General features: G+C 34.0%; 16 protein-coding genes, 1 long non-coding RNA gene and 2 pseudogenes across 24 annotated transcripts; 9 read left to right on the forward strand and 10 right to left on the reverse strand.

Moving 5' to 3' along the window:
• The first annotated feature begins 7,991 nt into the window (after positions 1-7,991).
• Positions 7,992-16,902, forward strand: LOC128156299 (probable ATP-dependent RNA helicase DDX31). Its single transcript, XM_052818379.1, has 16 exons — positions 7,992-8,142; positions 9,045-9,346; positions 9,657-9,732; positions 10,100-10,214; positions 10,615-10,724; positions 10,815-10,856; positions 11,015-11,199; positions 12,600-12,703; positions 12,847-13,061; positions 13,592-13,765; positions 14,458-14,517; positions 14,930-15,120; positions 15,317-15,398; positions 15,730-15,832; positions 16,099-16,285; positions 16,746-16,902. The coding sequence occupies exons 1-16, from the start codon at positions 8,056-8,058 to the stop codon at positions 16,852-16,854; spliced, it is 2,142 nt and encodes a 713-aa protein (XP_052674339.1). The 5' UTR covers positions 7,992-8,055; the 3' UTR covers positions 16,855-16,902.
• Positions 16,903-17,040: 138 nt separating this feature from the next.
• Positions 17,041-18,154, reverse strand: LOC128156300 (E3 ubiquitin-protein ligase cblA-like). The gene has a single exon (XM_052818380.1). It carries the CDS (start codon positions 18,105-18,107, stop codon positions 17,118-17,120), a length of 990 nt encoding a protein of 329 aa, XP_052674340.1. The 5' UTR covers positions 18,108-18,154; the 3' UTR covers positions 17,041-17,117.
• A 181-nt stretch (positions 18,155-18,335) lies between these two features.
• Positions 18,336-22,233, forward strand: LOC128157021 (uncharacterized). The gene has a single exon (XM_052819370.1). The coding sequence runs from the start codon at positions 18,466-18,468 to the stop codon at positions 19,750-19,752; it is 1,287 nt and encodes a 428-aa protein (XP_052675330.1). The 5' UTR covers positions 18,336-18,465; the 3' UTR covers positions 19,753-22,233.
• A 1,680-nt stretch (positions 22,234-23,913) lies between these two features.
• Positions 23,914-45,624, forward strand: LOC128192145 (neuronal calcium sensor 1-like). Of its 2 annotated transcripts, none has more exons than XM_052864628.1 (8): positions 23,914-24,054; positions 25,644-25,857; positions 32,586-32,610; positions 32,806-32,854; positions 43,482-43,571; positions 44,233-44,311; positions 44,635-44,801; positions 44,975-45,624. In XM_052864628.1, exons 2-8 carry the CDS (start codon positions 25,794-25,796, stop codon positions 45,065-45,067), a joined length of 567 nt encoding a protein of 188 aa, XP_052720588.1. In that variant the 5' UTR covers positions 23,914-24,054; positions 25,644-25,793; the 3' UTR covers positions 45,068-45,624. The 2 variants fall into 2 exon arrangements, with proteins under 2 accessions (XP_052720588.1, XP_052720587.1); XM_052864627.1 differs by lacking the exon at positions 23,914-24,054 and adding an exon at positions 24,812-25,306.
• A 395-nt stretch (positions 45,625-46,019) lies between these two features.
• LOC128192144 (GDP-fucose protein O-fucosyltransferase 1-like) lies at positions 46,020-52,622 on the reverse strand. 2 transcript variants are annotated; one of them, XM_052864625.1, is made up of 8 exons: positions 52,508-52,622; positions 51,638-51,751; positions 51,279-51,394; positions 51,015-51,138; positions 50,755-50,926; positions 50,324-50,519; positions 49,534-49,761; positions 46,020-49,128 (listed from the first exon to the last, which is right to left on the reverse strand). In XM_052864625.1, exons 2-8 carry the CDS (start codon positions 51,741-51,743, stop codon positions 48,946-48,948), a joined length of 1,125 nt encoding a protein of 374 aa, XP_052720585.1. In that variant the 5' UTR covers positions 51,744-51,751; positions 52,508-52,622; the 3' UTR covers positions 46,020-48,945. The 2 variants fall into 2 exon arrangements, with proteins under 2 accessions (XP_052720585.1, XP_052720586.1); XM_052864626.1 differs by having other exon boundaries at positions 51,638-51,744; positions 52,508-52,603.
• Positions 52,623-52,889: 267 nt separating this feature from the next.
• LOC128192506 (ribonuclease 3-like) lies at positions 52,890-66,327 on the reverse strand. Of its 4 annotated transcripts, XM_052865244.1 has the most exons (32): positions 66,180-66,293; positions 65,715-65,918; positions 65,393-65,543; positions 64,849-65,087; positions 63,848-64,128; positions 63,401-63,601; positions 63,064-63,099; positions 62,591-62,771; positions 62,194-62,350; positions 61,870-62,024; positions 61,678-61,758; positions 61,483-61,569; positions 61,185-61,271; positions 61,022-61,093; positions 60,681-60,828; positions 59,468-59,637; positions 59,191-59,315; positions 58,942-59,070; positions 58,241-58,319; positions 57,649-57,756; positions 57,307-57,445; positions 57,015-57,135; positions 56,655-56,754; positions 56,381-56,483; positions 55,880-56,052; positions 55,645-55,748; positions 55,405-55,510; positions 55,090-55,231; positions 54,758-54,840; positions 54,494-54,600; positions 53,671-53,816; positions 52,890-53,490 (listed from the first exon to the last, which is right to left on the reverse strand). In XM_052865244.1, exons 3-32 carry the CDS (start codon positions 65,526-65,528, stop codon positions 53,234-53,236), a joined length of 4,053 nt encoding a protein of 1,350 aa, XP_052721204.1. In that variant the 5' UTR covers positions 65,529-65,543; positions 65,715-65,918; positions 66,180-66,293; the 3' UTR covers positions 52,890-53,233. The 4 variants fall into 4 exon arrangements, with proteins under 4 accessions (XP_052721204.1, XP_052721203.1, XP_052721202.1 ...); XM_052865243.1 differs by lacking the exon at positions 65,715-65,918 and having other exon boundaries at positions 63,854-64,128; positions 66,180-66,327; XM_052865242.1 differs by lacking the exon at positions 65,715-65,918 and having other exon boundaries at positions 62,591-62,768; positions 66,180-66,327.
• LOC128192512 (uncharacterized) lies at positions 53,890-54,474 on the forward strand. The gene is made up of 3 exons (XR_008244552.1): positions 53,890-53,928; positions 54,040-54,120; positions 54,229-54,474. It is a non-coding gene; the product is annotated as an uncharacterized LOC128192512 (long non-coding RNA).
• On the forward strand, positions 66,325-71,135 carry LOC128192509 (crystallin J1A-like). Of its 2 annotated transcripts, none has more exons than XM_052865247.1 (9): positions 66,325-66,413; positions 66,559-66,715; positions 67,407-67,583; positions 67,678-67,776; positions 68,719-68,814; positions 69,340-69,493; positions 69,820-70,016; positions 70,445-70,584; positions 70,848-71,135. In XM_052865247.1, exons 2-7 carry the CDS (start codon positions 66,652-66,654, stop codon positions 70,013-70,015), a joined length of 786 nt encoding a protein of 261 aa, XP_052721207.1. In that variant the 5' UTR covers positions 66,325-66,413; positions 66,559-66,651; the 3' UTR covers position 70,016; positions 70,445-70,584; positions 70,848-71,135. The 2 variants fall into 2 exon arrangements, with proteins under 2 accessions (XP_052721207.1, XP_052721206.1); XM_052865246.1 differs by having other exon boundaries at positions 66,332-66,447.
• A 1,196-nt stretch (positions 71,136-72,331) lies between these two features.
• Positions 72,332-73,848, reverse strand: LOC128192508 (uncharacterized). The gene has a single exon (XM_052865245.1). The coding sequence runs from the start codon at positions 73,715-73,717 to the stop codon at positions 72,470-72,472; it is 1,248 nt and encodes a 415-aa protein (XP_052721205.1). The 5' UTR covers positions 73,718-73,848; the 3' UTR covers positions 72,332-72,469.
• Positions 73,849-73,885: 37 nt separating this feature from the next.
• LOC128192510 (tRNA-splicing endonuclease subunit Sen15-like) lies at positions 73,886-75,664 on the forward strand. Its single transcript, XM_052865248.1, has 4 exons — positions 73,886-74,026; positions 74,123-74,204; positions 74,364-74,550; positions 75,193-75,664. The coding sequence occupies exons 1-4, from the start codon at positions 73,952-73,954 to the stop codon at positions 75,419-75,421; spliced, it is 573 nt and encodes a 190-aa protein (XP_052721208.1). The 5' UTR covers positions 73,886-73,951; the 3' UTR covers positions 75,422-75,664.
• A 121-nt stretch (positions 75,665-75,785) lies between these two features.
• Positions 75,786-78,343, forward strand: LOC128191649 (low-density lipoprotein receptor class A domain-containing protein 2-like). The gene is made up of 6 exons (XM_052863831.1): positions 75,786-76,402; positions 76,598-76,694; positions 76,965-77,213; positions 77,541-77,681; positions 77,778-78,001; positions 78,145-78,343. Exons 2-6 carry the CDS (start codon positions 76,613-76,615, stop codon positions 78,334-78,336), a joined length of 888 nt encoding a protein of 295 aa, XP_052719791.1. The 5' UTR covers positions 75,786-76,402; positions 76,598-76,612; the 3' UTR covers positions 78,337-78,343.
• A 44-nt stretch (positions 78,344-78,387) lies between these two features.
• Positions 78,388-81,280, reverse strand: LOC128191645 (tripartite motif-containing protein 45-like). Of its 2 annotated transcripts, none has more exons than XM_052863828.1 (5): positions 79,899-81,280; positions 79,624-79,750; positions 79,424-79,535; positions 79,168-79,300; positions 78,388-78,951 (listed from the first exon to the last, which is right to left on the reverse strand). In XM_052863828.1, the coding sequence occupies exons 1-5, from the start codon at positions 80,740-80,742 to the stop codon at positions 78,734-78,736; spliced, it is 1,434 nt and encodes a 477-aa protein (XP_052719788.1). In that variant the 5' UTR covers positions 80,743-81,280; the 3' UTR covers positions 78,388-78,733. The 2 variants fall into 2 exon arrangements, with proteins under 2 accessions (XP_052719788.1, XP_052719789.1); XM_052863829.1 differs by having other exon boundaries at positions 79,174-79,300; positions 79,899-81,255.
• Positions 81,281-82,071: 791 nt separating this feature from the next.
• LOC128191647 (microfibril-associated glycoprotein 4-like) lies at positions 82,072-85,874 on the forward strand (annotated as a pseudogene).
• Positions 85,875-86,644: 770 nt separating this feature from the next.
• On the reverse strand, positions 86,645-88,207 carry LOC128191650 (monocarboxylate transporter 4-like; annotated as a pseudogene).
• Positions 88,208-93,399: 5,192 nt separating this feature from the next.
• Positions 93,400-95,986, reverse strand: LOC128191653 (monocarboxylate transporter 14-like). Its single transcript, XM_052863835.1, has 5 exons — positions 95,860-95,986; positions 95,499-95,642; positions 95,142-95,409; positions 94,323-95,050; positions 93,400-94,101 (listed from the first exon to the last, which is right to left on the reverse strand). Exons 1-5 carry the CDS (start codon positions 95,969-95,971, stop codon positions 93,953-93,955), a joined length of 1,401 nt encoding a protein of 466 aa, XP_052719795.1. The 5' UTR covers positions 95,972-95,986; the 3' UTR covers positions 93,400-93,952.
• A 12,755-nt stretch (positions 95,987-108,741) lies between these two features.
• Positions 108,742-110,195, reverse strand: LOC128191652 (monocarboxylate transporter 14-like). The gene is made up of 2 exons (XM_052863834.1): positions 109,853-110,195; positions 108,742-109,433 (listed from the first exon to the last, which is right to left on the reverse strand). The coding sequence occupies exons 1-2, from the start codon at positions 110,193-110,195 to the stop codon at positions 109,285-109,287; spliced, it is 492 nt and encodes a 163-aa protein (XP_052719794.1). The 3' UTR covers positions 108,742-109,284.
• Positions 110,196-113,141: 2,946 nt separating this feature from the next.
• Positions 113,142-122,430, reverse strand: LOC128191654 (monocarboxylate transporter 14-like). Its single transcript, XM_052863836.1, has 10 exons — positions 122,345-122,430; positions 121,358-121,461; positions 120,874-121,069; positions 120,524-120,667; positions 120,166-120,433; positions 119,245-120,053; positions 118,916-119,024; positions 113,918-114,111; positions 113,557-113,700; positions 113,142-113,467 (listed from the first exon to the last, which is right to left on the reverse strand). The coding sequence occupies exons 2-10, from the start codon at positions 121,436-121,438 to the stop codon at positions 113,142-113,144; spliced, it is 2,271 nt and encodes a 756-aa protein (XP_052719796.1). The 5' UTR covers positions 121,439-121,461; positions 122,345-122,430.
• An 11,700-nt stretch (positions 122,431-134,130) lies between these two features.
• LOC128191646 (geranylgeranyl transferase type-2 subunit beta-like) lies at positions 134,131-139,236 on the forward strand. Its single transcript, XM_052863830.1, has 8 exons — positions 134,131-134,291; positions 134,948-135,055; positions 135,338-135,535; positions 135,753-135,858; positions 136,187-136,239; positions 136,329-136,551; positions 136,779-136,867; positions 138,292-139,236. Exons 1-8 carry the CDS (start codon positions 134,289-134,291, stop codon positions 138,502-138,504), a joined length of 993 nt encoding a protein of 330 aa, XP_052719790.1. The 5' UTR covers positions 134,131-134,288; the 3' UTR covers positions 138,505-139,236.
• Positions 139,237-139,552: 316 nt separating this feature from the next.
• On the reverse strand, positions 139,553-142,089 carry LOC128191651 (MORN repeat-containing protein 5-like). Its single transcript, XM_052863832.1, has 5 exons — positions 142,001-142,089; positions 140,693-140,840; positions 140,288-140,399; positions 140,051-140,182; positions 139,553-139,745 (listed from the first exon to the last, which is right to left on the reverse strand). The coding sequence occupies exons 1-5, from the start codon at positions 142,045-142,047 to the stop codon at positions 139,663-139,665; spliced, it is 522 nt and encodes a 173-aa protein (XP_052719792.1). The 5' UTR covers positions 142,048-142,089; the 3' UTR covers positions 139,553-139,662.
• Positions 142,090-142,545: the final 456 nt, after the last annotated feature.

A 142,545-nucleotide genomic window follows, 5' to 3' on the forward strand; every position in this document is an offset into this window, starting at 1 on the left:
TAAAACCTGGCCTGGCCTGGCCCCATTGGCCTGGCCTCAAAGTTGGCCTGGCCTCACTTTTGGCCTCAAAATTGGCCTGGCCCCAAATTTTGGCCTGGCCTCAAATTTTGGCCTGGCCTCAAGTTTGGCCTCTTCAAAAAATTTTGGCCTCTTATTTTAAAATTTTTCTTTTTCTTATTTTCTTACACTTAGATTGAATTTTTATTGATTTAATTTAAAATTGAAAATTCAATGCTTTTTTAATATTTAAGGAATAATCATATGAAAAAATATGACAAGTGACCGTTGTTCAAGTTTAATTAATCTAATCCATGTCTAAACACACAAAAAATACCTTTTACATGCATGTACAGCATTGCTCTTACTATTGTTAAAGTTTAGATGATGTCAATACAAAAGCGATTAACTATAAAACTAAGAGTCGCCAGCCCCCCCCCCCCCCATCTCCCATTTAAAAGAAGAGACTGACCTGAATGATATCCAAAATATTTGTAAACTGGTCCATACCATTAAATCGTTATCATAGTGTAATGCAGTTTGTTTGCATTACCTGTCAACACCGATCAAGCCCAAATTTCTCTCTCCAGCAGAAATTCGATATCAACCTTTTCTGTCGCTAATCTGCTACATTGGGGTCAGATTCATTGCCTCTCCTGTCATTTAACATTTCACGCGATCTATTTAAATTAATGGCATTTGTGAACGACTGCAACATTGCATCCTCTGATAGCTTGACTCAGTGATGGTCATTTATCATCACCTCCTGATTAGAGTAGAGTTTAATGCATGTGTTGCTTGTATATTTAGGAAACAATTTTTATCCTATGCGGAATTGTCATCAAAGCAAAACATTTGTGACCTTTGATGTTAGTTAGAACAAATAATGGCCTCTTCCTTTATTTTTTTTGTCAAACAAATCGTTGGTAAAAGAGTTACATAGATATTGTCCGATCCTGAGAGCAGTTTGATCTAAGTACATTGCATAATAATGCCATGGTTATACTATGACAGGGCAAAATCACATTCTTAAGTTCTTAATTAAGAATTAAAAAAAGACTGAATAAAAATCTATTAGAGTGGATTACTCGACATACCTGTAGTCATAAATATGCATTGTTAGTACTATATTTTCAATTGTAACTATTATTTTTAAAAAACTATCACTATAAGACACTAAAGTCACCAAGTGGGATGTTTAATGTGCATTGAAAATAAATCAATAAAAAATCAATAAAATCAATAAAATCATCAAATATATAAAGAAAATATAAAAATAATTTGAGGCCAAAAATTTTGGTAGAGGCCAAATTTGAGGCCAGGCCAATTTTTGAGGCCAGGCCAAAATTTGGGGCCAGGCCAATTTTGAGGCCAAAAGTGAGGCCAGGCCAACTTTGAGGCCAGGCCAGGCCAATGGGGCCAGGCCAGGCCAGGTCAGGTTTTAGAGTATGCCAATTATTTCAAAACATGCCATCTAGTATTTTAACAGCTGTTTAATTAACATCAGTGATGTGTGGTCTTGGATTTATTTGAATTCAGACTTTGTTAAATCACTTATCACTGGAGAAAAGCTTCTTAGTTCACATCCTCTATCGAAATCCCCATAAGATATTTTAAAACATTTTACTTTCCTTCAGATATAGTGAAAAATCTTGTATAAATTTATCAGTCATTTGAACAGCAGACCGTTTTTTTCTAGACTGTCTTACTGAACATTTTCTTTGTGTTAAGTTTTCACAAATTCATAGGCTGTAAAATAAACAAACTATGAAAGACATATTTTGTTTTGTTGCTTATCTAACTGCATAATTATTCTTACAATTCAGGAACTCGGGAGTTCCGAAAGTAATTGATATTAATAATAAACTCTCTCTCTCTCTCTCTCTCTCTCTCTCTCTCTCTCTCTCTCTCTCTCTCTCTCTCTCTCTCTCTCTTATTACTTGATTTATGAATTGTAACAATATGACTGTTATAGTAAAATTTAAATGTATGAGCCTGTAACGAAGAATATTGACCCGGGTTGAAAATTGACCCGGGGGTCATTTTTCAACGTTGAATATTGACCCGGGGGGGGGGGTCATTTTTCAACGTTGAAAATTGAGACCAAAATCGTGAAATTTATATCCGGGGTCATTTTTCAACGGTATGAGAAAGATTTTTATTAACTCTTTTGACCACGACACGTTGAACATTGATCCTGTTGAGAATTGACCCCAACTTCAAAGTTTTGATCTGAACTGGAACTTACTCTACACGGTTTAAATGTAAAATCATGCATATGTTTGAAAGTTTCAGTTTTAAAATGTTCATACCGTCCGATACATATGCGGACGTGGCTGATTTATTTTAGGTTTATATATTCGATTAATCATTTAAAATTGAGACTGAAAATATAATATCCATTTATGTTTACAATACTATGTAAATAAATCTAAGAAGATAACCGTTTGTTTCAAAATGGAACGGGCCAGTCAGGGTATAATAATTTTTGACAGAATTAATTTTTATTCCCTCATGTGACAGAATTTAAAGTTTAAACTGGTCATAATCTCTGATAAATATATTTATTACCTAATCAAAGGGATTTTGTTGTTTTATTACAAATTAAATATTTGCGTCTATTTTAAACTGCCGGTCAATAGACTTCGATCTATTGGACCGCCGGTCAATAGACTGCGATCTATTGGACCGCCGGCCAATAGACTGCGATCTATTGAACCTGCAACGTATTTCAGAACGCGGGTATGTTAATGTTACATCCTTTCTACAGTTCTCAGGGAATGTATATTCCTTTACATAGACGCTGTTTTTAGTACTATCAAAACAGAGTATCAAATAATCGACAGTTTTGAAGCTTTATATAAGGTAAAAGACTATTTAAAATCTAATGGGTGGAAGACTCCCCCTTCTTTGTGTAAACTAATATTAAATTGAGATGTTGTAAGGCATGCAACAGGTTTTGTGCATGTAAAAGATGAAAAAAAATCTGAGTATATTGCATAATCATGGCACGAAAACAATCTGCAATATGCAAATTGTAAACCCCAAAAACTAAAAAAGGAATTAGGTAATAAAACAATTATTTAATGCTTAAACAGTCAATAGACCAGAATTTTTTCCCTTGGTGCAGGGAACAGCTCAGTATGATCTATTGCCCTCGGCCGTTGGCCTCGGGCAATAGATCATACTGGGCTGTTCCCTGCACCTCGGGAAAAATATTTTGGTCTGTTGGCCTCGGGCAATAGATCATACTGAGCTGTTCCCTGCACCTCGGGAAAAATATTCTGGTCTATTGACTGCTGAAGCATTAAATAATTGTAAACTAACGAATATTGACTGTTATCGTTACTTTTTAGGCAATTCAACCGAGAGCTTTATTCGACAGGCACCTGACATTGTATATTTTTCTAATAATTAAAAAATATAACCTCAATACTATTATATTAAGTAACGGGTATATATATTTATATTAAGAAAAAAGATATAACGTCAGGTACCTGTGCTTAATTTGATGAAGTCAGAATATTTCCCTGTCAAAATAATAAATGAATGATTTTTATCCAACAAGTCAACAGTTTTTATTTATTTTATACGACTGAACAATAGTTTTTCATAAACTTGCCAGATAAACTATTTTTGAAGCACCAGCGAACTTTCTGCATGTGCAAAGTCATAAATCTTTAAAAAAAAAATACAATTCATCTCTATTATTTTAAGTTTTCAATTCCATTGTTTACCTGTAAATTAGAAACACAGGCAACTGACGTCATATATTTTCTCATAAATAAAAACAAATGCCCTCTACAGTAAAAATGTAAACATGCCCTCTACAGTAAAAATGTAAACATGCGATTTGAAAAAGTAGTCTTACATCTACATGTACAGTCAGAAGATGGTTGATCTAAACATTTTAATGGTACATATGAAAAGGCATGCAAAAAGTTGAATATATAAAGATTTCTCAAGCATACTATTGATAGAGAAACACTTGTTAAAGTTCGGCTTTTATCAGACCTGGACTGGAATATGGTGATGTTGTGCGGGGCAACTGTATCAAGGAAAGTGCTTAAACATTACTGTACAAATTGAAGCAACCAGGACATTAACAGGGATGAGAGTTAATTCTTCTAAAATCATTTGATATAGTGAACTTGGTTTGGAAACCTTACAATCTCGAAGGGATTAACATAAACTAATTCTATTCTGCAAGATTATAAATGGTTTAGCATCACAATACATGATAGATTTAATTCAGTCATATTTTCCAACTGTTCATGCATATAATCTTAAGTCGATTGACCTTTTTTACTATCTACCACTATGTCAGCTTCTTATTACAATAGCTCTGTTCCGTCTACTTGTAAATTATGGAATACAGAAACGAAAATTCCATCAACTTAATCTATTTTTAAGTGAAAACTTAAACATCAAAATATACCAAAAGCTTACAAACACTTCAGTTTAGGCAATAGTAAAGAAAATATTATTTTACTTCAATTATGGAATAAAGTTAGTAATCTAAATGCTTACTTATTTAAGGATTTTTTAAATGATAAGAGTCGATGTTTATACTGTGGGACTGAATCTGAAGGAAATGTGATTTTTTTTCTTGGATGTCCAAGATACACTCAACAAAGAGACGATCTTTTTAAACAACTTATTGACATTAGTGTACCTTTTCATATTAAGTATATATTTTAGGGTAGTTCTGATTTTTCATATAAATAAAATTGTAAAATTGTTTCACATGTTTATAGTTACAATGTATATTAGAGCTCCCAAGCGTTTTTGATTCTCATAAGTTACAATACTTGAGCATATTTAAGTATTATACATGTTTACTTACTTATTATAATTATAGTTCCCTTTTATTTACTGTTCTTTTCAAATGTGCTGGATCATGAAAATCTCAATCTTATGTTTGTATCTCTGCAAGTATAAATGAAGGTGATAGGTTTGTTAATGTAGGTGTGGATGAACATGTCTACCAACAATATGTCTTTTAATCATATATGGTAAATGTTCAGATAATTATTTAATATTCAAATATCCTTTGTCTTATATACACAAAATATCAATAATATTCTGTAAACTAGTAATATATATATTCTTATGATCATAGATCATTTTATAACACCACTTCTTGACTTTGTATGTTTGAAAGGGTCTACATAGGCTATGTCTGTTATCCAATCCATCTGAATTCAATAAAAAAAACGTTTAGATTAAATTAATAATGTAGTTGCCACTGATAGGAAAGTCAACTATCTACTTCAACGCTGTTGTATGATCTTCTACTACATATTTCTATTCAAAAAATGCAATTTACCAATTTATTGACGAAAACAATTACTGTTAGTAAATTTATTTTAACTTTTTGTGATCAAAGCAATTTAGAAACTATTAAAGCAAAATTATTTTACGGTCATCTTTAAAAATTAGGTTGCCAACTTGCTACCGATTCCATGAAGCAGAATTGTTTATGCCTAGAAAAATTGGCGATTTGATGATATTTAGTTACATCAGAAGTCATCCTAACGGAACAAATAAAACACTAAAATATATCGGCTTTCAAGATATAGTTACTACAGCATTGTTCATGAAAGAGTACATGTTAGCTTATCATCATTTTGTAAACTGCTATTGGCTGGATGGGTGTGAATATAAAATTCAGATAATCACAGTTTTAACAAACTCAGTGGGTGCCAAAACAAAACTCACAATATTACATACTGTAAATTTTGTATTTACACCCACCCAGAAAATTTGCAATGAACAATATCAAAGTTTCAATTTACTGGGTGAATGTGAAACCAAAATTAAACAATGTGACGAATTGTAATTTTCTTAATTATTTATATGTGTACACTTATCCAGCGAGTTAAAAAAAAAGGAGTGTCATTGAATTAAATAGTTTAACGTGTAACCATGTGTAACCATGTAATACATGTATTCTTAAAAAACATCTTTTTTTAAGTATAGATATCACACAAAACAGCAATACGCGAAAAGTTTATTATGAATAAAATAGTTATTAGATATATTTAAACACTGATAATTTTTAATTGAATAAACTCAAGTTATAAATATTGATTCGTTAATTTGTGCTTCTTTGCTGTTGAATTTTGAACCGGTTTCATGATCAAAATTCAACGGATTAGGGTCTTTATTCAACACTTTGTAAAATGACCCCCGGTTCAATTTTCAACCCGGGTCAAAATTCTTCGTTACACCGGTCCTATGATATCGCGGTAGTAAAATCATCTTGTCAAAAAATCTAAATGATGTTCAGCACGCCTCTGTTTACAATGTATAAAAATATCGACGTCAAAATGTCATTTTCAGCGCGTGCTACTATACAGTACGTTAACAGAAATACCGTGATACCATAGAACCCGTGATATGATACAGAGGCGGATCCAGCAATTTGGAAAGGGGGGGGGGGGTTCCAATTGATGAAAATCAATACGTGCAAAATTCATTATTTGTCAATAAACAAGGCCTTCTGGACGTTTTCCGTGCGTAAATTTAATAAACATTTATCTCGTCAATATCTATTTCATATCTATTTTGATATCAGAGTGCACTGCATTATTGAGCGTTTTGGTTTAGGTAAGGAAGATTTGCATAATTTCTAGCCTTACAAAAAAAAAACAAGTCTCTAGCAATGAAAATTTGCGTCTATGCTTAATAGAAATAAACACTAAGAAACAAAAGATAATTCAGACTAATTACGACAAGTTATTATAAAAATGATTTTTTTTTTATGTCTTTGATGTTTAAATTCTGAACTATTTATCGATTTTGATTTCTATCAATTTCCTTCTTAAATAAAGGTCTAAATGATAGGATATGACAAAAAATGGGGATAGTTTATCTGCTGAATAAATGGAACATGTGTTATACAATTGTACAGGCAGTATTCGTCCCAGGGAACTTGACGTGCGGCACTAGTACAGATGCGATCAAATTCAGGAAAGTTTTGAAAAGTTGTGCATTTTCATAATGATTTACATACATGTATAAACCCCTTACACTGTATTTTTGTAACATAATTTCCGATTTTTTGAAACAAAACAGAAAAAAAGGCTTTCTTTTGTGTTTCATATGGGTACGAAGGTAGTTAGCATTCCAGAAAAATAGCATAAGCGCGTCATGTAATTTTCTTTGTATTTTTCGAAACGAAGTTAAACTTTTATATCATAATCAAGTTAATTAACTAAACAATACATTTGAAAGCATATGTACTCATACTTGAACGTCGTCTTACTCGATGGCTTGTCAGTTCAAAACTGTATGAACTATAATCGATTTTTTTTTAAAAAGAGCAGAAAATACATTTTAGATGTTATCATAAATCTGTGTTTTTGTTAGCGATACTGCTTATTTTTTTATTTTCCACATGTTTACTCATGGAAGTGAACACCGGATGCTGACGGGGAGTACTTTTTTCGATAAAAAGATCGTTAGGGTTTTTTTTCATATAAGAAATAAATGTAAATTACGGTGCGTTGTAAGAAATTCTTTAAATAAGCAATTTTAAAAGATTTATTTGAGATAATTACAGTATTTATATTATAAATGGGGAAAATGCCTTTAATTGGGCATCACAAGTTTTCAAAAAAAATAAATAAATTCATATGTCCCAGAGAAAGGGGGGGGGGGGGTTCCGACCCCCGGAACCCCCCCTCTGGATCCTCCAATGTGATAGGAAACAAGTATAGTTATATATATTTTATAAGTGCATTTTTTAAAAATAATAATTAATGCATATAATTGAAATTTTTGTGTGCTCCCTCAGATAAAACGTTGATAAACCTTTTGATTAATTGTCTTTTTATTTTTACTTATGGATGTAACCCTATTATGTAGTATTGAACAACCGTTACATCGTGATCATTTAATACCCCCCCCCCCCCCCCCCTTTCTAATTTCTAAAATATTAGAGTTATCACCCTTTTGTGGGAACTCTTCATATAGAAGACAGAGAAGGTATACCTTGTAAACAGAAAAAGCATGTGTTTGATGTAACAGTCTTGCTCTATCATTCAATGTGAAATGTCTGCGGAAGATTCACTACAGCTCAATTTCTTTGTTGGAGATGAAAAAACCACTAAACGAAAGCAATCATACAGCAAGAAAAGGGTAAGTTTCTTTATTCAAAGACGAACAGTACACTGAAAAAGTTTCAACTAAATTCAACTGTTAAATCCATATTTTAGACCAGATCAACAACTGATATTACTTTATAGTTATCCAATCAACCGCACAGTTAAACGTTAATCTACCTGCTATTTTTCTTTACATACTATTTATTTTTTTCTTTGGCATTTTCTGATAATGATTATAATACAGAATTATGTTGATCCATTCAGATCAAAATCAGATTCTTTGACTCGCACTCAATCACTTCACCATATTCACATAATCACATTGTGACGTGATTGTAGCACCATGGAGTGGCTGGTGACCAGCGCAGAATTCTGTTAATCCATATATCTGATCACATTATAATTATCTAATCCTTCAGTAAACCATTCTTGGTATAAAGTACAAGTTTAAAGTTTATTAATGGTTATCCCAATATTTCACATAGTATGTCCAAACATTATAATAATTATCCATATTTGAACTTCTGTTTGATAATAATCTCCCTATATATAAATATTGACCATCACTCCTAATGGGTGATGGGGTATAAACAAAAGGTCATCACTCTTTCGTAGTGAACAGGTATATACAAACAGTTCTAAAAATAGCATGGTTGTAGGGAGTGATTGAAGTAAAAGAAATATGTTATGTAATAAGCGATTAACATGAAAATATTTAAATGACATCTGGCTTTAAAACTATGTTACATGATTTCTTGTGTAGTGATCAAGGGATTCAATTTCAATCAGATTTGTGTAAAAATATTATTTAAAGATTTGCTGAATTATAAATGCTAAAACTCCTTTCTCCAAGTGGCACTACAACATAAAACTGAACCCTCTGATGTGATCTACTTTTGGTAGAATCCTACTCACCTTTAATTTTTTTTCCCACAGGGAACACGAATCAAACAGAGAAAGCAAGAGAAGACCACGTCTAGATTAGAAAAAGATAAGTCTAAAAACTCTCAAAGTGAAAAATCTTCACAGATTACTGAGGAAGAAAAATCTAGTGAGTCTTACAGAAAGAAAATAAGAGATGATTCTCCCTCTAAAAGCAGCGCTGGGGTTTCGCCCCATTTGAAAAGGAAGCAGACTGAAGACTCAACCGAGGTGCCACATAAGAAGGAAAGACATGAAAACAAAGTGTTCATTTCTTCTCTATTTAGGTTCAACCCTGAAATTCCATCTGTTGAAAGGTGTGCTTTTACATCAGTTTGTTAGGTTGTCATTTTTATTTTTGGTTTAATAATATAAATAGGTTGAATGAATATATTTGTTCTTGGCAATAATCATAATGTTTAAATTACTCATAAGGCTTAAAATACTGTTTCATTTTGTTTTGTCATTTTTTTATTAACAAAAAAAATGTCTTTATTGTATCTTGCAGTACAGTAAACTTTCTTTGTAAGAGATCAGTTTGGAAATATATGGAATTCTTATGCTTAATATGAGCTTCTTTTAAGGAGTGTTATTTTTGTATATTCAAGGTTTTTTAATTTATTTTAGGTCTGTTGTGTCAAAGAAAACAGAAGAAATATTTTCATCAAAAGATTTTAAAGACTTAGATCTACATCCTTTTATGGTATCAAGTAATCAGTGAATCAATAAATTCCTTGTTTCTTCTTTCTCACACAACTCTCTCAACAAATGTTGATTATTGTTTCTAAAAAAAATAATTTTTTTTTAGAACATTTGATTAAAAGTTATATGTTTGTGTAAATAAAAATGAGTACCAGTACTATAAAACCATTATATTTACCGGTGGTGTATACAATTTTAGCAGAAAATCTATTTTGAAAAAGTTACCCATTAATATAGTTTTAATTTAGTGCATTTCTTTATATTTGCTCTTATATGCATATTCAGTTTAGTAGACACTGCCTACAACCAGAATAGAATAGTTTGGGTAAACAAGTTAAGGAGTTTTACATCCGTGTATATGTTTTCAGATTACGAATCTGGAGGAGAGGTTCCAGATAACACAGATGACAACGGTTCAGCAGCGAGCAATCCCCCATCTACTCAGTGGTCGTGATGTCATGGTCAAGTCACAGACCGGCTCAGGTGGGTCATACACCTACATGTATTTACCTGTAATTATAGAGACTTCTGGGCACCGTGAGAAGAGTGCATACATATACTGTAGTATTAAAGGAGAAAAGGACAATGCATGGATGGATGAAGAATAAAATACATGTAAAAGACTAGCATTACCCGTCATCTGCTGATTACCTGCTGAATTAACAAGCAACCAAATTTTTATCATTCTTCCCTTCATAAACAAGTAAACACTATCAGTGCCATTGTATGTATTTTTATCTAATCAAAAACAAAGATTTTTTGTAGGCCTCTTTTTTTCATTCTATGAGGTCATTAATAATGAGACATTAAAGTACGTAGGATTCGTACTCTCTCACAATCAAACCTTTATGACAAAGTTACTTCTCTATTTTCACCTGAGCAGGTAAGACTCTTACCTTTGCTGTACCAGTAGTTCAACATCTACAGAGCCTCACACCAAAGATATCCAGAATGGACGGAGTTTTAGCACTTGTCATTGTTCCAACAAGGGAGGTAAGTCTAAAATCAAGGCAATTTTCAAGATCTATCTCCTTAAAATGACAATTTTTTTTTCACTGATATCACTTTTCCATTTTATTTCAGTTAGTCATTCAGTGTTTTGAAACATTCAAGAGACTGGTAAATGTAAGTAAAAAATAAAATTTCCATCACAGAATAATTGTTTAACAGCAAGACATATCATGAAATACATGTACATGCAAGTGAAAACCAAATTATCTGTACTGTACGTCCTGTCAGTTTTGCTTTTAGATGTATTAATTATTTTGGAATCTATATTTTAGCCTTTCCAGTGGGTGGTGCCAGGATGCTTGATGGGAGGTGAAAAACGTAAATCAGAAAAAGCCAGACTCAGGAAGGGGATGAATATTCTGGTGTGTACACCTGGGCGCTTGTTGGACCACATCAGGAACACAAATAGTCTTAGTCTGAGTAAGGTCAAATGGCTGGTGTTGGATGAAGCAGACAGGCAAGTTTACTCTATAGATATGAGAGAGAGAGAGAGAGAGAGAGAGAGAGAGAGAGAGAGAGAGAGAGAGAGAGAGAGAGGCAGGCAGCATGGTTAAAGTGGATTTAAACGTACATAAAACGATGCATCTCTTATTACAAAATATTTATGTAAAGTTATATTATCATGATATAAATATGATATTACCCCGGTAAATGAAACAGTGTAGTAAATGCTACTTTGTATGACACTTAGCGTGGTCCCCTGAATTCATAGTCATGTGACATATGTTGATAATTCTCCTGAATGGAGGTCATAAACAAATTTCAATATTACAAGGGCATACCCTTATTTGAATTAAAAATTTTATTGATGATTTACTCTTCTGGTAGATTCTGAAAAGTGCTACTGCTTTGCATAGAGTTCATCTTTATTTATTAAAATAAATATCGAAGAAATGAGCTCCGGTAAGAATTTATATGACTTTCACTTAATATTTTACGTATTTATTAATTCATTCTATAGATTTCATAAAAGCTGCAACACTTTTGGATAAATTAAACATTTCCTTAATGATCGGCTGTTAAGTGTATGCCCTTGTAAAAAGCAGATTTAAATAGGCTTCCCGCTGTCAAACACATCGAACTTGTAACACTAGAATAGAAATAATACACTCTCTATGTCGAATCAAAGCAGGCATAATAGATAGGATTTAATGGTATAATAATTGTTTTAAGATCATGCTCTGTTCATTTATAAAATGCATTTTTCCATGTTAAAAAATTGATTGATCCGCCTCTCTCTACACAAAATATGCGTCAAAATTTACAGTATGATGTCACATCGACAAGTGCACCGCGATCAGTCAGTTGTTTATTTATCATTGTTGGACTTATTTGACTACAAAGTTGAACACATAGATAATTTTTAATGTATTTGAATGTTTTCGTATCCATAACAATAGGAAATTACTTTATTTATTTGCATTTTTGACGACTTGATGTTTTGTATGATGCCATAGTTAACATTTCCCGTACTGTCTGGTCGGCGCGACCACAAAGTAAACTTTAACAGTGCTGCGGAGAGAGAGATGTTTGAAATTTTTTTTTAACTTAACATTGATACATCTGAATTTAAAATATCTAACACTGTTGGAAACAAATGGAACATTCAGACACAATGCACACTGGAATATACATATGTTACTAAGAAAAAGAATACGACAAACCAACATTTTAACTTTGGAAATAAATTTTTAGACAAAATTTATTGATCCACATAATTATTTGTTATTATCATATTATATTTTATAGATCAAAGTTTATTACTTGGTATATTGTATAACCATCAGATTGTTTGAGAATTGCTACAAAAAGTATGCATTGCATGTATTCGTTTATTTAAATTGATGTCCACTTTAGGTTGTTAGATCTTGGATATGAGAAGGATGTTGGAGAAATCATCAGTGCCCTAGACACAGAAAGTCACAGACAAACCGTGCTTCTCTCTGCTACATTGTCGGAAGGTAAATTCTGTTTTTGAATAAGGCATATCTAAAACAACTTGTATCAAGATTGCATTATCTGCAACATAATCTAAAGAAAAGAAAAGTTTATGATTACCGGGTATATTTCATCAGTTACCTAAACATTGCTGTTACATGGACAGGTGTAGAGAGGTTGGCAGGTATGTCTCTGACAGATCCACTTAGAATTGATGTGTCCAATGCAGAGGAAGAAAATTCACAAAGTAACTCTGAATCCAGCAAAACACAGAAGAATGAGAACTTTGTGGTTCCGGAGAAACTGCGACAGAGTTTTGTGATCACTCCATGTAAGCTAAGGCTGGTGACCCTGACTGCATTCATCCTCCTGAAAATGAAGGTAGGCTTCATACCTACATATATTACATGTAAATCAGTGCAAATGGACAAACTATCACTTTGAACAAATTTCTTAAAAAACATACCATTTTGAACAATTATCCTTTTCAGGGTGCGTGTATAACATTCTGTATTACATGGTATATTATTTGTTTATGAAAAAATTACAAATAATGAAAAAAGTGATAAATACTAAGTGATATTAAAGTAACATTTCTTAGAACTTGCTAGTTAATCATATTCTCCCAGATATGAAAACTTTTAAGATGCCAGCAATACTGTATAGAGGGTTATTTTTGCCCTGTTATTTTTGCCCCTTTTCACTTGAACACAGTTTTGCCCCGTCTTGAATTTGCCCAGACAAAGTTGTAAATAAAGAAAGATGGTTTGAGACATAAGAATTCTCCCAGTCTTAAATTTGTAAACTGACAATAAGGGCAAAGTTGCAAAAATAAAACGGGGATGAATATTTTCCTGTATACAGTAACAGCTGAGAGATGTGATGATCAAATGAAGCATTTTGACTTTAAGATGATGACAAGTCCAGGGAAAATGGTGGTGTTTTTGTCCACTCAAGACTCAGTGGAGTTCCACTACAAGTTGATGAAGCACTTCTTTGGTGGAGAGGAGGCAGAGGACAATCCTAACCTAGCCGAGGAGGGAGACGTCGACTTCTTCAAACTGCACGGAGAGATGCCTCAGAAGGTACATATCGGTACCTCTTTAGATAGTGTATGAAACCCTATAGAGCTGCACAGAGGCAAATAAGAAGATGTTATAACTTCTCTTAAAAGGGACATGGTTGGATTTATGAATTGATTAGGAACATTGAAAAGATGGTATGAATTTAGAAAGAGTTGCATAAGGACATGTTGTGGATGTACAATTATACACTTTTAGAGAGCTCCATGCATATGCATGGATACACCAGAATCCACAGAATACATGTACAGTAAAACACGCTTATAATGAATTGACGCATACAGCAAAATGATTTTCATTCCTTGCGACTATATAACAAGTTGTAAACTTGGACGACTATAACGAATTTCAGTTTTAACAAAGCAAAATCAACTGTCCTTGGCACTTTGTTATAACCATGTTTTACTGTACCAAGAATTCAGTGCAAACCATAGAATGCAGGGATTCCTTATGGACTATTATTAGACAACCAGAACAGGGAACTCAGCATAAAGGAAAAAAGTACAAAATAAAAAACTGTCATGATATCTGTCAAACATCATTAGGATAATGAATATTACAATGTAGAGATTTTTCAACAGAAGACATGAACCTATGGTGAACATCATGTGGGATATCATCACAAAATGTAAAGAGTATTCCTTTGTATAAATGTGAAGCCTTCATTTCAAAATTTAATTTTTTTTTTTTTGCAGGAAAGAACCAAGGTATACCAAGAGTTTAGTTCTGCCAAGACTGGAGTCCTGTTCTGTACAGTACGTATTGTATATCTACTATATGTCTATATGTAACAGAAACACTTGCCTCTGCTGGGGTTTAGAACCTGGGTCCTCTGGTATGCCAGTCCAGCACTCTACCGATCGAGCTAAAGGGTTAACCCACTAGCCAGAGCTAGTAGGAATGCCATATACTTGACTCTACCACATACCGTATATACCAGTCATTATTCAGAATTACCCAATGGAAAATTAATGTGGAAGGATTAATTGTTGCAAATTAGGAGTTCATTTTAAAATTATTTTTATTAGAAGTGCTTTAGGAACCCGCATGCATGAGATAAAATTTAAAACCAAGAATAGATAAAGAAAACTAAATAAAGGTGGTCCATGTGAATCAAGTTCAATGATTTGTTCTTTGACAATACAATGTATTGATTTTGTTGTGCAGAATGTAGCCTCTCGGGGTCTGGATTTACCGGATGTGAGGTGGATTGTTCAGTATACCACCCCTGGGGCAGTACAAGACTATGTCCACAGAGTGGGGCGGACCGCCAGGGTAGGGAAACAAGGCCACGCTCTTCTGTTCATTATGCCAGCTGAAGTAGAGTACCTGAAATCCCTCTCAGGTCATGGAATAAGGTACTTGTACTGTGAATTTTTGTTTAGAAACTTGTATAGGTACAAGAATATTTTATCTTCAAAGATTGAACCACTTTGTGCTGATTTTAGATTCTTTACCATAAATGTTGTGAACCCTTACATGTAAATATGAAGTGCCATTTTAGTGATTATGTAAATCTAATGTTCCTGAAAAAAATTATCGATAATTTTACAGTATGGAAGAAATCAACATGGCCGACATATTGAAGACATTAATAATAGCAGTTCAAGACATGGTATCGGATTCAGACAGAAAGGTAACTATGCCCTTCTTATGAAATCATGAACGGAAATAGGAAAACTTTTCTTTATGTTAAATATATAAATGTGGTTGAAATTTGTTTAGAAAAGTTATTAAGATTTATTATACTTGAGAATTTTCCTATCATGCTTATGTACTGGTATCTATAATGGGTAGATTGACCATCTTATTTTAATGTATCAAAGGGGTCAACCAAAAAATTCTGGAAAATGTGTTAAAATGTAATTATTGAGTGGTGAAACAAGCTCTCTAGTATTCTTATCTTATCAAGCACAACTTTTTATTATTACAATTTAAACAGTTAGATAAATATTCAACATTTTCAGAGGATGCCACCAAAAACGTACGAGGAATGTGCCACATATATTCAAAACTGCTTTGAGAATTTTGTGGTAGAAGACAAAGAAATGTCAGAAATGGCTAAAAAAGGTACATACATGTAATTGGTATATAAAAATAATTTTATTATTTCAGTTTTTCATCTGAAAGTTAAAAAGAATTTGTCCTTTATCTACTAATTAAAACTCTGAAACTCCATAACAATCAAATAAAACATCTACACATCAGACACAAACTTTTCATTTTCATAATTTTTTTTGAAACTTCTTATTTGCTTTATAGTGTATATCAGTTGTGGAAACATATTCTCTGATTAAAAAATTACAAGCTTCTATACACTTAATTCATTTCCACAGCCTTCCAGTCCTTTGTGAGAGCCTATGCAACATACCCCTCTGATCTGAAGACAATTTTCCATGTCAGAAACCTCCATCTGGGCCATCTAGCCAAAAGCTTTGGCTTGCGGGAGGCACCCAGCAACATAAACGATAAAAGAGGAAAACCTAAAACATTCAGCAAGAAAAAACAGTCTAGACAAGACAGGTTTGTGGTTTTATATCGGTTTATTTTTTCGCAACAAACATCGAAACATTGTAAAGCTATACATTGTAAATGATGGTCAACATAAAATTAACTTGATCAGTATTTTGTAACTTAATATATCCAATATTGCTGGACAGCTCCCATGAGCTGTTTTGTAAAACAAATAAAACAAAATATATGGAATAAAAAAAATACAACAATAAAAAAAAAAAGCTCCTTGATTTGTACAGGTTTGATCTCAGGAATATGATGTTATGACTTGTAATGACAGTTGAAGAATGTAATGAAAAATGTTACTTCATGTTACAACAGGGTAAAATGTAAATGATTTATGAAGGTGCTACAATGTATTTTAATCATTTATTATAATAAGAGGTTTAATTTTGAGCTGTGTATGTATGTAATACTTTTTTGGTCCTACATATTATCTTTATCAATATCTTCCTTGTGTATGTTTCAGGTTTGGTTCTGAAAAAAGTGGTTTCAAAACACCTTCCTTCTCCTCACAAGCAATTTCTGAATTCTCGAGCGGTCTATCCAGTGGAAGACTCCCAAAGAAAAAACATTAAAACTGTGAATGAATAAAAATATTACAAAAGAAAACAATGGTGTTTTTTTTTTTAAAAATATACAAATGTAACAAAAGATTAATAAAAAAAAAATAAAATAAAATGTCTGCATCACATTGAATTTAAATGAGTTTATAATTGCATCTACCTATGTGCTCTCAAATAAATATCCAAACTTTCACTAAGAGAAGTTCTCTTCAATGACGTGTGTGTTTCTTTCGATGTTAATAATCATCATTCCCAGAAAATTAAATAGCACACTTCTATAGATACACTTTTCTGTATTCTTCAATGGCCAACTGACAGACAGGACAACATTTTCTTTCTCTCATCACACTCGCCACACATTGAGTACAAAACTGTAAATGTCCACATGGAAAAACTGCTGTATTTCTTGGCGAGTCAAAGCAGACCACACACATGGAGTCCTCAATGCTGTCACTTCTCCTCCTCCGTCTCCTTCTAAAAATAGTTGAACTATTTCTAGATTGATTCTGACTACCATGTACTTCATCCAACTCTTCATCTGAACTACATCTACTTCCATAAGATTCTGTGTCGGAACTATCACGTCCTTCATTCCCTTTGATTTGAATACATTTGACAGCTTTCCTGGTTGTTTCTGGAAGTCGCACTATTAGGCGTTCTCCATGGAACACTGCAGTACCAGTCGGTTCTCTGTTAAGTAAACCTTGGCCAGTTTGTCTGTGCTCTAATTCACGAACTGTATTTCTATCATTGTCCTCCGTCGCCATGTTAATTTCCGCCTCCTCAATGCTATTCTCTTCGTTTTCATTCTCCTGATTTTCATATTCCATTCTTCTATTAACTTCTCTGATCATATTTCTGTTGTTGTCATCAACTTCATTTGAAGTTACACTTGCAAAAAGCCTTTCAGTCCACAAACAGAAAATGCACAAACAAAACACCCAGCTAATTGCAGTAAGGAAAACATTGCCTGTGCCAAATATTCCTTTCAAAACTTGCCGTCCAACCCAGATTAAAAATGATATAACTATAGTCACAATTTTCCAAACGTACGGAAAAATTGAGATTACCACAGAAACAAGTTGATTTAACAATTCAAAGAGAAAGCCAATAGTTATGTATAAAATATGTCCACATATCCTCAACAACGAAAAGACGAAGTCGACAAAGAAATGTTCATACCCAGTAAATATTGTATATCCAAGAGTTGATGTCATAAAGAATGCCAAGGACACAGTTCCTACGAAAAACAGTAGGAATAGCATCCTGCTTCAATTAAAATGCAGTTCTACTTTCACTTTACCAACCGACCCAAGCACCTGCATTACTAAATCGCATGAAACGAAAAAGAAAGAGTCTTTCTTATGTTGCATATGCTTATTTTCTATGATGTAAGAAAAACTCATTTTTTATAAAAACATTATTTTTATCTCAAAATACACGAGGTTTGCCGTTAAACGATGACCCAATATACTTTGCTCCGTTCTTTCTTCGTTTCGTAAAAAATCAAGAATTAAGAATGTTTGAGGCAGAAGATAAACAACAAGTTGAACAACTTGAAGACTTTGTTTGTTAAAACGTGCGGCATTAACAGATATTTAACTTTCGGACGTAGGCGTAAATATGGAAGATTTTGTTTATTCTACGTATTCAATTGTTTGCTATGCATTGAAAAATGTACAACACTACACCTTAAAGCTCATCAAGATAAATTATGATGTGATATCTGCTGCGTTGTATATCCTGTCGGAAGTTACACGATTTATCATAAATTTCATTTCTGTTACTTTCAATGTCGTCGTAAGCGTGCTTGAAGCGTTCACAGACTTTTTAGCAGAGTCTTTCAACTTTCTAAGAGCGTTTCTACAGTTACTATGGAAATTTGTAATGCTTCTATTGAGTATTCTTGACCTTGTGTTGAAAGGATTAGAACAGGTGATATATTTCATTTGGAGTGGAGGAAAATGGACAGCAGGAGCCTTCTCAGCATCTTTGGAAAATATTCAAGTGCTATCTGTGTCGATTTATGAATATTTGCGTGTATTTTTCACCTTTCTGTTTGAGAATATTTCAAATGGGCTAGTCGTTTGTGGAACGTATTCACTGAAGTTTGTTGTTGGTGCTTTCAATTGGTTCACATGGTTACTTTTCGGTACAGCCTCACTAGTCGATGGTGCTATGATATACTTTGCAGATTCTGTGAAGTTTCTTGTTGATTCTGTGTACTATGCATTGACAGATATTATTCCGAACACTCGATTAGAGACCTACATGGGTATATTGATGATTGTGTTGTTTTACGGGACCTTTGTTCATGTTGTGACTAGACTGTACAGTCGGGGTTACACATTCCCTTACCCTAGAACTGTAAATCAATATAATGTTCCCTATCATGGATTTGGAAACGAGTTTTCAGATGATGAGTTTGGCATGAGTGCAGATGAAGAAAACTATGAAGGCAGCGATACCGACTCTGACAATGCATCATTGGAGGGAGAGGAGCAAGACTTTTCAGACGATGATGAATTTTCTGATGAGGCATCAGAGTTGTCTGTTGATGATGAAAGTGACAGTGAAGAAGAAAACTCATCGAATGACAGTGATGAATCCTTGGAGCCAATAGATATTCAGCTTCCAGCTGAACCCCAGTACAATCTCAGGAGGTCCACCACCCCAAACAGGCAGAAGAAATCAGCAAAAGACATTGAAATGGAGATAGAAAGAGAGCGAGAAAAGCAGATGTGTGTTGTTTGTCAAGACAATAAAAAATCGGTGCTTATCCTGCCATGTAGACACATGTGCTTGTGTGTTGAGTGTGGGAACAGAATCGCCCGAGCAAGACCACTGACCAGGAGAATATGTCCTCTGTGCAGGCAGAAGATTCGGACAATTATGAATGTGTACCTGTGAGATGTGGAGTCTGTCATGTTGATTTGATTTGATGTACAGCATAGATTTGAATGTGATTACAGAAAGAGCTATTAATAGTACATATGAATGAGAGATGTGTTTGTGGTAATGCTGAATGATCATTATTTATCTTGTTGTGTAATTGTGAGGAACACAATGAGGTTCTTTGAGTGATAGTTAATCATGTATATATATGTGGATATAATTATCATATACATCATAATAAGAGAAAGATCTTAATTATACCCCCACTCCGAAGGAGAGGGGGTATACTGTTTTACCCTTGTGTGTCTGTCTGTCCGTCCGTCCGTCTGTCTGTCTGTCTGTCCGTCTGTCTGTCCGTCCGTAACAAAAATTTCTGTCGCATTTATCTCAGCAACTATTTATTGCAGATGCTTGAAATTTTAACACAGTGTTTGTTAAGGCATGCCATATCGTGGGATATATTTTTGTACCAATCGGACGTCAACTTCCTGTTAAATGACGACTTTGCTTATTTTTTAACCAAAATTTTCAAACAAATTTTCGTCAAAGATTTCTCAGCAACTGTTTATCGCAGATGCTTGAAATTTTAACACAGTGTTTGTTAAGGCATGCCATATCGTGGGATGTATTTTTGTACCAATCAAACGTCAACTTCCTGTTAAATGACGACTTCGTTTATTTTTTGCCAAAATTTTCAAACAAATTTCCGTCAAAGAATTCTCAGCAGCTATTTATCGCAGATGCTTGAAATTTTAACACACTATTTGTTTAGGCATGCCATATTGTGGGATATATTTTTGTATCAACCGGACGTCAACTTCCTGTTAAATGACGACTTTGCTTATTTTTTAACCAAAATTTTCAAACAAATTTTCGTCAAAGATTTCTCAGCAACTATTTATCGCAGATGCTTGAAATTTTTACACAATATTTGTATAGGCATGCCATATCGTGGGATATATTTCTGTACCAATCGGGTGTCAACTTCCTGTTAAATGACGACTTTGTTTATTTTTAGCCAAAATTTTCAAACAAATTTTTGTCAAAGATTTCTCAGCAGCTATTTTTCGCAGATGCTTGAAATTTTAACACACTATTTGTTTAGGCATGCCATATTGTGGGATATATTTTTGTATCAACCGGACGTCAACTTCCTGTTAAATGACGACTTTGCTTATTTTTTAACCAAAATTTTCAAACAAATTTTCGTCAAAGATTTCTCAGCAACTATTTATCGCAGATGCTTGAAATTTTTACACAATATTTGTATAGGCATGCCATATCGTGGGATATATTTCTGTACCGATCGGGTGTCAACTTCCTGTTAAATGACGACTTTGTTTATTTTTAGCCAAAATTTTCAAACAAATTTTTGTCAAAGATTTCTCAGCAGCTATTTTACGCAGATGCTTGAAATTTTAACACACTATTTGTTTTGGCATGCCATATCGTGGGATATATTTTTGTATCTATCGGACGTCAACATCCTGTTAAATAATGACTTTGTTTATTTTTTGCCAAAATTTTCAAACAAATTTTTGTCAAAGATTTCTCAGCAGCTATTTATCGGAGATGCTTGAAATTTTTACACAGTGTTTGTTAAGGCATGCCATATTGTGGGATATATTTTTGTACCAATTGGACGTCATCTTCCTGTTAAATGAGTACTTTGTTTATTCTAGCCAAAATTTTCAAACAAATTTTCCTCTAAGATTTCTCAGCAGCTGTTTATCGCAGATGCTTGAAATTTTAACACACTATTTGTTTAGGCATGCCATATTGTTGGATATATTTCTGTACCAATTGGATGCCAGCTTTCTGTTAAATGTCGACTTTGCTTATTTTGCATATTCACATCAGAGCGGGGGTATCACTAGTGAGCATTGGCTCACAGATATCTTGTTAGATAAAGCATATGATATTTATTTTTCTCTCTGCACTAAATTAATAATTCATTCATTGTTCTTTTTTTTTACCTCATATTTTCTAGCCAAGAATGTTTATTATGTAAAATTGTGAAGAAAATTAATTACTTTATTTCACTGAGAAAAAAGAAGTACATGCACAAGTAATCCTGTAGCAAAAGATATAGATATATTCATTTAAAATTGAAAAAGTAGTGTTTATATATAGAACTTGTATAACTCATTGTTAAGCTTTGATTATTTATGATGGAAATACTTGCAGTGAATGATATTTTATTGTGATGATGAAAGATGTCAAGGTATCTGATTGTTACCAGTTGATATTATACAAAGCTAACACAAGAAAATTATACGATTAATGCAAGTTTTACTGTTCAAACACAAATAGTGGCATGAAAGTGTTTAATTAAGAATTTTTGGTTGCTTCAATTTCTTATGATTGAGAACAAGAAGTATGGACACATTGATTTATAGATGATTCAATGATGTATATTTCTTTGCTCATTACATGTAATATCAATCACCAGTTGTGTTCAGAATTTACAATTAAAACATTATTCAAAAAATTAAATTTCTTTTATTTAGCTTATCTGAGCTTTTCTGATTAAAATTCATTTTATGTGGTTTTCATAGTATAGAATTACTGTACTATATACATTTACATTGTCTAGAACTACAAGACATATTTTAATCAAACTTGGCACATGGCACTTGAATAAAAGACTTTTAAATTTATATAAGTTAATTAAGAACTACACATCATTCCAAGAGGGAGATTATTAGATACTGGTAATAAAGAATATAGAGTGGAGTGAAGTTGATATGAAAGCAAGTTGGATTTAAGAGGAATAAGATAAAACTTTTGAAATTATGCAGTAAAAATGACATTGATTTCGATTAATGCTACATGTAGGGCATTTCGCAGTATGGGTCACAGTAAGGTATTGTGTTTCAGGTGAGCTATGTGGTCTATCCCCATAATTTAACTAGAGAAAACCGATTTCATCAGGAAATGATTTCATATTATTTGATTTTGACAAGTGTTGAACACATACATGTTAGGCCAGTAACAGAAATGTTGCTGGTTCAAGTCTAGCTGGGTCTCCTGATGCTATGTGTTGTTGGACACTGTATCTGCATTTTCTCAGTCCACCCATTGGGTACTGGCTTATGCTAGCTGGGAGTTGACTGAAGTGTGCCATCCAAAAGGAGTTATTGACCACCATACTCTTAGCCTTTACGGGAGTGGATATAAGTGCTGGCCATAAGATCATCTTGGCTCGGAGAAGGATTTGATTATGACAATAAGTATGAATAATCAGTATATTTTAATGATGTAAAAAATTTCCCCAAAATTGATTGAATGTACCGGTACTGTAGATTCCTTATTTAATGCGAGTTCTTTATTCTGCAATTCAACGGTTTTCCAACAAATTGCGGGAACATAAAATTGAAATGGTATCATAGTTTCATGTTGTGAACCTATGTCCAAAAAATAAGAGCGAGATTTTAAAATTCGCATGATGTGCTTCTCGCGATTTTCGCGGATAGTTATTCATCACATTTAATTAGGAATCTACTGTAACAGTATTTGATATCTATGATCTTGATATTTTGTGTAGTATGATATATATGATAAGATTTATAACTTATGACATGATATTTTATGTAGTACATTTTCTCTGTAAGATTTTGATTTAATTTTAAAATTTTAAAAAGATTTTTTATTTTACGAACATCTTTTTTCTATCTGATTCTGCTGTTTTGTTTAAGATATAAAAACATTTGTTGAAATGAAGTTGATATACATATACCAAGGAATTATTTTTAAAATGAAGCCTTATTAACCATTTAATGAACTACTGTAAATTTAATTCCTTCAGGAGTATTTCCTTACTGCTGTTCACCAATTATTTTACACTTTATTTGTGCCATCCATTAGTGCCTTTTGCCAATTATCTGAGCCGAGAAGTCATTAAACTAATGCAATGCTTCTATTGAGACCCATAATTGAGATGATTCTTTGTTCTGTAGTTTAGAAGCCAAAGTTTAAGGTTACACGGTTTTATGGTAAGTGTTGTCAGCTGTAGAATTTTTCATTAGAAAATGAAAAAAAAACCTGCAATCCTTTTCAACATTTATCAAAGATGCATTGCATGAAGCTAGTCCAGATGAAATTCTGGGATCTGCACTAGATTTCCTCATGTTTATTTTATATTGACAGGTCAAATTTGCATGAATTTGTGCTTTTTCTGACATAACAGTTCACGGATGATTAGAAGTTCTTGGTTTCAGGGATTGACCATGAAGTAATCAGACAGATGGACAACTATTGATCGTTTACAATGGAGCAAATGTGGCAGAAATTTCAAGTAACTACCATAAAGTAATGGTAAGTTTTGATTAATGTGAATATGTAGAATGCAGTACCAGTATATGTATTACAGTGTAATAGGTTGTATTGATTATAATGTTTCAATGATACGTACATTAAGAATGAAGTTGGATCTTTTTAAAAAAAAACTATTTTCCCCATAATGCTTTTTCGTTGCATCAATAAATCCATGATAAAGAACATCTGGTACATTGTATTATTAAATGTTCTACATGTAGCCAAAACTTCATTAGGCCCTAAACTAATTTACTTATTTTACTCAAATCTTCCTTTTTGCTAAAATTAGCAAAATTATCAATTTTTTAAGTTCAGTTGAATAATTTTATTCACAGTTGGCATGCCATTATTTTACAGAATTTGATTAAAGATTTTACAAAAATATTAGCAAAATTTTGGCAACTTTTGACTTATTATATTATAATTGAAATACATGCAATATTTATTTCCAATATAACGTACCTGAATATTTTTTATCAAAATTCAAACTTTTCTCAGAAATACTTTTTTTTTCTGGATGAAATTTAAATTTTACCATTTCTTTTGATTCCAAATTTAATTCCATTAACTGCAATAAACCACTCCAGCCACCTTTAAGCTTAAAGGGTACCTCTAGTCAAATAATTTAGTTAAAATACTCATCTGATCAGGTGACTTATTATTTATCTTTCTTGATCTGATGCATGTACAGTACATTGATCTTTGATTCACACTTGCGACTGACCAGTATAAGGCCTACATGCTGTGACAGGTGTTACATTGTTGTAGAACGGACTATTACATCTAATATTCAGTGGCTTGATATCTGAGTATATATGATCTACCACCAATCCTTTTCTTCCCTCCTATTATTGGCATGGTAGGAGACTTTGCAGAGACATGTGTCCTTGGAGGGATGACTTTGGAGTGCTGTGTCCTTTATTAAATATATTGATGTATTGACGGACACAGTTAGCACCAGGTTATATGACTTACGTAATGTTAGGATGCTGATATTGATGAAAATTGACAATTTGACATTGAAATTTTAAAACTGTATCAGCTGCTTGGTCAAATATTTAAATGTGATGCGGTAGACGAGAAAAACCTTTGATGGGAATCTTGGAGTTTGAATATCCATGGATTTAATGACAGCCTAAAGAGCTGGATAGTAAGGAACTGAGCCGGTATCTTGGGATCAGGCCAGCTTATTAGAGAAGGACATAGCTGCGCTACGATCAGACCTGACAGGAATCCACGTCTTGTGTTGTTGGTGGGTACACGCCTTCTGATGTGAAATATGAATTGTATCAATAGGAAAAACGTAAATGGATTAGAGATTGCTTCATAGCTTTGTTTTTGAATGTCACTGTTTATTGATTGGTATAAAAGTGATGGAAATAATTTCTGTCTGCATGGTTTAAGTATTAAAGCAGCCGGAGATGTCTCCAGGAATAGAGTTGAATTATAGCCATAAGTTGATGGAGATTTCAACAACTATGAATTATTGATCTATTTCTGTTCAATACACAACCTGGCAAACACGGATCACAAACACCTTTCGGAGAAGCGATTTTTAGGAGTAATTCTCATTTTCCTTGATTTTATAGGTATTGAGCAGTGAGAATTTTAACAATCAAAAGGTGTACCGTAATGGACTTCTAGAGGAGAGGTAGGCATGCCTCTGTTGTGTCTAAGTGGACAGCTTTGGTAATTATTTTGGGGAAGCTGCTTTTCTGGGTGGCTGAGTTTAATGGACCATGGGGAAGCAACAAAGCAAACTGGACGCTACGGACTTGAAGGAACTGCTGGACTGCACTTACTGTGAGTAGCTCATTAAATGTCTCATACAAACACTGTATCAATAGGTTGCAGTATTTGTATTGACTTAAACAGTAATGGAAAAGAATTATTGGAACGTCCACAGAAATTGATCCCCCTGTAATTGCATGGAACTGAAGGATTTATATGCAATTTCCCGATTTATTGGGTTTTTTATTGTGTTTTTCGGGTCTGAATGGAATTAACTAGATAAATCTTAAATATTTACCGATCTAATTTCACCACATGATTTTCATTTTAACAGTCTTCTATGTTTTATTGAAATTGATTCAAATTTAATTTTTGATTTTATTTGCTGAAAATTTTACAAAGAACAGCATCTTTTGCAGCTATAACATTAAAAGCAAGATTCAGAATTTTCAAGTTTAGTCTAAATTTTCATTTCTGTGTGAACTTTAAAATGATGTCACAATGATAACTGCACGCGTTATCATTTGACGCCAAAGTGACATAATTATTGTAAAAATAAATCTTGGTTGTGTTAATTTTAAATGACTTGCCTTTCTCAAACATAAATATAAGTAATAAACATCAATGTTAAAAGTTCACCAGAATATAAACTTGGTTGTTACGTGATCAAATTTTCTGAGAAGCTCTATGGGCTTCACAGGATTTGATCACATGACCAAACAAGTTCATATCATGGGGAACTTTATAACATGCTGTTTATTTTTTTAATAAATAATGGCAATATTTAAGTGAAATTAATATGCATTGAACTATGTCCTGGAAAAGGATTGTTTTCATATTAAGTAATGCTAGTTATAGAATTACACTTGGTTCAGAGTAAAAATTTATTGCTCAGGGAAGTGTTATGGAATGTTTGTGTAAAAATTGGGAACATAATTAAATTACATGTCTGTATTAAACTGTCCTGAAGATAAAATCATGTATATACGCTGTAACTGATGCAGTGTGGAAAGGGCTATTATGTGTATTTTTAAAAATGAAAACCAGAATTAAAACTTCTTAAAATAATATTGATTGTGACAGTGTTCTTCCCAAATTTTTCAGTTTCAACTTCATCTTGAACTTATTGGCAGTGAATTCCTCTGAGGGGCCTAGTTTTATCCTGTTACATGATATATGGGATGGGTTTGTGTTAATGAACTGACTAAAATGTCCAAAACTTGTTCAGGCTCTAGTCAAAAGTTTGTTTTGATCGAGTCATCATAATATGTTGTAAAGAGCACGATCATCTCACTTTCATTTGAAAAGACGCCTACATTAGATGACTTTTACTGCGTATTACAACTATGTTTATAATTCAAATCCCAATGTTTGTGATGTCTGTATCTTTTGTAAACACAGGAATTGGGATTGGGCACTATAATGAAAATCTATGAGTACAGAATCTCGTTTGGGATAGTTGTGTAATGGAATTTGGGCTGATTTTTGTGACAGCTTGATTCCACTAGCTCCCTTGATTGAACGTATGCAGCAACGACATTGATTTCTTATAACAGAATTGAGATTTGACATCTCTTCATATTCAAACCTCATTACTCAATAAATAATGTGTATAAAAAGACAAAGAATTTTAAAAGGTTTAAATCTTTATTTTAAATCAATGAAATTTCACTAATTTATAATTTAATGAAAAGTTCTCTTTTTATGCTCCCCTTCGAAGAAGGGAGGGCATATTGCTTTGCTGCTGTCTGTCGGTCGGTCTGTTGGTCCACCAACAGTTTCCGTTCATTTTCTTTGCAGAGGATGAACATATTGAAATGAAATTTGGTATACAGGTTTATCATGATAATATCTAGGTCAAGTTCGATATTGGGTGTGATCGAGCAATTTTCGACAGAGTTATGGCCCTTGGATGTAGAAAAATTCTAGTTTTTTGCAGTTTCCGCTCATTTTCTTCGCAGAGGATGAACATTATGAAATTTGGTATACAGGTTTATCATGATAATATCTAGGTCAAGTTCGATATTGGTTATGATCAAGCAATTTTCGACAGAGTTATGGCCCTTGGACTTAGAAAAAATTGAGTTATTTAAGTTTACGTTCATTTTCTTTGTGGATGTTTCCAAGGGAGGGGGGCATAAGTGTTTCACAAACATCTCTTGTTTTCACTTTCGAAGTGTTGTTTACGTTAAGTAATTTTCTACATTAAGTCATGGACCTTCAAGAATTACTTTATAAACATTGTACCCCTCAAGAATAGCTTTAGATCATGCAGCCCATGGGCCACATCACTCACCCGAGCAACAATGTTCAAGTGATCCAAGTAGCTGACCAGCTACCCCTCACACACACACCCAACCACAATGACCTCTCCATGACCCCAGAGGTTAGACAGAATGATATGTGGTATCAATTTTATTAGTAATTGTTGAGAGGCAAAGTATAGCTAGCTTTTAAGCCTAAATCAGTTGAGAGTGAATTCTAACTATAACAGGGAGAAAGTAATTTTACATGTAAATTGTTCTGAGTTTGGGGTATGTCACTGAACCAAGGAACTAGACTAGTAGGAATTGTTGCAGCTCTATAGGAATGTCATTCTACTGGTCATGATCTATAGAGCTTAGAATCCTTAAGATCTGATGATGTCAGAGCTAATTTTGTACACAGAAGTACATTTTGACCTAAATCTCTGATAATGCTAAAAAAAAAGCATGTCAAATGACATCAATCATAGAGCGACTGACGTCAAATCCTAGCGACTGGAAATTTTTGCCCATGCTTATATCTGGTATTATAAATCTCTGCAATGTGCTGGGTATTTCCATGGCTGACTTTACAGTCAAGCCACTGAGTCAGAATTCTTCCTGATTGATCTAGTTACTGACACATTAATTCAATATACATGTACTGGAGTTTAAGTTACACAGTTTTCAAAGTTTGAGTTACAGATTATAACTCTGATAATGAGGACAGACCTCCGTATTGATTTTTTATAGCTTCCAATCTGTTAACATTACACACCTTATGAAATATTCATTATTCATATCCCATCTCATATTAATTAGCTTCAGATTTATGGTGGCTATTTTGTTACATTTTGTCATTTTTATGAAATCAAAATGCTATGAAGAGTAAATGTACGTTTTTTGTGCACATTTATTTACTCACTGACCGTATTTGCACAAAAAGTGTGCACTTTGCCTGTACGTCTCTCACTTGAATAGTACAAGAATAATCAACTAACTTTATCAGTTATTTTAAAGTTTCCCAAACGAAGTTTAGAGTCATTGTTTTTGTACGAGTCTTCTTTTTTCTTCTTTCCCACTTCTGGATTTGTCATCGCATTTCCCAGAGATGTCTGAACTAATTCTACAAAACTCTAAGATATGATAGGCCTGCATATCTAGTTGTGAACTTTATTCTAAATTTTTTAATTTGGGGTTGGTCAACCATATTTAGGGGGGGGGGGGGTCAAATGGGGGTGGGATCTAACATTGAATCCTATGGGAAAATTATACACTATATTGTATATGGTTATTGCTTGAAAAGATATTAACATGGGGTTTTCAGATGCATATATTGAATGTTACAGGCAATATATATGATACATTAGATATGGTCCCTACATGGGGTCATTCCAAAACCCCAGGTTTGGGAAATTACTTAATATCTCAAAAACCGCTGACATCCCATCCCCTAAATATAGCATCAAGGACTGTTTAGAGGTGTGGCGCCAGGAGAGGAGGCAATGAGAGCTGAGAGAGAGTATGCTAGGGCTGAAAGAGAGGCAGTGAGGGCAGAGAAAGAAGCTGAGCGAGAACTTGAGAAAGTAAGGTTAGCTCATGAAAGAGAGGAGCGTCAATATATATTCTTGTTCCTTGTGTCAAGGGGCATCAAACTGTATGTCCTGCCCCTCATTTGAACTTTAAGTGCCCAAATATCTTTCAGTTGAGATTCCCACCAAAAATTCATACATATTCTTGTTCCTTGGTTCATGTCGGTTCACCTGATATACAGTAATTAAATGACCCCTGGGGAACATCATGAAATTTCAGAAATAGAAGTAGTCAAGTATTAAATGGTTTTGTCTGTAAAGTTTGACCCATATGGGTTATCCTTACCATCAATGATGGCCTAGCTTGTTCATTTAGGAGATTTTATAATTGTCCAATTATAATTACATCTTGTTTCTGATAATTTGAAAATTGATCTCTCATAATCGTATATCGACCAGCTCAGATATTTTATGTAAGTATACAATAATGGTCAAGCATGTTGATACAGTTTCCCCCTACTGAGTTTGGGGATGTAGTAAGTATTATGTAAACAGAATTCATATGTCCACTAGTCAGTCAAAATGTGTTTGAATTTTTTAATTATCTTTTAAAATTGAAACCATATTGTTTGTAGAATTTATCACTGTACTTAAGGAATGAATTCAATATTTATTTGTATTATTCGCAAAGCAGTTTTTTAAAAAGCGTAAACTGACCCAAACCATTTATATCGTATAAAACTAATAAACATTGAATTCATTGCTTATGATTTAATTTTTTGCTATAAGTTGTAGATAAAAACAGTCACTTGACCATTACAAACAAACCAAATCATCAACGTTTCGTTTTTTCCCTAATATGACATTTTCCAGATTTTGACATTTAACTCGATTATGACATGCCCAATTGTAACAAGGAGCACACGGCTGGTGCGACAGGTCAGAAGAGGATGCTCACTCCTCCTAGGCACCTGATCCTACCTCTATCATTTTGGAGGTCCGTGTTGCTCTGCTTTGAATTTGTATTTTGTTTTATGGATTTTTGAGATGGTTGACAGTTTGTTGTTGTCATTTTTTCATTGTACAAAGTTCAAACATAACATCAGGGGGATTGATATGGTTTTGACGTTAGTGACTTTCTATGACGTAGGCAACATTCTTTATATGATATAAAATAATTTTTTAGCCAATCAGAAAGCGCATTACAACCAAAATTAAATAACCAGTATATTAGAATAAGTGATAGGGATATGAAACTAGTTATTTAAAGATATGTACCGGTAAACCATATTAAAAGTTTATTTGAAACAATATTGTAGGAAGCCCGAATTTACTGATGTAGGTTTAATTTATATGTTGTTTCTATACTAGAACAGTAAATAACAAAAGGCTGCTAGAATAAATTACAGGAATCTGTTGAAAATATTATGAAAACAGTTAGAAATATTGCTGGGAGGTGTCAACAATTTTATTAATTAAATGTATCATTTCTGATAAGAGGCTGTTGATGATATTGAAGAAGGCCATGAAGGTTAATATTGGGGCCAAGGCTTTGATAAGGCACACAAAAATTATATTAAATTTGATATGTCATATAGTTATTGTCTAGGTATTTGAAAAGGTACATATTTATACATGTACTTTATCTTCAACATTGTGGAACACCAATCGTTGACAGAATATCGACTTTACAGATTGAAGCTTAATTTGAATGTGATTTAATGTTTCAGAAATTAATGATTAAAAGAGTGAATGCTTACAAATCAATGAACTTCAATCGGTGCTGATCGCTGTTAATCAAAGCAGTCAAAGAGCTGCCTACATGTTACACTAGCTGTGCTTAAAATAAACTTCATTATGTCACTGGGGATCGATTCATGTTTGGTGTATTGAGTGAATACAATGGACTAATTAAAACACAGAAGACATGCTGGGGGATGTTAATTTCCTTCTCCTTTGCTTAGAAGACAGACATCTAAGGATATAATTGGAACATATTTCTGAGGCTGGCCAATCATTGGTAGATCTGAGATGACCATGTTTACCTGGTCTCAGACTCTATGAATACACTCATCCTTTGCTCTCGAGACGAGGATCTCGAGCTCAGTCACGGTCATCATTATTGTAAATATGGTTTCAGGCATTAAACAGATAGAAAACAGGAACATTAATATCCGCCATGAAAGGTTAAGTGTGGCTTTGACAGAACTCTCCTTTGGAGAGAAATTCTCCTGTAAAAAATGATATTGATTAAAAAAAAAAGAAAAATCAAATTGTTAGGGGAGATTTAGAAATTCTGTAACACAGTTCATTGCAGTATCTTTATGGGATGCCCCTATCATTAATGGGGAGAATTTCAGTAATCATTAAAATGATAATGCAAGTTTTATGTTTTGAGAATAAAAAGTAAAGGGATCGTTTGATTTGATCTCTATGACATTAACGGCAACCTTTCTATGAACCTCTGGGTGTCATTCAAGATCTATTTATGTTGTGTACAGCAAAACATACTTGTATTCTCATGCATTTAATGTCACTTTTTTTAGTGCTAGAAATTTAATTGCATTACCAAGTATCTTATAAATGACATCGATGGCATTTAGATAGTGTCAGTTGATTCATAATAATCAACAACCTTTACAATTCATCTTATGATTGATTGACTTTGTAGTTTAAGTATCATGGTTGATTTTCAACGTGATTTTTATACAAGGATCCCTCTTTCTAGGTCTGACATCTATAACTCATAGTTTAAATTCATCTAAGAGATCGTGTTTTCTCCCATTCACGGTGTCGTAAAAATGTGAAATCTTTTAAGAAAGATATGAAAAATCATTAGAACAGAAATTTACTGTAGCAAAATTTAATATTATTTTCATTGAAGTCCATTGTATCAATAAATGCACATTTTAAATTCTTAAAAGCTTTATAACATTATTGATAGAGCATGTATAATTAATGCATTAATTTATCTTTAGAATAAACAAAGTGGCTAAAACTATATATGTTTCTTTTTTATTTACAGTTGACAAAAAAGAATTGCTCAATTGGTAAGTTGCTGTCAATATTCCAAATTAAAATTATAGATTAATTTTTTTAATTCAAAAGATATTTCCTTCAAATAGTATTTTATACAGTATTCTTCTTTGTTTTGAAAACCAATACATTCCAGGAATTCATGTCAGATAGAGCTGTGGGAGTTTTATTAGCTTCATAAATATCTAAACAGATTTTCTTTTGAACAGGTATCGAGATTTCATGAGAGACTGCCCCAATGGTGTGCTGAAAAGAGAGGTAATTCCTGCAGACTTATTCACCTGTTCATTTTCTCATATTCCCCATTGACTGGCTCATGTGAAAAGATCAACACCATTTTAACAGTTTATCAAAAGCAGAAAAAAATTCCGTAATGTTTACTCATATCAAAGACCATTGACTGAAAGCTGTTTAATATTGAAAACTCCTCTGAAGTGCAATGGTACACAGTAATTTCTATAAATGTATGTTTAGTGATCCATTTTAAGAATGCAACAAATGAACTTTTTAAGTTGAAGAATGTACATCATTGATTCAGTGGATTTTGTGACTGAAATATCTTCACAATATCTTCACATATTCTAAAGTAATTCCATTTAATTACTGGTAATGGGCTAGGATGAAATTTAAGGAGTAATAATCTTCACTCATTCATCATAATCATATTACCTTTCACACATTAAAGGATTAATCCAGTGGGATAATTAAGTAATTTTATCTAGATTAGCCTGGTTTAGAAATTGCATGTAGTTACCCTGAATGTACTGTATAAAAGTTAAATATATATACATATTGATTGTTAAAGAGTAACTTATGCAAGATGTTATATTGTGGAAATTATGTGTATCTTCAAACGTGACAAATGATATTAGTGTGTATGTAGTTTTGTTGGCAGTCCTCTCAAATAAAGATCAGTGCATCAATATTTTAGTAGACATATAATTGATGGTCAGGGACAAAATCCACAATTCTGATATTTCTGTAATAAACTAACTTTTTAAACTTACTCTTACCTAATTTGAGACAATATCATGGAAACATTAATAGAGTTTGAAAATTGACTCTTATTACCCAGATTTAAAATACTACAAAAAACATATTTGATAAGGTCAACAGGTGCGTAGACAGAATGGAAATGATGTGTATGCATGTATATTTTCTCTCTCTTTTAAAAATTTCAGATCATTTTTTGGCAATGATTTAATAAAAGACTTTAAATTTTTTGATTTTTTTTCTCCAAATGGAATCTCTGTCTGTTTGTCTGTCTCTCTTGTTTCCTTTTTTTCAGAATGATGTGTACGAACTTGCGTATTTGCGTAACTATATAGGCTGCTATGCGCTGATAAAACGTCTGCCCCCATTTTTACCGATATTAAGTAGAAACTTATCAAAATCATATATGTATCCTCATCAAACCTTATACAAAAAAAGTATATCACAATAATCTGGTCACAGTATTAGTCATCAATGGGGTCATTAAAATGGACCTTTTTCTTCAATTATGCAAACATTAAGTAAAACATGGTCTTTTTGCCTTCAGAAGTACATTGTATTTTGTTCAAATAATCATACCTATCATAGTAAAAAATAGTATTTGAGCAAGCATGCACTTGGTGTTTCCTAGTCGAAAAACTGTCGAGATTTTATACACCCATTTAAAATAAAAATTCTTTTTTACCTAAATACTACATGAATTATGATGTCATAAGGAGAATTATCTTTTTATAAACTCATTTTTAAGATAGTTTCAACTGTCAAAATATTGTTCACCTTATTTTAAAAGCTCTCTTTATAAATTATAGAAACATGATGCAGCATAAAGTCATTTGTATATGTTTAGAGACTATATTCCTTTTGCTGGTAGTTGCCACTTGCCATTACATGTATTAATGTACTGGAGAAAAAGTGGTGAATATATTTGAATTAATGAGAGAGAGAGAGAGAGAGAGAGAGCGAGAGAGAGAGAGAGAGAGAGAGATTGTTTTATTATCATTTAATAAATCATGTGGGAGTGAATTATTTTTAATTGAAATAAATTGGCAGCAAAGACTCCTTGAAAAATTTGAAAATTGAAATATATACTTTTTACATTTACATTTGTAAAGCCATTGGCAAATGTTGATTTTTTGTATATTGAATGTTTTTGCAGCAGTGTATTTAAGGATTTGCTAACACAAGCACAAAAAGAAATTATTTGTAGAGAAAGTTTTACAATAGAGAGTTGTGAGGTTCATTAATTGCAATTAACAGGTGCTTTTTGGCGACCAAAATGTAACATAAATAGATGGAAAATTAAATTTCTTCTGGTGCTTGCTCGGAACAATGGCTATGAGGGACCGGAGGGAATTAGATAGGTATTAGCAGCGGATCAGCTGCTGGAGTTTGTTTTGGTTTGGGATGAAGTTATATATACGTATTAGAGAGATTATTACTTCGGATTTCTTCTGTTCATAGTTCACAAGTTGTCTTGATAATGGAAGCGATAATCAAATCAGTGAGAATTGCATTTATTAAATTGGTAGATATTGATTTGTGAAGGTTCCTGGAGGTATTATCTATAGTGATTAAGAATAAGTTTTTATAATAACTTACCATGCAGATTAGGTGAATTGTTAGATTTGCAGTCTTAGTTATTTATTCTCTGGATAAATGAAATAAAGACAGAATGACAGTGGGTTTTGAATTTGAAATAAAAGAATACATGATTGTGATGGGTTGGCATTTCGTCTGGGATAATTCCTTATGAGGCTGATGTTGAAGTGTAATAGTCTAATTCAATCTGATGTTGAAATAAGTAATTATCTTGGAAATGGCAGAATCCAAATATAATCAGCATAGACAATTAATGAAATCGTTTAACAGGAATTTAAAGGTGAATTGGAGTAAGAACCCACATCAAGCTGTTATTGCACTTCATTAGCTAATGAATATGGACATTTCTTGTTCACTTAATGTTTCTGAGTGTAAATATCAAGTACCCATTTGATTCAGCTTTATATCTACCGGTAAATGCACACATTACAGCAATATGTGCATAGAAATATGGAGAAATCAAAAGATCTAATTCTAATGGTTTCTTTGAAGTTATTATTTTATTATTGGGCATTTTCAAGTCAACAGTCTAGCGAAAGGACAATGACGTAGGCAAATCCTACTGGACACTTCAATATAACCATTTGGTGACGATTCTTGAAAAGTTTTGACAATCCCTTCAGAATCGGCCAGATAAAACAATTATTTTTTCACGTTAGACCACTAATATGGTAATGGGTCCCTCTAGTTCAAAATCTGTTTAAATGATACAATACAAATTTGTTTGCACTCAAAAGAGACATGGAATCAGTGTTCTAAAAGCTCCAAGGACTGAATAGAGATTTAAATGGTTGTTTCAATATCATAGGCATGGGGACAGTACTGAAAAGAGCAGAGAGTTTAATTTGTTTTACTTAAACACCTTCTGGACAACATGAAGTTTGTTCTGACAAAAAACCTTGAACACCTGGGGTACAGTAAAGTTCTTTGAATTCCCTATGTTGATTCAATCAATGAAACACATCATGAAACCCACCATTTCTCAAGTCTAATAATATATTCTGTCTATAAACTTAGGGAACATATCCCTTATAAAGCTAAAACCCTAATTTAGAGGTTTAGAAGTCTTCTAGACAAATTAATTGTATGTTAATGCCAGTTCTTATGACTTTGTGAGCCATCAAAGACCTTGATTGTCCTTTTTAATGAGTTCAAGGGGTGTGTGTTAATTATTACACGGGTAAATTCATTATGTTGGGGTGTAAAGGGATGCATTGATAAGTATTAAGACCCACAGGACAGGTACAGACCAATAAATTAGACATTAACCAAGACAGAACGATATAAAACCCATAAATTAAGCATACCCTTGTCAAAGGCAGAAGAACTTCCATATAAATCTACAGACAGGATCAGTCTGCTTCAACCTGAGAATATCAGTTCACTCTTGTTCAATGTATTCAATGAAATCAGAAACAATTAATTTTCCCCTGTAGAGGTGTTTTGGTATCTCTTGTATGCATGGAATAAAAATGACTTAATATAAGGTCTGAACTTGTTGTTGTCAAGAATACTTTATTTTGATTCCTCTCATATATATTCGCCAATTTTGAATTGGTTTCATAAGCAATAAATTTAACAAAACAGTTGTAACCATAGAAACATTACGAACATGACCTTGATTGAACTTTGTTGTGTATAGTCATGGCTACAGGAAATTCTGCAATGTCTGCAGATCTTACATATCTAGTTTGTCTAGAAATTCCTCTTGTCATCTTGCATTGCTGACAAATAACCATGATACAGCCATTCTCTGATTTCACACAAGGTGTTGTCTTTCTGGGTACCCCCAGGTACATTCTTCCTGAGTTCATGAAAATTGACGCTGTGATCTTAACACCAAATTCTAGATTCTTAAAAGGAATTAAAAATCATTTGAGACCACATGTTGCACTATTAACCATAAGACATTCTTGAACCATGGCTTTAACTAAACAAGCTGATCAAGGGTAGTCTGTGGTAGCTGGATGCCTTATCATTTTGCAAATCTGATTTGTACAGTTAAAGTATCAGATACAAGCATTAAAATGGAGTTTTAAATTTTACTGCTCCTGTATTTTGCGGTTGTTCATAGGGATATGTGGAATGGTTTTTGTTTAGCCTGGATTTATTGCAGTTACCGAAATCAAGTGCAGCTATGAGGGGCATGTTTGTTAGAATTTGACAGCTTATTGAAATTTTTTGTGACTGATTGGACTTAGATAAAAAAGCTGGAAAGGGAACTGTTTGAAGAAGACTTAGGAGGATCTAGAGTCAGCGTGCTTGGCTAGCAACTCGTGAAAGGACTCATTTGGAGATACAATTTTCACTGAACTTGATCAGAAATAATGGAGTAACTTTTGTTCACTACCTGGATTATTTCTATTCCGTTCAAAGTACTATGTAATATTATACAAGAATTATGGAATGATTAAGACTTGGATTGAGAGTTAATTCTAAAAGTGTATAGTTATACCTTATGGTTACCTGGAAATTAGTCTAATGTGTTAATTTGCTCTCTAAAACAACTGCGAGCAGTGAAACAGTTTCAAGACACCATTTTGTTTGCAATTCAATAGTGGGGAGCCCCTTTATTACTTTTTGATCACAATAAATGAAAGTTGTTTGCCTGTGATAAAAAATTTTCACATATTGTTTGGATCACTTCTTAATATCTCTTGTCCACAACTTCTAAGCCCTGCAACAGAGGAGGTGCTCTGCTGGGGAAAAGAATAGGGGGCCAGAGTGCTTAACCTTTGTTATCATGGACCCACAGGATACCTGCTGAACTTATAATTAATCAACAATTGAGAGAAAGAAATGATTTATTAATTTTTGAATTCAATTTAAAAGCTGTCCATCAAAAACTGCTGGTGACATTGAAAATTTCTCTTTGAATTCAACTTTCTTTGAATGGAGAGATTCATGACTTAAAAAGGGTTGGATTTGTCATACTTAATTTTGGTCAATTTACTCTTTACACTGTGGCAGTAACCATCCTGATTTTGAGGTTTTTGATTGGACCTGCTTAATCTAAGCTCTGACTTTCTCCCTGCTGTACACAGGACGTTTAATGCTTGGGATTATATGAAGGATTAGCAGAAGTCGTGAGCCATTCTTTCCGCTATTCATTTGGAATAGTCCATCAAACGACAGGATATTTAAATCGCTCGTGCCCTCAGTTTGATTTAGATCTAATCTATCGTGCAACATGTGATTAACTAATTAGATATTTAATCTGCATCTTAAAAAAATATTTGCAAGGAGTTGTGACGGGATTGTTTTAAAGCACATTTATTACATTCAAGTTTCCATTCAACCAGTTGGAGACTTCTATCTGATGCATCCTTTTTCAGGATTATAATAGAAAAAAATCTTTTTTAGTTTAAGACATCTTTGATGTCTGAAACTTTGGAACTTTTCCTTGTTCTTTGAAGAAAGTGAAAGTGTGGGTTTACCTTTAACACGTGCTAAGTTTCTCAGTGTATTTAACAATGAGGCAGACTATAGATCCAGACAATGGTGGTTTTCCATCGGGTGGTGTTACATTGTCTGAGCACCAATATTCCGAAGCACAAAAGTTGTATATCCTTGGCGCAAAGCTGGACAACTTTCGCACAATTGGGCCTTGGCATTCTGTGGAAGCCAAGTATTTAGACAACCTTTGTTACCGGCTGGCTTCACCTGTTCCTAGGCCATGTAGCAGGAAACACGACGAAGGAGCTTGGGCCGCAGAAGATCAGGTTTACATGGATTACCCACGCCCCATCTCCAGCGTCAAAAGTGCTCCCCCTGGAAGTGTCCGGAGATCAAGAGGCTCACCCTCTGCGAAAAGTAAAAATTCTGGATACTCCCTACCCATTGTTAGGGAAGGAAACGGGCAGAAAAATGAGAAGAGAAGTAATTCCAAAATTTCTACGGAGGACATCGATCGCATTGTCTGTAGGGTAACAAGGCCAACCATAGCTAGCCGGGGTGGAGTGGATATTGCTGAGAAATACCAGAATAAAGATTATGTTTATGGATCTAGAAGTGTGTCTGAGGTGGATCTGGATTCTATCGTAAGTCGAGTTACACGTTCCACTGTAGCAAGCACTGGAGGTGCTGGGAAACAGAGGAAATACACTGACTTTGTATATGGGGATAAAAAAGTGAATGAAGAGGAATTCAATGGCATTATCAACCGACTGACAAAGCCAACAGTGGCCAGCAGAGGAGGTGTAGACATAGCAGACAAGATGCCTGTGGAATACAAACCTCTTCCCATCACCAAAACCAACCCAGTGGTGCCGGGATTGAGGGCTAAACAAGCTGCCCTGCTGAAAAAGAGGGTGAATACAGAGGAGTTAGAGCAGATCGTTGGTCGCCTCAACGCCCTCACCCCTGCGTACAAAGCTAAGTACAGTCCCAGCCCCCATGTTTGGGTGGACGACGCTAAAGTAGGACCAGCTTTCCAAAGACAGCAAGTAATGGCAGCCTAAGCTATTCGGGCAGTAATAAATTAATGACTGTTAATTCGACTTTTAAACTTATTCAATCTATTCAGAAATCACTTGAACTATGTAAGAAGTACCTCACCTAAGGTCATTGTTGAAGTACATTTGATAGTTAATTTTCAGTGTTGAACATAGTAACAAGAAGGCAGTTTTATTTTTTTTATATACTGATGAAAACTTCATGAAAATGGTTGGTTTACTAATTTTAAAATTGCAAGAAAAAAATATACCTGATATAATTTTAATTGTATTATTTGATTTTTATAGATACACAAATTTTTATTAACTTAGCATGTATGATATTGTAACTTATTTATTGGTAGAAATTAGAACGAATGATTCTGTATGATTGGACTACTACAAAGCCACAAGAAATCAGAATTATTTTTATATGAATTTAACATTTATATTTCCAATCAACTTGATATTCTCTCTCTCTTTCTGTCTATATGTTTTATGCATTGTATTATTATGTGAGCAAATGTTTTTTATTTTAAAAAAAGAGTATTGTGTGACTTTTATTTGCCAACAAAGTGTGGAATTGATTTCTATTTGTATTAGACGGTTAGAATGTTTGCTGAGTATCTATGTACAGGAATTTCAGATCAATATATGACACTTGACCGAACTAATATGGCAGACAGTAGTCAAGTTTATAGCTGTTGAAGACATATTTTACAATCACATACGTTACAACTTCAAGACATTTCTGCTTGGCATTTTATAACCAAGGTTCAAATGTTTATGTACATTGTTCACTTGTTCAAGAAAAGTCTTTCATTTCTATTTTCGTGACAAGCAGAAATTTTCTTGCAAATTTCAATAGAGATATAAATGACTTTAAATGAGAAAAAAAAATTCTTTACCTGTTCAAAGTGATTTAAAGGCATTCTATTCTAACTAACTAAACTGTTGGGGTTAGTCTATTGATTTGATAAAACTAAAAGTACACAGTTGTGAATCTTTTTCACAAACCAGACACAAGACAAACAGAGATCAATCTAAATTCCATGAACTGTTTGACAATATGGTGATACAATGTACAATTATTGATGATAATTGTTTTAACGCAATCAAAGAAAAAGCCCTACCGATGGAACATACTTGTCTACCGAGATAAATGGATTTTTACAGAATTTTTGTAATCAGCATATAGACAAAATGATCAAGTACTTGTCTGATATTGGTGACTGAATTTGTATGCTTTTTGTAGATTTTCTCCATTAGCTTTTATCCTCTATCAAAAATGGAAGAGGAGTGAAGAATGATGTTATCTGGTAGTCGGACTTTATTGGCAGTTTTTTTTTAATCAACCAAAATGGTGTTAAATGCTTTTTTTTTTCATGCATTTACCAGTATGTATTATTTCAACTTTATGGGGCATCTACTGAACAGTATTTGATTGTTTCCATTATTCTACCTATTAACATTTTATTTTACAGTTAAGTAGAATTGGAATAGCATTTCATAATACCCCAGTATGATTCAAGGCATGTTAGGTTTTTGTTTGTTTGTTTCTGTTTTTAACAAACATTAACCTGGTACATGTATATAGGTAACGTTATTGTAATGAGGGGACTTAATCAGTTGAAGCATGTCCCCAGGATCAACACTGCTTAGTTTTGCATGCATTAAAAATGTGTATCTTCTTTATTTCTGTTGAAAAATGTATTCTATGTTATTTATGTCTCCAACTGTAAAACTTTTCTTTATTTTTACCCTTTTATTTTTTTTTTACATTTCCAGCTAAAAGAAAAATATATTAGGTTTAAATATATATATATATTAAAGTACATGTAGGTATATTATTTGTCTTATAACTGTCTCTACTTGATGTAATCTTTCTACTATACTATAGGTAACATTATATTCTAGGAACCTGTATTGTTAATAAACTTGACAGTACCCTGAGAGCATCTTGTTTGGGTTTGACTTTGGGAGTGTCCCCTATCAGGCATTGATCTGTTTGATAGGCATGTTTTTGAGCCAGTTTAATCAAGTAGATTGGTCTTTAATTCTGACAGTTGAATTATTTTTGTAATGCATACATTCCTGTCGAGACACCCTACTTTTGTCCCTATATCAGTAATATTAAAAACAATGGATCTTAAGACATTGATATTAAGAGATAGGTTAAGATCGGGAGATGAATTATAAATGTACTATTGTAAGACATGTAGATGTTTTGGGGTACCCGATATCTATCTATTGCTGTCCGGTTTTGTGGCAGAAATCCAAACCTTGGCAATCAGACAGGTACTAGACATAGAGCAACATCCTACAGAGGATGGAACTTTAAATTATTTACCGGAGGACAGGTTCGGTCTTTTGGTAATGTAAGGCTTTATGCTTTATGTCTTTTCTGCCACGTACCCCTGTAATTGACAGTGTTTGGATGATATTGATCAGCGAAGGAAACTGATTTCATGCATTAGTGCTGAATCCATTCTTAGACTGTCCCAGAGATATTATGCCATAATTAGATTAATAGCTTAGTGTCTTTTTTCTCTAATGCATTCCTAAAGATATCTCCTAGCTGTCATAGAAAGTAAATATCCTTCTTTCTATCTAAACACTGTGAACCTGGAAGAAAAAAAAACGAAAGACAAACCAAAATCCAATTAAAAAAAACAACCCAAAACACTTTTTTTTGTATGACAAAGTAATGGAAACATGATAACAGTGCTGTAACCAAACTGTAATGAAATATTTCAAATTCAGAACTTGACAGAACTTCAATTCATAGAGTCTGAGACAATTCCCTGTTTTTTATTTCTCCTATTACAATTTAATTATCACAAGATACACAGTCTGTGTAAACTGAGTCTGGATCTAAATCTGTTGGATGAAAAAGCATGGATGTAAGAAACTCGCAATCCAAATTAAAGACATTGAGGTGACTGAATTGCTTCTTTATATTGAAAAACTCTCGGATCATCAACCCTGAATCGTGATGATGAGAGGCGACATGGAAAGGAAGCATTCAGTTGAGGATTTTTCCTTATGAAGTTTAAGTGATTCATTAATAAGGCTGTTGACAAATTCTCTGAAGTTAATCCCCTCGAATGTGGGGTCCATCACGCGTTGTATGTCATTTCATTTGATGACCATATAAAGTAATAAACCGAGAGTAATTTACCGTAAAAACAGGAGGCATTGCCCAGAGTTAGTGACGTTTTGGTGCCCTTTGAATCTATTGATGATGTTTTAAGTCAATAAACTGGTAATATGAGGCCATAGTACATGTAACTATAAAAAGAAACCTCAATGAATACAGCTGCTGAACTATAGCTGTCTGTGAAAGGGTAAAAAACTATTACCGGTAGTTTGTCAAAATAAATGTATAAGCAGAACAAAATTCCTTACTGTTACTAAAGCAAATTATTTGAAAGTATTGAATACTGGTATGAAAAGACATTAAAAGAAACTGAATACAGCTGCTGAATTATTCCACAATTTACTGTCTAGCTGTCAAATGGCATGAAACTAAGTGTGTGTCTTAATACATGGATATCAGAATAATAACTAGTGATGATAAACTGAAATTCCTTACTGTGAGAGCAAATGATTTGAAATAATTGCATGTATACTGATATGAAAAGACATACAAAGAATTTGTTTAAAACTGGTTTAATTATGGTGGATTTTTGTGTCTGAATTTCTGTACTTGCATGCAGCCAAAGATAACAACAATCGATCAATAATATGTGTGTAAAGATCATAAACTTTACATGTACTATCATCTAAATCTTCGAAGTGTTTTTAAAAATGCTATAATTCCTAACTATATAAACATAACTGACCATGTCTAATTTCAGGAATTTCACACAATATATCAACAGTTCTTTCCAAATGGTGACCCGACCAAGTTTGCCAGTTTTGTCTTCAATGTGTTTGATGCCAACAAGGTACAGAACACTATTTAACACTAAATATGTGCCTCCATAAACCACTTCAGCTAGGAACTGATCTATAAGTAAAGTTATTAACACAATTATTCAATACCCCCAGGTATTATTTCAAGAATATTTCCCCCATTAAGGTCATGTACATACTAATCCCAAAGTTATCAGAAAAAATTAAGCTTGATTATGAATGAAATTAGATTTTGATTGAGTGTATTGTTGATTGAAATTTTTTATTGTGTGGGTAAAATTAAATCTGAATCCTGTGATAAGCAATCAGAGAACAAGCTTTACAAGACAGGAATAAAGACTTAAGTGGAACTCTTTAGCGGGATTTCATAGATAGTATTGTAAATCGTAATGATGTGTCAAAGATCCTTTGTGAATGAACGGGTCGTACCATTATCGAGACTCAAACAATTTTAGACTTAACACAGGGCCTGAAACTCACATGTGATGTGTTCTCTGATTACGAAGATCGAATTTCAGGATTAATTTTTGTATGAATGCTGTTAAGATCAACATATACATGTGAATTTGTGTATTCAACTTTTTAATATTTAACTCAATGTTCTATATTACACCTAAACACCGTCAGGAATTCAGATTAAATTTTGAATCAGAAAATACGCAGGTTTCACATGCACCTGTATGAATATTTCAGGATGGCTACATATCCTTCAAAGAGTTCATCTGTGCTCTGTCGATTACATCAAGGGGGTCTCTGGATGAGAAACTAGACTGTAAGTATTTACTTAACCCACCCATACAAAACTGTCTAGCCTGCTCTGTGACAGTAATTAAATCTCCAGTGCCCATACAGAGATAAAATAAATGAAAACAATTCCACAAGTGGTTTGTTTCTTGTCATCTTCACAATGACGAGGCCTATTGTTACGTTGTTTCTCAAACTTGTGGAAAGGAACATATAATCACAAAACCTTGACATTATTTGTTGGTTACACTCAAATTTTCAATAAAACTTAAATTTATTTAATTCCACCTGAAATCGGAATGATTGTACATGTATAATGTTGATATAAAAGCTTCTTTTTAATCATCCAAGGGGCCTTTAGTCTTTATGATCTGGACAATGATGGCTACATCACAAAAGAAGAGATGGTCAGCATCGTGGATGCTATTTATAGCATGGTGGGAAATCTTCTAGACCTTCCCAAGGATGAAGACACCCCAGAAAAGAGAGTGGAAAAGATTTTCTCCCAAATGGACACAGTATGTATACTCTTGTTGGCTGTGTCAAGGGGAATAACTCTGTAACCTTGATATTTGTTATAACTTCCATTTTATATTTATTTTATTTAATGAATTTTTAAATTAATTTGTAGGATCTTTATCAAGATGTCAATAACGTTTCAGAATTAATTTGTTTTACTTTAACCTTTCAGAATAATGATGGTAAATTAACAAAGGATGAGTTTCGAGAAGGTTCAAAGTGTGACCCTTGGATTGTGGAAGCACTGACCACTCCTCACAGATAAACCAGCCTCGCCAAATGTGTTGTTGTTATGTATCCATATATTGCCAGAAAACCTCACAGAACATCGCAGTTCTGTGAACATCAGAGTGAAATTTCCTGCTGTCTCCCTTTAATGAGGAAGATCTAAACTGCTCCAGATAAAATGCATCCCTTTTTATAGGACTTCCTTAAAAGACTGTCACTATTAGTGTAAATGAATCATGAATCTTCCAGATTTCCTTCACTTCAAGTGATATAAGAAGTCAAATTATCGATAACGACAAAAGCAGTAATCGGCTCATTTATTGGCTGAAAAGAATCTGAATCTGTCAGACGGTATGGAAAAGATATGGAATTTGCTATTATTCTGTGCTTCTGTTGTAAGCTTTTATCACCATCATTTATTGACTGAGAGACATTAATCCATCACTTTTATTTTTTAATAGAATCTGTTACACATACATGACTGTACATGTACCCCACACCTTACCTTACTGCATTCCATTAATTATGCCATGTGTATTACATGTAGAAAGAAAATGACTGATATATATATTTAATAAATCAATAATACATCTATTCATACTTGTTTATTTTCCCGTTTAATTCAAATTAGCATATAAAATGTTATATTATGATTTTCTGTAATACTAGAATTCAAACAGGAAAGTGATGCACATTCCTTACTGGAGTAAGAACTACAACAGTTAGCACTGTATTGTTTTCATCTTATGTATTGCAGAACACATTGACAGGTGCATGATAGATAGTATGATTCTTGATGCTGCAATTTTCTCTTTACATAAATACATGGAAAACACTGAAATATTAGCTTCTGTGTTCTTTTTCAATTTGTAAGATAACCTGGTACACGTCTATGAAGAAAACACAATTCTTTGTCGGTATTTTTGAGTCTCAGATTTCCTTGCTTTAATTGCTTATGATGGCAGATATAAGAACAAATCAGCAGAATAGTAGTATTAAAATAATTCATTCTAGGAAAACTCTGAAGCAGAATATAACAATAAATACAGGCTTTATCATGTTTTTTTTCCCAACAAAAACAATATCTTTTAGAGTAATAACAGTGCATTCATCCATTTACTGGTACATGTAAATGTTGAGATGGTAAAAAAACTGCATTATAAACTTTTTCAAAATAACAAGTACTGGAACAGGTATTTGTAACTACAGAAAAATCAATGCATGTATAAAACTATAAATTAATGTGACAAGAACCATTACTGATTTTTCAATAGACGATACAGTTACTGCATTGTAAACAATCAAATTTACCAAAACTTGGTACTGTAAAAAAATATTAAACAAACACGTCCAATTGTCAAATCAAGATGTCATTTATATACATGTACGTATCAAAGAAATAACTGTTGATTCAGAAATGCTTTTTGTTATGACACTGGTACAACAATGTACAGAATTGAATTTATCAAAAACTTGGTATTTAAGGAAGGAGTCTTTTCTGGTTTTCGACTTGTCAAACAGAAATTTGAGTAATTGTTCAGTAAATGAAGATGGAAGGAAATTAAAATAGTATATTTTTCTTTTTTTATCATACAACTTGGCATAGAAATAGGAATCATTGTTCAGAATCTAACAAATTAAGGACTATATTTTTGGCGGAATATTGGCGTAGGAAAATATCACATGTTTCGCTTGTCTGCAGTTTTAGCATTTTTAAAAACAATAACATTAATGTTGGACTGTGAACTATTAATATGATACTTGAGCTTCAGAATATGTTTTTAAAATATGATTTGCTTTTCAAATTGCATTTTTATAAGCTTTTTAAAGCGTCCATTCTATACATTGATTTGTGTGAAAAAATCACTAAAATAAGTTTTTCTCTCTTATAAAATGGTCAATATATTAGATTTTCTGTCAATTTATATCTTTATGTAAGGTCTATATAATATGTAAAAATCAGAAATATCTTAATATTGGAAGCATAAAAAAATAATCAAAATACCTTCAAAATTTTAGAAAATTAGATGAAATGCGGGCTTAGCAATATCAATTTTAGTTTAAATATTTATTCCAATTTAGTAGTGTAACCTGATAGACATTCTGATACTCTATCATTTCATTAAAGAATAGAATCTTCATATCTTAATTAGATGACTACATAACTGCAAAGAACTACATTTATTTTTATCCTCCTTTAAGTTGAAGAAAAAGGTAATGACCTTGACCTGACCTTTATGCGAAAACAAGGTCAAATTTGATTAAACTGATAGAATCATTTGGTTATATGATCTGTTTTACTGTGTCAAAATTTCATGAATTTCTTTTTATAAGAAGTATGTTTGATAATGAGAAGACTCCTTCCTTAATAAGAAAAAAGAAAGAAACCAGCATGTACATTACATTTAAAATATTTGTTCTTTAAATCAGCATTTCTCTTGAATGATGTCAATTATACAAATATGTATGATACAGTTTGGAAAGTTAATTTTGCATTAAGCAGTTGTGGCATACTGATTTTGTCAAAGCAAACAAAATTTCTACTGCTAGTTTTGTAATTTAGAATTGTAAAAGCATTCCATACAAGATTGTGAAACTATGTGTTTGCCAAAATAATGTTTAAATATCACTTCTGAGCAAGCAAAAAAACCAAATTTTTGAAGCCTTATGCAGTACATGTACATGTCATTTCTTTAAACATAATGAAGATATGCTGTAGTTAATCAACAACCATATTGAATTTCGATGGAAGGAAATATCATGTATAACAGAGAACGGTAATAACAGACAACCAAAACAACTGTATACACGTATAAACAAAGAACAGTCACATTTAACAAGGATAACAATGGAATGTGTTCGGTCCCTGTCTAGTATTTTCAGTTATTTTTTGTTTCCATAACAATACTAAGTAAAAAAAAACTGTTGTGTATATAAATGCACCCTGAATGTTAGAAACTTGCAAATTCAAAATTATTTAACAAATATCTATTGGTCAATCATCTTGAGTCTAAGAAAAAAAATAGAAAAACACAGCATACAATGGCACTACCATATTACAGCCCAATGAGGCAGCAGATATGTACATGTAAAGGTGTAAATAGATAAACAAAGCGTGGCCGGAAAGCTATAATATCCCTCAGTATACCTGGTACTAACCCTGCTGTAATATCCAACATAGAACATCCATACTAATGCGGTATTGTTAGCTATATGGCACTCCTACTAGCTCTGGCCAGTGGGTTAACCCTTTCAGCCAATTGGTAGAGTGAATGTGTAAACTAGTGGACCCTGGTTCAAACCCCAGGAGTCTCTGTCACACTATAATGACTATATTGCATCAAAGTGTATAATATGTTTTCTTTATATGTTGATAATATCCAAGATTCCCCCAACTCTGACATATTTCTTTTTTATCTTAAACAAATGCAAATATAATGATAAAAATTAAAGAGGATGTTTGAGCATTAGGAATCTGATGTTCTTGCTTAGATAAATAGATTTCTCAAGTTTTTTCATGTAAATAGACACAGATTTGTTATCAAAACATTCTTGTGTCTTATTAATAAAATTAGCTCTAATGATAAATAAGCTAGCAAATGCTAATAGAATTATATAAGATATTGCTAAATAATATAATGTAAAAAAAAAATATGGTATCTAAAGTTCAAAACTTGCACTAATTTTAGTTGCCAAAAACAATGTTTGCTGACTAATGTTTTGTTCAGTAAAAGAAACTGTGTGAGCCTTTGCTCTAAATGTAACATCTATCAACAAAAATAAGAAAATTTTCTCTACAGGCTCGAACAGATAATCAACAAAAACTTACGGATGGCACCAAAATGTTAAATTTGGCAAGGAAATAGCTTAGTATTCTACAACAATATACCCTATGATAACTTCTGTTCACCAGCATCATAATTCATCCTTCTTCAGTTTCTGGAATGCCCAGAATTCACTTGACTTGCCAGAAACATCCCTTTCTCTTTTGACAAAGGCAGAAAAGGTTGACACACAACAGCCAATGAAATGGTCAGACTTTCCAAGCACGGCCAAATCTAAGTGGGGACTCTTTCCATCTTGTTTTGCAAAATTTACCTGTTAACAACAAAACAAACAACCCTTTCAACAAAAGCATTCTGAAATTTAGCTTAGGAGGGTACATATTTATTAACCAATCACGGGCTCTCGAGGAGCACATACATTAAAAACAATAATATAATCATGATTATAACAAAGATAAATGGATGATTATGTGTGTGTCTTGTTAATGGAATAGTCATATATGACAAAGACACATAATCATTGTAAAGGTTTGGGCCAGTATTACGTGGAAACATTATGGCCATCTGGCCCGTCTTCAATATTTCTACAGTCTCTTAAATGCTTTATGAAATCATCATTACATGAAATATGATTAAGTGCTTTTATATTTCATCTGAGAAATTACTGGGGTGTGAGTTTGTTAACTGAGCTGTCTGTTTGATAACAACATACTAGTACCTTTGGCATGGCCTTTTTCAGTTTGGGGATTAGATCTCTGCTATCTGTAGCAATGAACACATTGTTGATGCCTTTCTCCTTCACAGCTCGCTTCACTTGTTTAACGATGGTGTCATCCGAGGGGTAGCACATTTCATAGGTCAGTTTACCATTCTCACCACGGTACCCAATACACTGGGGAGAGGCAAACAATGCTGACCCTGAGTCTATGTGCTTACAGGCATTAGACTGAAATTGTCACAAAATCAGGTAATTAGATACACCCTTATTGGTACCAATTCAACTACATGAGTTAACCAACTACCTTTGTTGGCAACAAAAATTAATGGTATGTTTTTATGTAACCACTAAATCAGCTTGGTCAAATGCTGTCACATCATTTATTAGAAAAGAGAACTAACTCAATTTTTCAATTGAATTTTTAAAAAACTAAAATAAAAAACCAGCCTGATGCAGAATATTTTGAAAAATTTTCTTTAAAAAACTATATATGAACTGTTTGGTCTAACTGACAGGAATTAACATTTATATCTTCTACAGCAAAGTTTCAAACAGAGTTGTCTCTAAGACCCTGGGGGCGGGGAATTCCCCCGCCTATAATGATGTAATTACCCGGCTATTATTGCATTTCAAACTCAATCTAGCTATAAGCTAGACCTCCAGACCCCCCTTCTACATTTTTATTTCTTCCTTCTACTTCAAGTTTTAGAGACAACCCTGCATACTATATCAATTCTTAAAAATTCACTTGCACTGATTTTCAAAACAATTTCTAATAAAGTCCTCTTACAAAGTCAGAGCCCAGCCTGAGGTGAATGCCCATGTACTTTTCATTGTTGAATGACTTAGAGATGAGATCATCAGCTTTCTTTATCATTTTATCTGACCAGACAACATAGTTTTGGAGTAAAAGGTTCCTTTGTTCCACAGGGAAGTGAGCAGGTGCCCCTTTGAATGCCAGAACTGGAAATCGGTCCGGTGGGTACCTTTAAAAGATAACAATCATAAATGTTGTGTTCTTTTATTTTTACTTTCATATCCCTGTTCAACTTGGATAGTTAACCAATTAGGCTAAGCATTTTTTAATCAGAAAATCTTTGTGTGACAACTTGAACCTGTTAAATTTGCTATTGCTCCACAAACTCAATATCATTTTTTTTTATATGAATATATTTATGTACATGTACTGTAATAGATATATGGTATTTATAATAAACATACTTTTCTTGCCATCTTTTTACTTCAAAGGGGTTGCTTGTATCAAAAGAAAGTGGTTCATAGAATTCAGAGGCATCAAAATCAATGTTAAAGGTGTCCCAGAATGGACCGAATGGGTTTCCATGCTTGGCGTCACAGCCAGGTTCTCCTGTGTAGGACTTGCTGTAACAAAACACTACAAACAAGAAAACAAAAGTAAAAGCACTTAAATATTGATTTTTAAAATGTTTCATTAAAAAAAAATTCTCACTAAAATAACTCACCTGTCCTGTTTCCCACAGGCCAAATCTTGGGAGCTAAATTCTTCATAAACTTCTCCATGGTTATTGCTCTGTGAAATTTCTGTACAGCATCGACCCGGAAGTATGTGTCAAAGGGAATCTGATCCTAAAACAAAGTAACGAACAATTTTATAAATACATGTTACCTCAAGAAAATATGTACTGGGTATATCAAAAAAAAATATTTCTAATTAAGGTATTGTACAATAATTGTACCAGTAATATGTACATCAAAATCAAACTTACTGATGTAGGTTTGGGAAAGTTGTATTCTACCCAAGGGGGGAGGATGATAGTTCTATCCAAGTCTTTGGCAAATGCCAAGGAGCCTAGGAAATGATCAGCCTGATTTCCAAATCTTCCTACATAAGCAAAGGGTGTAACAATTTACAGAAAAGTGATGACAAATTCAACCAACTACCAGGAACCATGTCCTCATGAAAACTCAAAATTTGCAGGAAATTCTTAATATAAAAGTATCAAAATTACATGCAAGATTTTTTAAGCATAATTGTTTAACAGATTTTTTTTTCACTTTAAAATAAGTAAATTTTACATTACCTAAACTATTTCTCAAACTATCTGGATAAATTATAAGAACCTACCCATACATGGACAATACACAACATATCCCTTGGGGTCAATGGTATTGGAACTCATTGAGGATATCATTGTGAGCCATATGACCATTGGAGGTAACTTGACATTCATCCTGAAACCTGAAAGTTGCAACAAAAGTACAAAAAGATAGACACATATAACTGTCGATAAAAGAAATTGATTTTCCTAGAATAGCCCATCACTAGCAAGCAGTGAGATTTACAGAGAACATAAAATCTCATCAAATAGGCTTGATCAGTCTGTATCTTGTTAAGATACGATTGATTTTTATGGCCATAAAAACATACTGTAAGGCATTTATAGGCAAGGCATGCATAATAACCATCAGTGCTTGGTATTGATTTCTATTTGAAGTCAGCAAAGTACAAAGACTGAATGTTGTGAAAACGGGTCATAGAAATATATGACACCAGATGCCTTCTGATATAAAATACCCCTGCCAATACAATCGTTTGCTGGTGCCAAAAAGATAAGAGCCATTTGCCAGTCCAAAATATATATGATAATTATTTAAATTGTATTACATGTTTGTTGAGGGAATTCCTCTCTTTGTAGCTGTACTATCTTGCTCCAAGTCTAACGGTTACCGTTAAAATTGATCATTTTAAAGACATGAACACTATTCATCATCGGGTAAAATTAATGTACATTGTACATGTACAAACTGATGACTTCCGTGAAAGTTTATATTGATAATTTATCTGACATTATTTATAAACTTTTGCTTAGCAAAGATATAATTCTCTTGGGGATTGGACAAGCGTATAAAACCCTCCAGCACGGTCCACTTCGAAGAGAAAGATTCAATAAATGTCATTAACTTTCTCTGGTGACACTTCAGTATCTTTTTTTACCTTGCGCAGTTAAGTTTTCATAGCACGTCGTGAACACAGCAGCGGGAATGCGACAGTCTAGCAGCCACCTTGTTTACCTTTTACTTTCACTTTCACTACACGTGTCACACTTTCGTTGGTCAGTTTGTAGAGCGAACCCGATGGTAATTTTCATATTTTCAATTTACAATCGAGCACTTAAGCTTAAAATGTACTAACGAGTTTGTTTTATTTATAATGTTTAAAGTTTAACGGAATTTCAAAAGTACCATTAATTTAACAGAGGTGTCTATTAAAATAATAATCTAAACAAATGTGTACAAGAATTGTGCAAGTGTTGAATTCCAGTATAATTTTGCCTAAATCAGTCATTACGCTGCCAAATAATAATTGAACTCACATGTATAATTTTCCATTTATTTCAATTTACATATACATTAATATAGCACTTCTTAAAAATACAATTATTTTCTCTGATCCCATAATATCACATTATATATTTAGTCCTAGTTTCATTTACTCAAAGGTCAGATTGACATACTCTGTACTTCACACATGTATTAGTACTTCAATCATGCATTCTATTTGTCAAATATAGCACTAGTTTTTTCAATATAAAACTTTATTGCATCCTTACAAAACGCAAATCACAAAAAGAACACATAAAAAGCCTCTGTCTCTGCAATAAGACTGAAACTTATGCAAGCAAATCAAGCTGGGACAGTGGAATATCATCATTACAAGATTTCAGGTATTTGTTTTTTTCTTTCTCTCCTTGAAGGAGTCAATAAGGGAGGTCACTTTCTGGGGTAGGGCCTCGTTAGTGGAGGGCGTGGCTCCCTCGGACTTTCCCCGATCCTCCTGCTCCTTGCTCTCTTTACGCTCACTGCCTCCCCACTGATCCTTGCCAGAATCCTCATCACGCCCACCTTTCCTGCTGGATCGCTTTTTCTTGTGTTTTCTTTCCAGAAATCGTTTCTGATGGGCAAGAATGGGAAACAGTTCTACAAAGGAAAAGAAATGACAATATCAAATTACCTGTGCACGTTTACTTACATTTTTACCCTATTTATAGGGAGAAAATCTTACATTAGGTCAAATGACAAAAAAACTAATTTACATGGGAGAGCAACTATCTGATTAATATATTCCGATTATTAAAGTACAAAAGTTTTGTACATTACCTGATCTTTCCATCAGAGCATTAGTGGCAGCGGCCATTTCAGCTTGTTGAATGCTGTGACCTATTCCAGTGGCCAGTCTCTCATGTCTGAAGTATACAGCCACTGTGTACCGCCGAGTATTGGTTGGACCAATAGACTCTATACACCTGAAAGTAACACAGAACTTCTTTGTGTTCACATAGGCTTAAAAAATCCACAATAAGATTTAAACTTGCATGCCGTCTCCATGACGACCTGTGGTACAATGACCAAGGGGAGGTAAGAGTCATCCTACATACAAGTTTATGTACAGTTACAACTATTGTAAATGTGTATGTGTATTGTCTGTCATATTTTATGTTCATTAATGATTATATCATTTGAATATAGCTGAATGATGGGCCATTATGTAAGTGTAGTCTGAAGTCTCAAAAATCAGGAATTAGACACAGCAAGTATCCTGGCGAAAAGGTAAGTTTTTGTTTTATATTTTTTGTTTCCTTGCAATTTATAGATTTCTTTGTTTTAAATTATTTGGCTGTTTATATTTACTGTGTGTCTATTTGGATTCTTTTACAGGCAATTCCTCGCTGTGACCCCCACAGTTATAACAGTGATAAACTCTTCCATCACAAAATCACCATGTCCCCGCCCACTAACTTCCTGGTGAGTATATTGAGTATCTGAATTAATAACTTGTCTTTATTTTTCTCAAAAATTGTCAATGCCCAATATTTATTTTTGAAATGAAAGCAGAATAAAAACGCTTTTTGAAATGATTTCACATTAATTGAAATGATTTCATGTGTTAATCTTTGGACTGCATCACAGACACGGTACTGACTTGTAGACTGGGATGTCTGGCTCCCCTCCATCCAATTCCCTCAGGGTCAGGCAGCACTGCTGTAGCTGGGACTTGGGGTCATTCCAGTCTTGATTCAGGATGAAGTCCTACAAATAATGAAGATTATTAATGCTTGTTATCATACAAGTGTATGTACATGTATATCATTCTATGAGCACTTCTTGTACAGTTTTGTTATTGTACATATTCTTTGAACACTTGTAGAAATTGCATGTTGGAGAGGAGAAGATGGCTACTACTGACCTTTAACCTTGGGAAGAAGCAGACTTCACAGAACTTGTAGCACACCTCTACATCTTTGTCGACATACAGGGCACCGATAAAGGCTGCAATATAACAACCAACATCATGTCCATCAAAAAAATATGACTTTGCTTTTTAGAAAAGTAGTGTACAAGGTATTGATATAAGAAGACCTGATTGTCACAGAATGAAGGCTGACAATACAATATAACAATCACCCCATGACAATCAATCAATGAAATATTAGCTTGCTTTTAGAAAAGTGGTCTACCAGGTATTGATATACTTATAAAGATCTGATTAGCAAAAAATGGCACAAAGACTGAACCCACCCTCAAGTAAATCAGCCTTTTCTTTTGTCTTCTTGTCCTGTTTTTCTCCTTTAGAGTCAGAGAAGATGACGTAATCAGAGATGCCCAGGTCATCACAGACAATGGACTGAGTTCGGTTATTGACTAGAGAACTCCTCAATAACTGAAATATACCGCTAGACCAATAAATCACAACAGAGTATTGCTAAACCATTTACACTAAAATCACACACAGAAAGGTAAATGTTCATGTAAATGTACTATTCTATTAAAGACAAGAAACCTAATTCACAAAATCACCATTTGCAAAATCACAAAATAAAGTTGATTACTCACTGAAAGATGTCCTTCGTGATGGTCAGGGAAATGCTTAAACAGATAATCTGAGGCCACTAACTGTAGCACTGTATCTCCCAGAAACTCAAGTCTCTGGTTATGTCCCCTGAAAAGAAAGCAGACAGATTGAAATACATGGCAGAGAATATCTATAGACACTCTGAAAATATTGCTGATACATGTAATAAAATGAATATATCTGATAATATAAGGACATATTCTGACCACAGGTTTACTTACAGTGTTAGGTGATTGTATCCCACACTGCGCAGGGTAAAGGCCCGGGCTAGCAACCGAATATGGTCAAATTTTACTCCTATGGACTCCTCAAATTTCACTAATTTCTGTTTAAAAAACCAAAATTCATTTTTTTTGTTGAGCCAGAATCATAAGTGAATAATAGATTATGCATAATGTACATGTATTGAAATCAAATTCATAATTTCATGAAGGCCATATAATTTTGATCAAGGACCTGTAGGGTGGGGCTGGACTCAACCCAGTGGCGGTCGGACCCCGGCTCATCCTCCTGTAAGACGTGGAGGGGCAGGTCCCTCCAGATGTTAAGGTATTTATCCTCATCCTTAAACAAAGTCTCCGCAAACACCTTGTCTGCCAGGTCAATCCCTCCATCCAGATACAGGGCTCCTGAAACAGATATAAATGAAAGGCACCATTATATGTATCCTATAGCTATCCAAATTTATTTACTTTCAGGTTAGAACTTTTACTGGTAACTTGGGCTTACAAAGAGAATTTTTACTGGTCCATAGAGAATTTCAGAAACATAATGGACCAAAATATTGATAAGACTGAAAATAAATTAGGCCAGAGTGCAAACAGATTTCATAAACCCTAAATCCTTTATTGGAAATTTGTACATGTATCTGTGAGTGCAAACACGTTTCATAAACCCTAAATCCTTTATTGGAAATTTGTACATGTATCTGCTCTTGCATCTGATGAATGTCAGTACCTAGCAGTGCCTCAAAACAGTTGGCCATGGCATGCTTCAGGTCAGATTCGTGACAGAGGTCAGGGCCGTGGGCATAAAGCATGTAGTTCTCCAGGTGTAGCTTCTGTTACAATGGAGAGTCAAAGGTTACTGAAATCGTGTACACATCAGGAGCATTTCATATAAAGAAAGATATCTTATAGATCTGACAATAAAAAAATCATGTGTACAAGACACTTTACAAGCATTTCAAATAGAATAGATATTTTACAGTCGGGAATGACTTCGTGCTCACCTTTGCGAGTACGGCCAGCTGCTGATTCTGTACGAGCGCCGCTCGGTACGTGGTGAGTCCACCCTCCTCCAGGTAAGGAAACATGTAGAATAGGTGAACGCTGTCAAACAGGACAAAACAGACAAATCAAACAAACAGTATAAACACTGCATACACACTGAATCAAGGCTCTTCATTTTAGAAATCTTTATTGCAACTCAATTCAGACAGTTTTAATGCATATTATTTTTGTTACAAATTTTCATCATTGAAATGTTGATCATCTCAAAGAGACAAGGACATTGAGACTCAATGTAGTTCATAAGAGCTAATATTCAAAATGATACACAAGGTACCTATTTAAATGTTATAAGGCCTGACCTTGTGATGAACTCGACCACAGCGTCCCCGAGATATTCCAGTCTCTCGTTGTGAGGAATCTCTGATGAACACTCGTCCTGCTTCCCAAGGCGGGACATGATGTTAATTAGAATGTTGATCCCTGTCAAATAGATTTCACAGACTCAATATGAATTAAGTTAACACAAACCCACTACCAGAGACTCAATATGAAGTAAATTTATCCAAACTAAGATCATCTACTATAAAATGATTGGCTAATTGTTAAACTAAGGTAATTTTGTTGTACTTCTACAATAAATTGTTATCGTACCTTTCTTTCTTGTATGAACATAGTGGATTTTCCGATCTCCATACTCAAGCTGACGAACCCCGCAGTTTGACAGGGAATTTCTAGCATGATCTGGATTAGTTCCATAATTAACTTTATATGAAGTATGAGTCAGGGCCAGCTATAAATATCAAGATACAGTTTTTATGTTCTTTACATTGTATGCCTTATCAAATTTTAATAATACTGTACCAACAATTTTTAAGATTAAAATGTATATACTTTTTTCGACAGCACAAAGATACTTTATGTTCAGTTTGCATATGGTAAGTACCATTGTATAATACTAGGTGCTGACATTTGTATATATTTATCTCCCTTTACCTGCAAGAGTTGTGGGTCTTTGAATTGGTAGTTGATTTCTTTCTGCAGCTGTCTTATACAGAGATGAAATCTCAGGTGTCCCAGTAGAACAGGCATCAGCATAGCATGCTGGAAAATGCATAGATGAAATATCCATAACAGATTAAAATAATAACAATGGTCATTGCCTCAATGAGTTAACAGTATTGGTAATTTAAATTACAGTTAATAGTAACCTTCAGCTACAGACAGATACCAAAATGTATAGATTTACAGTTACATGTTACTTTACCTGTATGAGGTAACAGTTACATGCTTATCAACCTGTATGAGTTTACAAACTTACAATTATATGTTATTGTTATATTCAAGTTAACTGACACACGTTAACTGAACTATACAAGTTATAATACAGTTAAATAAGTTTACAAACACACTAACCTTAATGTTTTAACACAATGAATGATTTCTGATCTACATGTATGTATGTTTACTTTTACATTTAATAATCTGACCTGTGTGAGTTTACAGTGACATGGTTTTCTTTCCTAAATGAATGATAATAGTTTCATGTTAATTACCTGTATGAGTTTACAGTTACATGTAAACTTACCTGAGTGATGTCAGATCTAATCCCTGTTCTCAGGAATCCTTCACTACTGATCTCCACAGTGACTTCCCTTTTCATAGAACTACAAAACAAGAACATTTGTTTCAATAACAAATGTAAACATATTTAACAAATTAACATGTTGGCACGCTCTGTCAAATAAAGAACAATACCTTCTGTGTACAGTTCAACTCGGTTATAGCGAAGTCCTAGGGACCACTGGATTTACTACATTATATCCGTAATTTGTTATATCCATATGACAAATTCGTAATCATAACTATAACAAATTCACTATATACATGTTTTCTTTCACCAGACAATAATGTTTGCTAATTGAGGCTCACAATAAAAATACATTCCTATGATACCTTAAATTATTGGATTGTGAATTTAAAAAATTATATGAAAATATATTCATTCGATCTTTTATGTTGAATGGTAGTGCACACTTTTTAAACTGTTAAGAAATTCATTATAAAAGTGTTAAATTTCATTACTTATTATTTATCTCTACGGGACTCAAAATCAGTTTGCTATATCCGTAAATTCGTTATATCCCAATTCATTATAACGGTAAAAATTTGCAAAGGTTTGTTAAGAATTTTACTGGGGACTCAAAAAAAGCTATATCCAAGAATTCGCTATATCCGTGTGCGCACTAAATGAGTTTTACTGTACAGTGTTTTGGGGTGTGGAGTTACCTTTTCATTCTGAGATCCTGTAGGTACTTCTCCTTTGCCTCTAGTTTCTGTTTGTCTGTGAAGGTGACCTTGGGTTTACTGTTCAGCAGGTGCTTGAACTTGACATATTGTTTCCAGGTTCTCTGATAACTAAAAAGATTGTGATGAAGTCATTAAGTAACATAAATCCTATGTACAGGTGCACAATATATGACAATGAATAAGTTACATACATGCACTGCCCATGGGCAGAGCTATTAGCATACATACTTGGGATCCCCAGCATAGCTGAGCTGAGCAGGTCTGATTCCGAAGTGAATAATGAGTGGGAATTGTATTAAGTGATTTTCATCCTGGTTTCTGTCTAACTGGTCAATTCTAATACTGGAAGGTTTCTACAATATTTAAATATATTCCAAAATAAGTAAGTCAAGTACATTAAGCAAAATTCTGAAATCTAATATTTTTAAGATAAATGTGCATAAATATACATAGAAAGAGCTGTATTATGATAGGGAGTGAGATTTATCTGTGTTGTATTTCCCACCTTTCCAGGGAAAGTGACCACACTCCCTCGCACTTCATCCACAAAGCCCTGCCACTCGTGGACGTCGTACTTCAGGATCTGGGCGAGTTCCGTCTCCTCCAGCAGAGGCTTGGAGCTCTTCAGTAGGTACGTCAGCACGTCGTTCATAGACAGGATCTCCTTACCATTCTCTGATAGATATCAAGACAAACATCATTCCAATACTGGTGATGCTAGGATAAATCAAACTTAAAAGAACCATGAGAAAAAGCCTAATTAAGACACTAAGAGTTCAGGAATTGGAAAGATGAAAAACAGAAATTTCTTGTTCATTATGATATACAATGTACTGTGGTTTCATTAATATTCAAGGGTATCAATTTTGGTGGATAAAGTGAAAATCATGGTTTCAAGGATACGTAAATTCGTGGCCAATGATCCTTTCAATACAAATAAATAGTAGAAATTGCACTTCGATGAACATTTAAATTCATGGATAAATCTAACAATGAAATCCACAAAAATTGGTATTCAACGAATATTGATGAAACCACAGTATTTACATCTACCAAATATTATTCTATCTATTTCTTACAAAAACTTATAGTTAATTCATAGCTCTATAGAAACAGCCAGACTGAAATCTACACGCCCCGTTTATTGATTGGTCGAAATCTACAGCGGCCAAAACTGAGAAGATATTGACAGGTCTGAAATTGACACTCCCTTTTTATCTAATGGTCTAAACTTACAGCGACCTACGAAACATCACGGACTGCACGAAATAATCATGATGTCAGACAAGGGACGATTGGGCTGTTTCTTTTAACTAACGTACTTATGTACATTAACAGTTATTTAGTGAATTTTACTAACTTTTCAAAATCAATTTATTAATTAGATAAAAGAAAGATGTTAATATAAACAACAAAATGCTTTCTTTGATGATTCATGCGGGTTGTGAAGGTAGCGATCATTGCAGAAAAAATTTACATAACCTGCTAACATATGTTAACCGCTTTTGTATTTTTTCTGCAATGTCGCTACCTTCATATCCCGAATGAATCACCAAAGAAAGCATTTTATTGTTTAAATAAAAATCACATTTGTCAGATGTGAATATGAATATTTATACTGTCCTTGCATTGCAGAGACACATTTTTTTGTTGGACTTTTTAAGTCATAAGATATTCATTTCCTGACAGTAAGGCAGTAATTCACCCTTTTTTCTCACCTGGCAAAAGCCTTGCAAACCGCGGCATCAGATGGAATCGGTTACAGTGTTCATTTGTCCCCGGACCTTTCCAGTCCAGGTCAACCAGCTCCAAAATTTCATCAAATAAAAACTGCTGAAACAGGTCCAGACTCTTCACAGTGAAATTCTGTTAAAGATACATACTTTTAAAAGAACATAGATTTGTGATTTATCTGACTTACAAATGGCTAACAAAACCTTTCAATAGAACACAATGTTTTATTTCAACACACCAAACCAAACTGTTATGAACTGGTGTGCAACTTTAAATTTGTAGTTAACCCTTACTGCTCTATATACGAATGTAATTGTGCACTTACATCTGGAATGGGTTCTTCGATGAAATGAATTGTGTAGTCTATGTTAAATCGTATCACCCTGCATGTAGGTATCTGTAACAAGAGACACACAAAACAGTTAGGTTAATTTTTTTAAACATCCCAGATTTACAGAAGTGTCTGGACAGAATCAAGCTGTGCTTACATTCTCCAGCTTCTCATGAGACAGCAAAGAAAATCCCTCAAAGATGTACTCATGGTTGTCATGCTCAATGATGGTGGGGGCCTTTGTCTGCGATAAAAAATTATAACATTCGAGTGAGCAAGTCTACATGATTGCGTTTATTATCTAAAAATCCTCATTACTACATTGTATCTATCAATTAAGGGTACACTGCTGAAAAACTTGCTGGGATAATTTAATGAACATTGTTAGGTCCTCTTTCATTTTTATGTTAAATGTAGAAAAAAATACATGTAATTCAGACGCTAATTATACTCACCAGGAAGTTAGTGGGCGGGGACATGGTGATTTTGTAGTGAAAGAGTTTATCACTGTTGTTACTGTGGGGGTCACAGCGGGGAATTGCCTGTAAAAGAATCCAAACAGACACACAGTAAATATAAACAGCCAAATAATTTAAAACAAAGAAATCTATAAATTGCAAGGAAACAAAAAATATAAAACAAAAACTTACCTTTTCGCCAGGATACTTGCTGTGTCTAATTCCTGATTTTTGAGACTTCAGACTACACTTACATAATGGCCCATCATTCAGCTATATTCAAATGATATAATCATTAATGAACATAAAATATGACAGACAATACACATATACATTTACAATAGTTGTAACTGTACATAAACTTGTATGTAGGATGACTCTTACCTCCCCTTGGTCATTGTACCACAGGTCGTCATGGAGACGGTAGGGGTGCTTCTTGCGTTTGTTGAGGGCGTCCAGCCACTCCTCCTCTTTGCTATCCTCCTCCCCTTCCTCCTCAGAGTCCTCTTCAGAGCTGCTGGAACTACTGCTCTCAGAACCTGCAACACAGCAGCATGAACACTTAATAAAACTAGACGAAAAATGATATTTTGAGGTCTAATGAATAAAGAGTGCTTCAAAAGCGGTATTTAAGGTCATCAAAATGCTTCGTTGAGAGGTTGAGGATAATAACCTTAACCGCTCTATAACTTGTGGGCCTTGTTTTACCTGAGTGGTGGTGATGGTGGTGGCTTTCCATCACTGGGTACTTGGGGATTTCCACGGGAGGTTTGGACTCTCTGACCCGTGCCGACCTCTGAACAAGGTCCGTCTCAAACTTCTCCACCAAGTCCTGCATTCTCTTTGTAGCATTGAAGCAGCCAGTCTGAAAAACATATATAGAGTCTAGAATTCAAACATATTTATAAATGTTGGTAACAAAGAAAGACAAAGGGTTACTGGTGAGAGGTAAAGGATAAAATACCGGTAGGTTAAACTGGCCTATTCATCAATGAGAGATTCCTATGGTGTAGTGGTTACTGGTGAGAGATGAGAGATTAACATGTACAGTATTATACATGCCTCTAAGCCTCTCAATCTTAGAGAGATTCCTAGCATAAAGTACCTCATTGTTTCTCCTGAAGTAAAGGTCAGCCGGGGAGCACCTGAGCCAGGCGGGAATGATCTCCTCGGGCAGTTCTATCTCGTCCTGACCATTCAGCACGTCATACGATGAGCGGCTGTCCGACTGCCGTGCCCGGTCTCTCCGGACGGGACTTCTAGATCTCCGTGGACTAGATCTCCTGCTTGGAAAAAAAATATGACTCATACATACACAGAATAGACACATTCACTTATTAACCTTACAGACTTTTAAAATCATACATGAAATGAATCCCTGCTATCATGTACTGGTACAATATGCATTCAAATGTTTCCATACATTAAAGCACTAAATGATTTAAAAAAAATATTGATGAACTCAAATGCTTCAAAATGTTCCATGCAGGTTTTTCAGATATACTTCATAATAAACATTTACTGGATCATTGTCACTTTAGCAATAGCTTCAATTTTACCAATGATAAAAATCAGTACCTTTCTTTGGCATTTCTAGATGATGGTCTTGGGGGACTGCAAAAAGAATAAGATAAATCTGTTAAAAAGCAATAATCCTTTCATTACAATTAAACACATGCATGTATATGAAAGCATCATCTCAAAAAGAGTAAATACATGTATGAAGTTTTCCCCCCATAAAATATGAAACTGAAAACAACATGTCAGAATGAGTATTGATGACCACCAAACTCTCAACCCTTATAGATCAAAGATCTATACTCCAAATTTCTGCATTTTTATTCAGTCATTTTACAATTTAACTGGTTTAAAGACACCTTGGGATGACCTTGACCTGTGGAAGTCCTTAACTGACCTTGGCCTGCGTCTGTCTGGTCGGTATTGCCGGCTATCTCTGGAGTCTGTGCTCCTGTCTCTGGAGTCTGTGCTTCTGTCCCGGTCCATCCGACCTCTGTCACGACCTCCACGCTCAGACTTCCTGTCATATGACCTCCCATCTCTTCTGTCCCCAGAACTCTTAGAGTCACTTCTTCTTTCTCTTGTCCTGCTGTCATCTCTGTCAAAAAATTTACATGAAAATAGAGTACATGTAAATCATTTGTATGAAAATCAATGTTTGGGAAAACAAAGAAGTACATGGCATATCCAATGAGGGTCACAGTTACACAAGTTTTGATTTTGTCGGCTAAATCTGGCATGGGTTGTAGAGGAGCAGAGTGGATTGTAAACCCTTGGCTAGCAAAGATGAACCTTACCCCTTATATTTATTTTGCATAAGTTACTCAGTATAGTGATACATCACCCTGACCTGTCGCCACGGTTCGATCTCCCAGGATTCCTTCTGTCTCTTCTGTCCTCTCGACCTGAGCGATCTCTGTCCCTCCTACTGCGATCCTCCTTCCTGTTGCCCTGGCTGACCACAGGAGAGGGGAGGCCTGCCTGGTTCTGACCCATAGAAGACATCCCCTGCTGAAACAGCCCCGCCTGGAGACCCATCATGTTTTGGGCTACACCTGACATGAGACCAGGGGCTCGCATGCCTGGTGCATCCAGTATACCTAGTCCTGACCCTGGAGGTGGTAGCTGAAGAAGAAGATTTAGTCAACTGTAGAAAAAAACACAATCTATTGAAAGTTAAATTTTTAAACTCAAAAGAAAAGCAACAGGTGGGTCCTCAGTACTGTACTGAAAATTCACATCTGTATAATACGTGGAATTCTTTATTTAGAACAGCAATTGACAGACATCTAAACAGCAATCGAGCAATCTATAATTTTACATTGCTTATGTCCACCCATTATCTCAAGCCATGGATAAGAGTCAGCATAGCTCCCTCCTACCCAATAAAGTATTGTCATCTGTTACGTAATATTCTAATCGGTTTTGATTTTACACAAAGCGAGCTGTTACCTCATCAGCAGTAAAAAACATGTTTTACATACTGCAATTGGATAATAAAAGGTCACATCAAAGGTCAATCTCAGACAATGCTTTACTCGCATTGGTCAATACTTTAATGAACTACAAGATATTATTGTTTCATGCAACAACAGCCGATGGGGGAGAATCATACATATTGACTGTGGTTTGTGACAATGTCTATCAAATACACTGATACTGTAACATTCGACACTGAAAAATAGGATTTACGGTGGTATATTTGTAATTGCTTCATTATTTAATGCAAGATTTTTCAATTTTTAATTGTTTGGTCATTTGTCATTATAATCTGGCTATTTTTAAATAAATTATATTAACTTTTATTATATAAATTTTTAAACTTCGGATGAAAATTCTTTAAACCTGTAAATTCAATCCAGGAATTATTGGTGACATCCCTCTTTGAAGCAACTGATTGGCTCCTGCCATTATACTGCCTGGACCTTGTAGCATTTGATTGGCCCCTGTCATATTGACTCCAGCAGCTGACATCATTTGATTGGCTCCTTGCTGCATCATCTGAAGGTTTGCCATAGCTTGGTTGGCCATTCCTTGTCGCAGTCCCTGCAGACCTTGTGCTCTAGGATTCCACATTGCAGACCCTGAAACAAAGATAAGAAATATGATATAACTGTGAAAGCTTGTCGTATTTTATGCATTATATTTATGGTTGCATGGACCAACAGTCTGTATAGACTTCATGATAATGTAATAAAATGGGGGTTACATGAAACTTGCTGTTTCAGTGTAGTAGCAAACAGACTGTCAGTTATGTATACCGTATCAATTTCTGAAATTGTGTCCATGTAAAAATAATCCATGCTATTTTACATTTGACTGCACATGATTTTTTGATATTGCACAAACACAATAGCCCCCCCCTCCCCCTTTAAAGTAATTTGTAAACCTGCTGCATTGAAGAGTTGCATGTTGGGTGCTACAGGCATCTGGAGACCCATCATCTGCTGCAAGTTGTTGGGAGACCTTCCCTGCAGTAACATGTTGTTCTGTGGTAGCATTCCTTGGTTTGGATGTGGAGACATGTTGTTCCCTGACCCCTGTAATGTAAAGAAATTTAATTCAAGATGTTTCATGTTTTTAAATTCTTAACATCAGTTATTTGCAAATTAACTTTTATTATATTTCATTATTGTCAAGAAGGAGAAATCAACTGAAAAAAACCCTGAACTTTATTTATTTTACAACGATTGATAAACAAGTTCTACAACTTATATTAATATCTCTCGTTGGCACGGATGTTAGTGCGAGGGGGTCACTGGTGTGGGAAGAAGCCGGAGTACCCGGAGAGAACCCACGTGTCCAAGCGGGCGACCACCATACCCTATCACATACAACCACTATCGATCACGGGGATCAAACTCGGGTCGCAGTGGTGAGAAGCGAGTGCAATGTCCACTACGCAACTTGGACACCTAGAAATCAACTCATTTGAAGACATTTTGAAAAATAATGTAAAAGGTGAGAAAATGCAGGAATAAAAACAAAAGATTCAAACAAAACTAGACCCCCACCTTCTGATAGTCTTTTTTTGTCAAAAAAAAAACAAACACCATTATAAACATATTCTCTGCCTCTAAAATGCTGCTGTTAAATTGCAATAGCTCTATAGGTACAATTCATTTCTTCCGCAAATGATAAAGCTAGAATATTGACTTCAAGTTAATCCACCTTACCCTTCCATCATTCCTCATTTCTTGGTTTCCAAAGAAATTCATTGCAAAGGGAAATATTGCTTTTCAATGGCACATAACTCAACAATTTTTCTTCTCCTCATTTTCCATTTTCTCAAATATCCCGATGACGAGCCCGATGAAATTAATTTGATCGGGATCGGTATTTTTAGTCGGGGACTACCAGACGAGTATTTGCTTATCTGCTAAAGATGCTCATATGCTTTTAATGGCCTGGTTCGTCCTGTAATTTACTCATAGATTTACATAGGTAGTTTACATGAGAATTTTGCAGCTTTGACACAATGAACCCGTAACATATTCACCTACGAATCTAATCATATACGATCAAATTCATAGCTTTCAATTTCATATGATCTAGATCTTTACACACACCGGGTCAATCATTAGGACATTATCAAACACCCTCAGGGGTCAGGGCTTCTTCCAAATCCTGGTTTCTCGTTGGTATAAGATGTCAACTTTGGAAGAGAGAAGAATTGGAGCTGTAGTAGGGGCGGTAGTGGCAGATGCTGCAGGTAAATATTTGTTTTTAACTATATCTAAAACAGGCCAAAGATTTATCATTTCATGGAATCCGAATTCAATGCACTACACAGTCATGTCTATATAATTGCGTACATTTACGATGGTTGCCTGATAGAACCTTACAAAATTTCAAAGCTTGCATACTTTGTATATATGTGAATTTAATGTTGCCATGCATTCACCATGTTCACAAGGTGCATCAGATTGTTTTACCTAAATTCATAATGTATGAATGTTATGATCATTGTGTATAATTATAAACCTAATTTTAATGTGCAAATTAAATAAATGTATTGTATGAAAGTAATAGTTTTTTTTTAAGAACTCTGTACGTCATGATGATAGAAACATATGTACCGGTACTAATACTGTAAGTCCATATGCAACGATAAAAAATTGAAGATAAATTGCATGGAGTTGGAGGCTTTTGAGTTTTCTGCTATCAAAAAGTAGCAATAGAAATAAAATACTGATCAGCACAATTAATAACTTTTCACACAAATGTAACTTTATCAAGGAAATTAGATCATTTCCCTCCTTCGGACATATTGTTTATGAATTTGTAAGAAACCCTCTTCCTCCACAGGGGCCACTCGTGTTAAAACAGGCTTGGCCCCTGTGTCTTTCTCTTTAGATTTTCATTTAACCATTATCTTGAGCAGCTTTTTTTTCCTATCCTAGCTCAGCCTATTCACTGGAATTATAAGACAGCAGATTTGGATGACTTTTTGAAAGACAAAGAGGAAGTTGCTTTCTTGGATCCCTCTAGGAACCCCTTTTATTGTATCCAGACGGGTAAACATAGCTGTTATGGAGACCAGTCCAGAACCATTCTGAAGTCCCTGGTGGAATTTGAGGGTAATTACTATTTAAATATGATAGGCCTGGAATAAGATTTATTAGAATATTGGACTGATTTAAATGTTAGTATAATTTTTCATGCTTGTTTCAGGTGTCAATGTTGGTCAACTAAAAGAATCGATATCTGTTGCTTTTGGTCCATACTCAGAGTATGAAAATGAAGTCAATGCTACTTATAAGGATAAGTCAGGTGAGTGAAGGCTGTGTTCAGTAAGCAAAGAATTGTATTTCTAAAACTCTTAAAAAGTCATTTGATGAAGGAAGAGAAAGTTGACCTTTTGGAGGATCAGTATTCTGACTGTCTGCCTGCTAGCAAGGAAAATCTTCCCCCTTTTGAAGAAGATATTGACAGTATTTTTTTTTATAAAATGCAGTCTATGGAATACGGAGAAACCCATTTCATCTAGTACATCAAGAGATTTGTTTGCTTGGGTCAGTACTTCCCCTTGTAAATGTTCTCACTAGATATCCATGCATATATATTGCGAATATGACTGTGTCTGGCAGTACATTGTACTTGAAAATCCTTTAAAGCAATATGAGCTGCAATTTTCATGTTGAAATTTTTTTTACGAAAATGTTATTTTCTACTAAAATGACAAAAATGTCATGGTTTTTAAATCTCTTTTAGCCATATTTTTTTGTGAAAAGGCCGTTAAAAAGCCTTAATTGGAGCATAATTGAATTATTGTCGTCCTGTACAAAAATTGATTTGCTATATATTCCTTAGAAGAGAAATCTTTCCTTTGACAAAAATTAATCATTTTTTCAAATCTTATTTATCATAAAATTTAAGTTATATGCATGCAGACTTATCATACTAGCAGCTTTTTGCAACAAAATAAAATTCTAAAAAATACAGCTCATATTGCTTTAAAGAATTGGTAACAACATAGAGTATTAATGGACATACCAAGGCTTGCTGTTACCAGTATCATTGATGACTATCAAAAATGTTCTATTGTGTATGTCAACTATTGTCCCACCATTTTTAACCACTTCAAGATAACATATAATTCAGAATCTAGCTGTCCTCACTCTGTAAAGATGTTTTAGAAGTCATTTAGGCTGTTAGCAACAAGGATTTTAATGTGATTATGTCTAACTGGAAACAATTTCTCATTTTACACAGATGTGGTGAAGAAAGTGTATCCTATCAAAAGTTCTTGGAGGCATAATAGTATTAAGTCCTTTCTGCAGAAATACAAAGATGGAGATCAAATAACAGGTATTTTGGTCATTAAATGTGTTATATAAACTCTGTTTGTAACTTGCTATTTAGGTGACAAAGAGAATATGTATAGACTTCTTTCCTGTATAACAATTCCTTTCAGTAATATTATCCATTACATTTTATTACAATAATTTGTTGTTAAGGAGCATCTAAATTTCTGTACTTATTTTAAAATAACAAATTACCGGTAATTCTTTAGATAACATTTTAAAATTATTTTATTAAGAATTATGTACAACTCCTTTTGCAGGTTTTCATTATGTCATTGCGAATTTTCATTTAAGAAAACAGATCCAAGTCCACTTATTATCATGACATGCCCTGTATGTTCGATGATTTTAGGGATTGAGAACAACAATTCATTCTCTAAATAGCTCTGTAAAAGAGAATTTTATAAAAAAAATTGTCGTACAATTTTTTTTAAAAAGTGTTCATTATGCCATTTTGAAGTTTCAGTAAAAAACCCAGATCTGATTCCACTTATTTTCATGGCATGCCCTTCATGTTTGATGATTTCAGGGATTGAGGACAACCAAATGGACTGTGTGGTGAATGTGGTTTGTGTGGTGGCCCTCTACGCGGGGCGGCCCGAGATGCTGGACAGGGTGGAGGAAGTGATCACGGTAACCCAGAACTCTGACATCAACCTGGCTGTGGCCTTCACGGCAGCGAGGTGGGGCTGTCATTCCTGTGTAGTCCACTACTAAGATATAATTCAGTACATTAGCTACCGTACATTGCTTCGTAATGAAATAATGATCATGACGATATGAAATGTTTATCTTTAATAATATGGTTGTGAAAATTCAAGAAAATCGCTCATTGCAAGATGAGCACAGAACATTTATGAATTGCATTCGTATTTTATCGATAAAAGTCATTTGTTTATGGAATTCACAAAAAGCTCTTAAACTTTATCTTTTCTAATAGAAATGAATCCATATTACCATAATTTGTGAAAGATGTATTTGTTCAGCTGTAGTTTGTACATGTTTTCAGACTTCTGGAATACTTTATCCTCCATGGTAAAACTCCTGGGGTGGAGGCATTGAATGCTGTACTGAAAGAGATGGTTAATCCCCAAAGATCCCACCCCCAGGATCTGGACAGAGCCATGGTCGGCCATATGAAAAAGGTCATTGATGAAATAGAGACTGACCATATAACAGCAGCTCGGAAATTCAACATCACCTGAGGTAGGCCCTCGCACATAAGGAGTTTGTTTAAATGTTATTAGGTGACAGGTGTAAAACCCTAAATTCTTGATAGTGGCTCACTTGTGACATGAAATCAAGCATTTCTTTGTACATCAATGCCAAAACAGATATTTTAGAATTATTAGAAATAAAAGTACTTTGATTTGATTAAAGCATTAATGCAGAGAATGATCTTGATCAGCAGAGTTCCAATGGATTTTATGCAAAATACAATGAACATGTCAACTGTTTTACGAAAAAAGTGATTGAAGTTTCAAATATTTCTTGCACCTTTGTAATAATTGATTATCCACTGTTCTTCAACATTGATGTATCCTTTAATAAACATATGCATGTATCATAGAATGTTTTTTAAAAATTGGACAATAGTAATAAACTAATAATCCATTTCTCTTCCTGTTTTTTAGTCTTACCCGGGGCCTTTCAGTCCGCTGTGCATGGTGTGATTACACACGCCGAGTACGCGACTGGGGTCAGACACACGATCCGAGCTGGGGGATGTAACTGCTCCCGGGCAGGATTCATTGGAGCATGTCTTGGAGCTCAGGTAGGACATGATACAACATGTTTAAGAGCAATCAGGAACCACAACTCCCAGCACAGAAAATTAAGAAACACCAAAAAAAATAAATAATTGTGATTTCAGCTCCATAATTTTCAGTATTTTTTTTTTTCATTTTACTCATCTCATGAGAAATATTTCTTGAAACAAAATATCTCTTGAAAGAAAGATTTTCCAAAAATCTTTACTCCATTTTATCAAATTGTTTTGTTACAATCTACATTGTACCAATGTTTTTTTTTTTTAAGAATGGCATAAGTGGTATACCAGAAGAATGGAAAAAGAAAACTTTATCATATGAAGAAGTTTTTGAGCTGGCAAAGAAAATGGTGGGAATTTGTGCAAAGTAAACTCGTGTGACTTGTAATGCACAACAGACAATCGAAAAAGACATGACAAAACTTTTTATTAAAACTAATATTGCATGTATGTACCTTCTGTTCCTGGCTCTTTATATCTTTTAGTAATATAACTCCAATAAGTCTGTTTCTTCCTTTTAAGGTGGTATGGGACACCTCCATATTGTGACATACTTTCGAAATAAAATCGAGTATAATTATATATTTTTTCCCTAATATTGTTACCTAACAGGGTAGTACAATGGGTTAGGGTGTACATCACCTATGAATCTGTAAGTTAAGAGTTACAATTATTAATCACTCTGGGGCTTTTATAATTTTTACCTTTCCAAAAAATTTTTAAAACATTTTTTTGTCAAATTTATATTGTTAATTTTGAAAATTCTGGACTGGATATTTATTTATAACATATTTTTATCCACATTAAATTAATATCAACAAGTGTCCCATTACTACCTTAAATAGAATGCAAACATGATAAAGAGCATAAGGGACAAGTGCTCTTCTGTACATTTTTACCACATACCGGTACTCAGTGTACCGTTATATGGCAAGTGTACATGAATTGAAACATGCCAGCATTGCAGTTGCTAATCTAAGTATTAATAGTTTGTTTATTTCTTATTAATTTTGTAATGTGTTTTAATTACAATCTTTTGTTCATTGACAATAAATGTCTCAGTAGTTTGTTTACCTGGCACTGTTGAGGAATTATAATGAAAACTTCCACATTAGTTACAACAGAGAATGAAAATCTCTTCTTAAATCCTGATCCAGGCTGATGAGATTTGATGTTGAATGCTGTTTTTTGGGGTGGAAATTTTATATTATAACCTTAATGGTGAGGATAATTCAGGCTTTGATTCAAACTTTATTTACAAAGATTGATTTTGATATACTTTAACATATTTTGATTTAGAATGTATATGAACATGCATGTATTTGTAGAGTATTTCATATTGTTTTATAAGCACCTGACGTTCTATACTTGTTACAAAATTGTTTTGATATGATCTATCTACAGTATGATTTACATGTATAAATCTTTTTGTAACAAAGTATGTTTTACTTCTTTCTTATCACTAAAGCATTGTTCAGTATGAGAATATTTGAAGTGAGCAGGAGAAGAACATCCTGGATTTATGGTAGAAACTAATCTTTATAACCTGAACTTTTGAATCTGATGGCATTTTGTAATCAGATAAGTTTTCCTTCCATAGGCCTATCAAATGTTTCTTTGCTTAGAGTGTGTAACAAGTTGAGGAATTGAATTTCCCATTCACTCCGTAAACCTAAATCTACCATTTAAACCTACATGTTTAAAGCCTTCTGTACTGCTATATAGATTTTATACAAGAAAAGGAAAACAGAAATTTTCATTATTATATATTTTATTAATAAGCATAAATCCATATATCACACACATGCAATACAAAGATTTTTAAAAGCTTCCATAAATATTTTAAAGTGAGTATTTGTAACTGAATTTAACACAATTATAACGCTGCTGGTCATGACGGCTCCACAGGGAGGTTATCGATTGGACAGTTTACTGAGGAGTTGGTCAACCACATCTCGATACAGTCCGAGTGGAAGTGATGGGTGCAGGGCAGGAACTTACGAGTCTGCCCTACTTCATAGACTTCCATGCATATAGTACAAAGTTCACCAGCTATTGTCAAATCAATGGTTTCTGTTTTAAAGTTTCTTATAGTATTTGAGGAGACTGTTTTAGGTGCAACTTGTTCATCTAGTCTCAGCAGTAGCTCGTAGTCTTCAGGGGTTAGGTCCCTGTGCTGTAAACCAATCAGAACGTTCACCATGGCACTGTCAAGGTCCATGGAAGCATTGTGATTATCCAGAGCGTACGCCAAGTTTTGGGGTGGAGGCCGGGGAGCCACATTTGGTTCTTTCACTTTCTTAGAGGTAAAGGCATTCTTTACTTCTTCCCTGCTTAAAGTGAATCTCTCTCTTTTTCTGCTTGGCATATAGTTAAGACTTATGGTAATTTCCATTCTCATGAGTTTATAAATGCGGTGATGAATGTATAAACGTTTACGTCCTTGATTGTTTGTCACATTTTTGCAGTATTTTGTCTTCACTTGGTTATGTGCTTTTTCTACTTTTCTATCACGATCAGGGCGGATTTCTAATTTCATATTTCCACTTAAGCACCCCTCCATATCTTGAAGTTTTTCAAAATTTTCTGTTAAAGACTCTAACTCATCACATTCCCTCTCTATTTTATTGAAAATTCCTTCAGCATCTTTTTCAATACTCAGATTGTCAATAGTTGGTCTTGGAAAAAGAGAGATTTTGAACCCCATTTCAACTGTTGACAAAGTTTTCCATTTCTTTCCTTTCTTTTCTTGCTTTACTTTCTTCTTATGCTGTTGGGTCGTTTTTGAACCATATTTCTCCAAAATGTCGTTAGGGATCTTGCACTTTCCAGTTCTTTTTTCAGCATTTTTTAACTCGTCATCGATATCTATTGTGTCCTTCACTTGACTTACTTCCACTAATTTTTCTTCAGTCACTGTTATTGTCAATGTCTTCATTTCTTCCTTGGAGTTGGAGTTTATATTATTGTCTGGTGTTGGGTGTATGATTCCGTCATGTTTCCTGTTTTGCTGAGCTAGACTGTTTTGACATAATATTGTGAAGTCATCGCCAAATGAAGACAGGGGGCTGCGGCACATTATCCCTTCCATGGGATGGTGTCCAAACGATACGGAACGCAGAATTAAAGGTGGTTCCATGCTAATTTACAGCTGCACACCCTTCGATTTTTCGCAAAATGCCGGTGTGACGGCATGACATTGATTTTTATACCTGCAAAAAGACTGACAATTGCACCACTATTGGTAACAAACAACACTTCTATTTTTAGAAACTAAATAATATGACGTAGGATGTAAAGCATTTGATTGGTCGAATTTTGCGATAGTCTCGCGAGAATTCAGAATGTAAACATAAAATTGGAAAAGCCCTTCATGCTAATTTTAGACTTAAATAAATTGAAAGTAGGTAGCATGGAGGAAAGTGCAACTCCATATCAACATGTTAAGGTACAGTACAATTCATTTAAGGCCATTGGTGATTAATACAATTGAATATACTATAAAATTATGCTGATGACTAAATGCGTTAGGTTATTTTTCTAGTTTAAAGAATTGCAGAGTTTTGGATTAGAAAATGTGACTCAGATGAGGACAACATTCAATGTATATTTAGACCTGTGTGAAGGTAACTACAGATCACATAATGTGAAAAAGATGTCATGTTTCTTTTTATTAAAGACAAAACAAGAAAATCTCTCGCTCTCTCTCTCCTTCTTTCTCTCTAGCTCTCTTATGTACCGGTAGATTCCAATTTTTTTTTTCTAAATATTTAACTTTTTTGCAGTTAGAGGATGGTGGAATGTTAAACTTCATGGTTGTCTTGACCTTGACATGGCCTTCATATCAGGTCACCCAACAAGAGAGGACCCGAGAGAAATAGTCTTACCTTTGCAGAGCTCTGACAACCTCAGTCCAGACTGTCTTCAGCAATATCTTCAGAATATAAAATTGGACGATTATGAAACTTACGGGTAAGTCTCTTGTGTTTTCTTTTTATTTAAAAGCCTCTAAAAGGAGGACCAGACAGAGAAAAAGCTACCATCCACACAGATCTATACAGATGGTGGGATTAAAACCCAGGCAGTCACACGCATACAGAGAGAGAGAGAGAGAGAGAGAGAGAGAGATTATTAATGTGAAGTTAGAAAGATGAAATGAAATCATTATTTGCGGTATGAACTATATGTCATTGGACCAAGACCCCTGCAGCAGAAGGCAGGTGCTCAATTTTTTAAACCACTGCTCATACAAATATTCACTATATACATGTATGTACATGTACACTATTCAGTCTACCAGTAAGGCACTGTTAATTTAGCTAAAGACTTAAGGCTGATATTTTATTGTAGCTGTATATACATTCGATTTCTGCATGGTTCATTATGCAGTGTTAAGTATAATGTCCATTGTGATTAATGAAGTTTTAGCAAGTTTGAGAACTTGTAATGACTGATATAGCTGCAGGTCTGTAGCTCCCGGTCTGAAAGAATTCGGATGTATAGAGAACTCCCAGGTCGTCCATCCGAATTTTTTCAGACCGGGAGCTACAGACCTGCAGCTATGACTGATATTGACCTCAAGACATCGTTAACTGACTAAATGTGTTTTTGTAGAATCACTCTTGCCATCTGTGACTCGGACACCACAACCGTGTACTACAAGATAACGGAAGGGCTAGTCGACCCTGAACCCCCGGAGGTTACGGAGGTCAAAAAGGTTCAACGATTTGAAATGATGAGGAAGCGTCAAATGAACATTCAGGGTGCTATTCAGTCCTATAAAACTGCTAAAGTACTGGACGATGCAACACGAGACACTATAAGGACTGTCAGCACTGACTAATGGCACAGTTAGCTCAATTTATGTAGGCCAGTTTTAATTGGCGTGTGGACCAAGATTCTCGTACCAGACCGGTAAAGCAGAGTATTACGAGTGGAGAGAATAGACGTTGTTTATTTGTTTATTGATGGAGAGTCGGTGCCCTCAGGTGCCTGGCTGCTTTATGGGTTTATTCACAAGCAGGACATGGATAGCTTTACTGTCAAGTAAAAAAAATAATTGAAAATTAAAACTTTGAAGAAAGTGTTTTTTGTTTTTATTTTTTATTTTACAAGCTAAAAAGAAAGCATAGACAAGAATTTTTGTCTCAGATATTCTTATAATAAGCTCGAAAAAGTACATTATAAATAAACCCAAATATAAAATCAATTTCAGTAGGCCTGGATGGAATCACCACTCGGGGTCATGGCCTGATTAATATCTAAGTTATATTGATAAATCTGACTAAAATCACAGCAAATATACGAAAAATACAATGTTTACGACATTCTAAAACGTTAAATGATTGTGGCTTTAGAATATTCTAATGATTGGTTATCGAATAAATGATTTCATTTCGTGGAAAATATTAATCCCCGGTAAGCATGAACAAGTTAAACCACGTCAATCCATGTTTGTGGCCGCTCTTATGACGAGATCTTCATCACCGTCCGTGTTTTAAAACAAGATAAATGTTTCAACCCCGGCAAACAGCGTGTCTGACAACGATGTCGCCCCATAACGATATTATTCCCGACACATGTTCCTTTTGTTTAAGTTGTTTTTCAATATTTTTCGATCGAAGATTTGTTGTTAAATCTTTGGCTGTTATTGTGTTTTTCTGTGTACCTGACGATGATTGAACATTCTGTTATATATGTTTGCCACAAAATGTAAAGGAGGCATGAGAAAGCTACAAATATTTCTGGATCTGTCAGGGCGCGATAGAAGGTCCATTTAGAGGCAGACAGAGTGGCGGAGTGTTCAGCAAATCGACATAGAAAGGTATATAGCCATTTTAAAATGCACGTTATTTTGTCTGATTTTAAGTATGTAAAATGCAAACTTATATTGCATGTATTATGTTAATTATTTCTTGCATTGACCGTTTTTTACTATTATAAATCTGATTATGACTGAATAATATATGAATATTGATAATGACGTTTCGCTAGTTTTTCCATTCATTTTTTTTTTTAGTTTCAAAACCTGGATATGAAGAAATTCGACCTCCGAAATATAATATTGATGATGGTATTTTACATGACCTTACCGAGAGCATTGAAAGCCAAGAAATGTTAGTTTAAGACATCGGTTTCGGGCAGATACAGATTTTTTTTTTATTAAGCTTCCTGAATACTGACTGCAACCATAGTAAATTGTTGGTACTTGTAATGTATAACAAATAACAATTCAATTTAAGACTTATTTTTCAAAGCAGTTTTAAATTTGCTGCATCCTGCATGCTAAAGGAAACGATTTTCCAATTCATCATCTTATTCGAGGATAAAAATTTGCAACAGCTGAATTTTGAAACGTTATTGAATGGAATTATCAATGTTTGTAGATGCAATGGATGAAAAGTGCGGCAAAACAATCACAATGGATGGAAAGATTTTTCACTCGGCCAACATCCAGCAAACCTTCAGAAATAACTACGCTCTGAACACCAGGTGTCGCGTGCTGTTTGAGACGATGGAGCCCTACCGCTTCATCATTGTGTTTAAGCGGCTGGACATCGAGTTCGAACCCCTGTGTGACGATGACAATCTCCAGATCTTCGACGGAAACAGTACGTCACATCCAACTATTACAGGTAAGGTAAGGTCGAGCCCTGGCGCCATCAAAGTTAGAAGACTCACTTTTGTCTTACTTCTGGTACGGAAAAAGGGAGACTTGCATCAAAAGAAATATTTTCCACGATTTGATTCTCCGCTTTCAATGACCTTAAAACTATGTTAAGTCTCGGATGAGCTTACTATTGGAGCATGCCAAACTTCCTGGTCATAGATTTCCGCGAGTCAATGACCAGTTGTGAATATTTGCCTTTGCAGATGCACAATGGTTTTAAAAACCTCTAGTTCTTGGAATGCATGTACATGTACATGTAGCATGCACATTATCAAAATCGTTTGTTGTTTAGGATTACCATCCAGGATATGTGGACAAGAGCGACCCCCTGGTTCCTATGTATCTACATCTAGCCAGATTATGATGGCGTTCCACAGCGATTTCTATGACGTAAGAGACGGGTTTGAAATCACGCTGACTACTTTTAGAGAACGTACGTACCTTGATTTCTAGCTGCTCTCTCTCTCTCTCTCTCTCTCTCTCTCTGGTATCAACTCTGACTGTATACACGTATTTCTCCCTATGTCAGCGCCATGTGAGGGCGAGGAGGAGTTTAGGTGTAGGAATGGCCGCTGTATCTCGGCGCTGCTCCATTGTGACGGCACCAACAACTGCGGGGACTACTCCGACGAGTGTCAGTGGACCGCGGGGGTGCTGGTCGGAATCCTTGGGGGCGTGCTGTTCCTGACCATAGCGGGCATTGTGGCCGTCAGATTTGGGAGAAAGAAAAGGCTGCTTAAAATGCCGAGAAAGGTGAGTACATAAATCACAATTATCTAAGTAGTAAATGTACATGGTACATCGTTGGATAGAAAGCATGGATTACTGGCAATGTAAAGATTCAGTGACAATTTCATCGCAGTATCGGTAGTATGAGACTTCTTTGTTTGCATTAGTTGAAGAAAGACAAGACAAGAGAAATGACATTGGAGATATTTTCTACACCGGAAGAAGACGTGAAATGTGAGCACCAGCCAACGACTACGTCTAAACGATCCAAAGCCTCGGTCCCTGAGGTCCATCAGTCCCATTGTCACCTGTACAAAATCGGTGAAGAGACCCGTGACAAAACTCACATAAAAATCTAACATATTGTGTCTTCATCATATTCATTTTTTTTTTATCATAATTTGTCATATATTATTTGTCATATCCATATTGAGTACTATTTTACTGACCATATGAAAAGCACGTTTACTATTCCTAAACATGTATTCAACTGCATGTCCTTTTTATTTTCATTCCTTATTCTTCATATCATGTACAGTGTATATAAGTTGCTGCTTACATTAAGTATTATTTTTTGTTCATATATAAACACATTTATCACAACGTGTAGTTTTCAGAATACAGTTGGCTAAAGCCTTCTTTTGGAACATCAACCATAATTATTTCAATGGTTTGTGTTACCCATCACCTGCATAACAGTCTTTGGTCCCAGTACCCAGTTAGTAATCCGTGACGATAGGGCGTGGTCCGTCCGCCTCAGAGAGTGACCTCCTTGATCGTGGAGTGGATACGGCGTAAGTCTACGCTACAGCTAGACAGCGGCCGGGGTCTGGAGAACAAGCGGGTTCCGAAGTGACTCAGTCTCTTTTTACGGTGAGCCACGTCACACTCGGAATGTCTCGTCACTTTACCACAACACGTCCAGTGTTCTGCTCCAGGATGTGTCGCCGACAGGTGACTGCAGTAGCCGTGGTCTGCCAAAAGATAATTGAGGTGTGGGTAAATATACAATTATAAGTATTTGTTATGTCATATTTTCCTCTACATTAAATTCATAATGAATTCAGGTCTGATGGTTTTTATTCTTTTTTTTATCACATCGAGAATCTTTCATATTGAGAGAGATTTATGAACAGCGTCAATTTAAAAAAAGAACATCAGCTAATCGGTATACTGAAATCATTGCATACATGTACCAACAAAACTAGATCCGTATATACACGCTTCATTGTTTCCAATACTTCTTGAGCAGCCGGAACAGCAGTGCCATCTTCCGGTGTGTTCCCGCCAACTGGGTTTTACGTGGAACAGGACAGATTTTGTCTGAAATCGAAAGTAAAAATAAATGATTAAAAATAATTAGACTAGCCACTTTATAACAAAGACTTTTTTTGTACAGCAAGTGGCAGTAACTCATCGACGGACGGTTTCGAACAAACCACGAACCTTGATTGGTCGTCCGTCCACTGTGACGTAAAGCTCGTGTTTTCCGGTCTCCCGCGGCACTATCTCTATCGACCAAGTTCCGTCCATATTACTAACCATCTCTTTTGGTTTACTGCAGCAAAATAAAAGAATATGTAATATTCAGGTTTTGGAAATGGTCAATGCAAATGGTACAAAACAGATTGAGAACGTCATTTTACCAGATTGCTCCTGATGGCTCCAGAATCTTGACTCCCACTGATACAGAACAAGGGTATGGCTTGCCCTCCTCTTGTACAACGTGAAGCGGAACTGATGCTTTGTGTCGGACTCTAGCTGTCTGAAGTCCTAGAAGTGTTGATTCAATATTTAAAAATAACAATTTAGTGGGGCAGTTTTTGGTTTAAAAAACAACAACAAAAAACCGCACAACTACCTCGTAAGAGTAATAAAATCATTTTCATTTGTCGTAATGTATATACCGATAAATACTTGCCCTCTTGATTTAGAAAGCATTTTGACGGACACACTCGTCCAGTTACTATCCGTCCGTAGAACTGGTATTGGTCGATCACTGGGCCATCCGCTTCCGGACAAAAGGTCATTTCCTGTGACCTCACGTGAACGTTAGCACGCCGGATATGAAGGAGGAGTTTGGATAACTGTTTCCAGTGACTGCTTTCATCTAGGGAATCTTGGGTTATCGTGTTTAAAAATTCCTTAGCTTCGTCTACATTTTGTTGTAATTTGGACAGAACCGATTTTTGGCCCTGGATGTAATCGGTCTGTTTGATAGATTGGTCGCGCACCTGCTGAATGAGTTGGGATCTGTGGCTCTCCACCGCCTTGATGTAATTGTCAAAATGAGAGTTGATTTCTTGTGTCAAGTCCTCGGAGACTTTAGTCGTTTCGTTACTTACCTCTTCGCAACGTTGTAAGAGACGACCGAACAACACACTTTTCAAATCCATTTCCTCCGAGATATGTCTCAGTATCAAATCGTCCATGTCGATGTTTTTAGTTGATGGATATGACGAGGGGCGCTTTTGCTGAGTCTTTACATTCAAAAGCTGGTGTTCTCGGCATTTCTTCAAGTTCCAAAGATTAACCGTAGATATTTCACTCGAGTTTTCCTCAGATTCATCACAATTTAAAACAGCCGTTGTATCGGGATCCTTTACACACGTGTTGCAGATTTTTGGGTCACCGTCTGGCAGTGAAGATATCTCGTCAACATCTGATATAGGTTTTTGGTCCTCAGCTTCCATCTGTTTAAAATGAGAAACTTCCAACTTCAAGAAAAACTCATCAGTAGCCTTCAAGGATTCTGATAAGGCCATCAGATTCGCTGACTTGTGTTTGTATTACTTTCAGGTGTGTATACTAACACCAAGGAATAATTTCCATTTCGTAGATGTAGCGATAATAACGCCCTGTTAAACTCCTCTCGGATTCAGTCACGCCTCAGATTTGAGCCATGAATGAATTAATTGTAGCATAAAAATACAAGATATTTATTTAGTAATTCGTCTTTTGTGAGGCTGCCAAGGACATTACATCAGTGTCACATCGGTGAAATGGCCAAGCTGACCAACAATCTCCTCATTCAGAGTACATGTACTTTTAATACGTACCTACATTATATGTGACGCGCAAACTATGGTTCGGTATTTTAGCAAATAGAAATAATTTTTTTCTAAAAATTTGTATCAACCCCGTTTCCATTTTTCAAGAAACTTAGTTATATGTTTTTAACCGGATATCATTCAAAAAATTCCTCATAACATAAACTCGGTAAGAAATAAATGCTTTTTGCAGAGAAAACAGTTCCAGGGACTATGAAGTATGGTATAAAACTGTCATGCATGATGCATGCTATAGCATTTATGTAATAATATTCTTTTGTCTGTCATTTGATTTCATTTTGACTATAGCCAACATGGTGATGATGATGATGATGATGATATATATATATATATATATATATATATATATATATATATAGATATATAGATAGATAGATAGATAGATAGATAGATAGATAGATAGATAGATAGATAGATATATATATATATATATATATATATATATATATATATATATATATATATATATATATATATATATATATATATATATATATATATATATATATAATATCATATTAAAGATTTTAATAAGAAATAAGTGCTTTTATTTCATTTTGAGCAGGAATATAACTAGAATAATAGATATATGAATAGATATGGAAATTGGTAGCTAGGTATATAAGGAATATTTGAAAAAAAATGAACATCTTTTCATTCAGCCTATAATTTGATAGAACAAGGGTGGAGATCACAAGAGGAAAAGGTTCATAGCTACCTACTTGTACATGTACACATACCCTAAGTCGGTCAGAATCCTCATGTGTTTGATACAATTCCATCTCTTCTCACGAAACAAATATCATATTATGATTTAATTATATATGTGTGTGTGTGTGTGTGTGTGTATATATATATATATATATATATATATATATATATATATATATATATATATATATATATATATATATATATATATATATATATATATATATATATATATATATATATATATATATATACACACACACACACACACACACACACACACACACACACACACACACACACTCGATAGAAATCAGGGTAAACGTCGTGGACACAATGGTTCTCTGTGGAAGTTTGTACCGATTGATTTCTTTGGGCACCTGTTTAATGGTCGTAATGTTTATTGATCCTCATCCCAAAGTCAAAGGTATTTTAGCAGTAATAATCATTTATATGAAGTTTAGGTAAATAAAATAAACCTAACAGATACACATAAATGTTCACTTCATATTGTAATATTGCATATCGTTAATTTGTATATGTATACGGTTAAAGCAATTATAGATTTACAGGCAGTTAATAAGATTTAAGAAATAAGGAAGATTTATGGTAGTTTTGACCACATCGGACTATCAATATTAGAATCATTAAAAAATAGTATCTTATTACTTATATTTATATATACAATTTTCAGCAACTGTACAATTAAATATCAAATAATTTACATTTTTTCATTTCGCATAATTATGCGAACTCCGCTTGCGTTCCCACACTGCATTTGCGTCATTGATGAAATGTTTTGGATTATATATTTACAAATTAGATTCGCTGTGTTATCACAGACAAAGACAGAGGAAAATTTATATTGAGTGTTAAAAAAAGAAACTTGTAATTTTTTTCATCCTTCGAGCAGACAACGTGGAATCCCTGCTTCGGATAACCCCTTGGAAATGGAAACACCTGAACTCAACCTTCAAAGTGGATTCCCCCGTCACTGTGGATGTGTCCCTCACTTCTCACTACAGACTGATCGGAAAACACTTTTTGAAACAATTCTATAGTTTGAATGGAACACATTTCTCCAAGTATCTCAGTCAGTATAATCCATCTATAAAACTTTCTGTACTTATAATTTCTCAAATACTTAAATCAGTGTGTTCAATGCAAGGTAAAGACCAAATATCATTTTGTCCCTCAAACAACATGTGGTATTGGTCAATTACTTACATATATAATTAATTGCATTTAATATCAGTGCTGCATAAACAAAGGGACTGTTCATCAATTCTAAAAACGAAACCCAACACAAAAGGAAGAGACGGTGTGTACACGATATACCCGGATATGAAGACCAAGAAGTTAGTGTACTGTGACATGACAACGGACGGCGGAGGGTGGACCGTGAGTATTTACTTCTTTTTCTCTTGGTGCGCTAAGAAGTTTTGTAATACTTTTCTAGATATGTATATAAAAAGGAATAATACATAAAAACTAGGCAAGAATATATAATTGTATATACTATGTAGTTTCTTCCATCAATAATTTACAAAAAAGCAATTCAAATGTATGGTATTTTATTATTTGAACATACGATGTACTTTGAAACGTTTATAAAGGAAATGTTCATTGTTCTTCAGCATTTTGCATGTACAAATGCACTTAATTTTTTATATATGCGCCCTCACAGAATACCTCGTTTTAATCCAAAATAAAGCGATTACATAGAAAACGTTCTTCTTATTTGTGTTAAATGTGATGTTGTAAATTTTGAATTTACTGGGTGGCAGTAAATACAAGTAGCGTTTCTATATATTACTTGTTGTTTTTTATTCATTTAGCACTTTATTGTTTTACATTCGGACGAACATAGTGAAGGAAAATATAAAAGCTTTTTTAATTTAGTGATTATGGCAGCACCAACGAATCTCTTATTTTTATAAATATTCGATACATTTTATATATATTTAAGGTAGATTTGGGTTTTTTGCAGAAAAAATACAAAGAGCAAAACTTTATTTTTTAACCATATGTCACTTAAACCAATTCGAGTTACTTTGCAAAGTTTCAAGAAAATTGACCGTCTGGTTCTTTTTATGGACCATCTCACATTAGAGGTACATAAGTTGAGGTATATTTGCCTTGCTCCAATTCTATGTTGCTTCAAGTCGTTGAACTCTCATTGATTTACATGTCAATTTTGTAACTTTTGTTGGTAGTTGATTCATAACAGGATGGATGGCTCTGTTGATTTTTACCGATCCTGGCAGACTTACAAAGACGGATTTGGAAGAGCAGATGGGGAATACTGGTTAGGTAAGTAAAATTTCTACATTGTAGAAATGTATACGTTTCAGTGATCGTCTGATATACAGTAGTTACGCAATTTAAATGTATACGTTTCAGTGATCGTCTGATATACAGTAGTTACGCAATTTTTAATCTAGTAAAGAACCAATCGGATATCATCCTAAGCCAAATTATTTTGAAATATTGTCTCACTATCTCAGCTTATGATGATGTAGTCTTGTATCATGAATATTTAGTTGGTCATTTCATAGAAATGCCAACCTGAAAAGTCAAAATGAAATAGTTGAAATAGTCAAATGTGTAGTCTTCTCATTATGGTGTCCAAATGTCGTCATTCATGAACAAAAACAAAAACGATGAACTATTTATATGAAATGGTATCTTTATCAAGGAAATGAGGACATACACTTGCTCACTACCAATAACACACATAGGAATTACGAGTGGACCTTCAAAAGTTTTCCGGTGAAAAGGCTTACGCTAAGTATTCTATCTTTTCTGTGGGGAACGAGTATCAGAAATACAAATTAACAGTCGGCGGATACAGCGGAACTGCAGGTAAGGTTATGTGAATTCATTGTAGATATCAGGAATAAATGAGAAACTTTAGATTGCTGGATGGTCGTGGCTTTTTTTAAAGCTATATTCGCCTTTTTTAGACGAATAGCTCTGTATAAGGATATAGAAAAGTGTTCAAAGCTTTCTTCTTTACTTAATAATAGTTCATGGCCCAAAATATAATGTATAAAAGTTAGATCTTGTGGTTAATTTGTTGACCATCCAGCCTCCTTAAGTTCCCAGTTTTTTCTTCGAACGTTTATATTTCTGATAACTTTTAATGTTTTTCAGGGAATAGCCTATCTGAGAACAATGGGATGAAATTTTCCACGAAGGATCAAGACAATGACATCTGGGGTAAACGATGCGCAGTTGAATTTAAAGGTGGATGGTGGTTTTATAATTGTTTGGGTTGTGACCTTAACGGTCCTTATCATAAATCTGCTGTTAAGAAGGCTATAGGTATGGTATGGCACTTATTTGGAAAACATTATGTGTCCTTGAAAAATGCAAGGATGATGATTAGATCCAAAGTTTGATGCTGTGATCGTAATTTTGATATTGAAATATATGAGAATAAAATGAAATTCTAGTTGGCTCTTTTTGTACTTCCAGTATATTAACTTACAATAAAACTTTTAACATTTCAATAACAATTTATATCAAAACTTTTTTGGTAATGCATTGACTCTATCGATTCTTGGGCATTTCTCACACAACAAATCAGTATACATGTATTTTTCTTTGTGATTTTAGATTAGTTTTAAAACACTCAGCAACATAAAAAAAGATAGAATTGGTCAGTTTGCATTCTCTGTATGAGGAAAATATAAAACTATATATTTTGAGTAAGAATGCAAAGTTTTTTGTATATTGTAGAGTTATATTAGTCCCTAGAATTAAATGTACTTGTATACAATTTGTTTGGTATTTTTAAAAGAAGGATTTCCAACTGTAAACCGGGGGCTATTATTAGAATAAACATGAACTAACACAAGATAACGATAAGGGAATTTTTCGAGAACAGACCTACCCTGCAAAAGAAAATTTAAAAATTATTAATTACTGTTACTCTGTCCTGAAAAATAAAATTTAATCTATTTAAGGACCAGAATGCCTCTACACATTCATATTTAAGCTTGCTTTTGGTATAGAAAATTTCCAGAGTATAAACTTCATCATTGCATTCCGTTTTACAAATATTATAATTATTTTTAATCTTATCAAACAAAATAAATTCACTCGTAAAAGTTTGATATTGTACGAGTTGCAAAGCATTTGAATAAGAGAACCAAACAATCTGTAAAACGTTCACTTTTTTGGGAGTTGATTTCAATCAACTCTCCTATGCAGTTACTCAGACAAACCGAAAGTGAAACTGTGTTTGGACTTCGGCACAAATCATTGCTGCTGACAAGACTTAGTTCTTGAAAATAATTGATAAATTCGATGTTGTGTATGCTAAAGCATTGTTTTTCAAGGAAACTTATTTATAAATACCTTGAAAATAGTCAGATTTTAAATGGTACGAACAATTTAAATATTTTTTGTAGTCGTATATATTCCTACGCCAGAGTTCAATATAGTCTCGTTCAACTCGACGCTCGGCTGTCTCCGTAAATCCTTGTCGGAGATTCACGGTGTCAGCCGAGTTTTTGGTTGAACGAGACTAGAGTTCAATATTGCTTGGATCCATACAATTTTCGAGAAATATTTCTATCACTGATACATAGTTTGATTGAATTAATTTTATCTTTAAATATTATTTAACATGATTCGTATGGGGGTTTCTCGACATTCTTGTCGAAAAGTCCCAAAATTCATTTTATTAAAATGTTAGTAATTCAACTTCATGAATTAGAAACTACATGTACTTGTCATGCAAAATAACATATCATTGATTTTTAAAATAAATAAACATCGACAACTCCCGTCAGTTCTTCAGTACTTTGATTATTGTTATTACTACTATCTGAACTAAAACGGTCCAGGTACATACGTTAAATCACTTGAAAGAAACATAAATTTGTGTCATGGATACTCAAATACACGTATATTTAAATGCATTTCATGCTATATCAAACAATCTTGGTTAATACTTCATAAAGTCATGGCGATAATCTGTCGTAACTTCAAAATTTGTGGTTACTATAGAGAATGGTAAATGGTCATGCGCACTAAAAGTTTCCGGGGCTACACGAAGAAATACGTCAAAAACGTCCAGTATATAACGTAATATCAGACGATCTTGATTAATACTATAATACAGTCATGGGGATAGTCTATCATTACCAAAATAGGACAACATACTGGTACTTCAGTATTTTGATCAACATAGCAGTAAATGGTCATGCAAAAAAAAAACAACAAACCTATAGAAAATAACCCACTCACCCACCCCAATAAACGTAAATATACCGTTGCACTAAATTCAAAATTAACAACCAAAACAACCGCCATATATAGTAAATTACAAATAATATACTTCATTTATCTGATCATGTACAATCAATGTTCTTTTTCATTACACTGGCCTTTCCTAGTTAACATTAAATGTAGAATGTTTGAAGTCAATAAAATGAGAGCACCCAAAAACATAGAACTGCCTCCCACATAAAAGGCGTTCTCATATTGTCTGTTGATGTCTTTCAGAAAACCTGGGGGAAAAACAAGGGAATTTTAGTTGCATTTGATTTTGGGAGAAAAGTCTTCATATTATTTAATTGATACACATAGGAGAATATCTATTTTCATAGGGAAATACTAGAATCTACTATTAATTTTTAATGAGTACATATTGAGAATTTTTAAAAAAGAAAAAAAAAACATTTCAGGAAGATTATGAATAGTCAATCTGACAATGTTTGTAATCTTACCTGAGAAAGGTGGACCTATAAGCATCCCCACGCCCTGGAAACATATCAGGAGATGAGTTTTTCCGCGCCCAACAGATCGACTAGGATGACGGACTTCTGGGAGATGAAGATTCCAATCAGTAGCCCGTACAGTCCACACACTACACAGAGCTGGGTGTACGTACCTGTCATGGGGATAACAATGGAGACCCCGCCCACCAAAAACATGATGATGTTGTAGATATACACCCGGAACCTTTTTACTTTCTTCAGATCAAGAACTACCCCAGAAAACACCCTATCAATGGCGTCAAAAGCCCCGGTGATGATGACAAGATACGCAGACTCCATGTCAGTGTTTCCAAGCTGTTTACCGTAAGCAGGAAGGAACACGAAGGCGGACTGAAAGGCAAGTGTGAACAACATTATGGCTAAACAGAATGATAGAAATCGGAAATCTTTTAGAAGAGAGAGTTCTAGATATTTATTTCTTGGGTGTTCTGGTTTCGATTTTGATCTGAATATACCACAACAGGAGTTTTGTTCTATCTCGATCTCTTTGTTCTTTGGATTGCTATTCATCGCAGACTTGCACTTTTCTTGACTCTTAGATAGCTGCTCTTCTTTTTCAGCTACATGTAGTTTGGTTGATAGGTATTCTTGAACCATTGGTGCTTCCTTATCATTTTCTTTTAATAAAACCTGCACGTGACAAGAATCTTTACAACCTTTTTTCCTGTTAAAGTAGAAAATGTTGACAAACATTAGTTCCATTTACAAACTGTCAAAATCAATGTTATAGCTATTTTCTTAAACTCTTGCCTTTTGTCAAAAGCCATCAGCAATCTTTGCTTCTGAAGAGGTCTAAACAGCATACCAGCTATACACAAGTTGATGGCAAAGCCGGCTAATATATAGAACCCTCCGCTGTAACCGTAAAAGTGGAAGGCCATCTCTACGATTACCGGGGCAGCGAACGACCCGAATCTAACCCCAGACGTTGCCAAACCCACGGCAATGCCTCTCTTTTTGTTGAAGTATATTCCAACAATCATAACGGCCGGTGCATATACTAAACTACGTCCAAATCCTGAAAAAGAATCCAATTTTTCTTATATATGACAATAGCAGTCAGTTTTAACAAAGACATCTGTTAAGAACTTTTGTGTGTACATATACCTCCTATGAATCCAAAAGTGACGAAGACTGTCTCGAGATTGGGTGCATACGCCGTCATAATAAGAGTAACGGTGATGATGAGCGAGCCCACGATGACCACGTGTCTGCAGGAGAATTTGTTACAGAGGAAACTACACAGAGGACCTATAAGAAAAATAACTTAATTACTGACCATATATTTCGTATCATTCTAGCTGTTGTATGCAATTTGTGGTCACTTTGACTGCGGCTACAAGAATTACCGGTAAAATATTGCATGTTCATGTTGAAATCATTTTAGGATGAATGAAGCTTGTAAGAAGAATGACATCGTATAAAATGTGTTCTGGATAAACAGGTGCCCAAAGGGGCACAGCCCTACCCAGCATGAATCTGATGGCGGAAGCTATTGTGGTTGCCCATGCGGTGGTTGCGGCGCTCTGTCTGAACCGCTCTAAGAAGTACAGGTACAGCAGACCCGCGGACCGGTCCATTCCACGGATGATAAAGTGACACTGAAAGCTTCCAAAGACGATAAACCAGCCCCACCCACCGTCAGGGACCACGACTTCTTCTCTCTGTGTACAACACAATAAAATACATCAACTAAAATAGGAACCAAGCTCTCTACTCTCTGTGTAGATCACAATGTGGACTTATCGTCCAAGACGAACTTATCAGCTGACATGAAGCATCGTTTTTTATAATGAAAATATATCAACTTCAAACATTTTTGAATGAGGTTGCTATACCTTAATAGTCGTTAAATCGTGCGTTGTGGCAATGCACTTTAAAAAATTACGCACTTTGAAAAATGTAATCATATAATTCAACTGAGAATGCATTGGGTTCTTTTTTAGCTCACCGAGACGAAGTCGGGGGGAGCTTATGCTATATCCTCGACGTCGGCGTCCGGACCCGGTTAAAGTTTTCGTTGCATGCAGGTCCTGTATCTAAGTTATTACTTGTCCTATCTTCAACAAACTTGCATGGATGATGCATCTGGACCTACGTATGGACTTTAAAGACTTGGATGTTTAATTTGGGCAATGAATTTCAGATGCTGTAGGAGGTTAAGGTTTTTGGAGCAGGATAATGTTTTTAGAGCAGGTGGCCTTTGATCCCAATTTCAAAGTTACTACTGGTCCTAACTTCACCAAACTTGCATGGATGGTGCGTCCTATGATACTGATACACATGACAGGATTGAATGCTGAATCTGAGCCATATGTCTTGAATGCTCGAGGAGGTTAAGGTTTTCAAAGCTGGTTAAAGTTTTTGGAGCAGGTGCCCTTAGATGATATCCAAGTTATTACTGATCCTAACCTCACCAAACTTGCATAGATGGTGCGTCTTATAATACTAATGCTCCTTACAGGCTTGAATGCTGAATCTGAGCGATAGGTTTAGGATAATGGATGAGGTTTAGTTTTTTTGAACAGGTTACACGTTTAATAGATAATAGTATCATATTTTAAACTTGCATAGTTATAATGTAAATGAATCGCAGAGGTATCCTCAAATGTAGAGCCTGATATACATTTTCAAAGATGCTAAAAAAAAAAACCAACCTCACTAAAACTTGCTTGATAGATGTGTTTGTTGTTAAATGATGTCACACTATTCCTACTCTATAATTTATTGTATGGTATGATTTACTATTGTTATATATAATAAAATATTATATCATATATTATATTTTTTAAAAAATATATATAATACAATATGATATTAAAACAAATGTCGGAATCGAGATCATTTATCCCATTCTGTTTACTGGAGCTGAGTAATAAGCGCTTCCGGTTTATCACTCCCTTTCGATCCTCGTTGATTACGTGGGTTGTGATAGTATATAAGCGGCTACAACGGAGGTTGTAAGGCAGTTGCAGTCTGAAGCTGAAGGTGTTCACTTCGTAATAGGTGAGGACAAACCCTTGGTATTAGGATAAGTCTTATGTGCCTGAATAAGGCTATCGAGACTTGATTTGTTATTGTATTAGCTTGTGAATAGAAAGCGCGCGCGCTCCATAATAGAGTGGGATATTGTAAATATTATTGATTAAAATATTTGATTGAGAAAGTTATAGTTTATTTACATATTTCTTAAATTGCTCGGGCAGAGCAGCCGAATACCTGAACCCAAAAACGTTACAATATTGCATAAAAGTTATAAATATGGTATATTATGATATGCTATTGTATCATGATATTGTTATATATAGTATAGCATATTTGATAAAAATATTGTATTGTAATATATATTAATGTATCATATTATATTGTTTCATATGATATTGAAATATATGATATTGAATCATGTGATACGAAATTTCATAATATGATATTGTATTATAAAAATAATATTGTATGATATCATATATTATGATATCATATAGAATTGTATAATATGCTATTATTTATACAACAAATTGTATCAAATGATATGATATTGTATAAAATGATATTGCTCAACAAAATTAATTGCTAAATGTTGTATCTAATGATATTGTATCATAATATACAAATTATGTTTTGCATCATATATGTTACAATATTATACAATTCAATGTTATTCTATATCATACAATATAGTATTATACAATGTATGTTATAATATTTTGATGAATTGTGTGATACGATATCGTATCATATGATACTATATTGTATCATATATTATACATTATGATATTGGATTATGTGATCAAAAACAATAATATATTATATAATACAATACCGTATAATATCATATGATACAATATAAAATCTTCATACAACGTCATTTCATATGATACAACGTCATATTGTATAATTATATTTTACAGAATTGTTTCATATGATATATATTCTACAGTAGCATAGGATGCAATATTGTATTCTATATTATTCTATTGATAAACATTGTATCTTACAATCCCGTATGAAAGTTTGAACATATGATTATCAAACTATTTTTTAACATATGTTATACGATATTGTGTCAAAATAGTACCCTTGTTTATCCAAGATCATTAACTATGACTCTTTTTAATATAATACGTATGATTTTCATAAAATATGATAAAGGTGGTCTTATAAATGCCTCATTGAGGTGATGCCTCGTCTCGATGAGCTTTGTAATCTGTGATTACCTATTTAAATATATCCCCATAAGCTAAACAAGGTTAATCCAATTATCTTTTATATATATAAAAGTATCAATTATTTTGACCAAACCTTGAACATTTTTTTCAAAGTGCGTTAATATCGACGATATCAACGCACTTTGGGAAAAATATTTTTTTCAAAGTGCGTTAACTTTATCCCAAAATTAACGCACTTTGAAAAAAAAAAATGAAGTGCGTACTTTTCATTGTGTGTTGTAACAGTGCGTCTTAGGCAACAGAAAGTCGACTTTGGCTGCTGTTTCTTACCTCGATAAATATGGACGGGGAAATATATTTGGAACCTTCCTGTCGGCCCGTCCCGTTGCCTGTCTTTACCTCATCCTCCATTATTTTAATTTAAATTTCCATAGTATAAATTATAAATTTCTGGAAGTTCCGAAGAGTATACTAGAATGCCACTATTCTGTATAAGCGATAAACTTTGACTCTCTTATGTCACCATATCTAATCCTATTTGTTACATTTATTCACGATGATTTGGTAGTATATTTTATCAAAAATACGGACTCGACATAAAAACTGTAAGTGGATAATTTTTCTTTTCAATAATGCATTTTAACATAAAATTTTGGACAATATTTTATTTTATTTAACTTCTTAAATACAGATTTGTAATATTTAAAAGAAAATGGTGCAATAAGATGGCGCAAATGCCCATTCGGCTTAGAAGTGAAATACAATTTTGAATTTATTTTTTCCCAATTTAAATATATTATAATACAAGTTTGCAAACGCAAAATTTCTAACTATATTCAGTTTTTGATATATTTAACAAAAGATAAGAAAAAAATTGCCTGAAATTTTTGTGGTATCGAACCCATAACATAAAATCTAGATATATAAGGTTAGCTCATGTCAGATACTCTAATCTCTGAGTCATTTCAGACACAACAAAGTAGGCTGTTTTAATATTATGTGTGACTTACACCATGAATTTTATTGACTTGTATTATTTTTTCAAAACGTTCAATTGTTGGGATACATAATGATATTTTTAATGTAAAGTGGGTCATCTCTCCACGTTTTTGTTGATTGAAATCGGTTTGTTTTCCAAAAGACCTTATTTAGATTATGAGAAAAATATGGAGCACAGACCCACTCTATAAAAGAAAATGCCTTGAAGTTCTAAACAAAATGACAGTATTTGCAGGTTTTGAAATTTATATATATAAATTTTTATTGTTGTAAATGATTTATTAAATAAAATATCAGATTTATTGATATTTCAATTTTTCAGTAGCTTGTCCGACCGTGTATGGGCATATTAAACGCCTTATCCACCCATCTTCTTTAAGGGATTATTCTTAAATAATTTTCCAAACCTGACATACTTTTTTGAAAGGAAAAAAAAACATTACAATCAAAAGTCTACAACATACAATAGATGGTTTTTCATTATTATCAATGCTTTTTTTAATTCTGAGTAAACGCCATCGTTAAGCTTTCTTTAGATATAGAAAATTTCCAAAATATAAACTTCATCATTGCATTCCATTCGATTCAACGTTTTACAAATATTATAATTACTTTCAATCTCATTAAACAATTACTCGTAAAAGTTTGATATTGAATAAGAGAACCAAACAAACAATCTTAGAAAAACTTTCATTATTTTATTGTTATTACTAAACTAAAACGGTTCAGGTACATACGATAAAACACTTGAAAGAAACAAATTTGTGTCATGAATACTCAAATACACATGTATATCTAAATGCATTTCATGCTATATCAAACAATCTTGGTTAATACTTCAGTACAGTCATGGCGATAATCTGTCGTTACTTTAAATTTGTGGTTACTATAGAGAATGGTAAATGGTCATGCGCACTAAAAGTCTCCTGAACTACACGAAGAAATACGTCAAAAACGTCCAGTACTAGTATATACCGTGATATCAGACGATCTTGATTATTATTCTATAATACAGTCATGGCGATAATCTATCATTACTAAAATAGGACAACAGTATTTTGATCAACATAGCAGTAAATGGTCATGCAAAAAAAAAAGCGTTATCAAAAATAATCCACTCACCCACCCCAATAAACGTAAATATACTGTTGCACTAAATTCAAAATTAACAACCAAAACAACCGTCATATATAGTAAATTACAAATAATATACTTCATTTATCTGATCATGTACAATCAATGTTCTTTTTCATTACACTGGCCTTTCCTAGTTAACATTAAATGTCGAATGTTTGAAGTCAATAAAATGAGAGCACCCAAAAACATAGAACTGCCTCCCACATAAAAGGCGTTCTCATATTGTCCGTTGATGTCTTTCAGAAAACCTGTGGGGGAAACAAGGGAATTTTAGTTGCATTTGATTTTGGGAGAAAAGTCTTCATATCATTTAATTGAGACACATATGAGAATATCTATTTCCATAGGGAAATACTAGAATCTACTATTAATTTTTAATGAGTACATATTGAGAATTTTTAAAAAAGAAAAAAAAAAAACATTTCAGGAAGATTATGAATAGTCAATCTGACAATGTTTGTAATCTTACCTGAGAAAGGTGGACCTATAAGCATCCCCACGCCCTGGAAACATATCAGGAGTCCGAAAGAGTTGATGAGTTTTTCCGCGCCCAACAGATCGACTAGGATGACAGACTTCTGGGAGATGTAGATTCCAATCAGTAGCCCGTACAGTCCACACACTACACAGAGCTGGGTGTACGTACCTGTCATAGGGATAACGAAGGAGACCCCGCCCACCAGAAACATGATGATGTTGTAGATATACACCCGGAACCTTTTGACTTTCTTCAGATCAAGAACTACCCCAGAAAACACCCTACCAACGGCGTCAAAAGCCCCGGTGATGATGACAAGATACGCAGACTCCATGTCAGTGTTTCCAAGCTGTTTACCGTAAGCAGGAAGGAACACGAAGGCAGACTTAAAGGCAAGTGTGAACAACATTATGGCTAAACAGAATGATAAAAATCGGAAATCTTTTAGTAGAGAGAGTTCTAGATATTTATTTCTTGGGTGTTCTGGTTTCGATTTTGATCTGAATATACCACAACAGGAGTTTTGTTCTATCTCGATCTCTTTGTTCTTTGGATTGCTATTCATCGCAGACTTGCACTTTTCTTGACTCTTAGATAGCTGCTCTTCTTTTTCAGCTACATGTAGTTTGGTTGATAGGTATTCTTGAACCATTGGTGCTTCGTTATCATTTTCTTTTAATAAAACCTGCACGTGACAAGAATCTTTACAACCTTTTTTCCTGTTAAATTAAAGGAGAAAATGTTGACAAACATTAGTTCCATTTACAAACTGTCAAAATCAATGTTATAGGTATTTTCTTAAACTCTTGCCTTTTGTCAAAAGCCATCAGCAATCTTTGCTTCTGAAGAGGTCTTAACAGCATACCAGCTATACACAAGTTGATGGCAAAGCCGGCTAATATATAGAACCCTCCGCTGTAACCGTAAAAGTGGAAGGCCATCTCTACGATTACCGGGGCAGCGAACGACCCGAATCCAACCCCAGACGTTGCCAAACCCACGGCAATGCCTCTCTTTTTGTTGAAGTATATTCCAACAATCATAACGGCCGGTGCATATGCTAAACTACGTCCAAATCCTGAAAAAGAATCCGATTTTTCTTATATATGACCATGGCAGTCAGTTTAAACAAAGACATCTGTTAAGAACTTTTGTGTGTACATATACCTCCTATGAATCCAAAAGTGACGAAGACTGTCCACAGATTGGGTGCATACGCCGTCATAATAAGAGTAACGGTGAGGATGAGCGAACCCACGATGACCACGTGTCTGCAGGAGAATTTGTTACAGAGGAAACTACACAGAGGACCTATAAGAAAAATAACGTAATTACTGACCATATATTTCGTATCTTTCTAGCTGTTGTATGCAATTTGTGGTCACTTTGACTGCGGCTACAAGAATTACCGGTAAAATATTGCATGTTCATGTTGAAATCATTTTAGGATGAATGAAGCTTGTAAGAAGAATGACATCGTATAAAATGTTTTCTGGATAAACAGGTGCCCAAAGGGGCACAGCCCTACCCAGCATGAGTCTGATGGCGGAAGCTATTGTGGTTGCCCATGCGGTGGTTGCGACGCTCTGTCTGAACCGCTCTAAGAAGTACAGGTACAGCAGACCCGCGGACCGGTCCATTCCACCGATGATAAAGTGACACAGAAAGCTTCCGAAGACGATAAACCAGCCCCACCCACCGTCAGGGACCACGACTTCTTCTCTCTGTGTACAACACAATAAAATACATCAACTAAAATAGGGACCAAGCTCTCTACTCTCTGTGTAGATCACAATGTGGACTTATCATCCAAGACGAACTTATCAGCCGACATGAAGCATCATTTTTTATAATGAAAATATATAAACTTCGAACATTTTTGCATGAGGTTGCTGTACCTTAATAGTCGTTAAAGCGTGCGTTGTGGCAATTAATGCACTTTGAAAAATTACGCACGTTGAAAAATGTAATCGAGAAACTGTTTATCAAGTTATCTGAGAATGCATTGGGTTCTTTTTTAGCTCACCGAGACGAAGTCGGGGGGAGCTTATGCTATATCCTCCTGTATCTAAGTTTTACTTGTCCTATCTTCAACAAACTTGCATGGATGATGCATCTGGACCTACTTATGGACTTCAAAGACTTGGATGTTTAATTTGGGCCATGAATTTCAGATGCTGTAGGAGGTTAAGGTTTTTGGAGCAGGTTAAAGTTTAAAAAGCAGGTGGCCTTTGATATCAATTTCTAAGTTACTACTGGTCCTAACTTCACCAAACTTGCATGAATAGTGCGACTTATGATACTGATGCACCTGACAAGATTGAATGCTGAATCTGAGCCATATGTCTTGAATGCTGGAGGAGGTTAAGGTTTTCAGAGCTGGTTAAAGTTTTTGGAGCAGGTGCCTTAGATGATTATATCCAAATTATTACTGATCCTAACCTCACCAAACTTGCATAGATGGTGCGTCTTATAATTCTAATGCTCCTTACAGGCTTGAATGCTGAATCTGAGCGATAGGTTTTGGATGGTGGATGAGGTTTAGTTTTTTTGAACAGGTCACATGTTTAATAGATAATAGTATCATATTTTAAACTTGCAGTTATAATGTAAATGAATCGCAGAGGTATCCTCAGATGCAGAGCCCGATCTCCATTATCAAAGATGATAAAAAAAAACAACCTCACTCAAACTTGCTTGATATATGTGTTTGTTGTTTAATGATATCACAATATTCCTACATATATAATTTATTGTTATAAATAATACAATATTAAATCATATATTATATTTTTTTTAAATTATATAATACGATATGATATTACATAAACGTTTTGGTATATTAAGATATGATATTGTTTCATGATATTGTTATATATAGTATTGTATATTTGATAAAAATGTTGTATTATATTGTAATATATATTAATGTACCATATCATATTGTTTCATATGTTATTGTAATATATAATATTGAATCATATGATACGATATTTTATAATATGATATTGTATTATATAAAATAATATTGTATCATATCATATAGAATTGTATCAAATGATATTATTTATACAACAAATTGTATCAAATGATATGATATTGTATAAAATGATATTGTTCAATATAATTAATTGCTAAATCACATGATATTGTATCCTATAATATGATACAATGTTGTATCAAATGATATTGTATCATTACATACAAATTATGTTTTGCATCATATATGATACAATATCATACAATTCAATGTTATTCTATATAATACAATATAGTATTATACAATGTATGTAACAATATTTTGATGTATTGTGTGATATGATATCGTATAGTATGAAACTATATCATATCATATATTTAAAACCAAAGATTTTAATTCAAATTTAAATTCCAAATTAGGAATATGATTTATTATTTTTTTTGTAAATCCGAAAAAAATCTACAGCTTCTTCATGATAAATCATTTCCTAATTTGGAATTTAAATTTGAATTAAAGTATTTCATTTTAGATAATATATATGATATAAACAACATCACACTTCTGTTTTGATCTCGTCCCTGGTATCAGCCCTCGGATGGTATCGGCCCGCGCCCTTCGGGCGTGGGCCGATACCAACCGCTTGGACTGATACCAGGGCCGAGATCAAAACAAAAGTGTGATATTCTATATGTATCATATAATATACATTATGATATTGGATTATGTGATCAAAAATAATAATATATTATATGATACAATACCGTATCATATTATATGATACAATATAAAATCTTGATACGTCATACCATATGATACAATGTCATATTGTATAATTATCATTTATCACATGTTTATCCCAATATACGGTGGATATCACTCATGGGATAAATTTTTGATATTCCACTGTGTGTTCTTACGCCACGTGACGTCATAGTTAATCATTACGTAGGTTTAGACGGTTGATTGACGTAAAATGAAAAAGTAAATAATTAATTCAGTTGAGGGGTGTTGAGATAAACATTTAATGTTGTTTCAGTTATTTGTCATGAATTCATAAAAAAATGTTCGAAAATGAATGTATGTTTGTTATACTTCAAGGAACTTTTTTTCCATGCGTAACGTTGTTGACGTGTTGTAAATAATGTGTTGTGCGGCTCACAATCACAATTTTTACAGAAAAAGTTGGGATTAACAAAATACTTCGTAAAACATGTGATGAAAAGAATCTCTCATGATTTGCGATGGTATATGATTTTTATCCAACTCGTTGTGTGTTTTCTATCCCCTCGCCAAGGCTCGGGGATAGAAAACACACAACTCGTTGGATAAAAATCATATACCATCGCAAATCATGAGAGATCCTATATATATATCGTACAGTAGCATAGGATGCAATATTGTATTTTATATTATTCTATTGATAAACATTGTATCTTACAATCCCGTATGAAATTTTGAACATATGATTATTTCAATAGAATAGATTAACAACACCGTATTGGCAGTCTATGTCATGGCTTTATTTTAATATATCAGTACATCATAAACTATTCAAATGTATGCAAAATATTGCAAATATAGCAATAGAGTAAGTTAAATGATCAACATCGACTTTTGGGTAGTTATGATGTTAGATCTTCAATGAACCAAACAATCAATCAATCAAGATGAATCAATCAATAAAATCAATCAATCAATAATTCAAACAATATTTCAATCAATCAATCAATATGCAAATCAATAAAGTATAATCAATGTTTTGCTTTAGTGAATGTCTCAATATGACAATCAATGTATCAATTTAATTGATTACTCAATGTATTCAATGATGACAATCAACCCACTGCAATGTATCAATAGAATTATTCAATTACTCAGTGTATTCAATGACTCACTGTCAATCAATGTCTGAATGATTGAAACAAAGTGTCAATTAAAGTAAGCCCGATTATTGGCCACGGACCTGGAAGTAAACAGAATCCGGGGCAGGCTTAAGCAAAATTCGTTAGACTGATGACAGCTGCACGCCATACGTGTCGTTGTAAAGCCATGACGCTTATCTATGGATATGATGAAAGTACTACTTCAAGGAATTACGAATCTGAAATACAGAAAAAGAAGACAGAAACACGAAAAATATGGAATATATAACCTTACAAGATAGGGTGGGAGGGGGAGGGATTGAATTTTTTCCAGGTTGAAGCTGAGAAAGGTCGATACACTACTGCGCATGCGTAATATAAGGACCCCAAAAGGGGCCGTGCGAAAAGTTAAGAGAACCTCATATTGAGGAGTTATCTTTCTTTCGATGTAGATATTAGTGAAATGGTTAATCTATTCATTTCCATAACATGACTTAACTCATATCGAGTTAAGTCGGATTATTTCAATAGAATAGATTAACAACACCGTATTGGCAGTCTATGTCATGGCTTTATTTTAATATATCAGTACATCATAAACTATTCAAATGTATGCAAAATATTGCAAATATAGCAATAGAGTAAGTTAAATGATCAACATCGACTTTTGGGTAGTTATGATGTTAGATCTTCAATGAACCAAACAATCAATCAATCAAGATGAATCAATCAATAAAATCAATCAATCAATAATTCAACAATATTTCAATCAATCAATCAATATGCAAATCAATAAAGTATAATCAATGTTTTGCTTTAGTGAATGTCTCAATATGACAATCAATGTATCAATTTAATTGATTACTCAATGTATTCAATGATGACAATCAACCCACTGCAATGTATCAATAGAATTATTCAATTACTCAGTGTATTCAATGACTCACTGTCAATCAATGTCTGAATGAAACAAAGTGTCAATTAAAGTAAGCCCGATTATTGGCCACGGACCTGGAAGTAAACAGAATCCGGGGCAGGCTTAAGCAAAATTCGGCCACATGTCTTCATGTATATAAAAACTATGATATGATGCATGAAGACATCCGCTGACATCCTTCCTAACGTAATTTCTTTCTCAATGATAGCCAAAAGTTGATCAGCATGCTCACTCGCGGACTTCATATTTTTGGATTGTAAGTAGGCTCTTGGGCCTATGTAATTCAAGTAAAAGCCGGATTTGAAACCATTTAATAAAAATTGAGCATTCTGAATATCAGGATATGTAGCGAGGTATTGCTCTAAAACGGAGATCTTAATTGGGGTTGAACCTAGGTGCATGAAATCTTGGTCTTGGTAGCTGATAATGCCTTGGGCGTAAGGGACGAAAATTGGTGTAATTTTGCGGGGCGAAATTTTGGTGTGCTGGATTTGGAGGGAGGGATCTGATGACTTGGGTCTGGGTCGACTGATAGGACCAACAATGCATGCGTGGATGTGACTTGTTGCAATGCATGCATATATGCTGGAATGAACACTGGGGTTTGGGACAGGAACCTTTAAAGTTATAATCAAAACATTTGAGTGACGATTTTGACTGTTGTGGAGCTTGTTGAACTTGAGCATGCATATACAATAACCATAACTCCGCATCGATAGAGCCAAATGAAATTGATGTGTTTTTTGACATTTTGAGACGAAACTGTCTGTCGTATTCAATCCAATTGCCATTTATATTACGGCTATATCCTAAACGTATTGTGTGGATATATTTCAAGATACCCTGTATGTCTGATGGGTGTCTAGCCAGGTATATGCTTGAGAAAATCAAAAACGCATCAAGCCAGGTGTTAATTGATGTAATTTTGTTTGTTTTAGTTTTTGGTTCAATAACTAACTGACCCTCAACTATGGAAAATTTGTGCGAATCCTGAGCGGATGTATCAACTGTTTCTGAATTGATGATTTTTGACAGATCAATGTATTGTTTTGACCATATTTTATCTTTGATGGTTTGAGGGACATGAACCCCAAGCTCATCAGAAATGCTTATTAAAGGGTTTTCACCTGAAGTTGACAGAGGGATTGATGGCGCTATGGAAGGTAGCGGTACTGCAGTCTGATCACTGGTTGTGGGATCATCGACTGGTAGCTGATGCTCTTGATTTTGAGGTTGAGTGGACACAAACTGGACCGCTGCCTGCGTGGGCCTGCTCGGGCCTGCTTGGGTTTGGGTGGCTGTGGTTGCCGGATTAAGGGCCCTGAGAGCCGGATGTGCATTTGGCCTGGCGTACGGTGACTTGCTCTTTCTTTTAGACCTCAACATTTTCTAGGAAGTTAGCAAAGCTGAGTAACTTAGATACAAAGTTATAAAGAAATATCAATGAAAATTAATGTATCATAAACGTTATAATATGGCTATAAAGTTATACCGTAAGTAAACAATAAATTTATTGTATCTGTTAACGTTACGTATTTATGCTATATGATACTAGTATATACTATATATGCAACCGTAGTCCTACGTCAGCACTAGCTATGTAGGCCCGTTAAGGCCTACTTGAATTTGAATATTTTAAAATTTATTGTAAATTAAAATTTTACAATGGAATATTATATTTTACCGAGCGCAGCGAGAGGCGGGCGAAGCCCGCCTCGCGAAGCGAGGATTAATGGTAACACGTATATATAAGAAAATCAGTGAAAAATGAAAGTTGAATCAGGGGTACTAAGGCCAAAAAAATTTTCTTCCAGCCCTGGGCGCCGCCATATTGGAAGCCATTTTGTTTTTTAAAAGTTAGTTCGATCACTGATTGACTGTTACTTATCGATGTTTATTGCAGCTAAACTCAATTAAGATTTTCCAATGTTTCAATAGAAGGTAATTTGAATCAAAAGAAATAAAAGAGGACACCAGATAAGTTTTAATAGTGCTTCAATCAAGAAACACGACTAGTTTTATGTATGTCTTATCAAATTATCAGATGGAAAATCACAATCGTAACTACTCGGCCATTTCCGTCACCGCAAATAATCAATAATTTTTATCGGTTACGGAAAAGGGCGAGCGTGATCCGAATGGGAAAATCAATAACTGATCTTTTAGATACTGAATAAAGTATTCAATTTTATTATCGCGGCATTTATAGCGAGCGCAGCGAGGCGGCGCGAAGCGCCGCTCGCGTAGCGAGCTCCATAGACAACGTGTACGAACGGAGGAAATTCGAGTTGAAATCTGCACATTGTTCAAAGAAATTTTTATGAGGCCACGTGAAAACGTTCTACTATCCCAGTGATCCTTTGCGGTGCATAGCAACATGATGGAACAGGAAGCGTTTCTAAGGAAAATTCTTACCTGTAAATCGCATACATCATTTGCATTTAACAATAAAAAATCCTTTTAAAAACATTAAAGTAAACAACACATATGCTTACGTAAAAAACTGTACCTATGACGTCATTTCCTTCCCCGAATTCGTCCGACAATTTACGAAAACTGTCGAGCGCAAAAAGTTAAGTATGACGTCACAGTGATCTCGCGTTTTATATTCCGCGATACATATAGAGGTGGATCAAGCATCTGTACTGAATGTAACGTGTAGGAAGTACTCAGTAGTCACCGTTAATACTGATACTGCGCTCGCTATTAACGGTGACTCTTTGGCTGCTTAGTTTTGTTTTGATGCTTTTTTTTTGCTTAGTAAATACACATGCAAGTTCCATGCTAAATTTATTGTCATATTGATCCAATCATTGTATACGTTAGGTAGGTGACAAAAAATTATTAAACAAGAAAAGTCTAATCGTTATTAGATCTACGTGTAGCTACGTCATTTTGAAATGAATAATTAAAAGAAAAAAATTAAACTGATAAAATATCTACATGTATTTGTTATAGTTGCATATGTGGTCAAACCTTTCTATAATATTGGATATCACACACTAAAAAGATGGGGAGGGCACATATGTCTACAACGCTAATATAGCGTACAAAAATTAAAAAGATTAAAAAACAAAATTGATGTCACAGAGGAAAATAATTAAAACACCTGTAACAACAAGGAACAAAATGAGAAATAACACAGACACACAATTTATTGATTTTAATGATCATTATTAAAAGGTAAAGAAAAGATAAAAAAAAATTTTAAAAACCGGCTTTGTGTTTATCAAAATATTTTAATAAGTCTGTTTAACATTTTATTAATGCTCAGTGGTAGTTTTTTGTTTAAGTGTATAAGCCTAGGAAGGGACCATTGGAATAAAAGTTTGATATCTTCCGGTTCCTTGCGGTGGTAAAAGTTTTCGAGACAAAGCCACAGTTTTTTGGTTTGGTTAAGTCCACGGGTTGCATTTACCAATGATGACAGATGTATGGCTCCTTCTGCGCTCGCCCCAACGGTCACACCGTAAAACATATTATGAAATAAATTGATAAACAATGAAATAAGAAATAAAAAAAAATTCGGAATAACGTAACTCTTCGGCTATTTCCGAAGACAAGACGTGTACGTTTTACGTCTGTAACATGACGTCATAATGTAGACTGAGCACGCGACGTTTGGTTTAACTAGCCTTGGCTGATGATTTGAGTAGGCAACCAGGCGGATCCTACTGTGTGCGTTTCAAATGAATTTTTTTCAACAAAAATCAATCTGCACTGTGTTAAATCTGCGCTCGGTCCAACGGTCACACCGTTTACATATTAATGATGATGACTAAACTTTTTATTAACCAAGTTATATCCATTGATGGCCCGCAATTTGACTTGAAATAAACCTACATCGTAATGACTATCTTATGTAACAATCATGGCCGCCTTAAAGAGAGAAGCAGACGAAATAAGAAAATTATCTTGTAGTTGTATTGCAAAGTTTTAAAACCCTTTAAAAAAATAAATGGAAGTGAATACGTACCGCAACTTGGACAATTGATTGAATTACACAAGATTACCCGATTACTATCCAACGATGATTAATCGAGCGATTAAGTCAGTCGTGATGAACAATGCATTGAATTTTTTCCAGGTTGAAGCTGAGAAAGGTCGATACACTACTGCGCATGCGTAATATAAGGACCCCAAAAGGGGCCGTGCGAAAAGTTACGAGAACCTCATATTGAGGAGTTATCTTTCTTTCGATGTAGATATTAGTGAAATGGTTAATCTATTCATTTCCATAACATGACTTAACTCATATCGAGTTAAGTCGGATTATCATACTATTTTTTAACATACGATATACGATATTGTGTCAAAATAGTATCCTTGTTTATCCAAGATCATTAACTATGACTTTTTTTTATATAATGGGTCATTATCAAAATATGCAGCCTTTTGTGTCAGTGTCAATTTAAAGGGGGAAAAATAATGTTCTGGGGAATATATACAGTACCATTGGATTTTAGAAACTTAAACCTATATTATTGAACAAATAAATAGACAATTTTACTGCTTAAAGTATAAAAAAAATATTATTTGTTATGAGATTTCAGTGAATTTATGTTGTCATTAAATGTTTCCAACGTCTTTAACCTACAATATCTTCAATAATATTGATGTTTTATTCCAAAATTCACCGTTAATTTTCAAAACAACATTCATAATTAAATTTCTGATATGCTCCTTAACAAGTTCTCTTTTAAAAACAATGAATTTGATGAGATATATGTTTGTACAAAAAAATTTTGTCATTGGTGTTACAAGGCAAATTATATAAAAATATCTTAAAATACATCAAGTAAATAATATTGTACTACAGTTGGAATCCCCCAGATCATAGTGACATCATTCCCTGCTTCTTAAAAGATAAATGTATCAGTGATGACATCATTGTGATAGAAAATATGGCAGAAAATGTTAGTATGCTCCGAAAAATACAATGTAAACTGTGTCAGTGGGATAACGTGCTATTTAAGGTTTTCTATTATGAAAGAACAAAAAAGTTTTTCACACAAATGATGAATGTTTATCACATTATAACATAGGCTATGTAGCTTTGTGTAGTATCTGTTCTCTTGGGTCATACTGCTACATTTACTATGGATATATCAGTGGTATAACGGTCAGTGGTGTAACCAAAAATTGTTGTTACACCGTTACACCACATGACATTATTTAATTATTTTACTTTTTCATCCATTTCATTTATATTTTGAGCATTTTAAACAATTGTTATGTATCAATTTTACAAGTTAAACACTGTCACAATAAAGAAAGCTTGACTATTTAATTGCAATTGTGTTTTCTTAATCTGGAAAATGAGACCTGTTACACCATTGACATTATTTGAAACACCATTGACATTTTGTATGCTCTAATTATGTTTTACTCATTTAAATACTTGATTAAAAGATAAAAGTAAAAACAAATTTATTCTAATAAAGAAATGAAATAATCCACATTTTATTTTTATTAAAAAATCAAATTTTTTAATGACTTACAGTGTATTATAAGATATGTTATTCCACTGACATTTCACATTCCCTTTTATGTTATACTAAAATCTTTCAAATGCTTAAAGGTAAGAAATGCTAGTTGAGCTTCAACAAACATATATAGACAAAGAGGAAGTGTATATGCGTTGTATGCATTGATTTTGGAGAAAATTGGAGAAAATTCAGTTTTATTGTCCAAAATGTATGATTGATATGAGCTGGTAGAGTATTGACAATGTTGTTTGTGAGATTGATGAGGCAAAGAAAGTTCGAACTCGGTACAAGGTCGATATAAGTGTGTGGATGCCAATAGTAGAAAATATAACTTCAAGAATGAGTGAATTCATGTAAAAAAAAACATCTACATGCAATTTTTCTGTCAGTGGTGTAACACTGATTATAAGTGGTGTAACAGTGTGTCTATCTTCAGATTATGAAAGAATGAGGCACGAAAACTTTTATTTAAGATCAAATTTATCATGTTTTAAATGCAATCAAAAATAGAAATTTGTTTATTTTACAAAATTTAACACGCTTATCTCTTATTTATTATCGCTAGGTCAGTGGTGTAACTTTTATGTCAGTGGTAAAACATAATAATCAGTGGTGTAACATGTACATTTTTCTCCAAATAAAATTAACTGACAATAATACATGTGTATTTGAAAACACCAGTGCATTTATAGTAATGTCTTTTTTATGCTCCATTGAAAGAAAAATCCAGTTGTGTTCTTTTTAATGCTCAAATTAAAAATTTGTTGAGTAACATCAAGACTTTGTCTCAAATGTTATGTTGGTCACTATGTAAATGTGTCAAATATTTTCTGTTATCTAATTCTAATAACTTTAAATGAATTTTGTTGATATAAACTTTATGTCCATCATTTTAAAAGAATTATTTTATTTTATTTAAGAATTTTTTACTATACTATATACCTGTTACACCACTGACAAAATGTTCACAGTTAATTAAATTTCAGTCCAATTATCAATCAAATGGTAGATCCCAATGTTTGCAAACTTTAAGATGTTATACTTCATTGTTTGTTAAATGTGTTTTTTGCAATCAAAGTAATTTTTTCAGCAATAATTTTCTCAAGTTCAAGTTCAAGTTCATTTATTCGCTCAAAACCATTTCAAACATATGGTACATGAGGACAAAAATAACATTAAAATATACATATAAATTGATCAGAGGTAAACAATTATATTAATATAAAGGTTATAGAGTTAGGAAAAGTTATACAAAGTGAAACTCATGGAGGACAGACTACCTCGTATATCTTTGTTATGAAAATACACAATTTTCTCAACAATCTCATGTTTTACATTTTTCAAAAGTCTGCATATTTTGATAATGACCCATTATATAATACGTATGATTTTCATAAAATATGATAAAGGTGTTCTTATAAAGGTGATGCCTCATTAGTGTGATGCCTCGTCTCGCTGAGCTTTGTTATCTGTGATTACCTATTCAAATATATCCCCATAAGCTAAATAACGTTAATCCAATTATCTATTATATATATATAAAAGTATCTATTATTTTGACCAAACCTTGAACATTTTTTCAAAGTGCGTTAATATCGAAGATATCAACGCACTTTGAAAAAAATATTTTTTTCAAAGTGCGTTGACTTTATCCAAATATTAACACACTTTGAAAAAAAAAATGAAGTGCGTACTTTTCATTGTGTGTTGTAACAGTGCGTCTTAGGCAACAGAAAGTCGACTTTGAATGCTGTTTCTTACCTCGATATATATGGACGGGGAAATATCCTTGGAACCTTCCTGTCGGCCCGTCCCGTTGCCTGTCTTTTCCTCATCCTCAATTATTTTAAATTTCCATAGTACAAATTATAAATTTCTGGAAGTTCCGAAGAGTATACTAGAATGCCAATGTTCTGTATAAGCGATAAACTTTGACTCTCTTATGTCACCATATCTAATCCTCTCTGTTACATTTATTCCCGATGATTTGGTAGTATATTTTATCAAAAATACGGACTCGACATAAAAACTGTAAGGCGATAATTTTTTTCAATAATGCATTTTAACATAAAATTTTGGACAATATTTTATTTTATTTAACTTCTTATATACAGATTTGTAATATTTAAAAGAAAATGGGGGAATAAGATGGCGCAAATGCCCATTCGGCTTAGAAGTGAGATACAATTTTGAATTTATTTTTTCCCAATTAAATCTATTTAAATATATTATAATACAAGTTTGCAAAAGCACAATTTCTAACTATATTCAGTTTTTAATATATTTAACAAAAGATAAGAACAAAAATTGCCTGCAATTTTTGTGGTATCGAACCCATAACATAAAAACTCTAGATATATAAGGTTAGCTCATGTCAGGTACTCTAATCTCTGTCATTTCAGACACAACAAAGTGCAGGTTGTTTAAATATTATGTGTGACTTAGACCACGAATTTAGAATTTTTCAAAACGTTCAATTGCTGGGATACATAATGATATTTTTAATGTATAGTGGGTCTTCTCTACACGTTTTTGCTGATTGAAATCGGTTTGTTTTCCAAAATACCTTATTTAGATTATGAGAAAAATATGGAGCACAGACACACTCTATAAAAGAAAATGCCTTGAAGTTCAAAAAAAAAATGACAGTATTTGCAGGTTTTGATATTTATATATATAAATTTATATTGTTTTAAATGGTTTATTAAAAAAATATTAGATTTATTGATATTTGAATTTTTCAGTAACTTGTCCGACCGTGTATGGGCATATTAAACGCCTTATCCACCCATCTTCTTTAAGGGATTTTTCTTAATTTTCGAAAACTGACATACTTTTTTAAAAGGAAAAAAAAATTACAATCAAAAGTCTATAACATACAATAGATGGTTTTTCATTATTATCAATGTTTTTTTTTAATTCTGAGTAAACGCCATCGTTAAGCTTTCTTTAGATATAGAACATTTCCAAAATATAAACTTCATCATTGCATTCCATTCGATTCAAAGTTTTACAAATATTATAATTACTTTCAATCTCATTAAACAATCACTCGTAAACGTTTGATATTGACGAGTTGCAAAGCATTTGAATAAGAGAACCAAACAAACAATCTTAGAAAAACTTTCATTATTTTATTGTTATTACTGAACTAAAAACGGGTCGGGTACATACGATAAAACACTTGAAAAAAACATAAATTTCTGTCACAAATACTCAAATACACAGGTATATCTAAATGCATTTCATGCTATATCAAACAATCTTGGTTAATACTTAAGTAAAGTCATGGCGATAATCTGCCGTTAACTTTAAAATTTGTGGTTACTATAGAGAATGGTAAATGGTCATGCGCACTAAAAGTTTCCGGGACTACAGGAAGAAATACGTCAAAAATGTCCAGTATATACCGTAATATCGGACGATCTTGATTATACTATAATACAGTCATGGGGATAATCTATCATTACTAAAATAGGACAATATACTGGTACTTCAGTATTTTGATCAACATAGCAGTAAATGGTCATGCAAAAAAAAACAACAAACCTATAGAAAAAAACCCACTCACCCACCCCAATAAACGTAAATATACCGTTGCACTAAATTCAAAATTAACAACCAAAACAACCGCCATATATAGTAAATTACAAATAATATACTTCATTTATCTGATCATGTACAATCAATGTTCTTTTTCATTACACTGGCCTTTCCTAGTTAACATTAAATGTCGAATGTTTGAAGTCAATAAAATGAGAGCTCCCAAAAACATAGAACTGCCTCCCACATAAAAGGCGTTCTCATATTGTCCGTTGATGTCTTTCAGAAAACCTGTGGGAAAAACAAGGGAATTGCATTTGAGTTTGGGAGAAAAGTCGTCATATTATTTTTGTCAACTCTTAACTCTGAATGTTTCTGCTTTGTTTGATTTTAAATTGATGAACTAAAACACATAATTGAATCGAAATTGGTCATTTAATAACAAAATGACGATAAACTTTATCACATATATACAAATTATATACAACATGTAAATAATATAAAAAACAATGCTTACTACTTGAACATAGTTAAAAATTTTCCTTTAAAATCAAAGGTGAGGGATTGAGACACATAGGAGAATATCTATTTTCATAGGTAAATACTAGAATCAACCATTGATTTTTAATGAGTACATATTGAGAATTTAAAAGAAAAAAACATTTCAGGAAGATTATGAATAGTCAATCTGACAATATTTGTAATCTTACCTGAGAAAGGTGGACCTATAAGCATTCCCACGCCCTGGAAACATATCAGGAGTCCGAAAGAGTTTATGAGTTTTTCCGCGCCCAACAGATCGACTAGGATGACGGACTTCTGGGAGATGTAGATTCCAATCAGTAGCCCGTACAGTCCACACACTACACAGAGCTGGGTGTACGTACCTGTCATAGGGATAACGCAGGAGACCCCGCCCACCAGAAACATGATGATGTTGTAGATATACACCCGGAACCTTTTGACTTTCTTCAGATCAAGAACTACCCCAGAAAACACCCTACCCACCCCGTCAAAAGCCCCGGTGATGATGACAAGATATGCAGACTCCATGTCAGTGTTTCCAAGCTGTTTACCGTAAGCAGGAAGGAACACGAAGGCAGACTTAAAGGCAAGAGTGAACAACAAAATGGAAACACAGAATGACAAAAACCGGATATCTTTCAGCAGAGAGAGAGCTCCAGAAAGTTTTTCCTCGGTTGTCCCGGCTTAGATTTAGATCTGAAGAAACCACAACAAGATTTCTGTTCTTTGTAACTCTTCACGTTTTTCAACTTAAGGATTTATTTTTTTTTTCTTATCGTTTTTTGAAATATTTCAAACTGAATATAATTAGAAATTACCCTTTTGTCAACTTGTATTATAACATATCAAATATATTTAATTGAAAAAATGTTAAATTTGAAATTGTATTTTACGACTAAACCAAATGGGCAGTTGCGCCATCTTATTCACCCATCTTCTTTAAAATGATGGAGGAGGATGAAAAGACAGGCCACAGGACGGACCGACAGGAAGGTTCCAAGGACACTTCTCCGTCCATATACCGGGTATATCGAGGTAAGAAGCAGCATTCAAAGTCAAATTTCGGCTGCCTAAAATGCACTGTTATACACTTTGTAAAATTTCCAAGTGCCTTAATTTGGGACCAAGTGAACGCACTTTGAAGAATAACAGATTTTTCCCCACAGTGCGTTGATAGTGTAGATATTAACGCACTTTGAAAAAAAATGTTCAGGGTTTTTTTTAATATAATTGATACTTTAATATACAATAATAATTGGATCAACCTTGTTTAGCTGAATAGGATATATTTTTTAAAAAAACCCAACAAATGCATTCTTCGCTAATAAAAAGATAACCAAACAAACAATCTTAGAAAAACTTTCATTATTTTATTGTTATTACTGAACTAAAACGGTCCAGGTACATACGATAAAACACTTGAAAAAAACATAAATTTCTGTCACAAATACTCAAATACACATGTATATCTAAATGCATTTCATGCTATATCAAACAATCTTGGTTAATACTTCATACAGTCATGGCGATAATCTGTCGTAACTTCAAAATGTGTGGTTACTATAGAGAATGGTAAATGGTCATGCGCACTAAAAGTCTCCTGGACTACACGAAGAAATAAGTCAAAAATGTCCAATATATACCGTAATATCAGACGATCTTAATTATTATACTATAATACAGTCATGGGGATAATCTATCATTACTAAAATAGGACAACATACTGGTACTTCAGTATTTTGATCAACATAGCAGTAAATGGTCATGCAAAAAAAGGGTTATCGAAAATAATCCACTCACCCACCCCAATAAACGTAAATATAGTTGCACTAAATTCAAAATTAACAACCAAAACAACCGCCATATATAGTAAATTATAACTAGAGGTACTGTGAGCAAGCTCACAATTGATACCCCCCGCTAAGAAAAAAATCATAACGCGTGTATTTTTGCTATTATAGGAAATATTGGATGAATCAATTTCACTGTCCATTTTCTAAAAATAACAACTGCTTTATTTTTGAAAACTGTTAATTTTTAGCTTCTAATATTTCCATTAATACAAGACATGACACAGACAGAATTTAGCTTTTTTGAAACAATGACCTTGAACTTTCTCAATTGACCTTGGGTCAAGGTCATGACACACCCTTTAATCATAAGCAATCTTTGTGTGAAGTAAGAACTTCCAATGTTTCTCCATAAGAAAGATATGGACCGGACACGATTGCACAGACAGACAGACAGATAGACGGACGGACGGACAAGGTGATTCCTATATACCCCCCCCCCCCAAACTTTGTTTGGGGGGGGGGGTATAAAATATATACTTCATTTATCTGATCATGTACAATCAATGTTCTTTTTCATTACACTGGCCTTTCCTAGTTAACATTAAATGTCGAATGTTTGAAGTCAATAAAATGAGAGCACCCAAAAACATAGAACTGCCTCCCACATAAAAGGCGTTCTCATATTGTCCGTTGATGTCTTTCAGAAAACCTGGGGGGAAAACAAGGGAATTTTAGTTGCATTTGATTATGGGAAAAAAGTCTTCATATTATTTAATTGAGACACATATGAGAATATCTATTTTCATAGGTAAATACTAGAATCTACTATTAATTTTTAATGAGTACATATTGAGAATTTTTAAAAAAAAAAAAAACATTTCAGGAAGATTATGAATAGTCAATCTGACAATGTTTGTAATCTTACCTGAGAAAGGTGGACCTATAAGCATCCCCACGCCCTGGAAACATATCAGGAGTCCGAAAGAGTTGATGAGTTTTTCCGCGCCCAACAGATCGACTAGGATGACGGACTTCTGGGAGATGTAGATTCCAATCAGTAGCCCGTACAGTCCACACACTACACAGAGCTGGGTGTACGTACCTGTCATGGGGATAACAATGGAGACCCCGCCCACCAAAAACATGATGATGTTGTAGATATACACCCGGAACCTTTTGACTTTCTTCAGATCAAGAACTACCCCAGAAAACACCCTATCAATGGCGTCAAAAGCCCCGGTGATGATGACAAGATACGCAGACTCCATGTCAGTGTTTCCAAGCTGTTTACCGTAAGCAGGAAGGAACACGAAGGCGGACTGAAAGGCAAGTGTGAACAACATTATGGCTAAACAGAATGATAGAAATCGGAAATCTTTTAGAAGAGAGAGTTCTAGATATTTATTTCTTGGGTGTTCTGGTTTCGATTTTGATCTGAATATACCACAACAGGAGTTTTGTTCTATCTCGATCTCTTTGTTCTTTGGATTGCTATTCATCGCAGACTTGCACTTTTCTTGACTCTTAGATAGCTGCTCTTCTTTTTCAGCTGCATGTAGTTTGGTTGATAGGTATTCTTGAACCACTGGTGCTTCCTTATCATTTTCTTTTAATAAAACCTGCACGTGACAAGAATCTTTACAACCTTTTTTCCTGTTAAAGTAGAAAATGTTGACAAACATTAGTTCCATTTACAAACTGTCAAAATCAATGTTATAGCTATTTTCTTAAACTCTTGCCTTTTGTCAAAAGCCATCAGCAATCTTTGCTTCTGAAGAGGTCTAAACAGCATACCAGCTATACACAAGTTGATGGCAAAGCCGGCTAATATATAGAACCCTCCGCTGTAACCGTAAAAGTGGAAGGCCATCTCTACGATTACCGGGGCAGCGAACGACCCGAATCCAACCCCAGACGTTGCCAAACCCACGGCAATGCCTCTCTTTTTGTTGAAGTATATTCCAACAATCATAACGGCCGGTGCATATACTAAACTACGTCCAAATCCTGAAAAAGAATCCAATTTTTCTTATATATGACAATAGCAGTCAGTTTTAACAAAGACATCTGTTAAGAACTTTTGTGTGTACATATACCTCCTATGAATCCAAAAGTGACGAAGACTGTCTCGAGATTGGGTGCATACGCCGTCATAATAAGAGTAACGGTGAGGATGAGCGAGCCCACGATGACCACGTGTCTGCAGGAGAATTTGTTACAGAGGAAACTACACAGAGGACCTATAAGAAAAATAACTTAATTACTGACCATATATTTCGTATCTTTCTAGCTGTTGTATGCAATTTGTGGTCACTTTGACTGCGGCTACAAGAATTACCGGTAAAATATTGCATGTTCATGTTGAAATCATTTTAGGATGAATGAAGCTTGTAAGAAGAATGACATCGTATAAAATGTTTTCTGGATAAACAGGTGCCCAAAGGGGCACAGCCCTACCCAGCATGAATCTGATGGCGGAAGCTATTGTGGTTGCCCATGCGGTGGTTGCGGCGCTCTGTCTGAACCGCTCTAAGAAGTACAGGTACAGCAGACCTGCGGACCGGTCCATTCCACGGATGATAAAGTGACACAGAAAGCTTCCAAAGACGATAAACCAGCCCCACCCACCGTCAGGGACCACGACTTCTTCTCTCTGTGTACAACACAATAAAATACATCAACTAAAATAGGAACCAAGCTCTCTACTCTCTGTGTAGATCACAATGTGGACTTATCGTCCAAGACGAACTTATCAGCTGACATGAAGCATCGTTTTTTATAATGAAAATATATCAACTTCGAACATTTTTGAATGAGGTTGCTATACCTTAATAGTCGTTAAATCGTGCGTTGTGGCAATGCACTTTAAAAAATTACGCACTTTGAAAAATGTAATCGAGAAACTGTTATCATATAATTCAACTGAGAATGCATTGGGTTCTTTTTTAGCTCACCGAGACGAAGTCGGGGGGAGCTTATGCTATATCCTCGACGTCGGCGCCCGGACCCGGTTAAAGTTTTCGTTGCATGCAGGTCCTGTATCTAAGTTATTACTTGTCCTATCTTCAACAAACTTGCATGGATGATGAATCTGGACCTACGTATGGACTTCAAAGACTTGGATGTTTAATTTGGGCGATGAATTTCAGATGCTTTAGGAGGTTAAGGTTTTTGGAGCAGGTTAATGTTTTTAGAGCAGGTGGCCTTTGATCCCAATTTCAAAGTTACTACTGGTCCTAACTTCACCAAACTTGCATGGATGGTGCGTCCTATGATACTGATACACATGACAGGATTGAATGCTGAATCTGAGCCATATGTCTTGAATGCTGGAGGAGGTTAAGGTTTTCAGAGCTGGTTAAAGTTTTTGGAGCAGGTGCCCTTAGATGATATCCAAGTTATTACTGATCCTAACCTCACCAAACTTGCATAGATGTTGCGTCTTATAATACTAATGCTCCTTACAGGCTTGAATGCTGAATCTGAGCGATAGGTTTAGGATAATGGATGAGGTTTAGTTTTTTTGAACAGGTTACACGTTTAATAGATAATAGTATCATATTTTAAACTTGCATAGTTATAATGTAAATGAATCGCAGAGGTATCCTCAGATGTAGAGCCTGATATACATTTTCAAAGATGCTAAAAAAAACCAACCTCACTAAAACTTGCTTGATAGATGTGTTTGTTGTTAAATGATGTCACACTATTCCTACTTTATAATTTATTGTATGGTATGATTTACTATTGTTATATATAATAAAATATTATATCATATATTATATTTTTTAAAAAATATATAAAATACAATATGATATTAAAACAAATGTCGGAATCGAGATCATTTATCCCATACTGTTTACTGGAGCTGAGTAATAAGCGCTTCCGGTTTATCACTCCCTTTCGATCCTCGTTGATCACGTGGGTTGTGATAGTATATAAGCGGCTACAACGGAGGTTGTAAGGCAGTTGCAGTCTGAAGCTGAAGGTGTTCACTTCGTAATAGGTGAGGACAAACCCTTGGTATTAGGATAAGTCTTATGTGCCTGAATAAGGCTATCGAGACTTGATTTGTTATTGTATTAGCTTGTGATAGCTGTTAGGATTAATAGAAAGCGCGCGCGCTCCATAATAGAGTGGGATATTGTAAATATTATTGATTAAAATATTTGATTGAGAAAGTTATAGTTTATTTACATATTTCTTAAATTGCTCGGGCAGAGCAGCCGAATACCTGAACCCAAAAACGTTACAATATTGCATAAAAGTTATAAATATGGTATATTATGATATGATATTGTATCATGATATTGTTATATATAGTATAGCATATTTGATAAAAATATTGTATTGTATTATATATTAATGTATCATATTATATTGTTTCATATGATATTGAAATATATGATATTGAATCATGTGATACGAAATTTCATAATATGATATTGTATTATAAAAATAATATTGTATGATATCATATATTATGATATCATATAGAATTGTATAATATGCTATTATTTATACAACAAATTGTATCAAATGATATGATATTGTATAAAATGATATTGCTCAACAAAATTAATTGCTAAATGTTGTATCTAATGATATTGTATCATAATATACAAATTATGTTTTGCATCATATATGTTACAATATTATACAATTCAATGTTATTCTATATCATACAATATAGTATTATACAATGTATGTTATAATATTTTGATGAATTGTGTGATACGATATCGTATCATATGATACTATATTGTATCATATATTATACATTATGATATTGGATTATGTGATCAAAAACAATAATTTATTATATAATACAATACCGTATAACATCATATGATACAATATAAAATCTTCATACAACGTCATATCATATGATACAACGTCATATTGTATAATTATATTTTACAGAATTGTTTCATATGATATATATTCTACAGTAGCATAGGATGCAATATTGTATTCTATATTATTCTATTGATAAACATTGTATCTTACAATCCCGTATGAAAGTTTGAACATATGATTATCAAACTATTTTTTAACATATGATATACGATATTGTGTCAAAATAGTACCCTTGTTTATCCAAGATCATTAACTATGACTCTTTTTAATATAATACGTATGATTTTCATAAAATATGATAAAGGTGGTCTTATAAATGCCTCATTGAGGTGATGCCTCGTCTCGATGAGCTTTGTAATCTGTGATTACCTATTTAAATATATCCCCATAAGCTTAACAAGGTTAATCCAATTATCTTTTTTATATATATAAAAGTATCAATTATTTTGACCAAACCTTGAACATTTTTTTCAAAGTGCGTTAATATCGACGATATCAACGCACTTTGGAAAAAATATTTTTTTCAAAGTGCGTTAACTTTATCCCAAAATTGACGCACTTTGAAAAAAAAAATGAAGTGCGTACTTTAATTGTGTGTTGTAACAGTGCGTCTTAGGCAACAGAAAGTCGACTTTGGCTGCTGTTTCTTACCTCGATAAATATGGACGGGGAAATATATTTGGAACCTTCCTGTCGGCCCGTCCCGTTGCCTGTCTTTACCTCATCCTCCATTATTTTAATTTAAATTTCCATAGTATAAATTATAAATTTCTGGAAGTTCCGAAAAGTATACTAGAATGCCACTATTCTGTATAAGCGATAAACTTTGACTCTCTTATGTCACCATATCTAATCCTATTTGTTACATTTATTCACGATGATTTGGTAGTATATTTTATCAAAAATACGGACTCGACATAAAAACTGTAAGTGGATAATTTTTTTTTTCAATAATGCATTTTAACATAAAATTTTGGACAATATTTTATTTTATTTAACTTCTTAAATACAGATTTGTAATATTTAAAAGAAAATGGTGGAATAAGATGGCGCAAATGCCCATTCGGCTGAGAAGTGAAATACAATTTTGAATTTATTTTTTCCCAATTTAAATATATTATAATACAAGTTTGCAAACGCAAAATTTCTAATTATATTCAGTTTTTAATATATTTAACAAAAGATAAGAAAAAAATTGCCTGAAATTTTTGTGGTATCGAACCCATAACATAAAATCTAGATATATAAGGTTAGCTCATGTCAGATACTCTAATCTCTGAGTCATTTCAGACACAACAAAGTAGGCTGTTTTAATATTATGTGTGACTTACACCATGAATTTTATTGACTTGTATTATTTTTTCAAAACGTTCAATTGTTGGGATACATAATGATATTTTTAATGTAAAGTGGGTCATCTCTCCACGTTTTTGTTGATTGAAATCGGTTTGTTTTCCAAAAGACCTTATTTAGATTATGAGAAAAATATGGAGCACAGACCCACTCTATAAAAGAAAATGCCTTGAAGTTCTAAACAAAATGACAGTATTTGCAGGTTTTGAAATTTATATATATAAATTTTTATTGTTGTAAATGATTTATTAAATAAAATATCAGATTTATTGATATTTCAATTTTTCAGTAGCTTGTCCGACCGTGTATGGGCATATTAAACGCCTTATCCACCCATCTTCTTTAAGGGATTTTTCTTAAATAATTTTCCAAACCTGACATACTTTTTTGAAAGGAAAAAAAACATTTCAATCAAAAGTCTACAACATACAATAGAAGGTTTTTCATTATTATCAATGCTTTTTTTAATTCTGAGTAAACGCCATCGTTAAGCTTTCTTTAGATATAGAAAATTTCCAAAATATAAACTTCATCATTGCATTCCATTCGATTCAACGTTTTACAAATATCATAATTACTTTCAATCTCATTAAACAATTACTCGTAAAAGTTTGATATTGAATAAGAGAACCAAACAAACAATCTTAGAAAAACTTTCATTATTTTATTGTTATTACTGAACTAAAACGGTTCAGGTACATACGATAAAACACTTGAAAGAAACAAATTTGTGTCATGAATACTCAAATACACATGTATATCTATAAATGCATTTCATGCTATATCAAACAATCTTGGTTAATACTTCAGTAAAGTCATGGCGATTATCTGTCGTTACTTTAAATTTGTGGTTACTATAGAGAATGGTAAATGGTCATGCGCACTAAAAGTCTCCTGAACTACACGAAGAAATACGTCAAAAACGTCCAGTACTAGTATATACCGTGATATCAGACGATCTTGATTATTATACTATAATACAGTCATGGCGATAATCTATCATTACTAAAATAGGACAACAGTATTTTGATCAACATAGCAGTAAATGGTCATGCAAAAAAAAGCGTTATCAAAAATAATCCACTCACCCACCCCAATAAACGTAAATATACTGTTGCACTAAATTCAAAATTAACAACCAAAACAACCGCCATATATAGTAAATTACAAATAATATACTTCATTTATCTGATCATGTACAATCAATGTTCTTTTTCATTACACTGGCCTTTCCTAGTTAACATTAAATGTCGAATGTTTGAAGTCAATAAAATGAGAGCACCCAAAAACATAGAACTGCCTCCCACATAAAAGGCGTTCTCATATTGTCCGTTGATGTCTTTCAGAAAACCTGGTGGGGGAAACAAGGGAATTTTAGTTGCATTTGATTATGGGAGAAAAGTCTTCATATTATTTAATTGAGACACATATGAGAATATCTATTTCCATAGGGAAATACTAGAATCTACTATTAATTTTTAATGAGTACATATTGAGAATTTTTAAAAAAGAAAAAAAAAACACTTCAGGAAGATTATGAATAGTCAATCTGACAATGTTTGTAATCTTACCTGAGAAAGGTGGACCTATAAGCATCCCCACGCCCTGGAAACATATCAGGAGTCCGAAAGAGTTGATGAGTTTTTCCGCGCCCAACAGATCGACTAGGATGACAGACTTCTGGGAGATGTAGATTCCAATCAGTAGCCCGTACAGTCCACACACTACACAGAGCTGGGTGTACGTACCTGTCATAGGGATAACGAAGGAGACCCCGCCCACCATAAACATGATGATGTTGTAGATATACACCCGGAACCTTTTGACTTTCTTCAGATCAAGAACTATCCCAGAAAACACCCTACCCATTCCGTCAAAGGCCCCGGTTATGATGATAAGATACGCAGACTCCATGTCGGTGTTTCCAAGCTGTTTACCGTAAGCAGGAAGGAACACGAAGGCGGACTGAAAGGCAAGAGTGAACAGCAAAATGGCAACACAGAATGACAAAAACCGGAAATCTTTCAGAAGAGAGAGCTCCAGAAAGTTATTCCTCGGTTGTCCCGGCTTAGATTTAGATCTGAAGAAACCACAACAAGATTTATGTTCTTTGTAGCTCTCCGCGTTTTTCATTGAGCCATTCTGCCCAGAAACGCTATCTTCCTGGGTCTTCAGTAGCGGCAGTTCCTTTTCAGCCACTTCAGCTGACTTGGTGTCTTGGACGACTAGTGTCATACTGTCGACATCCAGGTATCCCCCGTCCGTAGGATTTACTGCAGGAACGGACTCCGTCGGTAGCTGATTTAAACTGTCCCGAGAAATAAACGAATTGCTTTCTTTCAGTGGAAATTCAACATCAAAAGTTTTCATACTCTTTCTCCTGTCAAAGTAATTCAATAGGCATTTATAGTCACAACTGCTCTTTGCCATTTGTCATAAAGGGGTATTAAAATAAAGTAATTAATGTCATTAGAATAGAACAGACCTCTTGCCTTTTGTCATAAGCCATCAGTAATCTTTGCTTCTCCAGAGGTCGAAACAGCATACCAGCTATGCACAAATTGATGGCAAAGCAGGCCAGTATATAGAACCCTCCGCTGTAACCGTAGAAGTGGAAGGCCATCTCTACAATTGCCGGGGCAGCGAACGACCCGAATCCAACCCCAGACGTTGCCAAACCCACGGCAATGCCTCTCTTTTTGTTAAAATATATCCCCACCATCATAACTGCGGGGGCGTACGCTAAACTACGTCCAAACCCTGAAAAAAGACTAGCCTTTATTATATCTGACCATTGGGATAATTTCTCAGCACTGGTGCAAATATAACGAACGTATTTTATACATGTACCTCCAAGGACTCCAAAAGTGACGAAGACTGTCTCGAGATTGGGTGCATACGCCGTCATAATAAGAGTAACGGTGAGGATGAGCGAACCCACGATGACCACGTGTCTGCAGGAGAATTTGTTACAGAGGACACTACACAGGGGACCTACAACAGAACAATCGCAGTTCCTGACCATGGCAATCTTATTACATCAAGCTTAAAAAGGAATCCCCGCGCCACTTTATCAGTGGCTACATAACTTAATCTTTTGATGTCTATATCATTCACATGTATAGAGACTTTCAGAAAAATATCCTGTTGTTAATAATAATATTCAATGACAAAAGGTGCCCAAAGCGGCGCAGACGTACCCAGCATGAGTCTAATTGCGGAGGCCAGTGTGGTTGTCCATGCGGTGGTTGCGGCGCTCTGTCTGAACCGCTCTAGGAAGTACAGGTACAGCAGACCCGCGGACCGCTCCATGCCGCCGATGATAAAGTGACACAGGAAGCTCCCGAAGACGATAAACCACCCCCATCCACCGTCAGGGACCACGACTTCTTCTCTCTGTGTAGAACACAATAAAATACATCAACTAGGCAGGACTCGTTCTCTTTTCTCTATGTGTCGAAAAAATACAGACTTACTAAAACAGTATAAACCCCGTTCTCTTCTCTCTATGCACAAAACAAAAGGACATGCATACTCTTCTCAATATAAGTCTACATGGGGTATCAAAAATAAATTTGGCGGCGTTTTATTTTTCAACATCCACACCAGTATTGATCATCATCGGCTACAGAAATTTAAAAGCATGCTTTGTAAAACTAAACGGCTTTGACTGCTGCTTCTTACCTCGATAAATATGGTCGGGGATGTGTCCTTTGAACCTTCCTGTCGGCCCGTCCCGCGGTCTGTCTGTTCCTCATCCTCCATTAATGGTGCGTACTACACATGACCTGAAGTTCGGAAAGAATTACTAGAATGCCAACGTTCTCTGAGAGCGCTAGATAAACTGTCACAGGCCACCATATCAACTTGTCCTATATACTGACCTTCGTTTATGATGAAATAAACGAGTTTATTACGTTAAAATTACATTATAACAGTACGTAAAGTAAGGGATAAAAAAATTGCGTATCCATTTGACATTTCCAAGGACATGATTATTGTTTTGCACTTCTCTGCACTGATAAATAACTTGGATATTTGCTAAATGGTGAGACATGTAGAGAAAACCCACTTATGTGTCCTCCCCTTAATTACTAGCATTCATTTCGTCATGATTTCATATAGGATTTCATTTTCGTAAACCATGATATGGAAATTTGCGACCTGTATGCTCTGTAAGCACTTGTTTTTGTATTTTTATACAACCTGAGCGCAATTATGACAAACAAATCATGTTACAGTTATAGTATGCATCTGCCATTTTTCCATGTTGAATGTATGAAACGAAAAATAACTTTCTGACTTTGAAATAAAGAATTTGTTTTCATGTGTCAAATGTTCCAACGAATAGCTACATATTTTGACCTAGATTTCGAGTCCAAAGTCAATTAACTATAAAATACCTGCGTGTAAAAATCGTGCAATGAAACCTACAAAATCTCTTATCAGGGCAGGCTGGAGATTGGTGACGGCGGTGCACAACAGTTGCATTCAGGGTAAAACTACGATAAATACTGCCCAAGTTCTAATCACTTATTTCACATTAAAGGGGCATAGTCACGATTTTGGTCAAAAATCATTTTTCCGATTTTAATGTGTACAATCAGTAAGGCATTTTTACTAGACAGTCACTAGTCTTTCGTTGAGTTATAAGCAAGTTACAGGGCTTACAATTCTTTCCTACGTAGACAAAGCTTTTGTTTACATTTTGAACGTTGAAGTGAAAATTCCAAACAACAGCAGACCAGACCAGACAACTAGAAAAGCCATTAATAAAGATGTACAGCAAGCAACACAACAACAACATTTAAGCAATACAAATTAAAAGATAAAGGATGTAACAATTGGCGAAATCAATAACAAAACAGAATAAACAACGAGCTTATCTAACAAAATACAAAACAACAGCTATCAATTCTTCAATACATAGAATAAGTCTTTCTGTAAGCGAAGAGAGATGTTTGTCCACCATAGACCCCCTCTCCCCCGTCTCATTCAATAAAATATAAAAATTGACTTAAGAGGAATAATTATATCAACATGCAATATCAAAGAAAAGCATCAAAATTAAGTTGACAGATTTCCCTATACTAAACTTTCAGCATCTGGGATACATTTACATAAATCACAATAACAAAAACAGATATTGATTTTTTGGCATTTATATTCATCAAATATTCACAAAAGCTGCCATATTAGATTTTTACAGTAGAGCTTCTTTGAAGATAATAAACATGATACACAAACTACAGTTTGATAAACAGTGTGGTGAAATTTTTTCATTGACATTTTTTACATCTTCATATAAAGACAAAGAATTTCAGTGAAATCTCACAGATGAGGTTCCTTGCAAGCAAATCAATGGTTTAAACATTGGTCCATATTTAAGAACAAGCAGGATCTACATCACTTCCTGCCCAGGAACTGAATAATAACTTTCCAAAGTTTGCCCTACAGATACATTTTGTGTATTGATTTCTTACTCTCTGCTCCCTGATTACTGCCAGACCCCCCCCCCCCCCTAAATCCCTATCATCATGCTCTCTGATCCCATTTTCTCTGATGGCCAAACCACAACATTGATCTCATGCTTAAGACAAAGTAACTTTTGACATGAATGAAGAATAAAAACAGCAATATTGTCATTACCGACCCTGTCTTTCAGGAAGCTTGGAAATTCATTTGGTCTTAGGAGACATGTTAAATAATGGTATCTTCGGAAACAAAAGTACTTTATTTCATAAGATGCAATTAACGGACCTAGACCATCCTGTGATTGCAACACTAAAAATAGTCCTTGATAATTAATTCCCAAATGAAATGTAACCTTGTTTAAAAACTACTACAACTAGGGACTCTCTTGGATTAATAGAATCAAACACTTCTACAGATGCAACAACCACCAAATAAACAAAGGTGGCATCATAACAAGTGAATCCAACAAAATGGTTACAAAACAACGAAATTGACAACACATGTATCTAACACTACAACAGATCACAATTAGCAACCCAACAAAACTGACAACAATCAAATTCAGCAGTAAAACAGATATCATATCATATGGTGAATCCAATACTTTAACAGATGCTACAACTATCAAATCAAAGAATACAAGAGACATGACATCTAGTGAATCCAACAATACAACAAAAATGACAACAAGCAAATCCAGTACTACAACAGGTATCACAACTGTACTATCAATCCTACTATAAAACAGACTTGACAACAAGCACATTCGACACTACAACAGATATTACATTAACTGAATCCAACACTACAATAGGTATCATACAACTAGCGAATACAACAACACAATAGAAGTCATACATAGTGAATCAAACACTACAAAAGACATCACAAACACCACAACAGACATCACAAACACTACAACATCACAAACAAACAATACATCACTACAACATCACTCACAAACACTACAACATCACTCACAAACACTACAACATCACTCACAAACACTACAACATCACAAACAAACACTACATCACTACAACATCACTCACAAACACTACAACATCACTCACAAACACTACAACATCACAAACAAACACTACAACATCACAAACAAACAATACATCACTACAACATCACTCACAAACACTACAACATCACTCACAAACACTACAACATCACAAACAAACAATACACCATCACAAACAAACAATACATTACTACAACATCACTCACAATCACTACAACAGACATCATAAACACTATACAACAGACATCACAAATGCTACAACATCACACACAAAAAATACATCACTTCAACATCACACACAAACACTACAACATCACACACAAACATTACAACAGATATAGTATATAGCAAATCCAACAATATCAGAGACATGACAATTAGCAAATCCAACATATGAAAGAATATGACTTGAACTTGCAAACAACATTACAACTGACATAGCAATGATTAAAATCCAACCCCAACAGATATCTCAGACAATACAACATACATCATAAACACTATAATGAATATGACAAGAAGCAAATCAAACAATATCAGAGACAAGACAACTAGAAAATCCCACATTACAATGACATGATAACTGGTGACTCCAACTCTAAAACAGACATAATAAACAGTAAACCCAACATTAAAACACACAATACAACAAGGATAGCTAAACTATAACATATTTACCAAAAGGTGCCACAACAGACTGTATAATACAACAAATATTTTATCTTAAATAGAGATATTAAAGATAAAAAAAACCTAAAAAACACTTTAACTGACACAACAATGGACAATACAAAAAAATGACATAAAGACAAAATAGAAAACACTTCAATTGACAACATGTGCTTCATTGGGCAGTATAATTAATTACAACAAAAAAGAAAATCATTTATTAAAATGAGAACAAACATTTACATTTGGAAAATACAACATGCATATCTTATAGCAGATTCAATATACAATAACAGAAGAAACAATTCATATAACATCAGCGTCTTCAACAGACTTACTTGATTGCAAATTGCAAGTTCATATTCCGTTTAATTACCATTGAGTTCCTCTTATATTGAGATGTGCGTTTGTAAGATGTTATAATTTGTAATGCATCTATAGCCATTGGACAATGAAGGATCTTGATCATGCTAATGTCTACTGAGACAAATCATCTAAAGGACCTAGCTGTCTCTAATCTAGGCCCTTTGTAATTCTGGTACACATAATATATATTACAGTCTTTGACCAGTTCAGGCTAAAGATTTGGCGGTGCTGTAAATGTTCCTGGATGTTATTTTGAGATATAATTTTTACCCCGATGTACACTATATCCTTGCTGAAGTTAATGCAAAATTACTGTATTTAAAAATTTTTTAAAAATGAAATTTTATTCTAACAATTAAATTATGTGGGAAGCCATTTTACCAGATGGGAATAAGCTGATAAGTTTTGAATAGCGCAGCTGAAACCATTCAAATCAAATGCAGATAAAAAAGTAAGAACTAAGGTCTCTTGGATTTTATACCAGTATGTCGAGGCATAACATTGACAGGCCTTTGGAATCAAACCTAAACAAAGTCTCGACTGGCCTCCCGAGATTCTAAATCCAAAAGACTTGCTATCTGGGGCTCAAACCTGAGACATATTATTTAAAGGACCAATCTCCTGTGCTAGGTTCAAAACTAAAACACATCATCCAAAGATTGAAGAACGATATCAGTATAATTATATATAAGTAGAGTAGTATATTGATATATACTATCCTTTCACTAACTGTCCTACCTTGAAAATATATCACAAATGCATAATTATATAATATGTCTACATACAATTGTATATAGAATACAAATACATATGTTGGGTTGTATATAATGTGTTTGTATCAATAATAACACATTGCTTTGAGGGATTGTGGACTTGCAAATAAATGTATACCAAGGGTATACCATACCCTTCCATATATGTATGACAACTTGATGTGTGTTATATCAAATGTACCTCCCATTGTAACTTACTATGCTTACTTAACAGTACAATATTTATATATTTCATCCATTATTTGTTATAATCATGTTGTTTTATTGTTATAATGCATATGCCCCCAAGGGCCCTTGATTTGTTGCATAAAAGCCTGCTGTAATGTCCACTTCTCTTGAAAAAAGAGAATAATGTTCAAACCTGCACATACTAACAAAGATATTTTTCAACAGCGTCAAGTGCATACCTTTGACACATCATATAAAGGGCATGTATTGACAAAATCACCCCGAACTTATGTCACTCATTATATTCTTCCTACATAACACGGAACAGCTGATCATAATGCTATAGATATGGCAAGAAATTAGGACTGCGTTTTAAGGTAATAGTTTTGTACCCAAGGGTACACCACTATATAAAACATGAGTTAAAAGTTACAAACAGGGTACACTATATTTTTCTACTAAAACTGAAAGTAGGGGAGTCAGGAAGGATTTTAGAGAATCGACTTTAAATAGCTATAGAAAAGGTCTAAGTTAAAAAATCAAATATATGAGCTGAAGGAAAGGGTACAGTGGGTACAAAGGGTACACTTGGATACAGGGTAGGTTACAACTCTATGAGAAAGCGATACAAGGCTTAAGAAGTCTTTATTTTAGTCTAAGTTAAAAAATCAAATATAGGAGCTGGAGGAAAGGGTACAGTGGGTACAAAGGGTACACTTGGATACATGATTGGTTACAACACTATTTGAAAGTGATACAAGGGTTAAGGAGTCTTTACTTTAGTCTAAGTTAAAAAATCAAATAAATGAGCTGAAGGAAAGGGTACAATGGGTACAAAGGGTACACTTGGATACAGGGTAGGTTACAACTCTATGAGAAAGCGATACAAGGCTTAAGAAGTCTTTTTTTAGTCTAAGTTAAAAAATCAAATATATGAGCTGGAGGAAAGGGTACAATGGGTACAAAGGGTACACTTGGATACAGGGTAGGTTACAACACTATTAGAAAGTGATACAAGGCTTAAAATGTCTTTATTTTAGCCTAAGTTAAAAAATCAAATATATGAACTGGAGGAAAGGGTACAGTGGGTACAAAGGGTACACTTGGATACAGGGTAGGTTACAACACTATCAGAAAGTGATACAAGGCTTAAAAAGTCTTTATTTTAGTCTAAGTTAAAAAATCAAATATATGAGCTGGAGGAAAGGGTACAGTGGGTACAAAGGGTACACTTGGATACAGGGTGTGTTACAACACTATTAGAAAGTGATACAAGGCTTAAAAAGTCTTTATTTTAGTCTAAGTTAAAAAATCAAATATATGAGCTGAAGGAAAGGGTACAGTGGGTACAAAGGGTACACTTGGATACAGGGTAGGTTACAACTCTATGAGAAAGCGATACAAGGCTTAAGAAGTCTTTATTTTAGTCTAAGTTAAAAAATCAAATATATGAGCTGGAGGAAAGGGTACAGTGGGTACAAAGGGTACACTTGGATACATGGTGTGTTACAACACTATTCGAAAGTGATACAAGGCTTAAAAAGTCTTTATTTTAGTCTTAGTTAAAAAATCAAATATATGAGCTGGAGGAAAGGGTACAGTGGGTACAAAGGGTACACTTGGATACATGGTGGGTTACAACACTATTAGAAAGTGATACAAGGCTTAAGAAGTCTTTTTTTAGTCTAAGTTAAAAAATCAAATATATGAGCTGGAGGAAAGGGTACAATGGGTACAAAGGGTACACTTGGATACAGGGTAGGTTACAACACTATTAGAAAGTGATACAAGGCTTAAAATGTCTTTATTTTAGCCTAAGTTAAAAAATCAAATAAATGAGCTGAAGGAAAGGGTACAATGGGTACAAAGGGTACACTTGGATACAGGGTAGGTTACAACTCTATGAGAAAGCGATACAATGCTTAAGAAGTCTTTATTTTAGTCTAAGTTAAAAAATCAAATATATGAGCTGGAGGAAAGGGTACAGTGGGTGCAAAGGGTACACTTGGATACAGGGTAGGTTACAACACTATCAGAAAGTGACACAAGGGTTAAGGAGTCTTTATTTTAGTCTAAGTTAAAAAATCAAATAAATGAGCTGAAGGAAAGGGTACAATGGGTACAAAGGGTACACTTGGATACCTCTGTAAAGTCTCTCTCTCTTAACCCTCTCTCTCTCTCTCTCTTTGTGTAAATTCTCTCTCTCTCTCTCTCTCTCTCTCTCTCTCTCTCTCTCTCTCTCTCTCTGTGTAAAACCTTACATTCAATCCTAAAGGCCCTTTAGATGAAAGAATTCTTTAGTAATTTTTGCTTTTTACATTTGACTCAGGATAGCTTTTATGTTATTAGACTTAATGGAACAAGTCTTATTTTATGTTTTTATTAAATTGTCTACTAGCAGTTATGGCACCAAAAGACGCAAGTCTGAAAACTCCCAGAGTTTACACAGTTATTGCCCTTTGTGTAAGAAATGCTTGTGACAACTCTTTGGGAAAACTTTATTAAAGTTTTGAAGTTCTCAGCTCTGTGACTCCATGCAGATCACGCTTTTGACTATGCGTGTGAAACAAATTCTAAATGTACAATGTAAATTACCGTAAGTATATTATGTTTAAAAAAACTTGGCAAAACTCTGGAGGAATGTTTCATAAACCCTTATTCTCATTTGAAATGGAACTAGATCAGTATATGTTGTCATTAAACGGCAATACCCACACCAAGTGTTCACCCCTAAATAACACTATCTTGTAGCAGTTTTAGTCAAAAAAGGCCACGTGCTATTTCTGGTAGTTTTTGAAAATCATGATTTTCATAAAGAATGATATACACATTTTTCACCTTTCATTCATGTGCAAACTGAGGTTGACCGTTGGCATGTAAATTTTAAATCAATTTAATCAATAATAATCACATTTTATGTCATAGACGGTATGGTTTATATAATTATTACTAACTAAGCACTTTATTTGCTTTTGCACGTCAACATCATCGGGTACTAGTTTTACCCAGAGACATGTTCAACAGAGCAAGCACTCGCAAGCTCTCACAAAAATTCCCTACACCCACAACCCAAATTTTGGCGAGCCCTAGCTCTGTTGAACTTGCCTCGGCTCTTTAGGCTAGATGGGTTTCACCTGGTGTACATCACATGTGTTTTCGAGATTCAGAATGTATTATGATTCATCAATATAATGTAGGCCATGACCCTGTGGGATTTTTGTGACCCCATGAAACAAGAAAATACCTGAAAACTGTGAGGGAGCAACCGCGTACCCCTTATTGCCCTTTGGCCCTCAGTTTTGGCCTTCATCCCTCAGAAATGCAGAAAACCCTGCATGAAACAGGAAAATACCAAATATCTTGAAAACTGCATGTTCAGATCCCCATCAAAATGACATCCCCAATCATATTCTAGTAGATCATTTGGCTACTGCAAAAATATACTTCAGGGATACGGTTGGGCCACAATGGGGGTCAAATTTTAACATGATAGGAATATATAGAGAAAAGTCTTTAACAATCTTCTCAAAAACCAATTGGGCAGAAAAGCTGTAACTTGTGTGGTAGGATCTTTGGGTAATGTAGAATAATATGATCACGGGGGGTAGGATATATGGGGCCACAATAGGGTTTGTTTTTTTTTACATATAGGAATAGGAATACTTGTATGATTATAAAAGGTTTATTGCATGAATTTTCTGAATCAGGAAATATGAAGATTTATTTTCCCCTAAAAAAGTCCTCGTAAAATATATGATTTTTCTTGGAGAAATAAATCTCGATATTTTCTTCACCATCTTTTGTAAGACCATAACTATAGAGCATATGCTGAAGAAGTTTGGTCTTAGGGGGTAGGGGTGGGGGTGATGTAGGTCAGAGACTACGGATTTATAATTGGTACCACCTATAAAAGAATCCTGGCTCTCTTAATTTGATTTAAGAGTATCAAATGCTAGATCCTTCAAAGGAATGCTAGCTGTTCCATTCAGAATTATTGTAATTCATCCTAGATTCTTCTATCAGGTGTATTTGGTTGTGTCGTTTTCTTTTTGCCTAAAACACCCCCATCTTTGATGTAAACCATACCAAAAGAAAAAATGCTTACATTGAGGTAATATTTCAAAAGTTCTATTCCACCTAGGCCTACCTTTAAGTCTAAATTGTCTAATTTGCCTTTTTAATATAGGAATAAGAACTTAATTATTATAGTTAACACAGACTATTTAAATGGACCAAGAAGTAGACAAAAAATGTACTAGACTAAAAATAAACATGTAGCTGCGACAATTTAAATGTTTTTAATCAATTGATTTAGGCAGTTGATATCATACATCCTAGCTAGTGAATGTTAACATTGTTTTCAGAATTATATTTGAAATAGAAATGTGACACCAAATACCTTAGGAGTAGGATTCGATCTCTCTATATCAAATAAATTTGATTTCTTTATCTGAATACTCATGTACCGGCATGCAATAATGTAAATGTAAAATCTTCTACACATAATGTACATCAAGATGTCATTGAATGTAGACACTGCACATTATTTACAGGTTTTACTCTTCAAATGTTTATTAAGTTTTACATTAATTCACTTTGAAAGTCTTAATTTACAGTATATATCAAATGAAAAAAGAATTTACTGGATGGGTACATACAAATTTAAACTTAGAAATTTGACATAAGCAGGACCTAGCTCAATAAATATGAGTTTAATTATGATGTCAGTGCCCAAAAAGCAAATCTTCGAAACATATCCAAATTCAGTTACAGTCACTGTGGTGTCGGAAGCAAATTGAAAAGGGGGGGGGGGGGCAGGCTAGACTAATCCTCAGAAATCTAGACAAGCAAAAAAAAGGGAAAAAAAACCTGATTCCCAAAAATGAAAACCCTAATCCGCTAGTATACTTATGACTCCAACTTCTCAATATTTCCATCTTTTCAGGTAAATTTAGGAACAATTATTTTTGCTGCGGGGTATGAACCCTCTATGATGCTATGTGCCTGATGGTTAGGTCTAACTTTGCAAAAAAAGTGGGGGGGGGGGGGGGGGAAGGGCTAAGCCCCCCCCCCCCCCCGGGTTCTGACGCCTTTGAGTTATAACTTATCTTAAATTCATCTTAAATTATGAAATGTCATATCATCATATTAGGGTATCGTTGTGAAATGGGCTTATGTGCAAGTGTTACCATTTTAACATGCACAGAATCTATACACTAGTTAGGTAGTTAGGTCACTTTACAGAGCTGGTGATGGTGTTTAAAAGAATATCAGAGGCACTAACCAGACGAGTAGTAACATGACACTATCATTAAAGTAAAATGTCTTTAATGAATTTATTTGTATACACAATGTGCTCAGAAATAAGATTTATTGATCAGTAAAAAACAAAATTGGTGCTTGTTACTCTGAACATGCATTAACATTACAAATAAAACTATTAAATATATCTTTATATTATGTGTCTTAGGAAAAATCTTATTTAAAAACAAATTTAAAAATAAAATTTCAGAGTGCCTATGGCCCAATCCTGTTATGTACATAATTCGATATTGTTCAAATTTTAAAAAAAAGAATTAGTATTAGTATAAAATGATTTAATGTAATATTCAAGTTATGGCTCTATTAATGCATTTTGTTTCTCAATTTTAATCATCTCTAGATACTGATTTTAGATGCTAAATCTTCTAGACTTGAGGTCTGTGGAAAAAAATGCATGTATGTAAAAAGTCACTATTTCCCATGATAAAATTTTACTGCTTGTGTGTCTAGACATTTTTATATGTTTGTGTATATCTAATTAAAATCTATTGTTTGTTCACCTGGAGAAAAAACCATGGAACTAACACAGAATATACAAGATATACACAACAGGTGTGTCCTGTACCCAGGTGCATGGCAAGGTGCTTATTCAAAATATAGTTACATGTATACTTAGCTATAGCAAACAGGTTAAACATATTTTTCCATTGCTCGTATAAAATAAAATATGAGATCAGTTTTCCGACTTTGAATTTATAATGCTGATGATAATTCATTACAATTTGCAAAGTAAAAACAATATATATCTAGGCCAACAAGGGATGATCTTCATTACGATTTAAAATAATTTTATTGCTTTAATTTAATTAAGTACTTCGTGGTGTACATATACTGCCACTAGAGAGCAATCATATAATTATGCCAACATTTTACTTAAGAACAGTTAGATATGATGTCACTTGTTATAATTTAATTTAATTGCAAACATGGAATCTAGGTAATATGTCCTTTTCCATTTGAAAAAAATATTCAATTATAAAAAAAATTAGTGTTGTACATAACATATGAAAAAAGGTTTTTCTTTAGCTAAATATTGTGAATGTTTATATATATACTTTTCTTTAGAAAGCATGTTAAGTGTTTGCACTTTTCTGGAATACAAGTTTAATTTGGCCTGTAACTATACAGTTTATTCCCACATAAAGAAAAAATCAAAAATTTTCTCAAAGCACTTGTGGTCATTCTAAAACGGACTCTAGGTCACCTGTAATTAATTTCTTTTGTTCTCTCCCTTCCCTAACCACCTGTGCACCATTCCCACCTAGCCAAAACCAGTCACCTGTGTAAATTTCAGAATTTTGGCTAAGTGGGAAGACACCAACTATACATGTCCTTGTATATACATGTCCTATGTTGATTGCAAGGGGTTAATCATTTCACACCTCAAGGACCTTCCAACGTGTATGGTTTACCTGTGTAACTCTATTCAATGTTATTTGCAAGGACTCTCAGTTTCACACCTTTTTTTTATACAAACTTCAAAGACATATTGTTGACAACACCTGCATGCAAAATAAATGTAGATATTTCACTTGTTGAGAAGCATGTCTAAGTGAAATGTTTATATTCTCTCAGGATATCAGCCCTTTTAAAAAAAAAGCTACTGACCTCACAGTTTATCATGAAAAACTCATGGAAATGACCTTAATTATGAATTTACCCGGGATTATTTTATCTAACTGTCTCAGGTAAGGGATGTTCCAATATAGATCAGCAGTAATTTTTAAACACATTGCCAAGCAAATCTTTTATATGAATTACCAGGGACATAAATAACATTATTTATGTCCCTGGAATTACCATTCAAAATTGGTTTACCAAAAGATGTGAATAAGCCTGCAATATACATGTCATAAGAAATGAATATTTCTATATTTACGTACAGATTTTGTACATATTTCAAAAAGAGAAAAACATGCACCTACAGTATTCCTACTACTAATTGATTTCAATAATCATTGGGTGTACTAGCCCAAATATAGAGCCTCATATTTCTGTTTATAACATAGGTATATATGAATTAATATAAAAAATCATGATTGTTATGTAAGGATATGACTTCATAGACAATTTAGGTTCAAGAAAAACTTTTAATTATATCAAATAAAGAGAACTGACCCACTTAAAAATAAATTAAAATTAATATCAAGTTTTATATTATTCACAACAAATAATATCAATTTGAAAAACTGTAAAGAGGAAATAAAGATTGAATCAAATGTAGGCTACTTAGTCTGTGGCATTCAGTCATTATGTTACCATTGTACCCTCTGTACCCTCTGTACCTTAGTGACTTACAAGTATCTTAAATAATTTGCTACTTTCATTTTCCAATGCTTTTACATTGTACCCTCTTTGTAACCCTTTTTCTCCTTAAAGATATAGGAGTGTACCCTAGGGTACAAAAGTATCACCTCAAAACACAGTCCTATTTTCTTGCCATATATGTAATGCTACATTGACCAGTACCATGGCAGTGTGTGTATTTATAGCGTGAAACAGAAGGAAACTTCAGTCGTATCAGCCAAAGATAACCAATGATAAATATTGCAACATCAAAAGTTATGTACTTACATATACGTCATTACGTGTACTATACTGAAATTACCGACCTCAAATCTTACACTTTTCCGGAACGCAGTAGGTTTATTTTTTAGTTGTACATCCGGGTAATTCTAATATGGAGGCGCCCATCGAATAGAATTTGTGTCAAAAGCAATAACAATGTACCGCCCCACCAACGTTTAGAGTTCTTTTTCGTACAAACTGGTGATACTGAGTTTTCAGGAGAAAGTCGTCAGCTATTGATTCAATGGTAGTAATATTGATTTCATTGATTTAGGCAACAGCTACTCAATTTGTAATGTTGTTAATTGTTTGGTGTTACCAGAGACATAAATAACATGTTATTTATGTCTCTGGTGTTACTTCAATTTTCACATACCAAGCTAGCCTTTTAACTCGTATTAAAAAGCAGTATGAATTTACCAACATTATTTTTCCACTCTTGCATCCTTAATATTTTGTTGTGATTCTTAGTTGGGATAATTCCTTTATTTTTACTAGGCCAGGCAAATTTTTGCGTCAAGGACTTTAATAATAGTACTTAGAATGCTCAGTAAAAACGCTCTACAGAGTACCGACTGATCTAAAGGGTAAAGCCACTAGCTAGTGCAAGTACAAACATGACAGCATACACGTACACTATCTAAATTATGTTAAAATTTCATTCATTAATTTCTTCTTCCTTTAATCTACATTCAATTGTCTGTTAACAATTGTCTGCTAAATTTAGATTTACCAGAGTTACTACAGTTGATTTAATTTTTTTGCTCATAGCTGAAAACCTATATTCAAAACACCTTGTTTGTAAGGTCTTCAAATACCCTTTAGCATAGAATAGAGTTGCTCTTATCATTTTATTTAATATTTGAGGTACTCTGTTAATGTAATATTATATTAATATTCTAGGGTACCCCTGTAAAGGACATTGTGATTCCAGACAATGCACAGAAGACTCTTCTGCTGCAGAAACATGCTGATTACATAGCAGCATATGGTGCAAAAAAGGATGACTATGTAAGTCTGCTAATTCTCAATGTATATATTTGATATAGAATTATACCATCTAACTGCAAGAGCAAATTCTATGATATAGCACAATCTGGGAATATGATTTTATTATTCAGTTTAGTTGTTCCTCATTAATATTTTAAAAATGTCTTTCATAAGAGATTTATTATCCAAGCCAAATGTTTAATAGCTTTGGACCCTGGCTTAAGTGCATGAAGTTTTGCAGAACCAGACTTACGTTATTTGACAGTTAGTTGATATATCTGACACTGAGTTTCCCGTTTGTAGGAGTACTGTATAACAGAGTACCTACGGATGAGTGGTATGTACTGGGGACTGACGGCCATGGACCTGATGAAACAGGTGGATCGAATGAACAAAGAGGAGGTGCTCAGGTTTATCCAGCAATGTCAGCATGAGTGTGGGGGTGTGAGTGCCAGCATAGGTCATGACCCCCACCTCCTGTACACGCTGAGTGCAATACAGGTACAGAGCCACTGATAAATTTTTGGATGTGTATTATTTTGTTATCTCCCTTTAACCTATCTTGCACAGGTGGCATAAATTTGAATTTTAAGACTGTCATGCACCTGTATTCTTTCCAATGTGGCATCGCCAACAAGAATATTAAGAATTTTATGGTATTAAATGAATGTTTATTTATTTAATTGGTCACATACTGAGTACGAATACTGAATTGTAGATCCTGACAATGTACGATGCATTAGATATGGTGAACACAGAAAAAGTGGTGGAATTTGTGGTCTCACTTCAACAGGAAGATGGCAGTTTTTATGGAGATAAATGGGGTACACTACTTATTACTGTTGTATTTTGCATTGAACAATACATGTAATAGAATCCTGCCTAGCCCAGCACCTGTATACCAGGTGATATTGAGATCAGAGTCCAAATTTTATAATTTAATTAAGATATGTATAATTTTGATAGTGTCCTCTAAAAAAAGCTATTTTGATGCAGTCTTTCTTCAGAGAACATATGAAGTTAGACAGATTTCATTGTTTAATGTTCCCAGATAGTCTCTATTCTTATTCGATGTAAAGAATAAAATACATGTATGTTAGGTTGTTTCAATATTTAAGTTTTAGCTGTAGCTCCTTTAATTTTCTTTTGTAGGTGAAGTTGACACCCGTTTCTCATTTTGTGCTATCGCATGTTTAGCTTTACTGGTAAGCAATTCTGGTGTTACTGTTTCTCCGTATCCTACATGTTCACAATTAGTGCCGATTTAAGCTATACCTGTTGAAGTGTGTTTTAGAATAAGCTGAATGCCATTGATGTGGACCGGGCAGTGGAGTTTGTACTGACCTGTATGAACTTTGATGGAGGGTTCGGTTGTCGCCCAGGGAGTGAGACTCACTCTGGACAAGTCTACTGCTGCGTGGGAATGCTGGCAATCACTGGCCGCCTGCATCATGTGAACGCAGACTTACTGGGATGGTGGCTGTGTGAAAGACAACTTCCCTCTGGGGGCCTTAATGGTAAAATCCAATTGTTTGGTATATTTATATGACTCTGTAGATCTGTTCTGTACTTTGTTTGGTATATTTACATGATTCTGTAGTTCTGTTCTGTACTTTGAAAATATTGGTTTATTTATAATCTGGGAAATAATAGAGTAAATCTTTGTACCGTTTATGTATTAAGTGGAGGTTTTGTTTTTACATGTACAGGGACAATTAAAATCATGACTGTGTATTTTTGACAGGGCGTCCTGAAAAATTACCAGATGTTTGCTACTCATGGTGGGTGCTAGCTTCCTTGAAGATTATTGGGAAACTTCACTGGATAGACAAGGTATGTTCATTATATTAAAAATTAAAAGACCACAAAATCAAAAAGACCTCTGCATTACTACTAAGCCACACATCTAACATTTTCAACAGATGCATTTTCAATATATATGGCTGTAAACATGATTGTATTAGAAAAGACACTAATTGAAATATTTGTCTAATTTTCAGTACAAAGACCATCTTAAACCAAAACTAATTCAATGTAAACGTGTTCTACAATACCTGTAGAACATAGATGTCTTTGGTTTAGAGTGGTTCAAATAGTCAAATATCCATTTTTTTTATCGTATACTAACTACTTTCCTATATCACCCCTGCGAATGTTATTGTTATTTAAATTTTAGACCACGTGGTTTTATTTGACCCTTTCAGTTTCGCAGTAAAAATCGTACCTCGTGTTTATAGTCTAGTTCATAGAATCTATAGGTACTATAGTAGTCAGATATTAAATCTAGAGGTTTATTGATTTTGAACTTTATCTTTATTAATTGGTGAATAAAATGTGTTCTAGAAATAAATGTGACAATACAAAAAATAGTTTTTGTCAGCTGTTGCAACAATTAACATGCAAAGTAGAGATCCCCCCTAAGGATTAATTTTCGATCCACGCCTGTCCTAGTAATAGCATCAATAGTGAAACAGACTATACAATTTTATGCAGAATGTTCCTTGAAAATGACTCGATATACTAAGTTTTTATGCAAAACAGACATCCATTATTTTTTTTAAAACATGGTATTGCACACCACAAGCATCAAACATGGAAATGATTTTATTAAGGCACGCAATGTTTATATTTTCAACCACACAACACGTGGTTGAACACGAACGATAACTCTGTTCTGAATATTATCGTTTAATATAAAAAACCCCTAAATGGTGAAATAAGACGAACTTATTAAAAGAATTTCATGTTTTAACATAAACCAAAGTAGGATACGATATGAAAAACGACCAGTACTTACGTATTTTGAGAATATAATCCGAACACTTATACTTCCGCTCGAAATTTCACAGGAACTGAACAAATCTTGGTGAAGTCTCGTGAGCTTTCATTCGAGCACCTCTGGATTTATTACATACTTAGCAACGATAAAGAAAACATTCCGAACACATTCGCAGGGGTGTATATATCCCTAACAAAACATGAATATTTTAATGATGTTGTGTAAGATAACTAAGACTCTTAGAGCATGGTGATTGTGTAATTTGCATTTCTTTGAATATATTTTAACTAAATATTGTACAATATAGAAAAATGTCTGATGTTTGCAAAAGGCTATATTTGAGGCCAAATCGTAAATTAAGTGTGCTATACCTCTTTGTGTTAGTAATTAAAATGTGACAAGTGACTTCAAGAATACTAACTTGTTGTTAATATCAGTAACCATTTATGTTCATGTGGTACTCTATGACTGTTTTCAGGACAAACTTATACAGTTCATTCTGGCCAGTCAGGATGAGGAGACTGGAGGGTTCGCTGACCGGCCCGGGGATATGGTTGATCCCTTCCACACCCTATTTGGGATCGCAGGTCTGTCCTTGCTGGGGGAGGACCGGATCAAGCCTGTGAATCCAGTGTTTTGTATGTCAGAGGAGGTCATTCAGAGAGCAGGCATAAGAGTTGAACTATTGTAGGAATGGTCACTGATATTCAGGGTCAGCTAGGAGCACTTTCTGTGATACTGCTGTCAGTCTAGTCAGCAAGCGTACAAAGGATCAAGATGGTTGTCAGGGGGATAGACTTAAAAAAAAAACATCCTGCCTTTTTTAATGAATGATTGGAAGGAACTGAAGAAAAGAGTAATAGAATGGATGAATGAAATTTGCATGCAGTCTGATGTATAAGGTAGCTTCATTTTGTGTTTGTTAAAGACTATCCTCTTGCCAACTTACTGCAAGAACAGCATGTTTTGTAGTCCCAGTTGTTTTTTTCAGAAATGTGTCAGAGTTACTTACCTTGAATGATCTACATTTCACTGTTTAAGGAAATAAACAAAATGGATACTAAGTAATTATGAAATGCTATATACTTGAGCCAGCAGTAATGTTAAACTATGGGCACAATATGGTTTCAATGTAATTTCCAAGTCTAATCCTCATCCAAATCATGTAACAAAGGAACACAGCATACCTTATCATCTACATACAACTGCAGCGCTCAGCTTGCTCTTGTAGCACTTCATTTAGTGTCAGGACAAAAAATAGCTTTTGATATTGTTGGATAAATTCAAGTTAAAAATGTTATTATTGATCTATTTTAAACATATGCAAGTAGTTTAACATTAATTATCACATGTCCATTTTGATGTTATGTTATTTTGTTCTCTTGGTGTTATAGCAAATATTAATAAATGTTTTAATCAAATATATGTTCATGTACTGTCGTAATTGTACAGATGAAGGGTATGGCTCATGCAAACTGTTTTCTAAATGTAAATCTTTCAGTAATGATAATTCCATGCATTTCTTTTTTTGGAACCCTTGCTTTCACTTTTGATATACGTAAAACAATTAGGCTGACATTTGGATGTTTAACTTTTGGTACCCTTATTCAAGTCCAATTTGGCAAAATTTTACTTCAGAGTACTCATTAAAATAGAAAATAAGGGAATAATATACTATGAATAATTCCACAGTATTCGACAAGGGGATAATTTATCAAAAAAGAAGAACAAATGTAGTGGAGTAAACATGAATTTATACAAATGATATCGACAATAAAAAATATATTTACAAAATATGATCAATCTGTACATAAAAATGTGATGTCATTATATACATAGAACAAAACAATTAAGCAGCTGACTTCTTAAATCCAACATACTCATCCCAGCCTTTCCGACATGTTTTAACGATCCAGTCATGTTCATCATCATCTGCAAATCATAGAGATTAGCCACTTCAGTCAAAAATGAAAACAAAAAATCAGGGCTACAGTCACGATGGTAGCAGCTCCCAAGCTCTACCTATCAGCTATTAATTATAAGTTAAGGTAGCAATAACAAGCATTAATTTATTTTGTGCTTTCAATACAGCCTAGATATATTACCTAGCAGAGCAATAGTAGCTGCTATGATCGTTACTGCAGCCAAGGAGAAATCCATTGTTGGAGAGGGAGTACAACTTGGAGAGACAGTACAACTATCGACAATGTTCATAATGGGGCTTTTAATGTACTGACCTGCATTCCTGAGGAACTTATGGTTGTAATCTACAACCACTCTAGTTTTGGGATTGTAAAATCCATCTCCACAATCATAGCAGCCTTCAGGGATTTCCCGAGGTGGAACACGGTTTGTTAGTTGTGACCTGCCTGTTAAATTTAATAAAAATGAATACAAAACGGTGAAAGCAGTCTTTAATCTTTATGATCATCATGAGCTTTTTCTTGTCATCTTAAAAATACTTTGACACGTACCTGCCGGTTTTAAACCTTTGCATATTTCAGTGTAAAATCGTCTGTCATAGCCATCACAATATTCCCAGTTTTCTTCTTCATATGCTAATCCATCAGCAAATGTGTATTTTCCCTATAAATACATCAAAGGAAATCTAATGCTTTACAAATCAGGGTTGTCTCTAAAAATTGAAGTAGAAGGGAGAAATAAAAAAGTAGAAGGGGGTCTGGAGGTCTAGCTTATAGCTAGATTGTGTTTGAAATGCAATAATAGCCGGGTAATTACGTCACTTTAGGCAGGGAAATTCCCCGCCTCCCGGGTCTTAGAGACAACCCTGACAAATATTTGTATAAACAAATTTTCTTTATTAATACCACTATGTTTTTACACATTGCAACAATTTTAGAATTAACATAATCATTTACCTCCACTGCAATACCATTTTCCCAGGTAGCATCATATTTACTACCATTAGGAAAAAATAATGTTCCTTTCCCATGAAACATTCCATCTTTCATGTCACCTTCATATTTTGTTTCTGTTGGGAATTCATATTTTCCCTTCCCTTCCATTCTGAAATGCAGAAAAACTTTAAATTCTGCATGTATTTTTTTTATACAATAATTTACCAACAAACAGGGCTACACTGTAATTAAGAATCAAGTTTTACATTTGGAACTTGAGTTTATGCAGTACATTTGAACGATATTTAATAAAAATACACATACATGTGAAAGAAATGCAATTGAAATTGATAAAAGGGAAAATATCCAAGATATCTTCATTGTCACATTATTCTTTTTCACTTGTATACATGTAAAATTCACAGGAACAAAAACAGATTTTATACGAAGATTTATAATAGGAAATGTTGACATATTTTCTCCATTCAGCAGTCACTCAGAATACCTTGCACAATTTTTCAGCACTTTTATCTGGTTACTTTCATCTCAATTGCAATACAAATCCCTGTAGAATTTTTATTTTTAGCTGTATATTGAAAGATTTGAAACCTAATCTAGACAAGCTAGAGGAGGCGTTTCAAAGGAGAAACCTCGGGAGTTTTTTCATACTATTTAATGGAGACTATTTGAACCCTGAGGTACTTTTAAATATCGAATAATTAAAAAATGTGCTGCATAAATTAATGGGACTGACAATAGTATAGTGGTAGTCATCCAAGTTTTATATCAATCCTGTCCAAGTATTCTCTTTTGAGAAGTGCATGGACAGGCATAGCCTACATCCACTTCTCAAAAGAGAATACTGTCCAGAGAGATATATGAACTAAGTACATTTACATAAATGTCCCCGATTAAATCAACATTCCATTTCAAAAATAGTTTTTTGGATTGCTTTGTATAGGCATTGTTGCTTCCCATCTTAATAAATTTGGTATCTCTCTTTTTCCTGACGGGTTCCAAATTTTATTTTTAAAAGGGAAGGGGTGTCTATGGCAAAACCAGTAACTATTAAAATTGAATTCAATAGTGACATCCGTGTATGAACTAATCTTATGTTAGTTTCATCGTCATAAACTATTACAAATACCTTTATTTGCATGTTGGTCAACATAGGCTATAGAGCAAATTCGGCCAGTACGTACTACAAATTGGCAAAGACTTTAAAACCGATTTTTGGACAACAAGGAATTATTTTCGATTATTATATTATCGCTATGACTTTTTTCTCTCTGTGTGTCATTTGTCAAGACAAGTTTTTTTTAATAATACCTTCCATTCTTGTAATCGCCAGCATATTTACTTCCAGTGTACTCCATATTGCCGCTATTTGTTGTCAAGAGAAACCAGATAATAATGGAACTTAAACGATCGGAGAAAAAAATTCCGGCTTGTAAAAAATATAATATATAGGCTACTTTGAAGAAGTGGGACGATTCTGACGATAATAACATGATAACACAATTTTGATGAATTATTTGTTGTAGGCGAAAATTTACGAAGGTTAAATGGAAAAAAAATATCGACGAGGCGCATTGGCACCTGGGAAAAAAAAGTAAATACATGTATGTTAAACTATGCGCTGTATATTCCCAAATGGGCATAAGAGTTCGATTGAATAATACCAAGATTATAAAAGCTTAATTTAAGTCTGATTTATCTATTTATATCAAGTAGACAATTCAGCACCTTTCTAAAAGTTATTTCAGTGAGGAAAAGACAGTTACCAAAACTGTGGCTAATATTTTACAAGAATCCCTCAGAGATTATTATAAAAATTTGTACCAACTGATGCTTTAAAACTCAACTCATTGAAA

Source organism: Crassostrea angulata, chromosome 7 (genome assembly GCF_025612915.1).
Source record: "Crassostrea angulata isolate pt1a10 chromosome 7, ASM2561291v2, whole genome shotgun sequence".
Lineage (NCBI taxonomy): Eukaryota > Metazoa > Mollusca > Bivalvia > Ostreida > Ostreidae > Magallana > Magallana angulata.

What these genes read in the sequence shown, in the direction of transcription:
- LOC128156300 (XM_052818380.1), bottom strand. Translation starts at nt 18,107, where the DNA reads ATGCTATTCCTACTGTTTTTCGTAGGAACTGTGTCCTTGGCATTCTTT.
- LOC128192144 (XM_052864625.1), bottom strand. Translation starts at nt 51,743, where the DNA reads ATGAATGTCAAGTTACCTCCAATGGTCATATGGCTCACAATGATATCC. An exon ending in TGTGTATTGTCCATGTATGG is followed by an intron (nt 51,395 to 51,637) that starts GTAGGTTCTTAT and finishes TTGCTTATGTAG; the next exon opens with GAAGATTTGGAAATCAGGCT. An exon ending in GTAAAAAGATGGCAAGAAAA is followed by an intron (nt 50,520 to 50,754) that starts GTATGTTTATTA and finishes TATCTTTTAAAG; the next exon opens with GTACCCACCGGACCGATTTC.
- LOC128191649 (XM_052863831.1), top strand. Translation starts at nt 76,613, where the DNA reads ATGAAGAAATTCGACCTCCGAAATATAATATTGATGATGGTATTTTAC. An exon ending in AGCATTGAAAGCCAAGAAAT is followed by an intron (nt 76,695 to 76,964) that starts GTTAGTTTAAGA and finishes CAATGTTTGTAG; the next exon opens with ATGCAATGGATGAAAAGTGC. An exon ending in TGCTTAAAATGCCGAGAAAG is followed by an intron (nt 78,002 to 78,144) that starts GTGAGTACATAA and finishes TGTTTGCATTAG; the next exon opens with TTGAAGAAAGACAAGACAAG.
- LOC128191654 (XM_052863836.1), bottom strand. Translation starts at nt 121,438, where the DNA reads ATGGAGGATGAGGAACAGACAGACCGCGGGACGGGCCGACAGGAAGGT. An exon ending in CCCCGACCATATTTATCGAG is followed by an intron (nt 121,070 to 121,357) that starts GTAAGAAGCAGC and finishes TGTTCTACACAG; the next exon opens with AGAGAAGAAGTCGTGGTCCC. An exon ending in CACTTTTGGAGTCCTTGGAG is followed by an intron (nt 120,434 to 120,523) that starts GTACATGTATAA and finishes GTCTTTTTTCAG; the next exon opens with GGTTTGGACGTAGTTTAGCG.
- LOC128192508 (XM_052865245.1), bottom strand. Translation starts at nt 73,717, where the DNA reads ATGGAACCACCTTTAATTCTGCGTTCCGTATCGTTTGGACACCATCCC.
- LOC128156299 (XM_052818379.1), top strand. Translation starts at nt 8,056, where the DNA reads ATGTCTGCGGAAGATTCACTACAGCTCAATTTCTTTGTTGGAGATGAA. An exon ending in TAGATCTACATCCTTTTATG is followed by an intron (nt 9,733 to 10,099) that starts GTATCAAGTAAT and finishes ATATGTTTTCAG; the next exon opens with ATTACGAATCTGGAGGAGAG. An exon ending in TATCGGATTCAGACAGAAAG is followed by an intron (nt 15,399 to 15,729) that starts GTAACTATGCCC and finishes CAACATTTTCAG; the next exon opens with AGGATGCCACCAAAAACGTA.
- LOC128192509 (XM_052865247.1), top strand. Translation starts at nt 66,652, where the DNA reads ATGTCAACTTTGGAAGAGAGAAGAATTGGAGCTGTAGTAGGGGCGGTA. An exon ending in GGTAGTGGCAGATGCTGCAG is followed by an intron (nt 66,716 to 67,406) that starts GTAAATATTTGT and finishes TTCCTATCCTAG; the next exon opens with CTCAGCCTATTCACTGGAAT. An exon ending in TACTTATAAGGATAAGTCAG is followed by an intron (nt 67,777 to 68,718) that starts GTGAGTGAAGGC and finishes CATTTTACACAG; the next exon opens with ATGTGGTGAAGAAAGTGTAT.
- LOC128192510 (XM_052865248.1), top strand. Translation starts at nt 73,952, where the DNA reads ATGCTAATTTTAGACTTAAATAAATTGAAAGTAGGTAGCATGGAGGAA. An exon ending in CTCCATATCAACATGTTAAG is followed by an intron (nt 74,027 to 74,122) that starts GTACAGTACAAT and finishes TTATTTTTCTAG; the next exon opens with TTTAAAGAATTGCAGAGTTT. An exon ending in ATATTTAGACCTGTGTGAAG is followed by an intron (nt 74,205 to 74,363) that starts GTAACTACAGAT and finishes ACTTTTTTGCAG; the next exon opens with TTAGAGGATGGTGGAATGTT.
- LOC128192145 (XM_052864628.1), top strand. Translation starts at nt 25,794, where the DNA reads ATGGGGAAGCAACAAAGCAAACTGGACGCTACGGACTTGAAGGAACTG. An exon ending in ACTGCTGGACTGCACTTACT is followed by an intron (nt 25,858 to 32,585) that starts GTGAGTAGCTCA and finishes TTTTATTTACAG; the next exon opens with TTGACAAAAAAGAATTGCTC. An exon ending in ATGTGTTTGATGCCAACAAG is followed by an intron (nt 43,572 to 44,232) that starts GTACAGAACACT and finishes TGAATATTTCAG; the next exon opens with GATGGCTACATATCCTTCAA.
- LOC128191651 (XM_052863832.1), bottom strand. Translation starts at nt 142,047, where the DNA reads ATGGAGTACACTGGAAGTAAATATGCTGGCGATTACAAGAATGGAAG. An exon ending in CAAAGGTTTAAAACCGGCAG is followed by an intron (nt 140,183 to 140,287) that starts GTACGTGTCAAA and finishes TAAATTTAACAG; the next exon opens with GCAGGTCACAACTAACAAAC. An exon ending in TAAGTTCCTCAGGAATGCAG is followed by an intron (nt 139,746 to 140,050) that starts GTCAGTACATTA and finishes TATGATTTGCAG; the next exon opens with ATGATGATGAACATGACTGG.
- LOC128157021 (XM_052819370.1), top strand. Translation starts at nt 18,466, where the DNA reads ATGGAAGATTTTGTTTATTCTACGTATTCAATTGTTTGCTATGCATTG.
- LOC128192506 (XM_052865241.1), bottom strand. Translation starts at nt 66,221, where the DNA reads ATGAATTTCTTTGGAAACCAAGAAATGAGGAATGATGGAAGG. An exon ending in TGGTCACTTTCCCTGGAAAG is followed by an intron (nt 59,316 to 59,467) that starts GTGGGAAATACA and finishes TAAATATTGTAG; the next exon opens with AAACCTTCCAGTATTAGAAT. An exon ending in ATCACGAAGGACATCTTTCA is followed by an intron (nt 55,232 to 55,404) that starts GTGAGTAATCAA and finishes GGTATATTTCAG; the next exon opens with TTATTGAGGAGTTCTCTAGT.
- LOC128191653 (XM_052863835.1), bottom strand. Translation starts at nt 95,971, where the DNA reads ATGGACCGGTCCGCGGGTCTGCTGTACCTGTACTTCTTAGAGCGGTTC. An exon ending in CACTTTTGGATTCATAGGAG is followed by an intron (nt 95,410 to 95,498) that starts GTATATGTACAC and finishes ATTCTTTTTCAG; the next exon opens with GATTTGGACGTAGTTTAGCA. An exon ending in TATAGGTCCACCTTTCTCAG is followed by an intron (nt 94,102 to 94,322) that starts GTAAGATTACAA and finishes TTTCCCCCACAG; the next exon opens with GTTTTCTGAAAGACATCAAC.
- LOC128191652 (XM_052863834.1), bottom strand. Translation starts at nt 110,195, where the DNA reads ATGGAGTCTGCATATCTTGTCATCATCACCGGGGCTTTTGACGGGGTG. An exon ending in TATAGGTCCACCTTTCTCAG is followed by an intron (nt 109,434 to 109,852) that starts GTAAGATTACAA and finishes TTTTTCCCACAG; the next exon opens with GTTTTCTGAAAGACATCAAC.
- LOC128191645 (XM_052863828.1), bottom strand. Translation starts at nt 80,742, where the DNA reads ATGGCCTTATCAGAATCCTTGAAGGCTACTGATGAGTTTTTCTTGAAG. An exon ending in ATGCTTTCTAAATCAAGAGG is followed by an intron (nt 79,751 to 79,898) that starts GCAAGTATTTAT and finishes CAACACTTCTAG; the next exon opens with GACTTCAGACAGCTAGAGTC. An exon ending in ATCTAGTTTTGTTGGTACAT is followed by an intron (nt 78,952 to 79,167) that starts GTATGCAATGAT and finishes ATCTTTTGGCAG; the next exon opens with ACCACGGCTACTGCAGTCAC.
- LOC128191646 (XM_052863830.1), top strand. An exon ending in GTGCAAAAAAGGATGACTAT is followed by an intron (nt 135,056 to 135,337) that starts GTAAGTCTGCTA and finishes TCCCGTTTGTAG; the next exon opens with GAGTACTGTATAACAGAGTA. An exon ending in TTTTTATGGAGATAAATGGG is followed by an intron (nt 135,859 to 136,186) that starts GTACACTACTTA and finishes TTTCTTTTGTAG; the next exon opens with GTGAAGTTGACACCCGTTTC.